Consider the following 127116-nt stretch of genomic DNA (forward strand, 5'->3'; position numbering starts at 1 on the left):
TCACTCAAAATCTATCTCATATGGAAAGCTCACCTTCACAGAAATGCCCAGAATTGTATACCAAATACCTAAATACTCATTAAAAAAGGAGGGAAAGAAAGGTGAGGAAGGGTGCAAGGAAAGAAACTGCTTTGCTTAGATCATACTTATGAGTGGAAAAAAATGTTTAGCATGCAAAAACTTAAATACATATTCCTAAATGACAATCATGAATCTGAAAATGATCCATGCTGCGTGTAATTCTGGAAAAAAAGTAGGAATCAGTGGAGTTATCAAGGAGTGAGGATGAGTAAGCAGAGCACAGAGACTCTTGCAGCACTAAAAATACATTGTAAGACACCACAGTGGTATATATATTATGTAGATAATACAGTTTGGGCAAATCCAGTCTCCTGAGCGCAGTGCTGTTCACAAATAATGACAGCAGGGTTTTGGGAGAAGTGGAAGTAAAGGATTATTAATTTTGCCAGGTAAACGCAGGACTGCATTAATGATTGCCTTAAAGCTACAGTGCTACTTTTGAGAAGATACGTTTTTTAAAAAGGGAAGCCCAGAGGCTAAGTTTGGGGTATGTGATGAAGCTCAGGTCCCAGACCAGATGGTGGCCTTGGTTTCTTCTTTTTTTTTTTTTTTGCCAGTTCTGGGCTTGAGCTCAGGGCCTGGGCACTGTCCTTGGATTTTCTCAAGGCTAGAGCTCTACCACTTGAGCCTCAGCACCACTTCTGGCTTTTTTCTACGTATGTGGTACCGAGGAATCAATCCCGGGTCCTCATGCATGCTAGGCAAGCACTTTAACCACTAGGCCAAACTCCCGGCCCCTGGCCTTGGTTTCTTAACTCACTTACTGATTCCACATCTCTGAGCTTGTGACAGAACCTTACTTCTTCATGGTGGTCAGAGAGAGATAAGGAGGAGAAGGTTGAATAAAGACTGAACTGAATAAAATGTTCACTTTAGGCATTCTAGGATGGAAAGGAAAATAAAGAAAAACATCAGTTCAAATCCTTGAATAACAGTAGGAACAAACTAACCAGCAATACAATTTAGCTACAACCTGAAGATCCTTTCTCTCTCTCTCTGTCTCTCTCTGTCTCTGTCTCTCTCTCTGTCTCTCTGTCTCTGTCTCTGTCTCTGTCTCTCTGTCTCTCTCTCTCTCTCTCTCTATCTCTCCCTCTCTCTCTCTCTCTTTCTCTCCCTCTCTCTCCCTCTCCCTCCCCTCCTATTTTGTAGTATTGGTTTCAGATACTTAGCCATCTTGAGTTTGTTCTAACTCAGAAAGTCAGCTCTAAGAGTAAATCCTTGATAGGTCTTTGGATGCTAATGATAAAACCATGAGCACACTAATTATAACAAATATACCATTCTGTAGGAGGACACAAATATTGTGGAGGAGGGAGCTATTTATGTATGGTCTGTGTAGTGGTAAGGGCTACTGGGGGGAAAGCTCTATGCCTTTCTTGAAGTTTTGCTGAAATTTCAATTTTGCCTTCAACATGAAACTTATCTAAAGCAAAACAAGTAAAGCCAAGTCTTCACAACAAAGAAAATCAATGAGTTCAATCTCACTTTGTCTGAAGGAGGAGATTTCCATGTGAAAATCTTCTGGAAGTCAACAAACAGGAAACAAATGGGGTTTGGAAAAACTGCACTCAGTCGAGCCCTCTATAGATTCACTGTACAATTGGTCTGATCATCCAAACAAAAGCCATGCTGCCAGTGTTGCTTGATTTCATTTGTAGTTCCTGGGAGAATTTTGTTCATCAGTTCTACTTGTGTCAGTCTAGCATGGCAGAGAATGGAGGTTGGGCTTTACAGAATGACTGCTCGCTCCCTACTGTGAGTGGTGAGTGAGTTTAAGGTTGAAATGTGCATTGGAAACATATTGCCAAAATAGGATCTACTCCTCTCTATCAGTGAGTGAAGATCCCAGGAAGCTAAAGTTCATATCCATGAGAGCTGAGATGGGACTGCTTCTCTCTGATATCCTTTACTTCCTCTCTTAGACTGTCTGCCTCTGTGGCATTTCTCAGGAGGAGACAGCAGCAAAGAGAGCCTCTGGAAAATGCTTCCTGCAGTGAAGAGCAGACTGGGTCTTGTAGCTCTTAATAGCTCTGAGAGCTGAGGGTCATGCCATTGCATTGCTTGAAATGAAATCTCATTCACAATTCTGTTCATGGTCCAAGAAACAAAAATAATATTTAATGAGCAAACTCTTCTTTGTTTAATTATGGTAAATGTCAAGGTTGAATCCAAGTGCTTTTGCTTAAGGTCAAATGCTCAGTGCAATCAAAAAGCATTTAAAACAAAGCTGATGGGCTATTAAAGTCCAAGCCAGTTAAAACCAGGCACGGTCCTTCCCCAGTGATATATTTCCTCCTATTGGAAGTAGTGTTTTAGGGCTGGAACATTCCAGCAGCAGCACATGCCTTGCTCTTCCTTGTGGCTCTCTTTAGGCTGGAGAGAAGGGAGATTCCTGGATGAATCAATGCCTCAAGTCTCCCAAAGGCTTACCTTCAAGGCTCAGGAAATCAGTCTCCAATCTGTGACTGGTTTGCAAAGTGACCTCTCTTGGAGCTTCTGATTTAATTGGAGTAGGGCAAGACCTGAGCAGTGGTATTTTTTAAGGCTCCCAAATGAAGTGTTTCTAATATGTAGTGGGATTGAGAACAACTAGAACTAATTTAATTAATTAAAATAAAACACTGAGGGCTGATGCCCCAGTGTCCTGAACTTTCTGCTAGATTTCTCTGTCCTGTCTCATAGTTTGTATTAACTCAAATTTATATTCTTTCCTGCTGTCTTAGTTTTGGTACATAGCACTGTCTCCTAATGGTGGAGGAATGGGGCTGTGTAGGTAAGCCCTAAAAGAAAAAATAAAACAAAACAAAGTCTCTATGCTATGCTGCACTTGTTTTTGGTGGCTAATGGGATTTAAATTCTCCCCAGGTTTCCAACCACATGGATAAATAAAGGTCAGTTCTAAAGGCTCAGGAGAGAGGTGAGAATTCTGACCATGATCTCGGCTCGTTGGGGGTAGTATGAAAAGAACAGGACAGTGGAACTTTCCTGCACAGCCAGGAAATCTTTCTCCTGTTATTTATTCACACGCCTCCTTTCTTGTCATATAATAGAAATAATGATCCTGGTGCTGGACCCTGTGCTGCGCTAGGACAATTAATCATCTACCAAGTCATTTATTTCCTCATATTCTCGTCCACCAGGACCATTATCCTGTAGGTAAACAGAGGTGTCAGTAAATCACAGACAGAACACAAGTCTGTGGGGGAATAGTTGATTAAGCATCTCACTAACTTATAGTTATATAGTACCACTAACCCCAAAGGATACCCAAACATGAGATAGACTGATGTATGTGCTGTCACATGGCCCCTATATATGCCATTTTTTCTACAATATTGCCCAGGGGATGGATGAATGTTTATTGTCCTTGTCACGTAGTTACCCTCGAAACTGTGGTCATGAGTTGAAGAAGGAGGTAAAGAAAGGAATTTTCACTTCTATGGCCTTTCCGGCAATGGAAATCAACCATCAAATAGGCCAGCAACGATCAAGAGGATGATTCCTTACCTTCTTAGGCAATGCTGAAAATTAGTAGAGAATTTCATGTTTGCGAGTGAGCAGGACTGGAGATGGAGCGTGAACTAGGCCAGGTTCTGAAGCAAGCCTTGCCAAAGCAAACATATCTAGGATCTGCTGGCTTCATACTCAGAGAACTTCACGGTGAGATAGAATCACCTGTTCACAAGATGTTAAAATTCACCATAACTATTATACCTTAACAATATATGGGCTTCTTCGAAAGGTGCGGGGAGTGGGAGAGCAATGTCCCTTTTCTTCTGTTTGATTAGAATGCTATTTTCAGACTTATCCTTGTGGTTTCAGAATTGCCCCAAACCTGCCAAAAGTTAAATTAAATTAAATTAAATACAAGGTAAATGCATCCAAAACCAACAAAGCCAATGTGATTCAATTTAACAACATTCATTTAATGGGAAGGATGATGCTGTTGTGCTGAAACCAAATTATCTCACAAATGAGACCATGACATTGCTGTTTGATAGTTATTTCAAGTTTGGCACGCCTCTGCTGTGAGGTGCCATGGTGCCTGGGGATCGCTCAACTCCCCACAAGCTTTATTATTTTTTCTAATCTGAGCTGATTTAGAAACTATGGGAAGTATTCTATTAACGGTTTTGGCTTCAATTTGGGCTCACCCCATTTGGCATCCAGTGCTATGATTTGATTACAAGGAGACATACGAATGATACAGAATATGGTAAAATTCGATTTTAAGATTCTCGTCAAAAAAGAAAAGCCTCAATTAAAAATTTTTCGTAAAACCTTTAAAATACTCTTGGAAGTCTTTGCTTCCACATCTACCATTTTGAAACATTTGTCCCAAATAATCAGAGTTAGGGCTAATAGTGAGATTAAGCTGGAATCCACACACAAAAAATTCTGTGGAGAGGGAGTAAAAAAAAAAGCTCCAAACAGTATTTTGAGCAAAATAAAAAGAGACGATAAAATTTACTCCTTAATAGAATCATAGACATACACGTGGAATCTTATTTATAGGCATGGCAGAGACAGGTAAAAATTCAATTGTGTCTGTTCTCTCTTTTGCTTCTTTCTTAGAAATCTCTCCAATTCATAGCCGCATTTGGGAACAAAGGTCACTTTCCTTCCTGGTAACTTGCTGTGTCTGTAAGTCTCACTAATGCATGGGAACAGAAATATGCATCTCCCACATGATCTATTGGAAAGAAGCTTACTTTCCATGTTCTTTCCCTCTTCTTTGTGGCTGGTACTTGGGTGTGGGTTTGTTGACCCAGCGTCAGAGAGCACAATCCTGAATGCACTTGCAGAAAGGAAATGCAAGGAGTCTTGGTCTCAGGATGACCTTACAGAGCACTGGCCTACTATGTCAGAGACACATAAACCCTGCTGTCATTTAAACCACTGTATTAGGGGTCTTTTTGTTATGGGTTCTTGTCTTCCTGATATAAAAGTGGTAGTTTCCTCTTTTGTTCTCAGTGTGTGATAATGCTTAGAGTGCTGTTTAATTAATTATGTCTGAATGCAATTACTTATCTTTTACTATCCATTGGATTAACTTGGAAATTTATAGACATATTCTAGTTATTACAAATGAAGGAAACCATGCAGCCTGTGTTTCTTTGGGTCTGGCTTACTTTGCTTAGCACTGTCTTCGGGCTCTCTCAAGGCTAGAGATCTACCACTTGAGCCATAGCACCACTTCTGGCTTTTCTTGTGTATGTGGTACCCAGGAATTGAACCCAGGGCTTTATGCATGCTAGGCAAGCACTCTACCACTAGGCCTTGCTCTTGGCCCCAATTAATATATTTTTTTTCCAAGTCTTTCCATTTCCTTATGAATGGGGCGATGACGACGGAAGGGGAAATCACAGAAATGGTGAGACAAAGTGGGAACCAATTCAACAGTGATACTCACTAGACACTGTTGGAAATGAACTTTACAATTTGTGGGAAAGGAGGGTTGGGGAGGGGAAATGGGAGAAAATGAGGGAGAGGTAACACTGTTCAAAAAGAAACATACTCATTATCTTACTTATGTAACAGCAATCCCTCTGTACATCACCTTTACAATAAAATTTAAATTAAAGAAAGTGGTAATTTACAATCCCGTTTCATTCATACTAGTATATATGTGTGTGTATATGTATACTATATTGGACTTACTAAGTGACAGGTACCGGAGAAGACACTGATTTAAGATTACATCTTTAGGTACCAAGACATGTGAAAGGGTATCAATGTATGTGAATTAATGCACCTTCTATCTGGCAAATATCATGTAACCCTTTTACTAATTACAATAAAAAAATTAAAAAAAAAGATTACATCTTTAGATAATGATAGTTCTGGACTCTCAAGCTTCTGGGTTTCTATTCTTGCCATTTCATGCTTTGTGCTTCCTCTTTTTTTTTTTTTCCCAGTCCTGGGGCTTCATTCAGGGCTTGAGCACTGTCCTTTGACACTTTTGGCACAGGGCTAGCACTCTGCCACTTGAGCCACAGCACCACTTCTGGCTTTTCCTACATATAGGGTACCAAGGAATTGAACCTGGGTCTTCATGCATGCTAGGCAAGCACTCTACCACTAGGCCAAACTACAGGCCTTCATGCTTCCTCTTCATCTAGCTGTATTCCTAAAGCTCCAGCCACTACAAGTAACTGGAGAAGGCTAAAAAAAGCTTTCCCCTAACAATGCTCTATCCATACTACTTCAGAGTTTTGTTGTTGATTATTTACTTAGTTTTGGATTTAAATCTTTTTTATTTTTGAATTAGTAAACATTACTAATATGAGTACATTTTATTGCATTTTATTGTGATGATTCCATAATGAATACAGTGTACTTTGAATAAGTTTACCCCCTCCATTATATTCCCATATTCCTCTTTTGAAATCAGTATCTGGTAGATTTCATTATACTTTTTTCATATGTGTGTGTGTGTGTGTGTGTGTGTGTGTGTGTGTGTGTGTGTGTGTGATACTTCTATAATCTTTACCCTTTAGTATGCTTTCCTCTCCCCTTTCTCTTCTTACTGATCCCCACCAAGATCAGTCTCCTTTTACATTTATGTCCCATTATTGTCATCATCATCATCATCATTTTAGATCTAGATTCTATTAAGCCTATAAGTCTCAATATAATGATCCCCAGTTCCATCTGTTTTCTAGAAAATGATACAAGTTCATTTTTCCTTGTGGCTGGTATATGTACACAGACATGTAACATTATGTCTTCTTTATCCACTCATCTGTTGCTGGGCACCTTAACTAATTCTAGGGTTTGGCTGTTGTGAGCAGTATTGCAGTAAGCATGGATATGCAGGTGTCTTTCTTATTAATTTATACTTCTTTGGATATATTCCCCATACCAATATGGTAGGGTTATAAGATAGAACTGTTTTTAGTTTTTTTTTTTTTCCAGAAATGCCCATACTGATTCCATGGTGTTTGGCTTGATCTACATTCCCACAAACACTGTATAAGGATGACTTTTCCCCTATCCTCACCAGTGTTTTTTTCCTGTTTGTTTTCTTGATGAAACAATTTTTTTCTATTGCCTTTACTTGGCTGAATTCTTTTGATCATCCACAAGGACTGAGGTCAGCTTAGCTGCCCTAAATTTCTAGTAACTTATTTCATGCCATGGCTGGAAAGTTAGAGATGAAGTATGTCTTATTCAGACTTGGATTCACTGAAAGGAAACAAAGATAGAAACATTACCGCTGTTGTACTTACATGTTAGAAAGGGCAAGGAGTCTCTCTCCAGGCTTCTTTACAATGACAATAATTCCATTCAGGAGGGCACAATCTTCAAGATCTTATCACCCATCAAGATTCCATTTTGTTCTACCATCACTTTGGGGGTGAAGATTTAACATGTAATGATTGGGAGGACACAAACATTGAGACCTCATCTTTGACCTGATACCCAAAAAATGTTTGTCATACTTTCCTTATTAGGACTAAATTAAGAAGCATGGCTCACACAAGGGTGACAAATGGCAGGATCAAAAGGTCATGGGATGCCATTTCAGAAGCTGAAACCACATGGAACAAATGGAAGCCCAAACAAATAGAAACTCCATTCCAGGGCAGGATAGCAAAATAAGAAGATGAAAGCATCCTTCCATGGTTATCATCCTTCATAGGGCTCTGTTGGCTTCTGACCTACGGCAGGTCAGATTTTGAATAGTGCCAGACAACCCTCTCCTGAAAATTATAAGTTTACCATGAGCACAGAGCAGTGTGTTGCACACAAGCTTTCTTTAAGTTTTATACTTTGTCTTAAAATAATTCACATAAGCTGGGCAGGCACTTGGGCTCACCCCTGTAATCCTAGCTACTTAGGAGGCTGAAATCTGAGGACTGTGAAGTCAACCTGAGGCAAGAAAGTCTGTGAGTCTCTTATCTCCAAGAAACCACCAGAAAACCAGAAGTAGAGCTGTGGCTCAAATCGATAGAGTGCTAGCCTTGAATAGAAAAGTTCAAGGACAGCACTCAGGCATTGAGTTCAAGACCTATGACTGACACAGAAAAAAAAATCACATAAAGTTGCATTCTGAACCTACATACACATGTTTGTTTGGATCAAAAATGATAAAAATTACCATAGAAGAAAAATAGATTTTCCAAGGAAAGGCATTATGTGGGTGTAGGTTAGGAAACCGATTTCATAGGACTGATTCTCTTCCTATGGGGTGCTGAGTTATGAATGTCTATTCTCCTCTGTGACATGGGAGATCTATTACCATGGACTAACTGGAAGAAAAAGTGAGAGATCTTGCATCATCAGTAATTTCTATATTTTCATCTATCTCCTTTTATGGAACTGAGGAATCAAATACAGAGTCTGGTGAAGATAAGCAAGCTCTTTACCGCTGAATTGCAGCCTCATTCCTGCAGTCTTTCTAATTTACCTTGGTGTGATCCACACAGCAGTCATGTTAAACAACCATCTGCTTGTCCCTGAACTCTCTTTGGCATTGGCTTCCATGAATATATGGTTATCTTGGCTAGGAATGCCTTTTCCTGCCATGTCTCCCTCAACGGGTTCTCTTTCTTCTGTTACCTTTTGCTCAGGGAGTTAGGGAAGGGCTCAGAGACGTGGTGACTCCTCCCCTGACTCCACTACACGTGCTCTCTGTCCTGAGGCATCCTTGTAAACCCTCATTTGCACACATTTTGGTCTAAGGATAAAACCAGTTACCAGTTACCATATACTATTTCAACATGTCCTTTGGATGTGAATTCCATGAGAACAGGGGCTCTCACTTTCTCCTTTCTACCCAGCTGTGAGTACAAAATGTCCATGGTTGGACACAAGAGATTTTCAAAAGGTAGTTGTCAGTCAAATTAGGTATCCTCATATTTTTCAGTCTTAGGAACTCTATCCTCTTAACATACATTCAGAGTACCAAAGGGCTTTAAGTTGTCTGGGTTCTAGCTATTGATATTTATTATATTAGAAAATAAAATTGAATAAACAATCATAATTGGAACTTTTGTTATCTTTTTGTTACCAGTCCTGGGACTTGAACTCAGGGCCTGAGCACTGTCCTTGGGCTTTTTTTTTTTTTTTGCCAGTCCTGGGCTTGAGCTCAGGGCCTGAGCACTGTCCTTGGACTTTCTCAAGGTTAGAGCTCTACCACTTGAGCCTCAGCACCACTTCCAGTTTTTTTCTATGTATGTGGTACCAAGGAATCAAACCCGGGTCTTTGTGCATGCTAGGCAAGCATTTTACTACTAAGGCCAAACTCCTGGCCCCTTAATTTGTTTTAAAACAACCAACTTCCTATGTTTTAGCTAAATAACATTTTCATAATTTTTACTCCCAAAAAAGATAAATTTAGTCAGAAATGATATTGCTTTCCATATTTGTAATTTTTAAAAATCTCTGGCTTAATAAAAGTCAGCTGGATTCTCTGTTTCTCCAAGTAATTTTCCTGCTGGGGTTGGCTTTTAACCACAATCCTCAAATCTGAGCCTCCTGAGTAGCTAGGATTACAGGTGCTCAGCTTTAATATTTTATAGGTAATTATAGATATTGTTTTTGATTTTACAGTTAAATTTGTTAAGTGGTAAATCTTTCTTCCTTCCTTTCCCCTCTCCTTCCTTTCTGTTCCCTTCCCTCCTCCCCTTCCTCTTCTCTTTTTTCCTCTTCTCTTCCCTTTTGCTTTCTCCCCTTCCCTTTTGCCCCATCCCTGCTCTTCCTCTCCCCTCCCTTTCCATCCCCTCTCCTTTTTTCCTTTCTCTTCTCTCTTCTTTCCTCTCCCCTTTTCTTTCTATCCTGTGCCCTCTCCCATCTTCCCTTCTCCAATTCCTCCCTTCCCCTTTCCTCCCCAATTTTTCTTCCTTCTTCATCCTCTTCTTTTCCTTCTCTTCTCCTTCTCCTCCTCCTCTTTTCTTTTTGCATTGCTGACAATTTCTTATAAGTTATTTTCAGGGTCAAATCTAAAGCCCTATCAATTAATTTTAATTTTCCACATACGTTTATCCTCAAATCCCCTGGTTTTTTTTTGAAGTTTGAATGGATATTTTCCCCATGCATGATTTTACACTATCATGGAAAGATCATTGGTTCACCTAGGTTATGCACATCTTTGAGATGTTGATATGCTTAATTACACAATGTTGAAAAAATCACTGTTATCAGTATTATCACTGATCTCATCAGAAAAATTCTTAAATATTGGGAAACTGTCAAGCTCACGGCAGTGAATACAATTTTCCCAAATTTTAATTTTTGTGGGAAGCTTTTAATCATTTGTGACAAGCACTGTCAGTTTCTTTCATGGAAGTGACAAGAGAATTTAACAGAGTTTTTTTCCACAAATAAGTGAAATGTTCAAGTTTATGCTGGAATGTAGCTAAGTTGGTAAAGAAAGCCTACTTAGCAAGCACAAGGCCATAAGTTTAAACCAAAAAAAATTCTCAACTTAAAATACAAATTTATTTGTAATTGTTGACTACATTATGTTTCCTTCAAGTTCATATTCAAAAAGCCTCAAATGTAAGTATATTTGGAAATGGGGCTTTTAGAGAGGATTAAGTACCAGCACACCCTCTTCAAAAGGCTATTAAACACACACACACACACACACACACACACACACACACACACGCATGTATACACACACAGCCATGATCACGATCTCAGTTTTTTTAAGTGGAGAAACATAGATACATAGAAAATAGATGACCTTGCCATTATTGTTCTCCATTAATTGTGAATGTCCTTAACAGCTTACAGTCTGGCGTTGGAGGTTTCCACATAGAAGAGCTGGGTACCACAGGTAATGGAGGCTGGGAGTGTCCTGCCCATTCCTGAGTTGAAAGAAGAGCTGTTATTGAAAGTGTACAGTGCACCAAGCTGTGATAGGGAGGGGCAATAACAATGGTGAGAATGAAAACTGGTCACTTTCTGGTACTTTTCGGAGACAAAATGAAAGTCTGAGAATCACAAATGAGTCCACAAAAGGCCAAGTGCTCTGCAGTGGTGCTTTTAGCGTGGGGTGTGGGGGGCCACTGTTATTTCTTAACTTAGTTGCTGCTAGTCCTCCCTTTTGTCCTTTCCCAGCAACGAGGGACTATCTTGTCTGGAGAACATTTAAAAACAATAATAAAATGGATTGAAAGTTGTTTTGCTTTGAGTTTGTCTCCACACACCTGCAACCCTAAGCTGTGTCAGTGATAAAAAATGGTGGAAGGATTCCAGAATACGTCATTGTAACATAAAAATTATTTTGAACTGAAGGCATTTGGCTCCTGAAATCCTTTGTCTGCCTAGAAGCAGAGCCTCCTCCAATGAAATCAATGGTTATAAATCCCCTCCTTGATGGAAACTGGGGAAAAATGACTCTAACCACTGGAAATGCAATGAAAACCCATGCAAACAACCAACAAGGCGTTGCCACAAAAACTACTCTATCTCCCATCTATTCTCATGAGAGAGCTCCTTTATCTTTTCAAAAAAGGAATTTATTTGTTTTTCTCGTAAGTATCCTCTCCCCCCTTCTTCGGTTAAGATGTCCCTTTGTTATACTTCACTAATTGTACAATTAAGTGCTTTTTCAATTCTTCATCATTTTTATTCTTAGGATTTTAAGATTTGTACAGAGAGGATTCCATTGAACAGGTCATCTTATGAGGACAATGCATATTGAACGATGTCATGCCTTTTGTCATCCTCCCTTCCACCCATCCCAATTCTCCCTTCCCCTCAAGTTTCCAGGGTTCTGTTTCCTGTTTAATCTGTCTATTGTCAGTTTAATTTAAAGGCTTCCAAACACACATACTAGGAGGGGAAAGGGAAGTTTTCCCTTCCTAATAAACTCTTTCAAATGAAGACTTTCAGACACTCAAATTTCCCTGGCTCACTCCCTAGAACTCTCTGAAGCAGGCCTCTAAGGATAAGGAGCTGACCCAGGCATCTAAATGGTCATGGAGTTCCCAGATGGGTCTGAAGTTCTATCTGGGTTATGGAAGTCTGCCTCTAAAACTTACTCTTCTAATCTGCTCGTTGGGAAGGACTTTGAGCCTTGATGGAAATGAGTACTGGGTAATTAGTGGAGTCCATGGGAAGGGTGCTGTAAAGCAGTGTGATAAAGAAACTGCCGGAATTATTTTCCACAAATGCCAAGCATTTGTCATCTGTGTAATTCTCTTAACAGCGTTGGTATTTATGTTTTTGGCTCTTCCTTTTCACAATTGTTTTGATAATTTTTTTTTTAGTAAATACTCAAAGATGTTTGTTCTCTTCTCTCCTGACTCACAGATCTCCTTGGCTTTCAAGATCATGCTAAAGAGCAAGAGTTACTGTCAACATTTGCCCATTGGGTTTTTCCTTTTGACTTATCTTCTTTTTCCATTCTCTCTCTTCAGAGTTCTGGGGAAAACTTAGGAGTGACTCACTGGTCATATGTTCTAACTTTAAGGCAAAAGAATCTCTAGCATTAGCAATAAAAGAAAACTCTTAACTTGTGACCTTATTGCATTCTTTTCTTTCTCATTCAGTCATTCTTTTGGAATACTTCTGAGGGCTCGGGCCCTGTGTTGCTGGATATTCAGGAGAGAAAGAAAAGATAGAATCCCTGTCCAAGGGAAGTTCCAAGCCAAATGTGAGAGCCAGATTTCACATCAAGTAATTAGGACATGGTTAAGTGCAGTGATAGGCGGAGCTAAGGAAGCATTTTGGAGAGTCATTTCTGTCTTGAGAGGGTGATTGAGGGCTTTCAGAGGTAGAAATCCCTCTCCTACCAACAGGTGTTCACTAATTTGTTAAACCAGTAACAACTGAGCACCTCCTCAAGGAGCCTCCTTTGATTTAGATCAGGAAATGGTTCTAAGAGGAAAGAATTAGATGAGAAGGAGTTATTCACTTGTCAGAAAATGGAAGAGGATGTTTCAGTCCTACAGCAAGGATATGCTGAAGCATAAATTCTTCAAGTAAATCCTCAGTTATGTTAATATTTTATTTTATTCCTTTGAGGAACTCAGTTACAATCATTTAAAGATCATAACTGGATCCATGTCTTCATTTTTTGGGGGGTACTGGGGTTTGAACTCAGGGCCTTACACTTGTTAGGCTGGTGGTCTATGGCTTGAGCTATGTCTCAGTTCATCATTTTGCTGGTTAATTGAAAATGGACTGGTGAAGCCCCAGGCTGGCTTTGAACTACAGTCTTCCAGATCTCACCATCCTGAGTGGCCAGTATTGTAGGCATAAGCCAAGTGTTATTTACCTTTTGAAATACTAGAATTGCTCAATGCTTCATTGGATGTAAAAAAAAAGTGTTTCAAAGAGCAAAGCTGAAGAAGTTGGTTTTATACAAGGGAAATGTCTGGAGATAGCTGAAGCAAAAAGCAAAAGCAGATTGGTCATTTCAAAATCATTCTCCTTGTAAGGTGGGCCAGGGGACTGAATAAACAGGAAATAAATGATGGCTTAACACCAGGCTTGGTTCAGGTTATCATTTTTGCATGAAGATTAGGAAAGTGGATCATGCTGAATGAGGTTAGCTTGTGGTCTCTCATGTCTTACCCCACAGGTTCTTGAACTTCAGACAAACAGCTCTATTACAGTGTTGATGTGGAATTTTAACATGAGTGACTCCATTTTGATTTTTAGTCTGAACTGTTCTCATGCAGTGAAGAAGGCTTGGACAAAATGAGGGCTAATTGCCATGTTTTTACCCCACAATTGCATCACATTTTTAAATTTATTTATTTATTTAGCCAACTGTGGGGCTTGAACCCAGGGCCTGAGCACTGTCCCTGGGCTTTTCTCAAGGCTAGAGCTCTACCACTTGAGCCACAGCACCACTTCCAGCTTTTTTTCTATGTATGTGGTACTGAGGAATCGAACCTGGGCCTTTGTGCATGCTAGGCAAACACTCTATAACTAGTCCAAACTTCCGGTCCCACATCCCATTTTATACATCATATCTGCTGTGTCTGACTTCTCTTACCTTTTGGCCCAGGACAAAGGAAGTCTTTGGTAATCCATCTGGTATTTCTGTTCTTGTCGGAGGTTTGTATGTCTTTTGGGGATTTAGTATGGTCTCCAGAAGGTCTCTGTTCAATTGGGCTAACAAGGAGTGAGGAGTAAGGCCAGAACTTCTTTTTCTTTTTTTGTTTTTCGTTCTTAATCTTTTCCTTTGATCTTTCCCACATCACCAGTGTGAAAGCTTGTGATGAGACTCTGCTGTTTGGGAAAACAGAGTCTAGCACAGAAGATACAGTTTTAAAGGCCAATAATGGTGCCAAGAAGACACCAAGTAGACAATAGAAAAGGAAATCAAACCTGGGCATCTTACAAAAACATCCCTTTTCTCCATCTGATATAGTACTGTATCTCTCTGCTAGATGTTAATTATTAAGATACATTCTTATTCACTGAGTCTTCTAAGAAAAAAAAGTCTAGAATAAGCCAGTTATGGAAAAGAATATGATAGTTTGTAACGTTGAGCACATGAAACTTAGAATGGTTCATAAAATTATTTGGAATTTTGAGAGTTGTTGTCACCAATGGTTAAATTTAGAAGGTTTTTCAAAGTACTAATTTTAGAATGGTTTTCTTAAACTTACTTGCTCTGGGATCTATTTCATGTAGTTTTCATAACCTAGAAGTGGTGTGGTTTAAAGAAAGTACAAGCCTGTAATTGTTTTTGAATAGTGGATTACTTTGGCAAAATATTTTTGTAACTTTTTATACTATTTAAAAATTAAGGACTTTTTAATCCAAACTATTTAAAATGCTTTAGAAACCCATTTATCTAGGTACTAAAATTTCCAGATAAGTTTCACTTTATTTAACTTCAAAGCAATTAGCAAAAATTGCTTGGATCCTAGACAAATTTCAAAGCTGTATGCTTGCAAAATGGCTCATCTAGATAACATGCAAAGATATATGGACCATTTTATTGTCTCAAAACATTAGTTTTCCATCATATAAAGATGGCTGTAGGCAATAGCTTCACATTATTGCAAACTTGGCTATGTATTTTTTTTAAAATTAAAACATCTGTGCTATGTGTAAATGGACTGAAATGTTTTCTTTACCAATAAGACAGAAACTATTTTGCAAAACTTTTATTCTAGCACAGCCTTTCCCTCCCACAGGATGACTTTGAGGAATGAGGGCTGTTGTATATAGCCAGCTTTGTGGATTAACCTCAGAATTACTCTTGTATTGTTTATGATCCTCATGTGAATGCTGAGAAAGATATTGATTATCCCTTTTAAAAAAAAGAATATCCAAGGTCATGACCAGTTTTGTCTAAAGTCTTTAAGTTGTCTAAATAACTTAAAGTCTTAATCTTGTCTAAATCTGGTGTGTGTGTGTGTGTGTGTGTGTGTATGTGTATGTGTGTGTGTGTGTGTGTGTGTGTGTGTGTGTGTGTGAGAGAGAGAGAGAGAGAGAGAGAGAGAGAGAGAGAGAGAGAGAGAGAGAGAGAGAGAGAGAGAGAGAGCGAGCTGGTATTGGAGCTTGAACTCTGTCTCTAGCTCTTTCTTGCTTAGCTTTATCACTCAAGACTGGCACTCTACTACTTGAACCACAGCCCCCCCTTTTTTTGGTTAATTGAAGAAAAGAGTCTTATGAACTTTTCTGCCTGCACTGGCTTAAAATCTCAAACCTCAAATCTCAGACTCTCCTGTAGCTAGGATTATAGGCATAGCCACTGCACATGGTCTTTGGGCTAAAGTTTTAATATTACTAAATATAAGAAGAGATTTAAAGATTCTGCTTGGCTGTGTCTCTTAACTATAGCACTTCTACCTTGTGCCCAGTATTTATCATGTTTAACTTAAGCTTGTCTGTGGATTGCTCCTCATGTTAATCTGTTTCAGTAACTCTCAAATAGCTTATGTACTTGCAGTCATTTGTCAGCTACATCACAGACAATTCAAATTGATAGCACTATACACATAGGAGGTAATGACTAAGGCTGAGGTAATAGAGTGAGTTTGACATATTCTATAGACTCTTATCACCCCTATATGTTTCCTTCATAGAGTCTTTTTAAGGGAGTAAGAAAAATTATATCTAAAGATGAAATTGGAGGATAAGAAATTAAGAAAGGGAGCACTTTGGTATTCTTTAGGATGAGAATGGCCCTTGGACTGAAGGTGAACATTATTCTTACGTATGACTATCCTCAGTTTAGATCCGAGCTAAGGGCATGTAATTTAGATATACTATCCCTTAGCAATGCTACTTACCAGAGAGAAAACATTTGAAATGGTGAAGGGAGAGGTAGAGGAAGGATGAACACTTCTGTATTAGCAGGAAGGACTAACATTTTTATGTGGAGATAGCCTCAAAACGTAAAAAGTGACAGGGAAAAATAACTTACCTCTTATTACGGGATGACTGTACTGACTTTGAGACTGATATTTGTTTTTGGAGGTGTGAGTATATGTGTTGAATCTTAACAGTTAAGAGCTAGACAACAGAATTATCAGTTTTTTATTATAATTTTCATTTGTAGAAAAAAATTATCCCAAGCATGGAAAAATAGTCTGGAATCATTGATGTTTTGTGAAGCATCCAGAGCTGAGTCTTGCTGCAGCTCTCTCTAGCCCACTGTGGGCCTAAATGAATTCCATTTTGGTATATTGACTCTTAGGGGAGGGATGATGAATTTTGGGATAGGGTTAAAATTGTTTTGGACTCCAAAGGTTTGTAGAGAATTTTCCAGAAGAGGATAGCAAGAGATATTTTTGCTGAGAATGGCAGGCCAAAAGGGAGAAAATGAAACTAGAAACTGTGCTTGTTTGCAGGGCATCCTGAAAGCTTTATATGCTTTAGAAGATAATGTATCTTCTCATGAATTCATTATATTTGCCCCTGTTAGATCAGAGAAGAACAACAAAAAACTCCCCACTTCCAAATTGGACCTTGATTAAAATAATTTGTCAGGGACATATACATCTTAACTGCTGGTTAAGGCTCATCTACCAAAATTAAGCCATTTTGCCTCCAACTTTGTATAAATCTGTTAAATTAAGTGAAGAATTAAGACAATTATGCAAATAATTTAGCCTTCCAATATAGTTTTCCCTGAAAAATTATGTAATTAAGGCAAAGGACTGTTGTGCTTCACTTTTCTCTAAGCTGCTTTTGGGTTGTATTAATTGAGCCATTCCCTGTGAGGAGAGAGGTTACAGGGAGGGACAAAGTGTGCAAATTTCTGAAAAGTGGGGAGTAATTCAATAAACAGAGTGGCCGATTGCATTTCTACATTCCAGACAAAGGACTAATTCGCTATTTTTAATTTCACTAGATTTAATTTAGCTACTGTGGAGGAAATCACCCTGATTAGCCTTGAGGAACCTTTTGGCTAGAGAAATTAGGACCCATGTAGCCCAATCTGTATAGACAAGTTTAAGTTTCTGTGGGGTAAAGTTACCCAGAGAGAACACAAAGGCAAAAGAAATGCCTACTTTTGAGGAATTCTGCAGGGAAGAGTCAGCAGATTTTAGTGAAGAAAATGCCACTTTTGAACTTTTGGAAATATACTATTGTATGCATGTTTATTTCTTTTGTTTTTGTTAAGGAAATACAGAGAATGTTAACAAAATAAGAACAACAAAAACCATCATCTGGGATTAATTGAAACTGTTGGTTCAAGAGCTGGTCTGCCTTTGTTTAAATCTTAGGGACAACACTTCTGGTTGCACTTTCCTGGACGGGTGAGTTCCTTAACCTGTGTATGTAATGCTTCAGTTTTCCCAACTACAACATTAGGACAATGGTGATTCCCTCCATTATGAAGCTGTCAAGGACAACAACTAAGCTGACATCAGTAATGGATTAGGAACAGTATTTGTATATCCATGTAGTATATTTATACTGTATTATTCAATGTTTTAGAAGAGCTTCTCTTAACTCTACTTTGTCCCTTGGCTGTTGATCTATTTCTTTGATCTAGTTCCTTTCCTCATATTCTCTACCTTGCATTCCTCAAGCTATCTTTTCCTATTATTGTTCCCTTAAGGAAGTTTTCAATCCTTTTTTAACCAGCAATCTCTACCTATAAAATTTTAATACGCCCTAAATAAGCCACTTATGTAAGATCTATATTACCTTAGTGACTCCTGATCTATTGGGTCAGGCAGTGAGATGCCTGAGAATTTGTGGGGTTATTTGCCTTGGTGATACATCACCTGAACCTACCACTACTTGGAGAACTCATCTGTTTTCATAGCTTTAAGTGCATTGGTATACAAATGGCTCCTGATTTTAAGTCTTCACTAAACATCTTGCTTAAGCTCCAGACTCATATATTATTTACTTACTTGATATCTCTAGTTGGGTGTCTTTTAGACCTCTCCACATCAACACTTTCAAGATCTACCTTTTGAAATTCTTCCCCAAACAGATTCTATACAAAATCTTTCTCTTTTCTTTACCTTACAAATCTGTAGGAAATTCTACAGTAATTCCACAGTCTACTGTCAAGCTGTCACAGAAGTCAGTATCTTCTTACCAATTCCTCACTCCAATTGGATCCTTTTTTCATTCCATGACCTAGAACGAAATGAACAGTGAAAGAAGGTTTATTCTTGGCCAGAAAATGGGGGAAGGAAGAAGTTAAATCCACAATCAACTTTTAACCCAACATTTATTTGAGGACCAAAGGAGAAAGAAGAAAACAAGAATTTAGAAAATGATTTTTCATTACTTCCTGAGGAAGAGTAGAGTCTGTCTTGTAAAGGGAGGAATTACATTCTTTTAATCTGTAACTGGGCCAGTGTCAGACTGGGTCAGAATGGACCATACCAAGATAACACTGATGAGCAAGAATTTTACTCAGTAATGTATTACTATGAGTTGTTGATTGAAAAGTGAAGTGTAGGTCAACATGACAATCCTCTGCAGCTTTGCTCAGTCCTGCTTCTGGTTTTTCAGCCTTGGTTGAGGCCCCAGAACTCTGTGTGGCCAGTTAGGCAGGGTATCTTGACTGAGACAGAGCACGAGTTAGCCAAAAGTATCGCTTTTCTTAGAGTTTGTGGGATTATCTGCCTTGGTGATACATCACCTGAACCTACGGTAATTGTTTTCTAACTTGGTTTCTAACAACTTCACCTCACTATACGCTATTTGCAGCTTGAACTGTTGAGTGTGCCCACCAAAATACAACAAGCCCATTATGTCACTTCTCTGCTCAAAACCTTCGGTGGAGCTCTGTCCCCCCCCCCCAAGATAAAACCTGAAAGTCTTGATCATGGCTTTCCAGGCCCTACCATTTTGATTCCTATATTCTACCTTTTGTTTTACTAGTTAGAAACCTTGGTTAGGCGGCAAGAAAAGATTAATTGCTGAGAGGCTGGGGGTGGTTAGCCCTGGGACTTTGACAGTGGAGTGGCAACATCAGGTTCAGGCCCAAGTTCCCATAGCTAGAAAATTGACACAAGGTTGAAGGCCCAAAGATTTACAACTCTTCTGATGGTAATGGTCTCTCCACCAGCTGATCTCCATAGGCCAATATACTCTGCCACCTTCTGATGCTTGCTTTGGCCACTCCTATCAGTTTTGCCCAGGCCTCTCTCATGTTGAAATCCTCTTCTCATTTATCTCTCTTTTCCTGTCATCCAAACTACTCCACTAAGGATACAGATCAAAAGGAGGCAAAAAAATGCCATTCAAGAAGTTTTTTCATTGGGCCTAATGTTGGGCCCAGGAGAGTGGGACAGGAAGGTGTGTAGTCCTTTCTTGTATATCAGAAAGTGGTGTGGTAAGGAGCTCTGTGCCCATCACAGCTGTTCTTCATGTAAATGAAGGATCACATTTGCACCAATGACAGCAGTTTCTCATGCAATTTAAGGACTATGTTTGCACCAATCACAGGCCTTTTATTTGTCTACCAGAGGAAAGTGCTCATCCCTTTGTGAGGGTTCAAATCAAGCTGTTTGTAATAGTCATGGTTGGTATACTGTCTTCAGGATCCAGAGTTGTGCTTAGCCAAACAGCTTCCCCAAGGTGCCTGTGGAGTATACAAAGCAGCCAATGCTGGCAAGATGGCAGTTCAGCAAATAGTCCTTTCCTGGAGGTAGCCAAACAACAAGGAAGTGCCTCACATTCTGCTAATTAGGGAGCCAAATCTCTCCGGCCCCCCACATCATAGATCAGCTACTGGAAAAACAAACATGAAAAAGGGCACTAACGGTAAAGAATTGTCATTAACATTAACAGTGACTTAGCAGTGCTACAGCAATGTTTAGCTCCTGTCTCAGGGACTCCAGAAGTCATGTCTCAGAAAAGATCAGAATCAAAGTAAGTAAGACATAGACTGGAGAGAAAATTAACATAAATTAAAAAATCAGACCAAGACTAGAGAGAGAGAAAAAAAGAGTATGAATCCTCAGAGTTATTCAGTAAGTAGTATTAATTCTAGGTGTTATTTACTGTTCTACTTCAATGATAAATGAAATGGTAGCTTCCATTCTACCAAGCCTGGGAAACTTGGTGTTGTCTAGACTATAGATATCTTGAGAATAACTCTGATTCTTCAATTCATTTTACAGATATCACTATTACTAATGGTCAGACTTAAGTTTCCCTTTTCATCCTCTTTCTCTTGTTCCTTTGGATATATTCTCAGTTCTGATGACTGCCATGAAAGTATCTAAGGTAGAGGAAGGCAGGATCCTGAGTTTGGATAGAATTCTTCACAATCTAACTTTGTTGAGGTCCAGAGACAGACAGATCCGTTTTTTCCCTCTCTGCTGATGGAGTGACTGAAAATAATAGACCACAGGGCTGGCCTTCTCAATGGATTTTATGGAAGCACAGACTATTTTCTGTGGTCAAAATGCCTGGGATTGCAGGTCTGGAACATGTATTAGTGGCATGATGTGTGGGGAGAAAAGGACGATAGCATGGAAACCCTGGCTGCTATGACAGCAGTTGAAATAATAAACAACTTCTTCTTCCCTGGCAAAAATCACAGATTTGGGGCTGGTGGGTAACATTTGAAAGGGAAATAACACACCAGTGAGATCGCATGTTTGGCTTGACTTTTTTCTCTTGGGTTAAAGAGATTTGCTAGTTACCTCACTGGGCCAAGGAGGCAGTTTTACATCATTCAAAACCACATTTGCCTTTCTAGACACTTTTGAAAGCAGCAGTAACTCAGAATATGTGGATTGAAAAGTCAAAGTCCCCTACCCACTTCCGATTCTTCTAGGGTAACCCTAACTATGGGAACCATTATACAATTCCTCTATTCCTTACAAATGAATTACTAACTGGCTTGGGGCTTTGCTTGCTTGCTTGTTATTGAATGAGTGGGGTATAGTAAGTTGTAAAAGATTGGTACATTTTTTTCTTTTTTTTGACAGTCCTGGGCTTGGACTCAGGGCCTGAGCCCTGGCCCTGGATTTTCTCAAGGCTAGGGCTCTACCACTTGAGCCACAGCACCACTTCTAGCTTTTTGCTATGTATGTGGTACCAAAGAATCAAACCCAGGTCTTTGTGCATGCTAGGCAAGCACTCTGCCACTAGGCCAAACTCCCGGCCCCGGTCCATTTTTCCCTTTAATACCCACTTTATTTTTTTTTAAATGTTGCCTGTGCTAGGGCTAGGATTTAGAGTTTGGGAGGTTAGGGTTCTACCACTTGAACCACAGCTCTATTTCCAGGTTTTTGGTGGTTAATTGCAGAGAAGAGTCTCATGTACTTGTCTGTCCAGGCTAACTTTGAACAATGATCCTCAGATCTCAGTTTCCTGAATAGCTAGGATTATAGACCTGAGTCAAAGGTTTCTGGCCCTTTTTAGACTCTTGAAGGCATTTAGGATGAGTGATAGTGTTCTGAGCACTATCAGGTATGAAGACTTCCTTCAATCCTCAATCTTCTGCCTTCAAAATGTTGAACTTCAGCTGTGTCCTAAGTTGCTGTTGGCAACCTATTTTCTCAAACTTGTTATTTCCACTCTGGGTTGAGAAAAGGAAATGAGAAGAAAAGACTTGACTTTCACTATTTTAATTTGTGCTGCAGGTGCACACATATGGGTTGTCCGGGAAAAAATTTCATTTGATAAACTGGACCCCTTCCCTAAGAGTCTATGTCATCTGTATGCCTTCTAGTCTGTTCCCCTCCCACAGACCTCATTTGCCCCAGAATTCCTCCCTTGTTTTTCAAAAGAAAATTGCCCTCCTCTAAGGTCTTTTATGGGTTCATTTGAGCCTCATTAAAGATGTGTACACGCTGAAGATCAAGGATGCTGCTTGTTAGAGTTGTGGATGAAACTCCTGTCTGGACCAGGAACTTGGAGGTGGTGAGAAGAAAAAAGTTTGGCATAGGGCACTGGTGGCTCACACCTGTAATCCTAGCTAGTCACGAGGCTGAGATCTGAGGACTGCAGTTTGAAACCAGCCAGGACAGAAAAATCTTTGAGACTCTTATCTCCAATAAACTACACAGAAATAGCCAGATGTGGTTCTGTGGCTCGAGTGGTAGAGCACTAATCTTGAGCACAAGAAGCTCAGGGATAGTGCCTAGGCCCGGAGTTCAAACCCCAGGACTAGAAAAAAAAAAAGTTTGGCTTTTTGTGCTTCTGCACTGAAGAGTAAACCCCAAGATTATGGGAATGCTGTGTGTGAAGCCAGATTTCTGGGTCATTATAAAGGTGTCTTTGTCAGGGTAGTATATCATTTACTTCACTTGATTTGTCTTAAATAGTTTGGACATGACATATCAGACTTTCATTTGTACTTTTGAGGTGGGCTTGTGAATGTTAGAGGTGAATGTATCTCCACTGAAAGGAAAACATGCTTTCTTGAATGGGCCAACCTTGCAAAGACAGGGAGGCTCTATATTGCCCTCCCCTCTTGCCAGCAGCACAGGTAGCTCCCCTGGCCTCTCAGATTTACAATTCTCTGGGTTGCACACAGGCATTTCTGTTTCCCTGTCCATATTGACATCCTGAACAACTGGGTCTACAGTTTAGGTTTTCACAGAACTCTCTGTGCTTTGTTTTATAGAAACAGTAAGAAGTGGCTTCATAAACTGTCTTCAAGATATGTTCATTAAACTGAAAACTAAGCTCTACTTGTCTATTCTGGAAGATATACTTCATGCGTTGTTTTCTTGGAGAACATTTTCCATGGTTTGAATGTAAAGAAGGAGAAATGTGGATTCTTTACTCTTACGAATTTCCTTTAGCCTTCCATATGGCTTTCAACTTTTTCTTATATACCCTGGAGGTGGGGATATAAGTTAGAAGGTGTCTGGAGCATGAGTAGGTGTTTTTTTGCTTTGGGCATTGGTGGAATTTAAAGGCAATAGGAAAAGTCCCTTCTATATAATCTGTTATATCTATTTTCATCATAGTGTTAAAATTGTATGTGTCCTGTTATGAATGTGAATGCACCGTAATTTATTGACTGATTCTTTATCTTGATAGCTATTATTAAGGTGACTTTTTAATATTACAATGAAGAGTACAACTGGTTCTTTTTGCACATATGCATGTGGAACTACTTGATGAGTCTAAGTTAGTAAATATCTACCTTCTATAGTCTAATAGTCTATAGTCTAATATCCCAGCTAATGCATCAACTATATTAGCAGAAATTTAGGGCAGCTAATGACCTTGGTCCTTGTATCTGGTAAGATAAAATGTGAGGGGGAAGTTCATTAGAAAGAAAAGAAATATGTCAGAGAAAGAGAGCATGTGACAAAGACATGCCATATGGAAGATGGCACTTTAGTCCATATCTGCCATTTTGGCCTTGTTATAGAGCTTGCCCTTGGGTTAAATAATGAGAATGGCTTTCTGATTGGTGGACCTGTTTTTGGTTCCTTGTAAGGTTATGACACCATAGATTTACTGCCCTGTCTTTATTGTCTCATTCTTTTGTCCTTCATACTTGCTCAGTCTTATGTAACATACTACCCTCATTTCACTGTCAGGCAGATTTAAGTTTAAGCTTATCTTGCCATCTGCAAGCTTTGTAGACCCAAATTTCCCCAATTGGCTGTTTTTCTACTAATTTGTATCACTTATATGCAAATACTCTTAGGAATGTGATTACTGAGCCAAAAGGTATCTATGTCTTGTATTTTGGTAGGAAACACACTCAGTGTTTTGATAGTTGGAACCAAATTACCATTCAAAAGCTTGTAGCTGGTACTTCAAGTGCAGTGTAAATTGCTACTATGTGGTAGTGGGGGAGGGCTATGGAGTCTATTTTTTCCCCTAAATACTTGCCTACACTAAATAATGTCAAGTTAACCTAACTGGATCAATTCTAATTTAGTTGATAAAAAATTATCTCATTCCTATTTTAATGTGCATTTTCCAGCTTACTAATGAAGATGAACATGTTTTCTTGCATCCGCTAGTCATTTGTAACTTTGTGAATTGTTTATATCCTTTGATAATGTCTCTTGATTTATGTTCTATATTTAGAACTGGTGTTCCTTAGTCATAACTGCTTGACTGTAAGATATACTGCAAATATTTTCTCACCATCTGCTACTATTGAGATGCTTTCAAGATAAATAGACAGACTTCTGAAGCCAAATGAATATTTGTTCTTGAACTGACTTGAGGTTGTTGTTTTCAGAAAAAGAGTAACGAATTGTATTGTCAAAGTAGATCAGCTGCTGTAACAAATGAAATTCTCTGTGTGCTTCTGTTGCTTCAGTCAGTCTCAGTGTATTTGTAATAGTCAACATGAGGAGTCATGGTTAGCAGTTGTCCAAAGTAGGAGGGGGTGGAGTGGAAGAATGGGGGGTGGGTGGGAAGGAGGGAGAGGAAGAGAAGCCAATGGGGTTGATTTGTCTTTCCATCACTGACATTCTAAAACTAAATTTGCACAAAAAGGTGAGCTGTCACAATGTACTCAAAGGTGATGCTCCCTTTTTCTGGGTTCCTATATAATCAGATGATCTTTATGCTGCCCAGTATTGTTTAAGGACCATGAAGACTTACTTGGGAGCCAACAAGGAGACATAGTTCTTTCTGCTCCGTCCTGCTAGTTTCACTTAATACTCTCCACTTTTTAATCCCAGCCACATCTGCTCAGAGACTTGGGTATCACCACGGATGATGGACAGTTACTCTTCATCAAAGCATCTGTCCTGGTTCCTCTGTAGGACCAAACTTTGGAGAGTAATAGATGGTTATCAACAGATGGTTGAGTGACTTTTAGATTGGAGGGGCCATAAATCAGTTCTTGAAAGGTGATAGAAACAGGGACCTCTCCACGGGCTGGGGATTTGCTGGAGGTAGGATAGGCACCTATAGGGTATGGAAGGTAATTTGAGGAAGGCATTTTTCCCAAGTATGCTAAGATGTGAAGGACTTAGACAATCACATTGGCAGCAGCTGACAAGTTCCTGTAACGAGACAGGGGTTGGAGGAGGCCTTGGTTTCCATATGTAGATATGGAAGATATACCCACTACTAAATCAACATTCTGACTGTGCTGTTGGGTGCTTATAGTGCTCTAGATATTGGAGCTTTTTCATTGCCCCCATGCAGCTCCTTTTAATTTAGTAAGCAGGAGAAGATAGTAGTCTTTCAGGAAAGTATTACATTAACAGAAGCGTCTTCAGAGGGGCTTAAATTTAATATACTTTTAAAATTATTTTTAGGCAGTTATTGTTTCAATTTTAATATTCTCTCTTTTCACCAAAACTTTAGTTTCTTCCACTTTACAAGGACACAATGGAGAGAGATAATCCAATCTGCCAACCCAGAGGGACAATCATAGGCAAGATGTTCACCTGTGGTGGAGATAATTTCCCAACAGATCTTTTCCTTCAGGGGATCCACTCCAGGCTATGGCAACATGTAGGTAGGATCTGTTTTACTTCCCACTATTTTTTGGTGCATTCAGCATCTGGAAAAATTGAACCCCAATATTCATGATATACTACAAAGTTCTCCAAGATGAGTGTAGTTCCACAGTGATTACAATTTGGCACATAACTGTCCTCTTTTCTTGTGCTCTAACTCCTTCCCAGGTTCTTGCATTTTCAATTTGATACAGTGATTTTTTTTATATCTATTCCTCTTCCTAGATATAAATTAGGAATTTGTTTGCTTGTTTGCTTGCTTTCTTATTTTGCCATTCTTGGGGCTTGAGCTCAGGGCCTATAATATTTCATTCTCTTTTTACACAAAACATCCAAGAAGTAGGTGTCTAGGTTTCCTCCAGTCACTCACTCCAGTTCCTAGCTGCCATCTTGCTGTACTTGCTTGTACTTGTCTTCTATAGAAATGTGATCTGTCACTGGGTATGGTGCTTCATACCTGTAATCCTAGATACTCAGGAGGCTGAGATCTGAGGATCACAGTTCAAAGTGAGCCCAGGCACTAAAGCCTGTGAAACTCTTATCTCTAATTAACCACCAGAAAATCAGAATTGGTGCTGTGGCTCAAGGGGTAGAGCAGTAGCCTTGAGCTGAAGAGCTTAGGGACAAAGCCCAGGCCCAAAGTTCAAGTCCCACAACCGACAAAAGAAAAAAAAGAAATGTAATCTATGTTTACTTGCTTAGCATTTTCTTCCACATATCAATTCATTACCTTCTTAGTAAGTTTCCTTGAAGTAGATAATAATAGAATCTGCTGCATAGGGTAGTTGTGGGTATAAATGAAATCATGTGTGTGAAGTGCTTAGCATATTATCTGGCAAACAGGAAATCCTCAATAAGTGGTACAAGCCCTCCAGAGCCTAGAACACATTAGGACTTTAATAAATACCAATTACCATAATGAATGTTTGATTACCTCTGGTGATCTGGGGGTCTACTTCTCCATAAAGCTATGTCCTGGAACACTTGAAACATGAGGTATTCAGGAGATAGTAATTACAAAGTTACCATTAATTCTCCCAAATTATTCCCTTTTTACAGATGATGAAAGTGAAACTCCGAGACCATGCATCTGGTTTATGACAATTCAGAATAGTTAGTGGTAAGTTTGGGGACCAAACCCCAGACTGACGTCAAAGCTTTCATTTTTAACTGTTGTCCTATGTTCAAATTATTGCTATTTCAGCAACAATAGTTTTGATTTTCTCTCTACGGAGAAAAGAAATTTAAAAGTCATTTAGTATTCGCCAATAATACATGTACAAAGTCCTTACCAGCACCATTTTGGGGGTATATTGGAATATTGGAGAATATTTGTGCAAGCACCCTTTGGGTAAATGTGGCTGCCTTAATCAGTAGAAACTGAGCTGAATTCTGGTCTCCAACTGTGCTCTAACCTAAGTTCCTATATATGGTACACAAACTGCCCAGACAGATTTGGTATCTTGGGAACTTGCTGTATCATGGAATCTACCCAATGGAGCAGTACAATTTCACTTTATAGAGTAACAGACTAAGGTCAAGGGTCCAATGCTACACAGGTCTCAAGGCGCAGATTCAACATAGCACTCAGATTCCTTTGAGTTCTAATCCAGTGATGGGCCACATATTAAGCAGAGTTATTTAGCAGGTTTTCATCTGGAGGAAGACTGGCCTGGAATTCAGGGATCATTGGGTAGAACTTGCAAAGTTTGGTAACTACTGTTCCTTCTTCCTCCTCCTCCTGCTCCTCCTCCTCTTCCCCCCCCTTCCCATTCCTCTTTCTTTCTTGTGTATATGTGCCAGTCTGGGAGCTTGAGCTCAGGACCTGGTATTATCCCTGAATGGTGTGTGTGTGTGTGTGTGCGTGTGCGTGTGCGTGCGCACGCACATGCATCAAGTAGGAACCCTTTATTTTATTTTTCAAGGTCTTTATTTTTATTTTTTTTGCCAGTCCTGGGGCTTGAACTCAGAGCCTGGACACTGTCCTTGGACACTTTTTGCTCAAGGCTAGTGCTCTGCCACTGGAGCCATAGTACCACTTCTTGCTTTTTCTGTGTATGTGGTGCTGGGGAATTGAACTCAGGGCTTTGTGCATGCTAGGTGAGCAAACTACCACTAGGCCTCACTCCAGCCCCTAATTTTTTTTGATTGTTATTGTGAAGTGATATGCAGAGGGGTTCCAGTTACATAAGTCAGGGAAAGAGTACATTTCTTTTTGGACAATGTCACCCCTTCCCTCCCACTCTCCCTGGGTACTCTCCCTGTTTTTTTTTTGTTCAAGGTTGGCACTCTACTACTTGAGCCACAGCTCCACTTCTAGCTTTTGGGTGGTTGATTGGACATAAGAGTCTCAAGAATTTCCTTGCTTGGGCTGCTTTAAACTGTAATTGTCAAATGTCAGCCTCCTGATTAGCTAAGATTATAAGCATGAGTCACCAGCACCAACCCTTCATTGTATATTTTATTCTGGGCCTTTCTCTTTTTTTAAAATGTAAATGATTTATTATGTCCTAAAGTACATTGAACAGTTAACTATGTTATAGAATATTTTAGTAAAAAAGATTCAGTATTAGTATGGTTGTTGCTATTTTAATGATATAGTAGGAGCCTGAATTCTAGACCATCCAGCTTTCTTTTCAAATTGGATATTTTTGAGGTAGTATTTTTCTTTTCTTTTGCTTTCTTTTTGCAATCTCCCTTGTACTGCACACATTAAAAAAAATTGTATAGAGAGGGTACCGCTACATTTGTCAGTTAGTGGTTACATTACTTCTCGAACATTGATTACCCCTTCTCAGGGTTTTGTCCCCCTGCTCCTCCCTCCATCCCCTCCCAATCATCTTGTTTGTCCCCTTCCCCTTCCTATTTCAAATAAACTCCTGTGCCCTTTTCTTTCCTGCCTGACTTCCCTCTGATCTGCTCTTGACCTCCCTGTGGCAGATGTGCAGAGATAAATCTGTAGGCTTCTTTCTGTCTCTGGTCTGATGCTCTTTTTCAGCTCAGTGGGGCAGAGGTTGTGGTTGTCCCCTGGCTTGGGGCAGAAGAGAGGGGCAGTTGGAGTTGGGCTTGCTGCAAGATTTTTGTTGTGGAGCTGAGTTAAGGAAGAGGAATGAATTCTGGCTCCGTCCATCCTCAGCAGTGCGCCCCGTGCCAGTGATTCCAAACACTGTGCCAGTGGCTGCAAAATCACCTTGCCAACCTGTCTCTGTTTAATATAACTGCCACTTAATTCTCAGCATTCTGACTTAATTACCACAGAAAGGATGGAGGCCTCCTTACTTCTCAGAGCTGTAGGCAGATTGAAAACCTACAGTTCTGTTAGATTCAGAACTATAGTAACAAAAGGCAGGAGTCCCAGCAGGAGTCTTTTAGCTCAGGCAGTTTTCTGCTGAGTCCACTGTGGACAACTCTGAGCAGCTTGAAGTCCATCCCTGGTGAACTTCAGAAGTTACTAGCATCTACCTCTTAAGATGGGTAATGGGACAGTCAAGTTACACATTGGCATTGGCTGCTATATGGTGTCTGCTATAGTTTTAATCTATCCCCAAACCCCATGTGTGAAAGGCTCTGTCCCCAAGTTGGTGCTAATAGCAGGTGATGGAAACATAAGGGGCATCCTGCTGGAAGGTTTTGGGTCATTGAGGGCATTACCTTGAAAGGGTTAGCTTGCTACCACCCCTTCCCCTTCTGCCTCTATTTCCCCCCAAGCACAGATATTTTTTTTCCACCAAGACCTTATGCCTGGCACAGGCCTGAAAGCAATAAGACCTTGTGGGCACAGACTAGAACTTCTGAAATCATGAGCTAAGATCAACATTGCTTTTTTATAAACCGACTATCCTAGGTATTTATTAAAGTAATGGAAAGCTGACTCACACAAGCACTAGATATTTTTCTCCTTATGCTTTCAATCTAGATTCTGCCTTCTTCCTCTTTCATACCCTTTAGTTTGAGTTTGATGGTCAGGTTGCCAGCATTCAACTGTGAGAGCATATATGTACAGGATAAGTGGAAGGTACAGGGTTAAACTTTTTATAAAATTATTAAACAGAATAAGTTTGTCTCTAAGAACCCTGCATCCATTTCCTCTGTCTTTGCTTTAAGGTTTATAGGCAGGATTTGAAGCCAGCTGAAGTACTAACATGCAGCTCAGGAAGGATGGAGAGGACATTCTTCTGAGAAAAACTTTCCTTTAGTGAAGTGGCTTCAATACCATTATGAAATAAGACTTTTTCCATAGCTGTCTTCCTGGAGTGTGTTCTATTTGTCTCCATGGAGTTCCTGGCAGCTTGGGTGGCCTTTTCCTGTGAGAACTTTTCCTTGGAGACTGCTTTCCTATTCCTTTCTTCAGCAGTGATTAAAGGAGGTGTCTCATATCCCCAATATTGCAAAGGTATTTAGATAGTCACAGCCATGATGTCAGCAGAGGATAGAAAAGTCATTGGAAATTTAACTACCTTCCAGAATAAAATAATGTAAGCTCATTATCCCTCCAGAAAAAAAAATAGCTTCCAATACATTCTTTACAATGAAAGGAAGGATGCATCTCTATCAAGAGATAAGACTCAAAGCAGAAAGTTGTGTTGCTTGGGGACTGCTGCCACTCAGTCCAGGGAGAGGCTCAGAGAAGTAAGGGATGTGAGAGGAAGAATCGTGCATTGCCTTTTGCTACAGACTACTCTCTACTAAGACAAAACAAATGATGTTAAAGGTGAGCCCTAAATGGATTAAGCCAGAGAACCCAGCAGTAATTTGATTTCTGAAAATTGGTCCTGTTTACAGAAGAATTTTAAACTGCTGTGACAGCACCTGGAAATTCTATACACTCAATTCACTGAACACCAACATACATCAACTGTCGTAATCCAAGACTATTTATCCTGTCTCACCATCTGTACTTTCACAAGGGCAGTTGAATCACAGACATCGAATGGCTATCTGATCACTTCTCACATGGACAGCTTTATGTAGCATGAATGGGCCAGGGCAAGTAGCTGTGTGGATTTAATAGTGTGTCCTGTTGAAGTGAATGACTAATTCACTATATAAAGAAGCTTTATTACAAAGTTAAAGACTACTGTAGCTTGGTATTAATTATTAACAATGATGAAGTATTATTATGACTTCAACATTAATTTTTATTGTTTCCATTAAACTTTATTTAACCATGGTTAATCGTTTCTCCTGACCCAACCTGGCAATACAATGAGTGAGAGAAAAGAGGTCAAATGCTTATACAGTGTCAACCACTTAATAAGAAGACAAGAAATGATGGTCTTTGTTTTATCATAGGGAAAATGATCATTTCCCCAAAGTCAAAGGCATTTTAAGAAACATAATTTTTCCAAAAGAAGAATAAAAGCAGTGTTCAGTATTGGTTTTATGGGTGTTCTGATTACCTAGGAAATATAGTATGCATAAAGTTCAGTTCTGGTTTCATTGACACCACTGTTTTATTTTATTTTATTTTGGTGGGTCATGGGGCTTGAACACAGGGCCTAGGTGCTATCCCTGAGCTCTTTTGCTCAAAGCTCTACCATTTTGAGCCAAAGTTCCACTTCATATTTTCTGGTGTTAAGCTGGAGATGAGTCTAATGGACATTCTTGTCCAGGCTGGCTTCAAACCCCGATCCTCAGAGCTTATCCTCCTGAGTAGCTAGGATTACAGGTTTGAGCCACAGCAGCCAGCATCACTGGATTTTAAACTCAGGGCCTTGAGCTGGCTAGACTGATGCTCTACCATTGGAGCCATACTTCCAGTGCTTTTTGCTTTGGTTATTTTTGAAGTTGGTTCTTGCTTTCTTTCCCAGGCCTGCCTGGACTGACATTCTCTCTGTTTATGCTTCCCACCAGAGCTGGAATGATAGGCACGAACCACCATACCAGTTTATTTTTTCTGTTGATGAAGGGTCTTGTAAACTATTTATGTCTGACTTGGTATTGAACTGTGATTCTCCTGATCTCAGCTTCTTGAGGAGATAGGATTATAGGTGTGAGCTCCGTATCTGACTAAAGGTCTTAAGATTTTGCCTGGATTTGCTTTGTATCTTGACCCTCTTATACCTCCAGTCTAGCTAGGCCCACAGGCATGTGCCATCATATTTAGAGGATATCAAAAAAGCTGTCAGGACTGGGGCAGGAGGGGGATTTTTGGTTGGGCTCACAATGGAATGTTTATAGCCAGATTTAAGTTCAGATTGCCCTGCCTGTATCAAGCATGTTTACACATACCTGGGGTCCCTATTTACCTAAGATAATAGGGTAGGGTCAATACTTCATATTCCATGTTTAGATGTGTAAGAAGATAGGGCCAAGGGGAGAGGGAAGTCCTTCATTCATCACTTAACATATGAAACAGTAACCCCTCTGTACATCACCTTTGTAATAACAATTTTAAACAGAGAGAGAGAACTCAGGTAGCTAACCTGCAAAGTTCAAACATAGGATCTCCAACTGTCGGCCACATTCTTCATCACTCAAGTCAAAATGACTTGAATTGCGAATGACTTGATTGCATTTTCCTGGCAATGTGCTAAGCTAGTCACTTGACATCATATGCTTTGTTTAATTCCCACAAATATCAAACTAACCAAGTTTCCACAAGAGTTCAGATTGCAGCGGAACAGGGACAGGCTTAGGCAGGGTTAAATCCTAGTGTAAGGTCATTCAGCTACCCACAATCCCAGCAAAGCCATCAAACCAAGAAAAGCTTGAGCTTGTCAGCAGAGGGAATGAAGAAAAGAAAAGCCAGCCCTTGCTTAACCTGGCTCATTTTACAGAACAAAAAGACCTTTAAAAGATGCAAGAGAATCAGTTTCCTTTGGAAGATTCCCTCTAGGGAGGCTTTGGCAAAAAGGGAACACATCCTTGTACTGAGATAGCTTTGAAAACCTCACATCTAGGATAGAGTGACTCTTCCTATTGTTTTTCATTGAGAATTCCAGTCCTAATTAGATCATGCTCTGGACCAGGAGTCAGCCAAGGGGCCGTGGTTTAAATCACTACTGATGACCCTAGAGTGTCCTGAGGGGGAATTTACTTGTTTTACACTGAGATAATGGAAAAATCAAGCTACCCCTGCTTCTCTCCAGGAGCCCTGTCTTGCCAAGTTGGTTTTCATAACAGACTTCTACAGTTGATTTATCTTCTCTGAAAAGTGAGACTTAAAACCAAAGAAGAAAGAAGCACTTGGTAGTTCTTGTGCTAGAGACAGCGATGAAAGCCAAGAGTGTTGTCATAGACCCTGTTACCCAAGTAAGTGGTCGATATATTTCCAGACATGGCAGCTGAGCCCCTAGATTCCACTGAGTCTGGAGAGAGTTTCAGTGACTATTTGTAGGGCTTTATCAGGAAGTGACCTATCCAAAGGCACTTTTGTGGCTGCTGTTTGGCCTTCTCCACCATTATCACCAAATCCCACTGGCATTGATGGTACCCACCTCCAAATTCCTAGGTTAAGTGGGGCTGGAAACATAGCCTTTGTGCTCAGGATGTCAACTGGGCCATTTCACAGGGTTTTCAAGAGGATGCCAGTAGGGCTGGAGTGAGGAGTGGGTCAGGAAACCACAGAACAAGTTATTTCTGCCTTGCCTCTCCTCTCTTTGTGCTAGTACTAGGGCATGGACTTAGGGCCTGGTTACTGTCCCTTAGCTTTTAGGCACAAGTGTACTATCACTTGTGACTCTCCCTCTCCCTCTCCCTCTCCCGTTCCCTCTCCCTCTCTCTCTCTCCCTCTCTCTCTCCTTCTCCCTCTCCCTCTCCCTCTCCCTCTTTCTCATTAAATCTGTGAACTTTCCTGGCTAGCCTGGCTTCAAACTGGGATCCTTAGATCTTACCTTCTGAGTAGCTAGGATTATAAGCATGAGCCACTGGTATCCAGCTACTTTGCCCTTTGTAGCAGTTATTCCTGGTTGGAACCAGCTTTCCCACAACTTCCTCAAACCAGGTCCCCCTGCCCCAGTTCTACCACCTCGCAGCAGTCAGTTCAAATTCAACCTCTGAATGCATCTATCCGTGCCACAGAAATCTATTGTCTGACTTTCTCTTGGGTCCCCATCGGGGAGCACAGATCATAAAATTAGGCTCCTATTTCAGATTTCCTTACTCAGAATTCTGGGTCCAGATTCTTAATAGTTATTTTTGATTCCTCATTACTACAGGGAGGGAAAAAATAGCTGTTATTATGTCTTGACCTTATACATAGCTCCTTACATTAGTTCTAAAAATAGAATCATGCAGGGTTTGAAGACTGAACATCCAGGCTGTATTTTTGTTTCAAGGTATCCTGTACTGACTACCAAAACCAAAAAAGCCTTCCTTTTACAGCGTATTTTATTCTCTCACCACTTTGATGTTTTTTTTTTTTGTTAGCAAGTACAGGGTTTCAAATATCGCCAGCAACACTATTTGTCACAGGTTTTTCTTTGGAGATTGAGACCCACTTCTAGAATATATCAGGGCAAAGAGTTGCAGAGGAGAATTCTAATTTTTACTTGGTAATGTGGTTTGGCATACTGAATGAACTGCCAGGACTGAGCTCTTATTGCAGCTCTATCCTATTTTACTCCTTGCCCATAAAGTCACACTCACTCACTCATTCACTGCTCACTCGTGCATTCTTCTGATTTATTTTCTGCAATGATGTAAATGATAGGATTGTACGTGTGGGAGGGGGCACTGTTGGAACATGTCAGCTGGAACTCAAAATGGAATTCACGTCTGCAGAAGCAATCGGTGACCACCAGCAGGTGATTTACAAGTAGGTTTTCACCCTCCACGCTGGAAGCAGCAAGGGGATGGAGAGGCATCTAAGTCAGCCTTGCACTGCATTGGGATTCTGTACACAGTAGGTAACAATGGAAAAGAATGAATGAGACTTTATACAATAGACCTGGTGGCCCTTGAAGACATAGGAAGGGCCTGTTATAGGTTTCAGTGGCATACCAAGTAAGGGAGAGAGATAATGTCATCACTTCTGAGCAGAACAGCAATATGAGCCCAACAATGATATGAGAAGGAGGAAATCAGCCCCTTTGTGTGGTCTGGAGTACTCTTGTGGTCTGGTAGCAGAGTAGCTGGAGCACCCACTGAGAGCTCCTGGGGACCTGAATGCAGATGGTGCTGGTGAGTGGAATGGGAGACATTCAAACCCAGTTGTGACCTGATGTCTATGGTGACTGGTCAGTTGATAGGCAGCTGGGAGACAACACTCGGGGAGGTCATCCAACAAGAGAGGTGTCATGAGAGGCTTATCGTCTCCAAGATCCCAGGATGAAAAAGTCATCGGTGAATGGAATGGTTGTAATAGGTACCCGGTTTCAATCTACAGATCAGAGACCCCTGAGATGATGCTAGAGACTTAGGAGATTTGAGATCAGTGATCCAACCCTTCACTCTATGCAGCAGGAAGTAGAACCAGAGAGAAAAGCCAGCCCTCCTAGGGTACACAGCAAAGACAGAGAACTGGGTTCTAGCCATGTTGCTCTTGATATGTGACGGAGTTTATGGAATGCACATGTATGACAAGTATTTCCTTGTGACCACTGAGACATAGGGCATGGACTATGTTAAGGAATAAACAGGGAACAAAGTTGGATAACTTCATGTGGTGTCATTAGAGCAGAAGAGAGCCAGAATCCCTGAGAAGCCTCCCTGAATGATATACCCTAAACTCAGGAACATACTTCAGGGTTATCTGTCTGAAGCTTGATTTCTTGGCAGACAATGATCTCTAGCAGAGAGGGCTTCCTCCAGGTTCCTCATGTGAGTGAAGGGAAAGGATGAGATGGGAGCTTCCAGGTACCACATAAGCAGAAATGGCATATCAACTCTGAGCAATGGCAGTGCAGGAAGAGAGCTGAGGAAGAGGCTGTGGAAGTGCCAGGGCATATAAGGAGATGCCAGAATGTGGAAGGAGTTAAAGTAGAGGGTAGTGACAGAATGGGCCACTCCTCAAGTTTACCTGATGGCCCCCAGCCTGTTTTCAGTGCTTCCTTCAGGACAAGGATCTCCTGGTCCCAAGGGTTTGATGTAGATGTAGATCAGCCAAGTGCTCAAACATTCCCTTCCTTGTTTAAGTGATATTCCAGTTTGCCCTCATAGTTAGGTCATTGAGTCTTGAGTTCCTATAGTAAGGAAGGACAGAGGGAGCTGGAGGAAGAGATGGGTGCTGGTTCCTCACACCTGTAATCCTAGATACATAGGAGGCTGAGAGCGGAGGATTGAGCTGTGAAGCCAACCCTGGCAGACAAATCGAAAAGACTCTTATTTCTAATCAGCCAGCCCTCTCCCCACAAACAAACTGGGAACAAAGGTATGGGTTCAGTGGTAGAAAGACAGTCTTCACTGGAAAAATCAAGTTAGAGCACGAGACCCGGAGTTCAATCTCTGGTACTGGTACTTGTGAGCATGTGCATGCACACACAGGAAGAAGAAAGAAAAGGTGAGAGGAATAGAAGAAATGGAGACAAATATGTGAGGATTTAGCACACATACAAAAGAGAGGATTTAACACACATACACAGGAGGAGCAAGATGTGCATGAAGACTCACAAAGACAAAGAGCAGAAATGAGCAGTAAATTGCCTTCCAGGGCATAAAGAAAAAAAAATATACCCACTTTCAAGACCTTCTGGAGCCACTGTTAAATAGCATAGAGTCTCTGGCTGCAGGTGAGCCTCTCACCTGATTCCCAGGAGACTTCTTTGGAAACTAGCATGGCTTATGGTTCCCTATGGGCTCCTGGCCAGACACCCACCCTCCACCCACCAATATACAGGCTGACCCTGAGATGCCCTCCTTCTTACACATGGTCTAGCAGGTGGATTTCAATTTCTAATAGCTACAGACACCTGTGTTTCCCTGAATCGCTTTGCCGTGGTGATGGAAAACAGACCTAGGCTAGTCCCTGGAGGAATGGCCCAGAGGAGGAAATATGAGAGACAAACTTGTTGGAGGCATGAAATATCACTAAAAGTGTGGATCCTGTTAGATTTCATTAACTGTTTACATTTCCCTGGCTGCCTCCCACTGGTTACCTGCCCAGAAACAGAATTAGAAACACAAACCTTAAATGAGATCAGGCTTTCCAATGAAATATGATCAGGCAAACAGGCCAGAGCTAAATCACAGGTAAATGGGCCCAGTCCACCAGAGAGACATCCAAGAGGAGCTGGTGTCAACTCAGCATTGGTCAAGTCTGATTTATGGTTGCTCTGAGGCCCCAGGAGGCCCACTGTGATGAAGGGTTGTAGCAGGTTCACGGAATGAAGAGAGAGGCATGTGCAGACTTGGATTTATGGACTTTGCCGAATCCCTCCTGACCCCCTAACTACTTTGGGGAACAGCATAGTCCCTCCCCCCACCACACACACACACATACCCCTGGTGACAATCCTGTTTCAGATCATAAAACTTCAGGTTGAAAGTTTAAGGCCCATGGTCAAACCAGCAGGGTAGAAGGAGAAGAGAAGACAGTTATGAATCCCAAATTCTTCTAGACACTGTAGTGTAGTTCGTACTGTTCCCCTCTAAGCTACCTAACCAAGAGTAACCCCTTTTTTTCTGGGAGCAAGATCTGGAGCCTTCCTAATCCAGCTCAGACTGACTCTATGGATACGAATTGCCAAGAGGCAGAGTTCCCTCTGCTAAATTCTTTCCGCTACAGCCTATTGAAAGAGCCGTCCTTTCTCCCAGTATTCCATCCTGAGGAGATAATGTCTGCTGCTTTGAGTCTTTACTCGTCAAACAGAAGTCTAGGGACCAACATCACTAGCATCATTGTGGAATTTTTTTTTAGCAATGTACATTTTCTGATCCCTGTCCCAGTGATATTGGGTCTGTGTGGTACCTTATCAGGGCTCAACAGTTGCTCTGTTGCTGGTGGATTCCATGCCTACCAGCTGTTGCGGTAGTCATGCTGGCATTGGGAAGCCTTGATCCAGGTTGTTCTGCCATGTATAGCCTCCATTTCTGGCACCAGGATCATTCTATCCATGCAAGTCTTGTTCCAGGTCTGGGTGGTTGATGAAAATACTGGATACTGTCAATTGGCTGAGCTTTTTATTTTATTTATTTTTGCTTTTAGAGGCAGTATAGTTCAATTAGTTCCTTGTAACAGCACCATAAGTTGAAAACACCATTAAGCGGAGAATGCATCTCATACATCTAGTCAACCAAAACCTAGTGCTTATCTGTTGTTTCCCCTCATGATAGTGTGGCTGACTGGTGAGCTTTGGTTTGCTGCATCTGCAACAGAATTTTATGAATATGCCATGATGCCATTGCCAGCCTGGGGGAAAGATCCACATTCAAAATTTGAAATACAGTTTCTACATCATTTTGATGTCAGAAAATCATAAGTTGAGCCATTATAATTCAGGGACTATGTATTTTTGGTTGTTCAAAGCATCTTCCAGGGTGGCTGCTCTTCTATCTACTACTATCACACTTTTCAGTCACACTTAAGCCATGCCTCCAGTCCAGCTTTTTGTTGATTATTTTGGAGATGGAAAGTCTTCTGGACTTTTCTTCCAGGGCTGGCCTCAAACTATGGTCCTCAGGGATTCAATCTTTTGAGTAGCTAGGATTACGGGCTTGAGCCACCACCTCCCAACTGATCATTTTTATCAGTTCAGAACAGTCAAGAATAGGTAAAGGAATGTGGTTGAGTGTAACAGGGAGTGTGGGGTCCATTTGTGTTTTACACATCAGTATGATGATTAAGAGCAAGTGTTAAGTCAGCAATAATGAAAACATGTTGGACACTGATGGCCCACATTTGTAATCTTAGTTTATTCTGGAAGCTGATGTCTGAGGATCCTGGTTTGAAGCTAGCTTGGACAGGAAAGTCCATAAACCCTTACCCAGTTAACTTGGGGGAGGGATGCTGGAAGTGGAGGAGTGGCTCAAATGGTAGAGTGCCAACCTTGAAGAAAGAAAAGTGAAGTGTATCCAAGGGCCTGAGTTTATATCATGTACTGGCATATACAATTAACACACCAATTGAGAAAGTCAGTGAGATGGTCTTTCAAGTATCTCCTGTGTAGTTTAAAGCTTAGATTCAACCACTGTATATATGAACAAAATTACTGTCCCTCAGATCCCAGAAATATTTGATAAGTTTTTCAAATTCAAATGATTTAGGAAGAAAAGAACTCTGCTTTGCCTCTGAAGCAGAAACTTGCCTGCTTTCAGCAATTTACATGAAGAATGACATAGATTCTCAAGAATGTGGCCAGAGAAAGAACCACAGGCGCACCTCTACCCCTTGCCTCACTCCCAGTGGAAAAGAAGTGGAGCCAAGCCAGACATGCTGTGTAGGTGAACAGCCGGGACTCATTAGGGTTGGAGACATCCGCAGTGGGACCAGTTCGAGCAGGCCTTTGTCTTTTCCACTGTGTTTTCCTTCTCCATCTCTGGCCCTGATTGACTTGAATGCTGGGGTGTTGTGCAGCTGATGAAAACCGAACGTAATTACCAGAAGCCGGAGAAGTCTCTCAGTGCACAGACCCTACTCAGCCCTCCTTCCTCAAGTTTTTCCCAGGCAGCACTTGTGCCTCAGCTACAGATCTGCAGCTGGAGACAGGGGAACTGGTGGCATTCACAAAGAAGACCTCCTGTGCTGTCTCACCCTCTGTATTTAGCCATCCTCCATGAAAACGGGGCAGGTTTTGTCAGAGCTGCCTCATTCTTTCATGTGAAAAAGGAGTGGATATTATTACTTGTAATTAGATGTGTGGCTAGACTCCAATACAGCAAATTGTTGATTTCTGAGCTTGGGTGATAAGGAGAAAATTCCAAATTGCAGGTGCCATTCTTCACCTGCCAGCATGCCACTTTTTCTGTCTTCACCCAGAGTCTGTCTTGTGGATTATTCCCCTGGAGTGTTAGGAGGAGGAAAGGGTGAGAGAGGGAGATGTAAGTTAAGAATAGTTAACAGTCACTGAGAACTTAGTTTTTTCCACTGTTCTGAACTCTTTATCCCAAATCCAGGGGAGTGTGGGATGGAGGGGAGGGGGCAGTTACCTTTACAAGTTAGGAAACTGAGGCCATTCTGGGCACAGTAACTCACCAAATGAAACAAGTAAGGTGGCTGCCCAGATTCTACACTAGATAGCATGATAAAGAACAAGTACTAAGTCAATAATATTCTCAAGAAGTGGTGGCAGGAATGTCTTCCAAATACCCACAGTGTAGTTTATACTTCAGATTCAACAACCGTGGGCAAGGGTGAGATTGCTTTCTCCAAATCTGAAAAAGATGTAATTAACTCTTGCATTTTAATTGATAAAGAATTGTGTGTCTGAAAGTGTTGGGACTTCACAGATGAGATGTTAAAAGGGGGCCATTTTCCACCTTATTCCAGAAACTACAGGGAAAATAGTGCTTGAACTCAGGGCCTGGGCACTGTCCTTAACCTTTCTCAAGACTAGTGCTCTACCGCTTGAGCCAGAGCACCACTTCTGTTTTTTTCTGTGTATGTGGTACTGAGGAATCAAATCCAGGGCTCTATAAAACTTTTGACAGATTCAGAGTCCCTCTAAATTACCCTCTCAACAGACTACAAAGAACTCCTAGACTAAGATGACCTGGGGAGTGGAGGCATGGCTCAGTTGGTAGCGCATAACCAATGAGTGAAAGCATCAGGTACTGAGTTCAAGTCAGAGTATTGGATAAAAAAAAGGATAACCTGATTTAGGACAATATTAAACATGTGAAGTGGGATGTGACCAGTGGCTCAGACCTATAATACTAGCTACTTGGGAGGCAGAGACTGGGAAGATTGTGGTTCTAGGCCAGCCTGAGATCCATCTCAACCAATAAATCTGCCATCCCAGATATACTAGAGGCATAGTAGGTAGATCATGGTTTCAGGCTGTCCCAGGCAAACAAAAACAAAAACCCAAAAAACAAGGCTCTGTCCCCCATCCCAAAATAACTAAAGCACAAAGAAATGGTGATGTGGCTCATGGCAGAGATCTGCCTAGCCATTGTTTGAGGCCCTGAGTTCAAACTTCAGTAGTGTTGGGATATGTGACCCTCTCAGGCAAACCCAGGGTTTATTGTGAAGTTCCCCAAAGTAGAATCTGAATCACTGCCATGTTGTGTTCTCCAGAGAAAGGCTTGCCTGTGTACAGTATTCCCTGGGCTATTCTTCCTCTCCAGATGAGGATACAATGGTTGTAGGGATGAAGCTGTTGGTAGGTATTGGTGTAGGGAGACTTATGTGCATCTGGGTAGAGGGCAGTGGAGGAGGAAGAGGGAGGAAGAATGTGGTCCTCTCAGCTGGTAGCAGATCCCTAGAGAATCTAATACCCACAGGGTTTTGGAAAAACAAAGTCAGCTCTGTGTCCTTATCACCCAAGGAACAGGACCTGTTGGCAGGCAATAAACTGAGCCTCTTTCTCTGACCTCAACCCTGCATCTCTTCCATTTGCTATCCTTTGTGATTTCCTCCTGTTTTAGAGTATTCTTAGTGCTTGCTGTATACAGATTTTTTCCCTGCAAAGAGAAATGAAGGGAGAAAGGCCAACACTGGGTGACTTTCCTGTCCATCTCAAGACACACATTGCAGATGTTAGTCAACATTTATCGTGCAATTAGCAAGTGTTCGGCATGGTGCTATGGCCTGATATACAAAATCTCATTCAACTATTCCAACTAATAGGGCGGATTTTTCATCCATTTTATAGAGAAATTAGAGAGTTTACTAACTTCCTAAATGTCGTGTAGCCAGAACATAGTGAATCAATATTTGAACACAAGCCTCTGAGTGGTGTGTTCTTATTTGCAGTCATTTTACTGCTATGGGCCCAGCACCCTCCACTCCTAAATCATCGGGGGCATGAACAACTAAACAATATTTCAACATGTGTGCAACTCTCATGCTCATACCCTCTACTCTGCCATATCTATACCACACACACATCTTTATCTTCTTCACTTGCATTCTATGTATGTATATATGTATGTATGTATGTACGTATGTATGTATGTATGTATCTATCTATCTATCTATCTATCTATCTATCTATCTATCTATCTATCTATCTATCATCCATCTACCCATTTAAATAACTTCAAAGGTATTTTAATTGTTTTCCCAGGGTCCTTCTAGAAAGTCTTCCCTACTCCCCCCAGTGGCCTGAGATCCCACTTTCTCTACCAGGCCTGCCCCTGGAATGACACCCACATATCCTACCTGATGTTTAAGCTGACAGTACAAACTAAAATGAAAGTGGGCAAGGCCTAAAGCTTAGGTTAGACTTGGGTGTGTCTCACTTTGACATTTCTAGGTGCCATTTCATGTGCAAGTCAATCTCTGAATCTTCCTTCCTGCCTTCACAATAAATAGATAGCACTATCTATTGTACAATGTGACTATTGTGGTGACGTACAGTTCTGTATAGGCAGAATTGTATGTATAATGGTTAAGTACAATGTTGTAAAGGTAGTACCTTCAGAAGCAGCATTGCCTAGAAGTTAGAGCCTCAGCTACTGGCCCAAGAGGTCTGGGTTCTACCCAGGCTCTACCCATTACCCAGGAAACCTGGAATGAGCTCCCAGTGGTTCATTTCTCTGTTTGTAGAAGAGAACTTGATTAAGAAGCTTGCTGAGAATCAGTGGCTCATGCCTATAATCCTAGCTACTAAGTAAATTGAAATCTAAGGATGTCTGTTTGGAAATCAGCCTGAGTAGAAAAGTCTTTGAGAGATTTAGCTCCAATTAATTGCACATACAAAAAAAAAAGTCAGGAAGTGGAGCTATGGCTCAAGTGGTAGAGTGCCAGCCTTGAGTGAAAAAGCTGAAACAGCATCCAGACCCTGAATGCAGGCCCCAGTACTGGTTAAAACCAAAAACAAAAATGAAAGAACTCACAGAGCTTACAAAGCATCCTTCCTCTTTATTCAAGATATCACAATAGAGACATAGCCTTATACTTAATACTTGAGCCTAGTACCCTGCCTGGCATGTGCTCAGGAATGCTGTCTATTGCTGAACTTGCGGCATGGTGGGAAGATGAGGAATTTTCCTTGCAGCCTAGAATCATTTAGCAAACTAGCTTCCAAACTGTAATCACTTGGAGCCGACAGAGGGGGAAAGAGGGAGCTTAGAGGTGGAGCAAGACTGTTAGGGGGCAAGGATGGGTTTCCTTTGTCCTCCTTTCCCCCCTACCCAGGGCCACTCTTTCAATCAGGGTGCAATCTAGAGAAGGCACAGCTAGTTCCTATCCCAGCCCCCACCCCAGGCTCCGGCAGTGGTGGGGTGGCTGGTGGTAGAGTGCAGAGTCACCTCACTGATCTACCTCTGTTCCACTCAGGTGCTTTTGGCATGTCCACCCCATCCTCCCTGTCCACTCACCTCCACTTCCTGGACCGGGGAAAGCCCCTGAGCCCTGCTGGGCATCTCTCTGAACTGTCAGGGGTGCCCAGCTGCAATCCTGACTGCCACAGCGGCGCCAAGGTGTGTGTATGTGGGCGGTGGGGGGCTCCGCGGGGCCACCCTTCCCCGGAGCCCCTCAAGGGTTAAAGCAGTGCTGAGAGTTTGGGGCTGACGTCGTCGCTGTGGCTGAAGGTGGTGGTTCCCCACTGGTGACGATGGAGGAGTCTGCCCGGCTGAAACCCGAGCTCCCGCTCAGCTGGGGTTTGGGGAGGTCCCTGTAAGAGCCGCCAGCCGCGGGCCTCCCTCCGTCCTGTCCCTCCTCCTCTCCCAGGGACAGGAAAGATGGAGCTGGACCGCTGGACGCAGCTGGGGCTCGTGTTCCTGCAGCTCCTGCTCATCTCGTCCTTGCCAAGAGGTACTGTGAGTGGCATTCAGGACACCCCTGCAAGGGCATCTTCTTTGGGAGCTATGAGGGGGGATTTATGGGGACGGGACCCGGCAGTTTTAAAGAGCTGGGGGTGTCAGAGGAAGCGGAGGTGACTTCTCCAGGGCTCATCTTGGGGGCTTGGCGAGTGGTGCTGGAGTCAGCCCTTGTCGCCCGCCCTGGGAAAGGAAGGCGACGTGGAGGCATGCCTAACAGGAGACTAAACTGTCTTTGGAAAGGGAGATCAATTCCAATATTTATTTGCACTCTTATTTTTTTATTATTATTATTCTTATTTTTTCAGTTTAAAAATCCCAGGTCACATTGAGATGGGGTTGAGTTTGAGTGAAGTGGCGGTGATTTGCAAATAAAAAGTTTTCCCTGGTAAACAATCCTGCAGAGGTGAGCAGGTAGCAACTGCAAGCAATAGAGCTGGGCTTGCTTATTGCTCAGCTTGGGGAAATCTTCAATAGAGCTGGGCTTGCTTGTTGCTCAGCTTGGGGAAATCTTGCTCTGTGTAATTTCACAGATAGAACCTTTCTGATCAGATCCTCAGCCTACAAGATCCAGGCACTTCCTTCCTAGGAAGAAGGAAAGCCCAGAGGTTGAAATGCAAGTTCTTTCTGGGGATACACACAGTGCTTGTTTTGAAAGCATTCTGGTTTCTTTTGTTTTTTGTTTTTGTTTTTCACATGCCATCTTTCCAGCCATGATTCCTAGGTCCAGTGGACTGAGTGGGTGGGGGTAAAAATGGGGCTGGGACACAACACAGAATTCTTGGGAGCCTGGAGTCAGCAAAGGGGGCACCCCAGGGAATGGCAGGCCTTGGAAGGGCTGTTTGGCAGATTGAAAAGCAGCTGCTTAGTTACATGGCTGGGGGTGGTGGTGAGGAGTCAGGAGGTGAGAGAGAGGTTTGACAGAAGGGAGAAGCATCTTTTCCTAGCAGCCTACCAATCAGCCTCTGGTGCCTCCTTTCTATGCTGGCTGCTGCTGGCTGCTTGTCCTTCATGCTTTACCTGAGCTATGGGTACTCTGATGCTGCAGGTGATTACCAGGAACTGCAACTGTTGGAGAAGGGGGTTAGTGGTGATATGTATATACAATAGCATGCTGTAGGGAAGGAAGACACAAGTGAAAGGACTTGTCTGTGTCAACAAAAAGCCTGGATACAGATCTATTTGGATATATTCTTTCTTTCCACAGCTAACTTCCTCCTCCCATGTTCTTTAGTGATTTACTGTCCAATGGTGAGAGTGTTTCTTTTGCATTTATCCCTGGATAAGCCCAAAGACAATACTAAAAGAAAAACAGGCGTAAGTCTAAACCATGACCCTACACACTTGCCCTGGGGTAAATTGAGGACTCGGCCTTAGGATTCCTCCCTACTCTATCTTTGCCTTTTGGAACCAGATCACCAGGGTGTGGTGGTCTTAGAGCAACTCCAGAGGACCCTGGAATTCTTCTCAGAGCATCAGGATTCAGTGGGTCAGATTTTCCTCCTGGTGGACCCGTGCTTTTCTCATCTGTTTTCATAACATAGCAGGTGAGACAATCCAACCCATGAAAGCTGAAAAACAAATTTGGCTGCCCAGTGTCTGAAAAACTCATTTCTTGCTAATTTAAGATTCTCTTTTACCTTTTGCTGTGGAAAAGCTTTGGGCAGGGCATGTGGTTTGTTGTCAGCCAAGCTGCTGACTGAGCCAGAGGAGCAGCTTCATGTATTTAGTAAGGACATTCCAATTGGTGAACTAAAGAGTAGAGAAGGAAAATATTTTTTCATGTAGTTAGCGTACAAGTCCACTCCCTGCTGGAATTCTGCATCTGGTTCCATCAAGAAAAGCTTGGATGCATTTCGATTCAAGTTACTTTTCTAAAAAGAGAATCTGAAATGTAAACACCACTGGGATGGTGTTATTGCTCATGAACACGTGCTATGTGTTGGAGGTCAGGAATCAGACATGAGGCCAAGTGATAAACAGCAGTGAGGTGGAAGCCCAACTTTAACTGACTCCACCAAATAGCAGTGGTGCTGCCAATGTGACTGGGCCTAAGAGGAAACCCTCATTTAAAGCCGAGGCTCTTGGGAAATGAAGCCTTATTATGAATCACTTTGCAAATGTCATTTCCAACAGTTAGCTGGTAAGGCAGGAACCCAAATGCAACTAGGGAAGAAAATTTGCAACACAGATATTCTTCAGAGGGCTGCAGCCACCAGCTGAAAAAGGGAATGTGGAAAGCAAGCAAGAGGGAAAGAGTAGCAAGATAATCAAATGATGGCTGGGTTGTATTAGCACATTCTAAGAAGAGAGCTGTAGAATCTGAGCTTCTGGGCAGGGTGGATTTTATGGGAGTCATGAAGAAGGTGTCCCTTATCATATATTCTGGGAGCTCTTGGCATCTCACGAGGAAGATAATTTCATGGTGGGACTATGAATTTTTGGAGCTGAGAGTTCCTTTAGTGATTATTTTTGCTTGAGTCTTTCAGTTCCAGAAGATAAGATTATCCACCTAGCAGGCAATGAAGGTTTAAGATGCACAGAGGCTTTAAATCACATGCTTTATATGCATGTGATTTAATTATTTAGATGATTAATTATTAACCTAGTTGCTTCACTATCACTGTTTTTTTAAATTCTGAACAAGTGCTTATTTTATTCTCAATGCTGTCACTGTTTTATAGGTGAAGTTTGGAGAGGTTCTAAAATTGGTTCAAGGATACACAGGCATGGTTTTTCAAAGAGTTCAACATACTGTTACCATTTGATCTAGCAATTCTTTGTGTGATGTATGCATGTAAGAACTGTGGGCACAGACTTGAATATCTGCATTCCAGCATTCACAGTAGCATTATTCTTCTAAATCAAAAGGTAGAAACAAGCCAACTGCCCACTGGTGAACCAACCAAATGTGCTGCATGCATGCAATTGGATAATGTGCATGTGCAAACACACACACACACACACACACACACACACATGACTAATTGTGCAATTCCATTTGCATGTGGTTCTTAACAATAGTCAGTTCACAGAGATCGAAAGAAAGATAGTGATAACCACAGGCCACAGGGAGAAGGGAAAAGGAAGTTAGTATTAAATGGGTGCAGAGGTTCAGTTTGATAAGTTGAAATAGTTCTGGATATAAATTTATATATGTATATACTTACACATACACACATAAATATATATCTTCCAACAATAAAAATATATAGTTGATGGGCATGGTGGCATATGCCTGTAATCCAGTACTTAGAGGCTGAGGTATAAGGTTTGCCTATTCAAAGCCAGTGTTGACTACATAGTGAGAGTGCTTCAAGAAGTAATTAAGTAATTATGTAAGTAACGAAGTAACGTCTGCATAGGTAGATTTGCGGAGTACAAGGTGGACTCCACCTGTCTTATTTTGGAGCCCACGTTCACCCATTACATGGCTGACTTTCACTCATACACATCTGGCACACCGATTGGTGGTGACATGAGCATGTCACCTTACAAAGGTTTCGGGACCCATAGGAAGCAGAGGAGAGACAACCCTGGCTAGCTTCACTTCAGGGCCACAGCTGCTCTGTTTTGCTTGACTGCGGTGACGCCTTCACTTGCACGATGAAAAACTGCACACTGGCCAGCCACAGTCGTCTTTGCAGAGGCACTTAGTAGAATCCAGTGTTTAGAAATGTTTGAAGCTGCTTGCCTGAGGTGAGCTAGATCCGCCCTGTGTTCTCACACCCTACCTGTTTGATACCTACTGCCTGCATATGCTTTCTTGATCTCCATTCCTGAGAGGAGTAGGGCAAAAGAGAGAATGAAAGTGAGCAATGGAGGTAGAAGGCTGGCTGCTCAACAGAGAGTCTTGCAAAGGGGTAACAGTGCTAATGGCTAACAAGACCATTTTTTTTTTATGCGTAACAGTCCTGCAGCTTGAACTCAGGGTTTGGGTACTGTCCCTGAGCTATTTTGCTCAAGGCTAACACTCAATCCCTTGAACCACAGTTCCTCTCCTCGATTTTCTGGTGGTTAATTGGAGACAAAAATCTCACAGACTTTCCTGCCAGGCTGTGTGAACCATGATTCTTAGATCTCAGCCTCCTGAGTAGCTAGGATTATACAAAGTAGCCACTGGCACTTTGTAGAACAGGACTTTCTTGTGTGTGTCAGTCATGAGGCTTGAACTCTGAACCTGAGTGCTGTCCCTGAGCTCTTCAGCTCAAGGCTAGTGCTCTACCACTTGAGCCACAGCACCACTTTTGGTTTTCTGGTAGTTAATTGGAGATAAAGAATTTTACAGACTTTAGTGCCCAGGCTGGTTTTGATCCACGATCCCCAGATGTCTTCCTCTTGAGTAGCTAGGATTAAAGGCATAACCTAGCTGACCAGGACTTTTTAAAGCATTCACTATATCAGATTTTTTTTGTTTCCTTTTTTTTCCACTTGGTTTTGGGGCTTGGATTCAGGACTCGGGCACTGTTCTTGAGCTCAAGACTAGTACTCTACTACTATGAGCTCCACTTCTAGTTTTTTGGTGATTAATTGGAGATAAAAATTGCATGGACTTTCCTCCTTGGCCTTGAACTTCATTCCTCAAATCTCAGCCTCCTGAGTAGCTAGGATTGCAGATGTTAGCCACCAGTGCCTTGCCTACATAGGACTTTTTTAAGCTTCATCTTATAATTAAACTTGTATGTTTCCTAGAACCTAATGGTACCTCTAGCTCTCTGGAAATTCCTTCTCTTAGGTATAATACTTCATTCTCATGTATGACCTGTAGCATGCATTTTTTGATGAAAACTGAGGGGGAGGCTGGGTGCTGTGTTGGCAATAAGCTATGGACAAAGAATTTTTGAGCATGGAAACCTAGAAATAAAGATAACATGCAAATCTCTTAGTACTAGTCAGAAGTCCTGAGGAAGCCTTTGGAATATCATTGACACAAGTTTGGGATTGATTTAATCTTCCTACATCTGTGTTATATTGGCACAGCAGGACTGAGATAATGGTGACTGGACACCTAATAGGTTTTAAGTTAAAAAAGAAAGAAAGAAAGAAAGAAAGAAAGAAAGAAAGAAAGAAAGAAAGAAAGAAAGACTTCATTTGCCTTTACCAGGTGTGGTCAATCATGATAGAAGAGCAAATGTCTCTGTTCCCTCCATCAGAGGCTAGCTAGTTCTAGATGTGACAATTGATTTGGAGAGTATGCAAACTGAAAAAAGCATCATTTCCATGATAACTGAGGAATGTCCTCACCTCTTGCCACAGTAAGGACCTGTCACCTTCTGCCTACAGACATTTGAGAGTCAGAGTCAAAAGTGCCTGGCTTTCCTTTCCTTTTATTTATTTTAAAGGACAGAGAAATGCAGGATTTCTATTTTTCCAGTTCCTGAATTACAGAGAAAAACACCCAGAAGCCAGCTGGAATACTGAGAGTAACAGATGGTTGGCAGGAAGGCTACCAGGTTCAAGCCTTGTCTCTATTCACGCCTTGTCAGTGCTCATTGATCTGGACCAAAGCTGTAAACTTAATATAAGAAAGAAGTAAAGGTTGTAGAAAAAAATAGCCTCCCTATCTATAAACAGAACACTTCAAGGAAAGCAGAGAACTAGAGCTGTCTGGAGACTTCACACTGTCTGGCATAGAACACTCTATTTTTTATATCTAACTTCTTTTTATTTTTCTAGATTGCAATGACCCTGTGGGATGTATTTAAGAGCTCACAGAGTTTGATAGCAAAGTAGGTGGGGTTGCACATCAAATTCTTTTTAAAAAATAGTTTTATTATCTTTGAATATTGTACAAGCACTTTATGAATACAGGGCATCCTGAACAATATCACCCCTTTTAATATTCTCATCCAACTCTCCCAACCCAATGCTGCATCCTAGATGAGAGAAATACCCAAAGTAAACTTGTCTTTGAAGAGACTTCTATCTTATCCTAGGTCCCAATCCCAAGTTTTGCCCTGATTGCATTTGTGAGAAATACCAAGCTGTTTAAAATTTTCACAACAAAACTAGGAGAGGGAACTAGCATAATGAGCCAAATTTACGCACAAAAAGAACTTAGGCAAATTTTCAGGTCTTGCCCTAGTCTTATGTTGGATGTCCGTGTTTAGAACACAGACAGACAGTTGGGTTTCCTGAGAGAGACTCTGAGATTCTGAACAGCACTGTTAGCAACGAGCTGCAAACAGATCCCACTGTGCCAGATCTGCTGGATGTGTTTGGGCCAAATACTAAAAGACCCTGGCACTGGGAAAGAAGTCTGATTAACCTATGATTGTTCCAAGTGCTCAGGCTGAGTTAAAGATGGTTAGTCACGGGCTCTTCTCTGTGGAGGGAGAGTGGATGCTGAGAAAGATTAGTGACAATGGCTTCAGTGGGACCATGTGGGCCCTAAGAGAAACCATTCCTTTGAGGAAACGGGTGCTAAGCCACCTAGAATCCAGCCAGTTTCCAGGATAGCTGTTCGCAGGGTCATGGGTCTCACTCTGATTAGACATGGGAAGTGGATATTTCTTTATTCCATGGCCAACTTATATAATTCAAATCATGTGTCTCTTTGCAAGAAGAGCGACACTGGGGATTAAGAGGTATTTCACGTCTGCCTCCGACATAATGTATCCCTGCTCCTTTCCAGATTGGTTCTGTCTCATTCATCAGCATGTATACTCTTTAGCCATGGGAGGTGAAGGGCAGTCCCAGAATTAATTAAAGAAAACTATTTCTTCCCTCTCTCTTGGTAATATCTACATATAACTGCAATATCTACTCTACCATCTGAGTCATTTCCCCAGCATTTGCTTTAGTTGTTTTTCATATAGGACCCCCCTCTCTCTTACACACACACACACACACACACACACACACACACACACACACACACACAGGCACACTGATTGAGACTTCAGTCCTTCTGTTCATACAATGTACCATAGAGCTGGGACCACAGGCATGAATCATCATACCTGGTTTGTGAAGATGGAAGTCTGGTTAACTTTTGCCCAGGCTAGCCTCACACCACAATCCTTTTGATCTCTACCTCCCACATAACTAGCAGTATAGACATGAATCACCATGCCTAGCACAAAGCCTTTTTCTTCCCTTTTTTTTTTTGCCAGTCCTGGAGACTGAACTCAGGGCCTGGGCACTGTCCTTGAACTTTCTCAAGGTTAGAGCTCCACCACTTGTGCCACAGCACCATGTCCGGCTTTTTTTTTCTTCTTCTATGTATGTGGTACTGAGGAATTGAACCTGGGCCTTTGTGCATGCTAGGCAAGCACTCCACCACTAGGCCAAACTCCCGGCCCCTCTTTTTTTTTTTTTTAATAATCAGTCCCAGGGATGGAACTCAGAGCCTAGGGAATTTCCCTGAGCTAGTGCTCCATCACTTTGAACCACAGCTCTACTTCCAATTTTCTGGTGGTTACTTGGAGATAAGAGTCTCAGGACTTTTCTGTTTGGGCTGGCTTAGAACCACAATTCTGAGATCTCAGCCTCCTGTGTAACTAGGATTATAGGTGTGTGCCACTAGCGCCTGGCTACCAGCCTCATTCTTGTCAATGCATATATTGACTCTAGAGAGTTTACATCTCTCACTTTACTGCTTAAGAAGAAGTGGAATTGGTGAAGTGGAAATATCTGGGAAGCAGACTTCCGAATCTGAATCCTGGCCCTACCAGTTGGCCCTGGGTGAATTAGAGACGAATCCTTTGGGCCTCAGTTTCATCGTATTTATTAACAATACATTGCTATGGGTTTGAGGAGGAACACAAGAGTTGTTAATGAAAAGTGGTTGGCAGAATACTCCATCTGTGTTCCGTTATTGCTATCTTTGTAACTAATTTCAGTGATCGTGCTATGGTTCATATCAGGTGTTCATCTAGATTAGAGCGCTGTTTTTGATCAGTGTGCTGTTTTAAACAGGGAGGCAGAGAAGTTGGGGGAAGATTCATTTACACTCTAAGATCACTGCAGATGGATGAATAGCCATGGCACATGTACCTGATATGGTGCTAGGTTGTGTGCTTACTTTAACATATTCAGTCCTTATAACAGTCCTGTGGTATAGGGTCAATAGCATGCCCATTTTATACATGGAAAGAGAAGTGATGTGATATGCCCCAAATTACATATGTGGTAAATAATGGAGAATTCCAATGCAGGCACTCTGTTTCCAGAGAAGAGCACTTAGCAGCTCAGCTGGACTAGCTCTTAGGTATCCTTCCTAATTTTGAATGGTGACAGCAACAGCAGCTGTAAGTTTGTTCAGAGTTTGCTCTGAGCCAGGCATTGTGCCTCTGAGTCCTCTCATGCCTTTCCATGTGTTATTTTACTCCCATTAGCGTTATGATTTCACATTTCACAGATGAAGACACAGGCATAGAACTACTACTGTCAAGTAACTTGATCTAGGTTACAAAGTATCTAGGTTGGGACTCCAGTGTGCCCATCTCAGAAGTCCATATTCTCATCTGTATCTCTATCGTCATTGAAGCCACCTGGGATGTTACAAAGTCTTGATTCCTAGCCACAGCACTTGATGTCTGATAACTATGTGGAGGGCTGAGACTGGGAGGATTGTAGGTCAAGGTCAGTCTAGATAGAAAAGCCCTTGAGACTCCATCTCCAAGAAAAGAAAGTAGATGTGATGACAAGTGCCTGTGATACCAGAAATCTAGGCTAGGTGGATCATAGCTCATGCCTATGTGGGAAGCAGCCAGTTAAAAAAGCAGGGCTATATGCAGAGGTCAAGGGGAAGAGTGCCAGTCTAGCAAGCAGGAGGCCCTGACTTCAAATGCTAGTACTGAGCCAGCTACCAGTACAAGCTTTTACCTTTTGTACTGGTTCAAGGAAAGCCTGGGTAGGGAAGTCTATGAGATTCTGACTTCTGGAAGTTCTGCTGTGCTTCAAGTATTAGAACACTAGTCTTGAGTGAAAAAACTAGGGGACAGTGACTAGCTCCTGAGCTCAAGCCCCACTATCAGTGTATCAACACCCACATTCACAGATATACCAATCTTGTTTCCTTAGGACTGGGGGGGGTGTGGTTTAAGTGGTAATTCACCTGCCTTGCAAGTACAAGGCCCTGCATTCAGTATCAATGACAATGAAATGTTAAGTTCCAGACCCCAGTTAACTTAAGCCCTGGTTAAATTCCAGATAACTTCAAAATCTCTTAGGATGGAGACTAAGTCTCTGCCTTTCACAAACGAATGATCATGTGACAATTGTAAGTCCATTTTGCTACTGGACTTGGTTTTATTCTTTTTGGTTCGCCATTCTCACATTCTCACTTCCCCAAGATCCAGGAAGTCTTCTGCTTCTTAGTGACCTGGAAAGATACTCTGACCTTCTGGGCTGTAATGTGGATCCATGCTCACAGAATTTGCCCCTTTTTCATGCTGAACACATTGCCTCTACTGCAAGAGGAGGAAAGACAGTGGCAGGATTGTATGTGTCAATGTAGGCGAAGGCAAAAATGACCATAAAATCTCTGAAGAAATACTGTGCATGTATTAGTCTTTACAAATATTTATACCCTGTCTTTCATGGTTGGGATTTTTTTGGTGCTGGTCATGTGGCTTGAATCTAGGCCTTGGGTGCTGTCCCTGAATTTTTTTTTCTCAAGGCTACCAGTTGAACCACACCTCCACTTCCAATTTTTGGTGGTTAATTGGAGATAAGAGTCTCACCAGATTCCTGTGCCAGCTGGCTATCCCCGGATCTCAGCCTCGCAGTAGCTGGGATTTTAGGCATGAGTCGCCAGTACTAACTATTCTCATTCTCTTTCTCTTTCTCCCTGTTTCTATTATCTGCAAATAAGTAGTTTAATATATAATTTATATTATATAGTTATATACCATATATAATTGATATTCATATATTATTTATATATATAAATATGCAATATATAAATAGCATATATAAATGTATATATATATATTTATAAATATATTTCTAGTTCTAAGGCTTGAACTCTAGGCCTGGACACTGTCCCTAAGCTTCTTTTGCTCAAGTTGCATGCTCTACCATTTAAGCCACAGAATTGCTTCTGGCTTTTTTGAGTAACTTACTGGAGATAAGAGTCTCATGAAGGGACTGGGAGCTTGGCCTAGTGGTAGAGTGCTTGCCTAGCATGCACAAAGATCTGGGTTCAATTCCTCAGTACCACATACATAGAAAAACGCTGGAAGTGGTGCTGAGGCTCAAGTGGTAGAGCTCTAGCTTTGAGAAAGTCCAAGGGCAGTGCTCAGGCCCTGAGCTCAAGCCCAGGACTGGCAAAAAAGAGTCTCATGAAGTATCCTGCCTGGACTGGCTAACCATGATTCTCAGATCTCATTCACCTGAGTAGCTAGTATATATATATATATATATATATATAAATTCTCTCTCTTTATATATATACATACATATATATACATATATATATATAGTTTAAGATCTAGATAACTAAGAATTAAGGGAATAAGTGATAATGTGCCCTCCAGAGGTTCACACCCATAGCATTTTGAGAGCATTCTGTTTATTGTTTCTGCCACACAAATGTGGGTTATTTCCATTTGCTTTTAGGTTTAAATCTATTTTCTGTAATTCTGCCTATCTATATATGATTTCTGTTGCTATAACAAAATACCCGGGACTCGGGAATTTAGGAATAATGGTTTATTTGGCTTGTTGCCCTAGAAGCTAGGAATTATGCTCTAAGAGAATAGTGGGAATTATGCCCCAAGAGTATACTGGGACTTACACTCTAAAAGCATACCACTGGCATCTGCTTGGCATCTGGGGCAGGGCCTTCTTACTACAGAATATATTAGAGGACAACAGGAGGTGAGACAGAGCAAGCTACCTGGAAGCAGTTTGCTTGCTTAGTAACCTAATGCCACTTCCTCTATTTGTCCATTAATCTATGAATAAATTAACCAATTCATGAAGGCTGCCTCTATGACTTAAAGTCTTAATATCCAATGAACATATTCATTTTTAATATAAGGATTAAGTTTCTAACTCATAATATTTGAACATATTCAGATCATAGCTCTTCCTCTTATACCATGAAATAGGATACACCTTGCCTCATGCTGCTTCTCTTTAGAAACAGATATTTCATATCCTTAGGCAACGGCAATGACACTCAAAGTCTAGAATGTTGGAGACACTCCCAGTTGCCATAACCCTCAACAACTGTGGTGCTGGAAGTCCTTGAAGAACAGCTGCTTCTGGGCTATTTTGAATGTGAGAATAGAAACTGAATAAGTCTTATTCTTGTTAGCATCAGTTACTAGAAAAATAATTGAATAATGTATTTAAGTGTACTTGGTAATAGAACTCGACAAATATATCAACCAAAGAACTGGAATGGGTAGAATAACAACAGTAAATTTCAAGCAATACCCTTATCATTCAGTCCAGGTTGTTTTTTTTTTTTTTAACTCAAGTATCTTGCAAATCACTCCACTGGCTCCTAACCTTTTACAGTTCAAAATCTTCTGAGTTAGACTCCATCAGGACTATGCTGAGATCTAGGTATACCACACACAATCTCTTTGCCAAGAGTTTTCAGAATTAGTGCTAGCATCTTCATCTCTAGGTTCACCAGTGCCAGCAAAAGCCAAATTTTCCTTCCACCAAAGGCAATTGATCAACAACTGAAGTCAAGGATGGAGGAATGCTGAACAGGCGTGATGCATTTGCAATGGAATATCTGACAGAAATACCCATCATCCCTGGATTCATGGCAGCAGCTTCAAGTTGGCTCACCTCATTATTAGCTACCACCTCCAGCTCTGCATGCTAGAACATGAGGAAGAGGGAACTTCTTTCAGCTGAGGACATATGGCTGGCTCCACCCTAGAAATACAAGTGGACAGTTATCAGCAACATCTCATCTTCAGAATTTTAAGTGGTCTTAAATTTAGGACTGGAACATCATTGAGCAGGAATCACCTACTCTGTTGAACACAGCCTTTCAAGTCTCTCTGAGCACCTGCCCCTGGCCCCATTGCAAATATAGACACTAAGGGCACAGCATATGGACGATCACTGCTCCTGAAGCCAGTGGGAAGATAAATGACAAAAACAGAGGAGGAGGAATGTCTTCAGAAATAAGCATAGGATGAATCTATAAGGATATATTTTTCTGACAGAGTTAGAATAGAACAAGACAGTGAGTGAATAGAATGAGATCATGGGCTGGTGAAGTGAACCTCAATAGGATTAGGTAAGTCCCATCATAATATAGATAAGAAAACCATATATTAATGTTTCTCAGTTCCTTGTAAATTTTTTTCTAGTGGAAAAAAAGCAGGAGATAGGAGAATAGAAGACTAATTTCCTGAGCATTCCTTTTCTGTCAGGTGATATGATAAATATTTTAAGTAGATTACTCATTCAATACATCTAATATAGTTAGGTTATGCACACAATTATCCTCAGTCTACAGATTGGAAGGTGATAGGGCTACATTAGAACCAACTTGGCAAAGAAAACTAGCCATAAGGGGTCAGGAGCATGGCCTAGTGGTAGAATGCATGCCTCGCATGCATGAAGCCCTGGGTTCGATTCCTTGGTACTACATATACAGAAAAAGCCAGAAGTGGTGCTGTGACTCAAGTGGTAGAGCACTAGCCTTGAGAAAGCCCAAGTTCAAGCCCCAGAACTGGCAAGAGATTAACCATAAATGACAAAGCTAGGATTCAAACCCTGGCCCACATTTCAAATTATAATACTCCATAGCTCATGTATATTACACATTCATACATATACACAAATCTATATGCACTTACATCTGTACATTCTGTGTGTACGCAAATATGAATACATCTATACCCTGACAGCTATATCAAAGATAAACCCTAAGTATGGCAAATAGGAGTTGAGTCTTTGAGAAATCATGAGTTTCCAAGTCTACTTAGGATACCCTTTATAGAAACAGCTGGTCTTATTCTTCACCTAGGTCCTATAAGTCATTCCCTCTGAAACTAGTCTAGGTAGAGAGAAGAGGCCTGCAATGCTACAGGGCTAAGATTAAAAAAACCGTGCTTTATGACAACAAGAATAATACTTAGGAAAGACAGGAGAAATCTAGGTCTTGGAAACAGCAAGTAGGGGGTCAACAAACAGTTCAAATGCATGTGGCAAGTCTATAAGATACAGTCCCCGTGTCAAGAACTAGAATACTCTGGGTTTTACAGTGAGTCAGGCTCACAGTGAGCGAGTTATGCTAAAGTGATAGAGGCAGTAACACAATATTGAGAACTGGCCTCTGGGTGGTGTGTGTGTGAAGAAGGGTTAATGACTGAAGTATGGGATACAGAAATATTTTCCTAATTTCTGAAGAGAAGATAATCTGGGTAGAAAGCTAGTGTTCCTGGATCACCATTAAGCAGACTCACACCTCAGTTTGACTAATGATCCTAGCCGATCATAGTATTTAAAACAACCCAGAATACAGGAAATGGGTTTTCTTCAGTGATCCACGGAGTGAGTGGCTGAGATTCTCTCACTGCAACATGGTTACATTCTCATCTCTAGGATCCTTTAAATATCTCAGCAAAGAACTGACGTAGACAAGAAATGAGGATTTTCTGCCAATGCCCCAGCAAAAGTCTGAAGAGAACCCAATATTTTTCAGGCTTCTACGTTTGTTTCTTACCCTTTCCTCTATAATGATGAGATTCAATGTTTATTCATTTTGAACAAGAGACAAAAGTGTGTTTAAAAGTCTATTCCATGGAGCATTAATGCTACTAGATGGTATAAAAATATAAAAAAGAAAAGAAGGGTTCTGTGGGCAAACAACTTTATAAAATGCTATTTAATAATAGCTTCTTTTGTTGCAAGACTTTGCACATCTATGATACATTTTGCATAGAGTTAATTTTCACATCTTTCAGACTTACTTCATCATGACATCTTGGATTCTATGTTTATTGATCATTTGAGATTAATAATCCTTATAAACCCACCCTGAGAAGGAACATCAGAAGGAACCATAAGTTCTCTCAATAGATTTCAAGTGCCTCAAGGAAAAGGAGTTAGTTTTCATCACCATTGTATCTCAGCACCTTGAAACATGCCTGACATTTTATAATAGGTGCTTACTTAAGTTGGCTGAAGAAGGATGTATGGAAAAAAAATGTGTGATTTACAACATGATGTCAACTAAAGTGAGAACCTTGCCTTGTGTGACTTGTTAAGAGTCTATAGTGGGGTAAGTACAGCATAGACAATCCTTTCTGCTCATTGCTGCTGAATACTTTTGTTCATTGGGCACTCTGTCTCATTTTCATAAGGGCTGAGGACATTTGTCCATTCTGTTCTGTTTACTACTGGGTTGTCCAGAGAGGAGACTGAGCACCATCTGGAAGCAGGCAGTGCACCCCCTAGTGGCAGAGAGCCAGGCCAAGCAATGTTTGCTCAGGGCAGAGCAGCCATTTACCACCAGCCAAGTCTTCTCTCCTGTTTGCACCCAGGTGAGCTGCCAGTACACTGGAAATCATTGAATAGAAGTTACCAGGTGATGCTGTGTGGTGGTGATCAATGTGAACTCCTCGAGAAAGAACCCATCCTCTTGGGGTTTACTGACCATCTTCCATGAACTCTTTTGAGATAAATGGAAGTGGACCTGGGTTTGAAAACTACAGGACACTCAAGTGTTCCAAAGTCCCCAATTGATTCATTTGGCTGAAGTGAAAGGAACCCAACACTCCTTCTCCACTGTAGTGGTTTTGCATTTAAAATGGCTGGAATGTTGTTCAACCAAACATAAATTGAACTCCAGGGGGACAATCATTGCCAGAGCTAACGTTGGCTGGAAGTGTTCCTTACTCTGTCCTAACAACAGAAGCAGCCTGGTTTTCCAATCACCAGACTTCTACTTACACAAATGCATGCTGCCAAACCACTAACGGAGTCCTCGGAGACAGCCAGAAGCCTAGAGAAGCTGTGATTTAAAATGCCAAGACTGCAGGGATTGAGGCATTTCTCCAACCACAGAGGCTGGGAGGGGGGGCCAGGAATGGGTGTCTTTACTTCTGGTCAGCCTATGGAGGAACTTCTCTGACCTATTTGACATTAAGAACCTGAATGATGGTATCCTCCCACTAGGCTGAAATGAATTCGTTTAAACCTATTCTGGTATTGATTGGGAGGAGATCAAGTTTCCATCCCCTGCAATATCCAAGCACAAGGCCCTCAATTCAAGATTTAGTCCCAGTTCTGATAGTCCTTCTTTTATGTGAAAGCTGTAGGGTCAGAGTCTACCTTGTTTTCTTTCTCTGTTTTCTCACTGGTTAGCAGAAGATAGTATCTACGCTGGTGGCTTTAAGGATCTGGAGTGCTGATGTGTCAGGGATTAGAGATAAACCTAGAGATTGGTAAGACCCAGGGATGCAGAGCCAGCCTGTAAAGCTTATTGAGAAATGCAGAAGCAAAACAAGTAACAAATTAAGTTTTGGCTCACCTGGGTCCACCATCACCCCCCCCCCTTCCCCACCATCTACAGTGTATGTGATCTGAATCATCAGATTTCTAAGGAATCCATTGGAAGTCTTGGTATACAAAGTAGGGGCAAGAGTGACAAAGGCCTTGAATTTCTAGTTGTCTTTATCTTGCTGACCAAAGACAAGCTCGGAGAAAGGAAGACTTTATTCTCTGAGAGAGAGAGATTGTGCCAGGCTGGGGCTGAGGCTGGCTTGTGAACATGATGATTCTCCAAGGCTCAGGAGGAAGGATTGCATCACCCAACAGACAGTCTCATCTTTCTATACCAGGCTTTGTTGTCAACCCCACAAGCTGATGGCCAGATCTCTGGTGGTCAGGGAAGTTGTGGGCTATGAGTCATGGTGGGGAGTCCTGACAGTGAAGAGGGGTGCAGGGAGCAGGGGTGATGGATGCTCAGGCTGCTAACTGATGCGCCTTTCAGATTTTGCATCATCTCTTTCTTCCTTGAATCCTAGGAGATGTATAAGAGGCAAGATTTTTTTTTAAACCCTCAGTGGAAATTTTAATTGAACGAGGCTAGGTAGGAGGGCTGTGGGTTTTTTGCAATGATGGACTCAAAGGCAGCTTTTCATCTAGGCATATTGGTGGCACATGATGAAAGTGCCTTCCTTTGCCACCTTCTGGGGTGGTCTTGCCCTGGGCTTTTGCTCCAACAAATGGTGCTTCAATCCGGTATGAAATAGGTGGACCTTTGCTTGTATACAGAAACTCCAGTCTTTTCAGGGCTGGGTGGAGGGGAGGCTTAGGACATAGTGCCAATATGTGAGAGAATGTTGGAAATATAGTGCTTGGATGCTATGCTCAGGGGACACCATGTCTCCTCTTGTCCCTTGGTCTAGTTAAGTCCATGCTGGAGTTGCATGATTTTTTAAAAAAAAAATCTTGGCTGTGGTAGAAAGAGTTCAGGACTGGATAATCATAAAGCAACCTACCATCACGTTTCAGTGCTGGGTACAAAGTAGTGAGGAGGACAATGATGACAAGACAGCAATGTTGACTCTTTCCTTGACTCATTCACTGGTTCATTTCACCAAGTGTTTGAAAACTGACAATTTGTCAGCATACGATAGTTGCCTTGGTTTTCTTATTAGCAAAAGAAAACTACAATGCTATGTGACTCTGGGTGGTAAAACAGGACTACAAGGGTAGGCGACTCATGTTTTGCAAAGAGAATTCTGGAAGAATCAGAGTTGGACATGGGTCACTGAAATCTAGAAAGTAGATTCCAAGATGGCTCTCCCTAAACAGGAAAATTAAGAGAAGAGACTAGACCAACCTTATAATGCTCCAAATACTCCTCTTTTTTTCTGGCCTTGTTTTGTTTTTTAGAGACAAAGTTTTGTTGTGTCCGAGGCTGGCCTCAAACTCATATCCTTCCTTCTTCAACCTCCGAATGCTGATATTATATGTATGTATCATCATGCCTAGCTCCAAAATGTTTTTGGTATTCATTTATCCTGATTTTGTTTGTCTGGTCCTGGGGCTTGAACTCTAGGCCTAGGACTTGTCCCTGAGCTCCTTTTTATTCAAGGCTAGCACTCTTCCATTTGAGCCACAGAGCCAGTTAAACTTGTTATGAAGTTAAAATTGCTCTAAAATATTATAAAAATGCTTTACAAAGAGCATAAGTGGATATTTGGGCCAGTAGGAGAGCTGGTAGTATGTGGGTGAGGAAGGTATTCACAACTTTGGCAGCTGGATTTTGCTGTGTGCCATGGTCTGCACATACACTCCCAGTGCCTGGGTTCAGTCCAAGGAGAAGCTTTGTGATCTTTTGTAAGCACCAAAAATACATTGGCAGGATAAACACACACACACACACACACACACACACACTCACTTACCTGCAAGCTTCTATAAGGAAAGCAAAATAAAGTTTGTTTACTTTATCCCACTAGCTGGCTTGTTCTTCTGCTCTTCTTGTTGCAGGCTTGTCTAACCATGCTTCTTCTAGCTTGAAACTCTATGAACCTTTGTTTCTTTGGGAATTCACTTCACATATGTATAAATATTTTTATTTCAGTTTTATTTTGTTGGTTATGGGGCTTGGACTCACGGCAAGGGTTCTGTTCCTGGGGTCTTTTGTTCAAGGCTAATGCTCTAACACTTTGAACCACAGCACCAGTTCCAGTTTTCTGGTCATTAATTGGAGATAAGAGTCTCGCAACCTATCCTTCTCCAGCTGACTTTGAACCATTGATCCTTAGATCTCAGCCTTCTGAGTGATTAGGATTACAAAGGTGAGCCACTGGTGCCCAGTTTAGAATATTTGTTGACATTTCTTTTTGCTTCCATTTATAAGACCAACTCTCTCTCTCCTCAGCCCTTTACCTCCGTAGTAAAGTGAAAGGTTGGAATAAATGACTTTTACTGAAAAGAAAATTTATTACTAACCCCATTGGAGTGTTTTGAAAATGAAGTTGCATGAAGAATATAAAAAGTACTTTCGCTACAGAAGTACTAAAGAACTTTCACCAACACATAAGAAAACATTGAATAACTTCTGCTGTTTCTCTCTGGTAGTTTCTGGAACTGGCCTTTTGCACCATATTGAAGTGCCCTGAAATTTATACAGCTGACGCCAAATGGTGAATGTGCCCCTTCCACAAATGCAGTTTTAATAAACAGAGAGAGGGAAAAAAAATCCAAGATGTTGCTCTTGTTGGCGTATTGTATTCTAAAAAAAATCTCTATAGCTGGTCAAATTGAGTATTTCTTATAGAATATAAGAAGTATTTAGGGGGGCATTCTTCTCTCTGTTTAAGCTGGGGGACTAAGAAGAATGGTCATCTTGGGGGACCACAGGGGAAGGGAGCCAAATCATGAAAGCATGAAAACATTTTATTCATCTTAGCTTGCAAATAGATCCATTTCTTTCTGTGGTTGTATTTAAACTTCTCCAACCCTATGAAAGTCTATAGATTCCCTGTTAATGTCCCTTCATGATTATTCATTCATGAATATTATGTATTTATGGTAATTGGACCAAGCCTATTCCTCTTCTACACTGAGAGTTCTAGGAGTTCACAGAGGTTCCTCTCTCCCTCCCTCCCTCCCTCCCTCCCTCCCTCCCTCCCTCTCTCTCTCTCTCTCTCTCTCTCTCTCTCTCTCTCTCTCTCTCTCTCTCTCTCTCTCTCTCTCTCTCTCTGTTGTACTTAGTTAGCATCCAGCTCCCCACCAGGGACAGAGTTGACACTTAACAACTACTTGTAGAATGATAAGGTGAATTCATTGGTTCACTCATGTTCTTGGTATTATGCCAGAGGGGAAATGAGGAACAGAGTGGAAATGATTTATTTCAAATTTGCCTGTCTTCTGAGAAAACAATATTAGTCCCCAAATGATGCTATAACAAATTGTCACAGATTTAGTTATTTAAAACAGTGTATAGTGATTACTTGAAGGTTAATCAGGAAGCTCAGGGAAGGACTTATTCATTGCCCGGGTTTTTCCATCTTCCAAGTATACTTCTTTCTGCACGTCTTTTCCTGTGGCTTTTAAGGGTCCTGTGAGTGCACTGATCCTACATAATAAGCCGGCATATTCATTCAATCTCTAGCTTATCCCTTTTTAATTGCACTAAATGAAGAGTTTCATTGTGTTATTTCCATACATGCACATAATGTACCTATACTGTACTTTATCCTTAAATAGGTCGTAACTACAAATCTCTATTCCTAGTTCTAGTCCCTGAGTTCATTCTTTGAGACTGAGATGCCTCTTTCCTCAAAGTTAATAGAAAGGGCCAAAGCAGGCTTTGCCCACTGAAGTACAGAGACATACAAAGAAAGTATCTTGGGAAATCAATACTTGGATCAAAGGACTCGCCTCCTCCATGTTGTACAGGCAGGTAGGGGTGAACATATCTGCCGTTTGGTAGAGGAATAGGCTCGGCCAGATGTAACAGCAGAGCAAACCTTTCTTGGCCTTTCATGCTGAAACATATGAAAATATATTTCAAATTGCAAGTGAGTTTTATCTAGTACTAACTAGAGCTCAAGGAGTTATGAATCTCTATTCATTCTTAGAAAATTTGAACAGGTATAGTGCTTGTGCTAGACTGAGTAGAGGAAGAAGGTGAAGAACTAAGCCACAGTCTCTGAACATATTAATTGCATGGAGATGACATGGGATATGGGACTAGGGTCTATCACTTGAACCAATAGTTCCAAGGGTCTTCCACCTAGAAAGGAAAGCACCCCCCAAAGGAAAGTTCCCCAACTCTGATATCAGCCAGTTAAGAACAAAAAACTATCTCTCCTGGTTTATAACCCCAACTTAGATCCAATGGATAGAAATACATGACTATTGGGGCCGGGAGTTTGGCCTAGTGGTAGAGTGCTTGCCTAGCATGCACAAAGACCCGAGTTCGATTCCTCGGTACCACATACATAGAAAAAAAGCTGGAAGTGGTGCTGAGGCTCAAGTGGTAGAGCTCTAACCTTGAGAAAGTCCAAGGACAGTGCTCAGGCCCTGAGCTCAAGCCCAGAACTGGCAAAAAAAAAAAAAGAAATACATGACTATTGAAGGAAGATAGCGCTAACTTGTAGAACTGAGGAGTGTCTGGTGTCTGGCCTGAAGCCCATATAAACTCCCTGAAATCATTTGGTCTAGCTTTGCCAGGACAACTACAAATGACATTCAAAATTCAATAAATCTACGAGCTTTTGTTTTTCAGTTGAAATTCCATAAAGCTGGGCCTGAGAAGGATATTATAAGCAATCAAATGACACTTGGCATAAACATGTTTCCCTGCCCCTTTGAGTTATGACTAGATTCAGTCAGCAATTACTTTACCCAGCACCTCTGTGTGCCAGGTCCTGTGCTGGCAGCAGTGAGTTCATTGTAGTTCCTGCTGGTTTAGAGTACTTTAGGGGAGACAAGCAATAAGCAGGTTCAAATGGTTGCTTCTTGATGCCCACGAAGGGTAGGGTCCAGGAACCTGTGACTATGAAAGTCCATGGAGACATTGGTCCCCTATATAAAATGCTGTCATGTTTGCAGAGACCCTTGAGGCATCTACACACACACTGCAAGTCATCTCTATGTTACTACTACTACTACTACTACTAATAAAAAACCTCTGATGACATAAGTGCTGTGTAGATCGTTGTTCCATGTAGGAAAAAAAAGATAGAATAAATAAAATAAGTAAAAAAGAAAGTCTATATAAATTCAGTACAGGCACAATGTTTTTCAAGAATTCTTTTTATCTGCAGGTGGCTGCATGCATGGTTGCAGAATCTGAGACAATGAAAGCAAAGGGTAAATAGAACCAGAAAATGATGACAAATTGTGACATCAAGTAGGACACTGTGAAATGGATGCCGTGGGTGGGATGTTTGGGTGTGCATTTTGATTTGAGAGGGTGAGGGAGGTTCTCTCTAGACCCTGTGGTCTAAAAGTTCTCGTCTAGATTTTAGAAGTCAATGGCTTCATCTGGTAACAGAAGTGTGGGACGCTCAGCTATGTCTGGTGAGAAGTTCACAGCGCAGAAGCAGATACAAGACGATGCCATGAGAACCATTCTAGCTCCATGCCTATGTGAAGATTTTGCTGCCCTTTGTGTATGATGAAGAAAGAAAGTCATTTTTCCTTAGCATTAAATTTAATCTCTTAATATTCAAGTCATCATACTTCTATGCCAATAGATAGTTCTCAAGACCTAAGGCTGAGAATAAATAGTGATAGGTTCTTTAAATAAGTCTATTTGGTGAATTATGAGCTGTCAGTTTTGTGTCAGAATCCTACAGTTGAGCTGGATGGTTTGGCCAGACCTGTGATCCTAGCTGTTTGTGGTGGGTTGATGTAAAAAGCTAGTGAGATCCCATCTCAGTACGTAAATTGAGCGTGGATGGTGGCATATGTCTCCATCCCAACTAAATTGTAGGCATAGGCAGAGGATCAAAATTTGAGGCTGGGGGGTGGGGTGGGGTAGGGCTTGCAAAACAGGAGGGAGGCAAGGTGAATGAACGCAGCCATCCAAGTCAGGGTACACTATATAGAAGATGAACTATGTAGCTTGTAGGCAGCAATTGGAAGGGCCAACAGGGGGAAAGTGAAGGATGGAGTGACACCCAAAGAGTAAATGGATTCATTATCTATAGAATGCCTTGATACTAATATCATTAGATCATTATATATTATAAATATAAATATATTTAATATAAAAATATATATTTATAAACATATATAGATTTATTTTTTTCATATATTTTTATTGTAATTAATAGAAGGGTTACATTATATTCACCAGATAGAAGGTGCATTAATTCACATACATTGATACCCTTTCTCATGTCTTGGTCCCCATTTCCCTCCTCCCCACCCCCACCTCTCATCTTGTTTTCCTCCTTTCCCTATGCAATTTCAAATAACCAAATACAAATATATCCAATATATCAGGTAACAAAGTGAGATACTGTAACAGTATGAGATAACCAAGGGACAGCAAAAGAGATGAGAGATAACATAGTACATTAGGGACAACAATCACTCATTTGTTTCTTTTTTTTTTTTTTCTGCCAGTCCTGGGCTTGAGCTCAGGGCCTGAGCATTGTCCTTGGACTTTCTCAAGGCTACAGCTCTACCACTTGAGCCTCAACACCACTTCCGGCTTTTTTTCTATGTATGTGGTACCGAGGAATCGAACCCGGGTCGTCATGCATGCTAGGCAAGCACTTTAACCACTAGGCCAAACTCCCGGCCCCTCACTCATTTGTTTCTATATCCTAAATGCCCTTTCATTTAGCATCATACTCTATGGCCTTATGTATCTAGGTTTTGTTCTATTGCAGATCTCTGCAATGAGAGCCCAAGGTTTCTACTGATTATGCCAAATGAGGGAAACCATTGAACCTATGTTCCTTTGAGTCTGGCTTACTTCACTTAATATGATTATTTCCAAGTCTTTCCATTTCCTAACAAATGGGGCGATGCCATTCTTTCTGACAGCACCATAGAATTCCATTGTGTACAAATACCACATCTTGTTGATCCACTCATCAACTGAGGGACATCTGGGTTGGTTCCATATCTTTGCTATGGTAAATAGTGCTGCAATGAACATTGTTGTGTTGGTGGATTTAGTATGTCCTAGTTTCTGGATGATTGGGTAAATGCCAAGTAGTGGAATTGCTGGGTCATAGGGGAGTTCTATGTTTAGCCTTTTGAGGCACTGCCCCGCTGCTTTCCATAGTGGTTGAACGAGTTTGCACTCCCACCAACAGTGTAGTAGTGATCCCTCCTGGCCACATCCCCTCCAGCATCTGTTGTTATTCGTTTTCCTGATCCTGGCCATTCTAACTGGAGTGAGGTGGAATCTTAGAGTTGTTTTGATTTGCATTTCTTTTATGACCAGAGATGTTGAGCATTTCTTCATGTGTCTATAGGCCATTTTTATTTCTTCTTCAGAGAAGACTCTCTTTAAGTCTTTGGCCCATCTTTTAATGGGATGGTTGCTTCTTTGGAGATTAGTTTTGGAGTGATTCAATTTTTTGAGCTGTTGATATATTTTAGATATGAGGCCTTTGTTCTGGGCCTGGTTCTGGGCAAAAATAGAGGACTCTACCTGAAAGACAACTAAAACAAAAAGGGCTAGAGTTATGGTTCAGTGAGAAATGGTAGAACATTTATGTAGAAAGCATACTAAGTTCAGAACACAGAAATGCAAATAATAAATAAATATCTAAATTTAAGGAAGGAAAATAGAAAAAAACTGTATTGTTCATAGTTTAGGCAGCCCAGACTTACTTCTGCTTGAATCATCTTCCTTGTGTAAAACTTTTAGAAATAGAAAACCAGAAAAAAAAGAGAATGCCAGGTGGTTTTCTTTTTACTAAAGGTACATGACAAAGAAGTAGGAAAAGGAGGAGGAAGAGGAGGAAGAGAAGAGGAAGAAAGAAAGAGAGAGAAAGGAAGGAAGGAAGGAAAAATTTTATTCAGTAAGGAAAACTTTTTCTTTCTTCTTTTTTTTTTTTGGTCCTAGGTCTTGAACTCTGGGCCTGGGTGTTGTCCCTGGGCTCTTCAGCTCACAACCAGCACTCTACCATTGAGCCACAGCGACACCTCTGGTTTTCTGATGGTTAATTGCCAATAAGAGTCTCATGGACTTTAGTGCCTAAGCTGGCTTTGAACCACGATCCTCATATCTCACTCTTCTGGGTAGTTAGGAGTACAGGTGTGAGTTACCAGTGCTTGGCTTTTTTTATATATACTTTCTTTTCTTTTCTTTTTTTTTTGCCAGTCCTGGGCTTGAGCTCAGGGCTCTGTCTGTGGGCTTTCTCAAGGCTAGAGCTCTACCACTTGAGCCACACACAGCACTATTTCCAGCTTTTTCTATGTATGTGGTATCAAGGAATCGAACCCAGGTCTTCATGCCTGCTAGGCAAGCACTCTACCACTAGGCCAAACTCCTGGCCTTACATTTTTATTCTTATAGGGAAGAATAAGCAATTGTACTTAGGAGCTGAAATGAAATTAGAGTAATGACTTCACCCTTATGAAACATTGAAATTCTCCCAAACATACTAATGGTGGTACCTTTTGTTTGAGCTTTGAAGATACCATGAAAGTGGTGTGCTACAAACTGAGAGCTGAGCTTAGGGACTAGTGACATAATCTGTGCTGAACTATCAGTGGTGGCCTTGAGTGTTCTGGCCCAGAGCATGACCCGGGCTGTGCTGATGGCCCACTGACTGAGCTGCACAGCATGAGATTGCTATGCCATTTCATGCTTTCTCTTGGAGTTGGGTGATTCACAGTCTATGCACCTATAAACAATAGCCTGATGTATTCCAATAACAGTGTCCATGAGGGCTGGGGAGGTAGCTTAAGGGTTAAACACTTGCCTAAGATGCACAAGGTCCTTCTTTCCACCTCTAGCATCACAAAGAAACAGAAAAAGAAACAAATTAAAAAGAAAAGGGAAGGGGCCGGGAGTTTGGCCTAGTGGTAGAGTGCTTGCCTAGCATGCATGAAGACCCAGGTTCGATTCCTCGGTACCACATACATAGAAAAAAGCCGGAAGTGGTGCTGAGGCTCAAGTGGTAGAGCTCTAGCCTTGAGAAAGTCCAAGGACAGTGCTCAGGCCCTGAGCTCAAGCCCAGGACTGGCAAAAAAGAAAAAAAAGAAAAGAAAAGGGAAATGTAGTATTTGTTTAGTACTAGTATTTCCCTAGTACCAGGGAAATGTTTATTTGTTTATTAATGAAATGTACACTCAGTTCATGTAAAACTTTTTTTTTGGTTGCTCGTGGGGCTTGAACTCAGATCCCGAGCACTGTCCCTGAGCTCTTTTGCTCAAGGCTAGTGCTTTAACACTTTGAGTCACAGCACCACTTTTGGTTTTTATGACATTTTTTTTCTATGTATGTGGTACCGAGGAATCGAACCCACGTCTTTGTGCATGCTAGGCAAGTACTCTACCACTAGGCCAAGCTCCCAGCCCACTTTTGGTTTTTGAGTGACTAATTGGAATAATTGTCTCATGGGTACTCTTCTGCCTGGGCTAGCATTGAACCTCAATCTGCAGATCTCAGCTTCTCGAGTAGCTAGGATTACAGGGATGAATCACCTGTGCTCAAGTAGGACTATATGTTTTTAAAGATAAAATTACAGAGAATTGGGCACTGGTGGCTCATGACTATTATCTAACAATTCAGACGCCTGCTTTCTGAAAATGGTGATTCAAAGCCAGCCCAGGCAGCCCGGTTAGAGTGGCGTGTGTGTGTGTGTGTGTGTGTGTGTGTGTGTGTGTGTGTGTGTGTGTGCGCGTGTGTGTGTGTGTGTGTGTGTGTGTGTGCGTGTGTGTGTGTGTGTGCGTGTGTGTGTGTGTGCGTGTGTGTGTGTGTGTGTGTGTGTGTGTGCGTGTGTGTGTGTGTGTGCGTGTGTGTGTGTGTGTGTGTGTGTGTGGTGTGTGTGTGTGTGTGTGTGTGTGTGTGTGTGTGTGTGTGTGTGTGTGCGTGTGTGTGCTAGTCCTGAGGCTTGACCTAAGTCATGGATCTGCTTCAGAGCATTTTTTGCAACTCCACTAAAAGCTTTGTATGACTCATGTGATAAAGTTTTTCCCTTGAGTGGATAAAGCTAATTAACAATATGAGGCTTTGCGTTCAAGCCCTAATCCTAGCACAAAATGAACGAATAAATAAACCAAAAATCACACACATAAAAACTCAAGTGAACAGCACTTACAACCACATTTGATCTCTGCTCTAGTGTGAGCGTTGGAATACCTTCGTGGTAGGCCACTCTTCCCCCCCCCCCCTTTGGAGATATTGGCCTAGGAAGAATTTGCACAGGGTTCTTCTCCCCTTTAGGCAGGGCATCATCGTGTTTGTAGGGCAACATCTGTATCCTAAGAGTCATGTTGAAGGGATTTCTACTTTCTTCCGGCCAGCCTGTCCTCACATGTTGGGTTCCATTTCAGAATACACAGTCATCAATGAAGCCTGCCCTGGAGCTGAGTGGAACATCATGTGTCGGGAATGTTGTGAATATGACCAGATTGAGTGTGTCTGTCCTGGAAAGAAGGAAGTGGTGGGCTATACCATCCCATGCTGCAGGAATGAGGACAATGAGTGTGACTCCTGTCTGATTCACCCAGGTGAGCCAGGAAGGGATGTCCTCAGGGTTTCCTCCATGCTGCCTGATGCAATGGATGGGAGCCATCTGAAGGCTTGAAACTGCAGCAGCCAGCCAGCCAGCCAGCCATGACATTATTGTGACACCACTCAGCCCATACTAATTGCCAGAAAAGGAATTAGAGGAGTTAGTACTCCTTGCAGTGTTAAAGTTGTAAATCTGAGAAATCATCCACTCATTTGTTTAACAAGCAGACTGAGCAGTTCCCATGTCTGTTACTGGAACTACAGTCACATAAAAGGAAAAAAAAATATTCCAGCACTCCCAGAGCCTATAGTCTGGCAGAGATGCATAACAGGAAGTCTATTGTAGGGATGCACAGGGTATCATGGCAACACAGGGGACTGGAGGTTATTAGGTAGAGGAAAGATCAGTGAAGACTTGTTAGAGGAGGTGCAGGGCAGGTGGGAGAGAGAATCAACATGCTGGGAAGGGTGGAGGGATCTGGTGGAGAGGTCTCCCACACTGGGCCTAGGTCTCTACCTCTAGCTAGAGAAAATAGGAGAGCTTTGCTGGGTGGGTGCGGTAGCTCACACCTGTAATCCTAGTTACTCAGGAGGCTGAGATCTGAGGATCAAGGTTCAAAGCCAGCCTGGGAAAGGATCTGAGACTCTTATGTCCAACTAACCTCCAGAAAACAGAAAGTGGGGCTTGGCTCAAGGATAGGATGGAAGCCTTAAGCTGAAGAGCTCAAGGACAATGCCCAGGTCTAGGGGTAGGGTGGTAGCCTTGAGGTGAAGAGTTCAGAGACAGCGACCAGGTCCAGAGTTCAAACTTCACGACCAACAAAATAATATATCTGCATATAGCTCTATCTATCTATCTATCTGTCTATCTATCTATCTATCTATCTATCTATCTATCTATCTATCTATCTATCTATCTCAGGGACTGTGTCCAGATCATGAGTTCAAGCCCTACAACCTATAAAAATAATAATAATAATAATGCTAGTTGGGATAGAGATAAGCCAGGAGAAATTGTGGGAAAACCAGTATAACAGTTCAGGAACTGACTATATACCAGCCACTTTCCATGTGTTCATCTAATTTTTAAACACTCCTGAGACATGGGATCCATTTTGATTTCAGTCTGACAGCTAAGGGCAAGAAATCATGGAGATTGCAAGCAATGGGCTCGAGGACACCTGAGCTGGACAATGGCAGAGCCACAGCTTAGCTCTCTACTTCAATAAATAAGAAGGGACTATTTCTACTGGTTCTCTCTGTCTCCCACTACTCAGAAGTGATCTAGGCCTGAACATTGCTTAACCCTAGTGTGCCTTGTTGATTAGTGATTTGCAGATGGAAGTCTTTCAGGCTATCTTCAGTAAGCATTACCATTGCATCCAATGGTCTAGCTTGGTTACAGATGTGCATGATAGAGATGACTAACAAAATAGTGTTTATTATCAGTTATTAAGAAGAATGTAATATATAGTATAAACCTAATTTATACATACAGGCCTATATGTGCATACAGTGCCTATATGTACACACATACACGTAGATGTATTTTTTTTCCAGAGAAAAGATATTAGCAGACATCTCTAGGTAATTTATTTTTCTTAGCAAAATTTTTTTTCATTCACCTCAATATTCTCAATATTCTGTAATTAATGGGAAATGCATCTATAAAGAGAAAAGTAAGAATACCATATCTACAGATTTTGTATTTTAGAAGAAGCTATTTCATGTTACTTTAAAACACCAGAACTAAGGGTATGACTCAAGCGTGTGCCTGCCTAGCAAGCTAGAAACCTCATTTCCACCAGAGTTCCCACCAAAACAAAACAACTGAGAAATGAAAACAAACCCATCAACCATTAACTGGGGAGATGGTTTGGATGACTGTCCTACTCTGTGTGTCTGAATTCGGCAGAGTCTAGTATTTCCCTTGGGATGAGCAGTTTTTCTCAGGGTTTTGGCATTTTTGAGGGGTGGGTGGGAGAGGGTCTAGAGGTTCTACACAGACCACAGGACATTGGGAAGGTATCCTGAAGACTGCTGGAACTGCCAAGGGCCCAGAACTAACATCCTTCTGGGAAATCTTCCAGGCTGTATGATCTTTGAAAACTGCAAGAGCTGCAGGAACGGCTCATGGGGGGGCACCCTGGACGACTTCTACGTGAAGGGCTTCTACTGCGCAGAGTGCAGAGCAGGCTGGTACGGTGGAGACTGCATGAGTAAGTAGGCCCCATGCAGGCGCGGGCTCTGGCCACCCTTGACACGTTCTGCTTTGTAATGGAAGTTCACTACAGGCCACATGTTATATCTCGTTGGAATGTGACTTTGGAAATGCTTGAGGCCAGGGGGCTTTCTGGATGTGTTTCCATCTGCTGGGTATGGATGACAGACAGTTGTTTGGGATTGCTGTTCCCAGGAGGTGTCTCTGTTCCAGTCTGCCCACAGCCTGTCATATGTCAGAAGCAGTGGAATGGGCCAGAATGATATGGAGAAAGTTTCAACAATGTCGTGTGAAGAGCATGTTAAATAGGAAATTTGTGTAGATATGTTTTCTTGAATCCTGAATTAAATTCCTGGAACCTCACAGCAAATTATCAGCATACCATTTGTCCCGGGAAGGGGATTCAGGACAAAGTACTTGATATCCAAGAATTATGTAATTTTTGTTAGAGTATCCCCTCTGGGTTTCAATAATTCTTTGAAAACAGAGTGGAAATTTTAGTCCTTCTCTCAGTCTAAGATTCCCTTCTACAGAGCCCCACTAGACAAGGGCCCTTCCCAGAACCTCACTGACTTAGTTAACACATTGCTGTGATTTCAGGGGACCTTTTGATATGCTTCCTATTGGAATCAGAAATAGAATGAAGTTCCAGTGAGAGTCATATTGTAATATTTCGGGGGGAGGTACTAGGCTTTGAACTCAGAACCTCATTCTTTCTCATCAGCCAGTTCTTGCATGGGCCAGCCTCCAGCTTCAAACCTTCAAACCTCTGTTTCTTGAGTAGCTGGGTTCTCCTACACCCAGCTTGTTGTTTGAGATGGGATCTTGTTAACTTTTCTTTTTTTTGCTTATGCTAGCCTCGAGCTATGATCCTCTGGATCCTCCTCTCAAGTAGAATGACCAGTGTGAGCCACTATGCCTGTCCCGTGAGTAATTTACTCCTGGGAAATGGTGGTTTACGAGAATGGTGGCTCGAATGTCATTGTTATTCACCACCTGACTGATAGCAAAATGTCACAAGATTTTTACGAGTCCCGTGCAATGGATAAAGTATATGGTCCACAGAGTAGGAAATCAATCATTCCCAGAGGAGAGCTTTGTCAGCGCTTCAGGATGTACCCAGAAGATCTGGAATATAATTAATTTGTAATGAGCTGATCTCTTTTAGGTGTAATTTAAAACTTAGATGCCATTTTAGGTGATTTCTAGGAAATAATGTTCAAAACATAAGCCCTTAAATGACACAGACGACTTTAGGTAAATGGCTACCTTTGCCTGTTACTACTATGTGGCTTCGGACAACTCATTTAGCCTTTGTTAATAATGATGTGCTCTCTGCACAAAAGGGAAGCAGCATTTCCTTTCTAACAGAGCTTATTTGAAGGATTCAATGAGATAAACGCATGTGAAGCATTTAGTGCTAGTGCTCAAACTGGCCTCAGATTCCTGCCTCATCCTTCCAAGTGCTGGAATTACAGGTTGATACCACCACACTGAGCAACCTTGTTGTTAATTACAATACTATTCTATCTCCTATTAATGTGTTTCCTTTCAATAGCTTAGTTTACTCTGGAAAGTAGGAAGAGAAGCCTTTGTTGATAAGGTTTGGGAAGAGGAAGAGGTGTCGCTGATTATAGATCCAGGAACGTTCAAATGAGCTAAGACCCAGCTGCTTCTGAAGCTCGTATATTGGGAACATATGTAGGAGAATTATGAAATGCTGTCCAGCACTGTGGGTGTTGAGGTGTAACACTAGCTGTTTGGTTGATCCAAGAATTGACCTAAGACTTGACTAACCAGGGCCCTAGGCTGAGAAATATATGAAGCCAGAAAGAACCCCATAAAAGAAGCTTAGGGACTAGCAGTCACAATTAAGTGGGAAATTGACTTAGTGGTAATAAAGCAGTGGATGGACGGTCAGAGAATAGTGTCTAAGTTGATGCTTCTAGGTGTGGTATGCTGGCCTGGGTTGAGGTCTAGGCTGAGGTCTAAGCAGAAGGGCAGCAGCTTCCCAGGGCCTCCTTTCAGGGTGGTCACAGAAGCTCAGGAGGCCAAGCCAGACACAGGCACATTTAAGGCTTCTGCTCACATCACATTCACTCATATTCCCCTAGCGAAAGAAGTGACACATCTTAGCTCCAATCAGTGAGCAGAAAGTGCACTCCATCTCATTGAGGAGAGGACTTCTGTTTCTCAAACAGTACTTTAGGCACTCCAGGTGAGAAAGAACACATTTGGTCAATAGGAGGGAGGGCCAGAAGAGTATGTGCATGCATTCTGAGCATTTCCCAGATTGCCCATTGGTTAAGTCTTGGGTTGAGCCTCAATGTGAGCTGTGCTGAACTCAGAGTCTGATTGGGTGGTCTGGTGAGGGTGAACTGAGGCTATGTGAAGGACAGAACTGACTCCTGGCCCCAGTTCTTGCTACTAGGCAGATGTCTCATGCCTTTATTCATTAATTTACAGATGCATTTTTTTATTTTTTAAATATTTTTATTGTAATTAATAAAAGGGTTACATGATATTTGCCTGATAGAAGGTGCATTAAATTCACATACATTGATACCCTTCCACATGTCTTGGTTCCCATTACCCTCACCCCCACCCTCTATCTTGGTTTTCCCCCCTTCCCTATCCAATTTCAAATAACCAAATACAAATATATCCAATATATCAGATAACAAAGTGAGATACTGTAACAATATGATATAACCAAGGGACAGCAAAAGAGATGAGAGATAACATAGAACATTAAGGACAACAATCATTCATTCTATGGCTTATGTTTCAATATCCTGGAGGTCCTTTCAATTAGCTTCATCATGCCTTTATTCATTAATTTACAGATGCATTTTTTTTAAAAAAAGACTTCTTAAACAGATCATTGTATGTGCTGAACATATAACAAAAAAAAACACAGACACAATCTCTGCTATGATAGAGCTTGCCATTTAGAGGGCGCGCGCGCACTCACACACACACACACACACACACACACACACAGAGGGGGAGAGAGAGAGAGAGAGAGAGAAAGAGAGAGAGAGAGAGAGAGAGAGAGAGAGAGAGAGAGAGAGAGAGAGAGAGAGAGAGAGAGAGAGCGCGCTAAAAGGGAATGTGGAGCACAGTCTATGTGGTAAAGAGAACAAACGGGTTTAAGAACAACCTCCTGTCGGATTCTGTTCTGTATCTCTGTGGGTCCAATTGTGTTCATTGATTTCCTGAAGCTCCTTCTGAAAGCCCCATTCCATACACGGAACTGGTCACTAAGTGATCTGGAGAGTCCTCAAGAGGTGTGCAGTCCATCAGTGGCAACAAGGCTTTAGAAGCCATCAGTACAATGGTATTGGGTTCTTATAACCTCCACTTTATATGCATGGTACCACACCAAATTCACAGGAAGATGTAATGTACTTCCCTGTGGGTTGAATGGCTGCCTGGTGCTGGGCATTGTGCTGCCCTCCTGTATTAGAGAACTGAGTTATTTATTGGATGGCCCGGTCATGGCTGGGACACAGGGGCAGAGCCACACAGCGATGCAATTATTTAACCAGTAGATGGCGCCCCAAGCAATCCTTTCGGATTCCTTGATTCTGAGAGAGGAGGCTGCTTTGCTGGTACCATCTGCAGATATGGTTTTTTGTTTTTGTTGTTGCTGTTGTTGTTGCTACCAGAAGGAAGAAATGGCTATATGCAAGCTCTAGAAAGGGGCATCGTGATTAAATTCAAATCACCAAACATTCCACATTGAGATGAAGCAACACCTTAATTTGCCCAGTCTTTTACAATGTTCATGTATTATGTTTAGTATGAATGTATAGACTTAACAGTTGCCATGTGATTGGTTCTTTCGTAACCACAGGAGGTTATCTGATCTAGGAGGGTAGACAGAGCCGTTCACACCTTCTTTCTAGGAAGGATGGTATTTCCTAGTATCTATAAAAAGAGCTAGTGATATTTCATTACTACAGAAAATAATTTTTTTCATATATTTTTATTGTAATTAATAGAAGGGTTACATGATATTCGCCAGATAGAAGGTGCATTACTTCACAAATATTGATGCCCTTTCTCATGCTTTGGTCCCCATTTCCCTTCCCCCACCCCCGCCCCTCATTTTGTTTTTGCCCCTTCCCTATCCTATTTCAAATAACCAAATAAATATATATATATATATACACTATATCAGATAACAAGGTAAAATACTGTAACAATATAAGATAACCAAGGGAGAGCAAAAGAGATACAAGATAACATAGTACATTAAGAACAGCAATCCCTGATTATATGGCTTTTGTTATAGAAAAGAACTTTTTCTCTCTTCCTGCTCTCAGCTTTTTAATGTGAGACACTTTAGGTCTACAGAATCGAAAGAGCAGTATCCATCTCAATATTCTCTTCCTAGATCCACTGATTATTACTGTTGTTCAGTGTCTGGGTTTCTCTCACATTTTCTGTTCTGTGGATTCATGAAGTTTAATATTTTCTGTGTTTCATAATGTTGGTATGAAATTTTCTTTTTGATGCTCAAATTTAGCCATTGAAGTCCTTTGGAGGGACCTCCACCCCCTCGTTCTCTGAGCATTCCCTCATACTCTCCCCTCCCATCCTGTATAAACCATTCAAGCTCACCTGTATTGCCTATGTTCAGATCCTGAACATAACCATCTCTCAGGACTCTGGGTTCTGTCCCGTGGGGAAGGGTATTTAGAAACTGTGATCCAGGTGCTGGCGATGCAATATGCTGGCTTTTAAAGTCCAAACCAGAGTTCCCCTCAGAGCTTCTTAGACTGGAAAGTGGAGTTCTTAGTTGGAACCACTCCGTTGACCTCCAGTGCTGACCCTCCTGGAGTGATGTTTTTAACATGGCACACAGGCTTTTCCTTAGGCACCAAACCAATGGGAGGGCCCAAAGCCACCCAGGATGCTCCATTATACCAGCCTTATACCAGTGATCCCAACCTTTCAGTTCCTGAAGGATACTGGGGACCTAAGAAGGTTAGAACATCAACCCAGATGAGAGAGGATTAATGGGGAGAGATTATAGGCCCTTAATACGTTTATCTTCTTAGCCATGGTTTGGACAGAGGCAGAGGAACAGAGGAAATGGCTGTAAGCCATGACCCAAAATGTTTGAGGAGCTAGGATGTCAGAGAAGATGATTTGTATAGGCTTCTACCTGAACCATATCAGGAACGATTAAAAGTAGGTTTGTAAGGGGGAGAGGGAAGGAGGAAAAAGGTGGTGGAGGGAAGAAGAAGGAAATAGGAAGGAGAAGGAAATGAAGAAGGGAGGGAGAGAGAAGAGAGAGGGAAAGGGAGGGTTGGGGAGGGGAGGGGAAAGGAGGCTGGACATGAGAAGAAAGGAAAGGAGAGGAGACTCATTGAATGAAGTTGCTAGAAATTGGTTCATCTTGCTTTAGATTTTGTGTCCTGACATTTCCAGGAGAAGAATAATACCTACTTGTGTTCAGATTGAACACAGCATTATGTAATGGTTAGCAGTTTAGACTTCAACCCACAAGGACCTGAATTTGAATTTCTACCCCTATGACTTTGGGTAAAGTTATTCAGTTTTTGCAAATCTCAGTTTCTCATGTACAAAACAAGGGTAAACAGTGATAGCAGAGTAAAATGAAGTGCAAGCTAAAAATCCCTTAGTATGGATCTGGAATATAGCAAGGAATATTGTTGGACTATAGTATGGATATTAATAAATGGTTAATGCTATTCTTATTACTAAGAGATTTTTATCACTGATGTTTGTGTGCATGCATGTGTGTGTGTGAGAGAGAGAGAGAGAAAGAGGGGGGGGGAGAGGAGAGAAAGCGATTAACACTGGGCCAACAAATCCAAATAATAAAAGAGAATCCTCCGTGAAACAAAACAATGAAAATGTGGAATTCCCAAGATAATAATATAGTAAATAGCATTATTTATTTTTCCCTAAGAAGTCCTTGGGCACTAAAGATTGAATATCTGGGTTTTCTGCAGAGCATTCTAGGCTGTCGATGAGTTCAGCAATAACAGCTCAGTTTCTGGGGAGGGTGTAGAAGGCCCAAAAGACCTCTTGTGCTCAAACAGTAAGAAATCACCAGATAAACTAGCAGAACAAAATTCACCATGTTCTTCAAGACCACCAAAGAGATGTGAGCATAGACTCCAAAAGAATCTAAGACCCAGAGGAATGAGTTTTTTTTCCAAATGAACAAGACATCTAGGACACTCGCACAGGTCTAGCTGTTACGGAGGTCAGCAGCCGTGGAACTGGACTTGAGCAACCACCAAGCACGGAAAATTCTCTCCATCAAATATTTCTGAACTGGAGTTTGCTGAGCTAGCAGAGGCTGGGGTAAGGCTAGAAAGGAGATTTTGGAATGGCATAGTATTGTAGCTTCAAAAAATTTGAGGTGAACAACTTTCCAGTCTTAAAGGCATAGAAGTGTAGAAGGTGGAAGGAGAAGATGAACATTAGAGAGATTTCCTTAGGTTCCCAGTGTTTGGATTTCACGACCCTATTTTTGTGGTATTACCCCATCAGTCCTGTCTCAATCCAGCTAACTCCTGATTGGATGAAACAGATTAGCCCCTCTTCCTACAAGATCTCTTACAAGAGGAAAGGCTAAATCCTGACCAGAAGAATGATTTATTTCCTGTGGTAAAGAAAGAAGAGAAGGGGTTGAGGATTTAGCTCAGCGGAAGAGCCCTTGCCGGGCAAGTGCAAGGCCCTAAGTTCAGTCCTCAGCTCTGGAAAAAAAAAAGAAAGAAAAGAAGAGGATCTGTATAATAAACAGAACAAGTTGTCAAAGGAAATAGACCTAGATGACCAAATATTAGAACTTTCATACAAGGATTTTGAATAAGCAAACGTATGAAGGATTTATAGGAAATGATGAATATGATAAGTTAAGGAGATGGGAAATGTTTAATGAGATTTAGAAAATATTTTAAAAACTAAATGAAAATCTTAGAGCTACAAAAATACAATATTTGACATTTTTTTAAAACATCAATAATAAAGATCCTACTGGTCCCAGTAAAAGGAAGGATCAAGTGAACTATAAAGAAAGCTATGACAAATCAGCTGTACTGTGAGAATTTGAAAGGGATGACATTGATCAAGACATATTGTATTTATAAACTGCTTTGTTACATGGAAACTCCTCTCTATAACTATTGAGAGGCTAAGATCTAAGGATTGTTGCTCAAAGCCAGCCCAGTAGGAAAGTCCATAAGACTTTTATCTCCAACTAACCACCAGTAAAACCAGAAGTAGAGCTGTGGCTCAAAGTGATAGAATGCTAGCCTTGAGCAAAAGAATTCAGAAACAGTGCCCAGACTGAGTTCAGGCCCCATGTCTACCAAAACAAAAAAAAGAAAGGAAGGAAGAAAGAACGAAAGAGAAAAAACAAAAAGAAATCAGCTGCATTGAAGTACCAAGAAGAGAGTGAAAATAATGATCAATTTCTGTAAAAATATATAATTGTACAGCATAATGTATTTCATTGTTGCATTTTTTTTTAATTCAAGAAGACTGGAGGGAAAGGGTGAGGGCACAAGATAGTAAATCTGATCAGTCTGCTTTCTTTGTGCTACATTAGCCCAGATCCTATCCTTTTGGCTGAGTTGAAAAGACTTAGTTTGTATTATTACTTTTGCTGTGAGTCTACTGGCAGCTTTGGGGAGGAACTATTTGAGCAGTATGCTTTCTGGACCATAATTTCAATGGACTGAATAGGCCATTGGTACAAGGAACAGGGACATAAAAAGTGCTTTGATTGGGCTGAGAGCAGTTCCATTATCTGATTTCATCATACCTTCAGTCAATCATGTACTGAACACCAACTCCATGTATGTAAGCATGTGAGCAAGACAATGCCCCTGCTCTCACAGACCAGCCAAGGAAGACCACTAAGGGATAGTTCTGAAGTCTCAGCTAGATTGAAGCTTTAGGGCAAGCCGTGCAGTCCCTCCTGGACCTCATATTGTTTCTGATGAAGACCTGATCAGAAGTACCTCTTAGCACTTGCTATGAGCCAAGCATGGTCCCAAGCCCTTTCTGGTCACAACACATTTATTTACCATTGCAACCCAAGACAGGGCTTTTTAATAGGTGAGACCTTGAGCATTGGGGTGGGGTGGGGACTGAGTTAGTCCCCTACTGTCACAAAGCTTGTAAGGGGCAGAACCAAAATGTGAATCCAGATGCCTAGTTCCCAGAGCATGTGTCTTCTCCACTGAATCATCCTTTGAAGTCAAAGGTCATGAGCTAACTCTCCATCAACTAAATCTCCAAGGAGAGCTAAAGATGTGGGGGGGGGGGGGGCTTGATAGGAAGAAATTGGGCTCCCTTTCCCACTCCTTTTTGTTAATACATTTTTTCTCCAAGCTTGTTTCCAAGAAGTGGCTTATTTGTCTCTGGTTGTTTAGAGCTTGTACCCTACTTTGGGGCTGCCTTTCCCTTGAGAGTGAGAAGGAATAGCACTGCAAGTGGAGACTTTGTGTGGTTTTGGAATCCAGGCTATTTCCTTAGAATAGCCTGTGGCCTGCTCCTGAGACAGTGGCCCAGGACTTCATGGCCAGTGCCTGAGTGGGACTCTGAGCCCACTGGGGGCAGCCAGAGACTAGAATGGGGAAAAACAGAAGGTTCTCTTAGATTGGAGGAGGAGCCCATGGCCCTGGCATTCTGATTCCAGCTTCCATATGGAGGAAAAGAACCCAAAACAGGCTGGCAGCACTGGCTGCTGGTTCTAACTTAGGGTTCCCAGCAGGAGGCTTGTAGGGGGAGCTGGAATGTAACACCTTGGAGGCTGGGAGGCTGCCAGTCCCTGCCAGTCCCTGGGGTTATACAGGAAGCCTTCTTCTTTTTAAATCTCACACCCAACAGTAGCACTTCCGTAGCCCTGTAGCAGATGCACAGATGTGGGCCATGAAGTGTGAGGTGTGCATGAGGAAAAATGTGTGTTTCCAGGGGAGGGAAGGAGGTGGGAAGATTTTATATATCACTTGCAGAAAGGCAAATTCTGTAGCTTCATGGTGGTGGAGGAAGGGCTGAAACAGGGAGCCTCTAGGACAGTTTAATATAGCACCCAAGACCCAACAACTGGGATTAAACAGATCCAGCCCTCACTCTGCCACCACCCCAGAGCAACAGCCATTGGCTGAGTTTTCAGCTGTATATTTTCTAGGTATCTTGTGTTTGCTGCCTCACAAATCAGGTGAAAGTCAAAGTCACTTCCTTTACTACTCAATCAGGTTAACTGAGGCCCTGAGAGGGGAAGTAACTTGTCCAAGGGTACACAGCCTGTGAGGGCAAAGCCAAGTTTCAAGAGACTCTGTGAAGTTTTTAACCTAGACTTGACAGTAAGACCGTAATTTTGTAGTCTTTGATCTAGGCAGTTGAGCTGGAGAAAGTCATTTAATTCCTCCTTCCTCTGCATTTGGAAAATAGGGAAATAAATGATATTTCTCTAGATTTTGCAGGAGAGTTGAATGAAATGAACTCTGAAAGCCTTTAAGCTAAGTGTCTCGTTTATCATATCACCATCATTCATTCATTCACTGGATGCTTATTGAAGGCCAGAGAACACTCTAGGTGTTTAAGCTGGAAAACTCTCAGTGCTATCAAAAAGAGGTAAGAAATATGTTCATAATGACAGTTAAGCTCAATGCCTAGAAGATGGCGGTGAGGAAGAACATGAGCTTTTGAAGTAAAGGGAAAGACGAGTTTTAAGCCTGGCCTGGATATAACAGAGTGAGCAAGTGGGGTGCCATGATCAAGACTGGCCTGAATGTCTGGGTAGCCCATGTGATGTATGAGGAAGCTGCTCCTACCTGAGGCCGCCTTCTGAGTTTGAATGAAGAGAGAAATATGGTGCAGTTTATTTACTTAAGGCAAATACATAAACAGAGCTGAATACTGTGTGGAAAAAAGAATGTTAGGTTACAAGGGTAGATATACGGAAACCCGGAGCATTATAGAATTATAAGGAGGAATGTTAGGTAAGAGCTGGAGAGAGAGAGAGAGAGAGAGAGAGAGAGAGAGAGAGAGAGAGAGAGAGAGAGAGAGAGAGAGAGAGAGAGAGAGGGGGGGGGGGGGAGAGGGAGAGAGGGACAGACAGAGACAGACAGACAGAGACAGACAGAGACACAGAGAGACACAGAGACACAGAGAGACACAGAGAGACAGAGAGGGGGGACAGAGAGCAAAAGAGACACAGAGAGACAGAGACACACACAGAGAGACAGAGACACAGAGACAGAGACACAGAGAGAATATGAAGCTTTTTGAGTGTGGAGCAGCATAACAGTAATTCAGCTCACAATGAAGAGATGTTTTGCAAAACCTAACAGTAGTTTTGCACAAAAAAGTTCCAATCATCAGACTATCAGTCAGAAATAGAGTGCTAGTTCTTTCTTTAACACCTCAGCTATATTTCCATCATCACTTTGCCTTGGGGCAATGTGTATAGATATTAAAAGTTTTCTTTTTAGCTGTGGGAGATTTTAGACTTTTTAGAGGACCTCTGGAATATAACTGCATATCCACCTTACAATGCTGGTCTTGATTTCCATACAGAACTTGGATAGATAAACTTTTTCTGTAAGTATCTAGAGAGCTAATCTTATTTTCAAAGACCCTAGTATCTCTTCTCACAAAAGGCATTAGAGACTTGTCACAAGACTCTGCTGGTATGGAGCAACCAATGTGTACATGAATGGGCATAATTCTGGAACATTAATTATTGTTTGCTTTTTTATTGGGAAAGTGATGAACAGAGGGGTTATAATTACAAAAGAAAGGTGATGAGTACATTTCTTTTTGAATAGCATTATTGCATCCCTCATTTTCTCTTACTTCCCTACCTTAACTCCCCTCCCTCCCAAGTTGTAAAGTTCATTTTCAGCATACTGTCTAGTGAGTTTTACTGTTGATTTAGTTCACCCATTGCCCCACTATTTCTGTGATTTCTCCCTTTCCTTCCCTTCCACAAATCAGATAAACTTATATCCAAGATAAAGGGTACAGAAATAAAAAAAAACAGTGACAATAGGGTATACATTAAATGAAAAAATGAAATTAAGAGACAAGAAATACTTGCAAACAGTACCTTATAGAAACCTCTTGTGTCCACTTCTTGGAGTTCACTTTGATAAGCTTCATTTTATATGGTCATATGCACCTAGCTGTTGATCTATTGTGATCCTCTGCTAAGAATATCATAGATCCTGGCACAGTGTAATCTTAGCTACTCATGAGGCTGAGATCTGAGGATCAAGGTTCCAGGCCAGCCTAGGCACAATAGGATCTGAGACTCATCTCCAATTAACATCTAGAAAATGGGAAGTGGGGCTTGGCTCAAGGGTAAGGCAGTAGCCTTTAGCTGAAGAGCTCAGGGACAGCACCCAGGCCAGAGTTCAAGCCCCATAACCCACAAAAAAAAGAATATCATAGATATAATCTAGTTATTACAAACAACATTGAATTCTACCTCACCCCACTTAAGAAAACTAATAACAGATGCCAGGTGGGGATGTGGCCAAAAGAGAATGCTACTACCCTGCTGGTGGGAATATAAATTTGTCCAACCAATCTGGAAAGCAGTATAGAAGGTCAAAAGACTAAACATAGAACTTCCCTATGACCAGCAATCCCATTCCTGGACATTTACTCAAATGTTCACAAACAAGACCAAACTCAAGCTACTAACTGTTCATTGCAGCATTACTTACCCTAGCTAACATATGGAACCAATCAGATGCTACTCAGTAGATGACTGGATCAAGAAAATGTGGTATATATACACAATGGAATTCTATGCTTCCACCAGAAAGAATGATATTGCCCCATTTGTAAGGAAATGGAAAGACTTGGAAAAAATTATAATAAGAAGAGCAAGCCAGACCCAAAGAAACACAGGCTGCAAGGTTTCCCTCATTTGTCCCTGAATTTTTTTTGCTCAAGGCTAGTGCTCTACAACTTTGAGCCACAGCACTACTTCTAGTTTTCTGGTGGTTAATTGGAAATAAGAGTCTGGAGGACTTTCCTGCCCAGACTGGCTTCAAATGGCAATTCTCCCTCAGACCTCAGCCTTTTGAGTAGCTGGGATTACAGGCTAGAGCCACTGGCACCTGGGAAAACTGTTATTGTTGTTGTTGCTGCTGTTAGACAGAGGCTGCCCTGAAGCCCATGATCCTTTTGTGTCCCTGGAAGCTAGCAACCAGCAATAGTCCTCAAAATTGTATCAGCAACCACAACAAACAGGCAATGAGCACTATTGGCCTACCTAGGAGAGCAATGTCATTTATTTATATGATCCCAATAGCCTTTTCTCCTTAATCTTCCTCACATTCGCACATAGGCAAAGAATGCCTCCTAATTTTAGAAAGTACCATTTAAGTTACAGACCTCCTCTAGTGCTTTTCAAATCTTAGGAATTCCTTTGGCTATAACTCAGAGGAATCTGAGGGGAGAGTGGGGATGGTTGTGCTCCAACCAGGAACCCCTCTGTGATCCAAGTATCCCATTTTTATTTTTCAATAGAGGTCTTCACAAGAATTTGACCACAAAGACTTGGAAGCAAGCAAAAAGCTGAAAACGATCCATCCAGTGCAATTGGTTGGAGAATATTTCTTTCTCTCATCTAGTGTCCTGTGTTAAAGAGGGATTTGTTATATAATGGGTCACAGAACAAATACATCATGGGTCAGAGAAAAGATGAATATATTTTATAACTAGATGAGAGGAGAGAGAAGAGCTGCAAGGGGAGTCTGTTTTCAGAGGTTTTGAAGTGGAGGCTGTCTGTAGGTTTGGAGAGATAGGGTGACAGAGATTTCTTAGATTTGAAACTGTAGTCTACCTCCTAGTGTCTAGACACGTGATTTAGTCACCTTTTTGATTTCATATTTTCCCAGATGGAAAGCAGGGATGCCACCACTTCTTCCCAAGCTATTGGTGACTGAAATGAATTAATTTATGCAAATTACCTAACACCTTACTAGGTGCTTGAGAAAGATTATTTTTCTTTCTTTGTTCTGTTCTCATGGGAGTGGCATGAGCTCCAAGGCTCTTTCAGACTGTGTCTTGTGTATCTTTTGTGTTGACTCTGCATCTCCTTGTCCCATCTTTCTTCTTTTCTCAGGATGTGGCCAGGTGCTTCGAGCCTCCAAGGGTCAGATCATGTTGGAGAGCTACCCCTTAAATGCTCACTGCGAATGGACCATTCATGCCAAACCTGGCTTTATCATTCAACTAAGGTAAGGGGCTGGGGTCAGGTTATAAGGAATCCATGATACAGTGAGGGGGTGGGTCTTGGATCCTGATGAGCCAAATTAAGTAAAAAATACTCCATTCTTCTCTCCTGTGTTTTTCTCTCTCTTAGAAAACATCTCCCTCCCTTCTCCTCTCTCTCTCTCTCCCTCTCTCTCTCTCTCTCTCTTTTCTCTCCTGGGGAGTAAAACCCCTAGGATTTCTAGGGACTTTGTCCTTTTTCAAGAATGGAAAGTACTTGAAAGTTCTGATCCACTAGGGGGTAGAAGCATTTTCAGGTTAGATCCATGTACCCTAAGGTCACCACATGCTAACTGGCCTCTTGGATGTCTGATAATTTGGAAGGGGCTAGTAGAATGGGCCCTCTGCTCAATGCTTCTCATCCAAATGAGCTTTAGAAACTGCGGCCGCTCCCCCACCCTCCACAAGGGTGGAGGACAGAGAGTGAGGCTCAGGAATGGGCTTTCTTCGAGGAAGGCTAGTCAAGGAACAAGGAGGGGGGGGGCACAGTCTGCTTAACTGATTCAGGATTGAGTCTGCCAGGGGTAATAAGGCAGTTGCTAAAATAGTCTGAAGGCTACCCTCTGCCTTGTCCTCACAGTCTCAGTTCTGCAGACTGTTGTCATTTCTTGCTGAAATATTCTTCTGGCTCCTAACTGACTTCCCTGTCTCTGGCTTACTAGCTTTGCAGTTTTCTCCCTTCAGAGTGACTGGAGTGGTCCTTTGTAGAATTCTCCATCCAGTCATTCTCCTCCTTGTACTGAGGCCCTCCCGTGCCTTCCTATTGGGCGTGTAATAAGATAGGGACTTCCCTCCTGCTGGGATCTGGCTTCCGTTCTATACAACTGACCTTAGTTCACACCTATCTCTGGATCTCCTTTTCATTCTCAGCCTTGAAGGATCCTTAACTTCCTTTCAGTTCCTCAAATGTGTTAAGCTCATGACTGCCTCAGGACCTCTGCATTTAGAGATTCCCTCATGCCTGGACCACTCTTACCCAAGACCTTCAAACAGGTCTGCCTCTGTTGCATTATTTAGATCTCTGCTCAGACATCAGACTTTCTTCTCCTTGACTACTTGTGTTGAAAATGAATCCTGCTTGGTCTTTTCATATTTATATCTGGGTGTGCTTATCCACACACTTAGCTCTTTAGTTTTCAGTGTCTGTTAATTATCTGTCTTCTGAATCACAGTTCATGTCTATGACTGACTATCTGACCTTGAACATGGGCTTTTGTGATGGCCAACAGACTAGTATCTAGTTCTGTTACCCTCTTACCTGGCAGGTTTAGCATGCTGAGCCTGGAGTTTGACTATATGTGCCAGTATGACTATGTTGAGGTCCGAGATGGGGACAACAGGGACAGCCCAATAATCAAGCGTTTCTGTGGCAACGAGAGGCCAGCGCCTATCCGGAGCACCGGCTCCTCACTCCATGTTCTCTTCCACTCCGACGGCTCCAAGAATTTTGATGGCTTCCACGCTGTCTTTGAAGAGATCACAGGTAAAGGCCTCAGAGACAAATATAGTGGCTTGTGGCTTGCTCCATAAAATCTCTGTCCTATGTAACTGCCTTTATCCCTGCTCAGTCTAATTAAAAGCGAGCATGCTGGGTTCTCAGAAGCAATGTGTAGGAAAAAGCAACCGATAGCAAGGCACTTTTTTTAAAAAAAAACTTCCCTACAACCACAACTAGAAATGATCACCTCTTTCTACATAGGGACAGTTGAGGCACAGAGAGGCTGGGCCTAGTGTGAGGTCACACAGCTATGCTAATGGAGACAGGGTACACAATCAGATTATAGAACAATACATAGAAAGGTATCTCTCATAGTTAGAAATATTGGCTTTGATCAGGAAGGATGATATTGCAAAGAAATGGATGGATCTATAAAAATAAATTCTGTTGAGTAAAATAAGCCAGGCCCAAAGAGATAATGAATGCATATTTTCTCTCATATGTGGAAACTAATAGGTAAATACATATGAAAACATCTACAAATTCATGTGCATATACACACATATTAATTAAAGTATAGTATATGCAGGAGAAGATTCTAATGGTGTAAGTCTTTTGAACAACTAACTTACAGCCTAACAAAATGAACACCAGGAAGCCTAGCACTTGAGGTATAAGGGAGGAGGTCAAGGGGAAATAGGCTAATAAATAGAGGAACATGAGAAGATGTAGCCAGCCCGACAATTCAATGTATATATGTAAAAATGGAACTAGGAAAATTGAGTGGATGAGTGAGGTTGGGAGAGATAGAAGAGAATAATAAAAAGAGTGCATTGTACTCAAACACTGACATGTTGAATTGAAATCCCTTTGTATAACTACATAGAGATAAGAAAAATAACAGTTTAAAAGGAAAGAAAGGGGGAAAAAGAATATTGGCTTTAGATCCTTGGAAGATCAAGCAGTGTGGCTCTGGGCATGTTCTTCAGGCTCTCTGGGCCTTGTTTTCCTAAATCATGAGAGACATCGTTGCTTGAAGAGACCCTGGGAAGCAGGATGAATGAAGTGGTCAGCAAAAGCACATAGTAAGCACTCAATAGACACACAAGCCAGTAGGAGCCTAAGTCTCTAATAGCCATTTATAAAAGAGATACCCAGAGTCTCAAATTCCCATTCACTTAGTAAGTGATTCCAGGTTTGCCTTTTAACTCTTTCTTGCCCTTTTAGGTTATATTTGGAGGTAGGATTTGACTAAAAGGTACTTAGTTGTAAGGAATCACTCAAGCTCTCATTATTATGAGGTTTGAGTAAAATTACTCAATAATAAGGACAAATACTGAATAATAAAGACAAATGTTCCATGGCATTTTGATGATTCAGGCTCCATAGGAGTCTGATATATGCATCGCAGTGGTAGATGTAGGACAGAATTCCTTCAATCCAGTCTATCTCCACTCCCTGTGAATGGGACCCAGCACTGTGGCTCTTCCTTGCAGGCTGTGCCATGGGCCCCTTCCCACATTATGTCCCACAGCCTGGGCTGGCTTCGAACTTTAATCCTAAGAGCTTAGCCTCCTGAGTAGCTAGGGTTATAGGCACAAGCCACCAGTGCCTGACTGCTATATTTTAAGAAAGCTGTTGCTTCCTCTCTTTTCATAAGACAAGTATTACATGATGCTTTGGGTTAGAAATGTTGCGTACTTCTGTTTTGCATGACTTTGATCCTGTGACTAGAATGTCCTGTTTATATTTGTATCTCACTAGCACCTTCCATGGAGCCATATGAATTTGTTAAACGGAGCCAAGGGATATATTTTCATACTGGCATCAATGAATGCAGGAATGGTGGATAACACACATATACCCGTTTTTTCCAGTAGACTTGAAAAATTATCCCTAAGATGCTCTGTCTGTCAATTGCAGGCCCTGAGGTCCAACAGGAAAGACCAAATATCCAATGCATTCTTGCAATTTGGCAGTGCTTAGTAGAGAATTGAACTGAGTAGAGAATTGAATTGCAGGGAGGAAATCTGGCTCATTACCATTATATCTAGGTATTACCTCAGCTCAACCCATATTTATTTAGTTAAACACACAGAAATATCACAAGGGCTAACATTTGCAGCAAGGATGTTTAGAAATTCGCGTGTGTGCGTGCGTGCGTGCGTGCGTGCGTGCGTGCGTGTGTGTGTGTGTGTGTGTGTGAATGTGCTATGCTGGTCCTGGTCCTGGAGTGCTTTTTTGCTCAAGGCTAGTGCTCTACCATTTAATCCAACAGCTTTTACTTTCAGGGTTTTTTTTGTTTGTTTTTTCTTTTTGTTTTTTTGATTTTGCCAGTCCTGAGGCTTAAACTCAGGGCCTGAGCACTGTCCTTGGGTTTTCTCAAAGCTAGAGTTCTGTCACTTGAGCCACCACTTTCGGCTTTTTTCTATCTATGTGGTACTGAGGAATTGAACCCAGGTTTTTGTGCATGCCAGGCAAGCACTCTACCACTAGACCAAACTCCAGGCCCCCTACTTTCAGATTTTTTGGTGATTAATTGGAGATAGGACTCTCATCTACTTTTCCTGCCTGGCCTGCCTTTGAACCAAAATCCTTAGTTCTGAGCCTTGGGAGAAGCTAGAATTACAAATGTGAGCCACCGGTGCCCAGAATTGTTTGTGAATTTTTGAATATCCCTTTAATGGTATCACAATGATTATCTTCTGGGGGCTATCACTCAGTATCAGGGTGCTGAACTTTCATGAAAACAAAACAAAACAATGCAGTGCTCTAAAACTATCCGAGGATACTTCCAGAGTCTGTATGGGAGACACACAACCTAATACTGCTTTTAATCACCGCAATGCCTCTATCTCATTTGCTTCTCAGATTGGAGATACCCTCCAGAATACTTTGGAGGGGCTGCAGAAATACTAATTAATATCACCAACACTGGAAATTTTAATGAATTCTGGTTCATAGATTTTCCAGTAGTAGCGACCATGAATTCAGTAAAAGGAATACAAGATGGGGAGAAGCCAAGTATAGACTGTGGTTGGAATTTCTGGCTTAGAGCATGGCAGTGACACTAAGGGATAATTTTCTTCCAGGGTGCTCCTCCTCCCCCTGTTTCCATGATGGTACATGCGTCCTTGAGACAGCTGGGTCTTATAAGTGTGCCTGTCTGGCTGGCTACACCGGGCAACACTGTGAGAATGGTGAGTATGCCCTCTGGGTCCTGGGGTAGCTTGGGGGCAGCTGGTCTTGATATCTTGGTATACTTTGTGAATACCCCATTGAGTGATCACCCCTGTGTGAGCTTGTCTGCTGCTACCTATGTTTGCCATTGCCATTTCTAGCCCTTCTGTGAGAAATGACTCTCAAAAAGACACAGTGCTCTCTAAGAATATCCCATGTTCAAGAATATTAAGAAAAACTTAATAGTCAAAAGCCACCACCATTAAATCCCTGTCCATCCTAAGTTCTGGATGTTAAAGTTACCCTTCCAGTACCATTCTTGGACTCTAGCAAGTAACTCTACAGTTGGATTGAGCATGGTAAATGTGTAGGGCGATCGGGAGCCTCAGTTTCCCAATGACAGGTTAGGTTATACATTTTCTCTGGGTATAGTTATTGATAGCATCTTCTTCCATGCTGAAAGCATACCCAGTTAGATAACAAGTGACATATAAGATGAAGTCAAGTGGGTTACAGACAAACCCACCCACCAATGTTAACTGAGGGACCTCAATGTACCAACAAAGGAGGAAATGAGGAGAGCTTGTTTTGTCTTTTTCTGAAGGAGATTATTTTGTGCAGATGATATAAGCTCCAGACTTCTTTAATAGTTCTCAAGCACACCTGGAACAAAATGGGATGTGGGAGGTGGGACAGGGGAGGAGTTGTAAAAGGAAGTCCTTTAAACTGTGCAATGCCACAGCTCTTATCTCTAGTCTTTCTTTGAGCCTCTTATCTGAGCCTTATCTCCTTTTTTTCTCCTCTCTTCTCCTCCCCTCTCCCTCCTTCCCTCCCTCTCTCCCTCTGTTCCCAGGACCATGTCCATGCACATGCTTTACTATGGATCACAAACACTCAGCTTCCAAGTCATATCTTTTTCTGTCATTTTGAGATAGGATCTCAGTATGTAGCAAAAGCTAGCTTTGTTTCTATATCCTGGAGGTCCTTTCATTTAGCCTCATCCTATATGGCCTTGTGTATCTTGGTTTTGCTCTATTGTAATCCTCTGATAGAAGAGTTATGACAAATGAGGGAAACCATTGAGCCTATGTTCCTTTGAGTCTGGCTTACTTCACTTAATATCATTTTTTTCCAAGTCTTTCGGAGCTATATAATGTGTGATTGTTGTTCTTGATGTACTATGTTATTTCTCATCTCTTGTGTTGTCTCTTGTTTATCTCATGTTATTACAGTATCTTACCTTGTTATCTGATATATTGTATATATGTTTATGTGAAATAGGATAGGGAAGGAGGGAAATCAAGACGAGGGGAGGGGGTTGGAAGAGAGAAATGGGGACAAAATCATGAAAAAGGGTAGCAATGTTTGTGAAGTAATGCATCTATCTGGCGAATATAATGTAACCCTTCTACTAATTACAATTTTGTTTTAAAAAAGCTAGCCTTGTACTCTTCCCCCCTTAGCCTCCTGAGTGCTGGGATTGCTGGGTATCATTACACTTAGCTGAGCCATTTCTTCATTGTCCTATTGGTAACCCAGTTCTCTAGTTCTTGTCCACAGTTAAAAGCAGAGCTTCAGTTGGGTATAGTAGCTTGCAGATGTAATCCTAGTTTCTTGGGAAGAAGATGTAGGAGGACCACAGTTCAAGACCACCTAAAGAAAAAGTGTAAGACTATTTGGAAAAAAGCAATGACTCAACAAACTAAAATTAAAAGGACTGGAGGAGCTTGATCCAAATGAAAGACTCTTTACATAAGGCCCCTATTTCAATCTCCAGTACAAAAAAAAAAAAAGCTCTCAGTAACCACCTGGGGTCATCCAAGAAATAACTCAAAAAGATGACTCACTTTGAAACAAGCAGAAGTTTCCATTTGCGTTCTTGAAAAGGCAGAGCACAATCCTCTTGATGTTAGATTCATGACTTTGCCAGAGGAGAGAGAAACTAGAACCTGCTGAGTAGAGACATGCATGCGACAGAGTATATCCTTTGTCTGTGGACATGCCAGTCCCCACATACAGTAAACCTGCAATTGTTTAGCACAGCCCTCTGCTGTGTTGCAGAGGGCTGTATCACTGGCAGAGAAGAACTTCAACACCATGGCCAGAAATAATTTCTTAAGGCTATCTAAGAACCAGGACCACATCGCCATGTATGACAGCTGTCCTAATTTGAGAATGACAATAGGTGTCCCTGTTTGCCACTGTCTATATGGAATGAGATATAAAGAACAAGAAGAATTGAAGTTTGGGGAAAGGGTTTTTGAGAGAGATCGTGTCAGGCAGGGCTCCCCAAAGCAGATCCTGAGATGGGTATATGTATGACCATCAAGTTTTAAGCTCCCTGAAGAAAGAACATTGGAAGTGGAGATATTGGCCTATGGAGGGAAGATGCCAGGTAAAGGTACCATAGCAGGGGGCAAAAATCTCAGCCCCATTATTCAGAGGTCATGAGAGCTTTCATGTCAATGTAGGCATCAGAGCTGGGCAGTCTGTTCTATTCCTAGGATACTTAATCATTATCTAAGGCTGCCTTGGGGGAGAAAGATGCCGTGGATCCAGGATTCCCAGCTTTCTGTGCAGGTAGGTGGTGCATTTCTATTAGCTTTCATGCAGACTTGTGTAGAAAAATAGGGAGAGGAGAGAGAAAGAGGGAAGAAAGTTCTCTGGCTTGGCACAGCTTCTTCCCAGGTGACTAAGCGAAAGACACAGAAAGATGATGCTTTCTGGTCCTTTCCTCATTTGAGACTGCTGTTTGGTGTGCAAGGCAGACTGCACAAATGTGGCTTTTTCTTTGTTTCAAGAATTTGTAAATTGGTGATTCTAGACATGAGCAAATCCAGAACTTGACCTTTTAGGTTTGGACAGCAAAGAACACAAGGGAAGGCTAGTTCTTGATAAGCTAATTGCATACTATTGGGGCTTTGATCAACAAAAATAAAATTAGAAAGAATTAAAACATCACTACGTGAGCCCAAATATCTTTCATATTAGGAGAGAAAAATAAATTGTTTCAAAAATTAGGACTAAAATGTGTATGGGCAGTTTGTGAGTCAAAAATGAATGCCTCAGCATTGTTATTCTATTAAGAAAAAAATATGGAAAAAAGCAAAATAAGTCATTTCAGCTAGACACTGATGGCCCATGCCTGCAGGCACTCAAAATACTGAGATCTGAGAATGGTGGATCAGAGCCAAACTGGGAAGACAAATCTAAGAGATTTTAACAAAAAGCTGCAAGCAATGGTCAGACTCAAGTGGTCGAGTATCCCCTTTGAGCAAGAAAAGCAAAGCAGAGTGCAAGGTCCTGAGTTCAAGCCCCAGAACCAGCACAGCCAAGAAAAGGCATTTTACATTGATCCACAGCTTGAGTCACAAGCTATCTCCAATCATTTTAAAATACAAACACAAGCTTGGGATGTATGTAGTTCCATGGTAGAACGATTAATTCCTGGCATTGCAGAAAAAAAATCAACAAGCAAACAAAAAAATAGCAACAACAGCATATGACTTTAGAACATAAATGGGCAAAAGAAGTTTTCTTTGCCAATTTTCAAAATAGAACAACCCCCCTCATTCCTGGATATCTGATGTGTCATTTGCTAGCATGGAGGGGTGGGTGGCTGCATGCTTATTACTGTCTATATAAGATCAGATTTTTTTTCCCCACAAGGAAAATTGGCAGGAGTTCTAACTCAGTGGGGAACGCATCATGAAAACTAGCTGTGGTAGTTTACCTTGTAACAGCTGAAAAACTCTTCGCTGATGCCCCCAGTCCCAAGCAATCTGTCAAGAAGAGAAAAAGAAAGAGGAAAAAAATAGATTAGCTGCTTTTCTCATGGGGATATCAATGAACAGGAACAATTTCCCTGGAGAGAATTCTTTTAAGATTAGGAAGAAACCCGAGCAAGCATATCCAAAGTAGAATAGGCACTTTTTTAAAAATAGAGTTAAAATCCAATATTAATGAGAATTCTGCCTTCCATTTTTGTAACAGGAACTCTGATGAACGATCTGATCTAATGGAAAGATATTCCTTTCTCTCCCCCTTCCTTCCTTCCTTCCTTCCTTCCTTCCTTCCTTCCTTCCTTCCTTCCTTCCTTTCCTCTTTCTTTCTTTCTTTCTTTCTTTCTTTCTTTCTTTCTTTCTTTCTTTCTTTCTTTCCTTTCTTCCTTCCTTCCTTCCTTCCTTCCTTCCTTCCTTCCTTCCTTCCTTCCTTCCTTCCTTCCTTCCTTCCTTATGCTGTCCCTGTGTTCTTTTGCACAAGGCTAATGCTCTACCATTTTGAGTCACAGTGCCCTTTTGGTTTTCTGGTAGTTAATTAAAGATAACTTTCACAGCCTTTCCTGTCCTGGGCTGGCTTTGAGCCACAATCCTGAGACCTCAGTTTCCTAACTAGGATTACAGGCATGAATCACTTGTGCCAGGTTTGTTTGTGTGTGTGTGTGTGTGTGTGTGTGTGTGTGTGTGTGTCTGTGTGTGTGTGTGTGTGTGTGTGTGTGTGCCTGTGCTAGAGGCCAATTGTGCACTTCCTTAGCTCTCCCATTCAAGGTTGGTGATCTACAACTTGAGCCACACCTCTACTTCTGGTTAATTGGATATTGAAGTTTTACAGCCTTTCCTGCCTGGGCTGGCTTCAAACTTCCATCCTCAGATCTCAAATTCCTGAGTAGGTAGGATTACAGGCATGAGTCACCACCAATGCCAGATTTGTTACTCATTTTGGCAAATGAAAGATTTGAAGCAGAGAATAGGAGACTGTGGTCCCCATTGGTTTTAAAACTATGGGAAGGAGTCAGATCTGTATGTTTCCATGTAGTTTGTGTCAGATATGACTCTTCCCTTGCCTCTTGGCAAAACTCCACATGACTGATGATCTTTGATTATCACAGAATCCTCTCAAAGGTCTTTCCTTCCCAGGTAAGGCTAGACCTCTCTAGTCTAAGTGAGTCTTTGATATAAGCTATTTTCTACTTCTTTTATAAACATGAATATGTAAGAATGGGAACGGAATAAGAATAGGTTTTCAATTTAATTGTGGAAGAAATATATACTCATAGATCATCACATATAGCATGTTTCTTCTGGTTCCCAGTAGAGCTATTGTTAGAAATCTTGGGTACATTCTTTCAGACTTTGATGTTCAAACCTAAGTTGTGGTTACGTGATGATTTTTTAGATGAGTGATTCTCAACTGAGGGCAACCAGTTCTCAGGACCTGTAGCAGTGCCTGAATATGAGGTTGGTCATGAATGTCTAGGTGAAGCTGGCATCTAGGGCACTAGACATTGAGGAACATTGCCTACTATAATACCACAGCAAAGAGTTAACTTGCCCAACTCTCAGTATGATGTAAGATTCAGAAGTCCTGTTTCAAACAAAAATGGATTCAAGGGTTGGGAGTTTGGCCTAGAGATAGAGTGCTTGCCTAGCATGCAAGAAGACTGGGGTTCAATTCCCCAGTACCACATAGATAGATAGACAGATAGATAAATAGATAGATAGATAGATAGATAGATAGATAGATAGATAGAGATATAGAAAAAGCTGGAAGTGGTGCAGTGGTACAAGTGGTAGAGTTCTGTCCTTGAGAAAGCTCAAGGATAGTGCTCAGGCCCTGAGTTCAAACCACAGGACTGGCAAAAAAAAATGGATTCAAATATGCACACCAATGCTCAACATATTGTATCACCCAAGACATAGATCAGTCCTGGTTGGTCTGCTTCATTTGAAAAAATAAAAACAAAAAGGATTTGTTGTGCATTCCATTCTGTGGATGAATGTGTAATCATCTTATTCCTTAAGAACTGATACTGTTTCTTATTTCATTTTAGTTTTTGCAATCATGAAGAACAGCTGCAATGAATATCCTTGTGTATTCTTCATTTGCACACAGGGAATTATTTTGTAGGATGAATTCCTAGGTGTTGAATGGTTCATGTGAATGGTAGACAGATTTAAACTTTTGTGAGCTATAGAACTAGAACTGTGGCAGTTGTACACTAGTCTTGAACAAAATAAGTACAAGGCCCTGGGTTATAACCCCAGCACTGGCACACAAATAAAATAAACATATACGAGCCAGTGACAAAAAAAAAGTCACTCACAGATGTTACCATGCTATGAAATGGGCTATTTTGTATTAAAAGCGGTCATCAAATAAGAATTGGGACCTGCCATTTAGAAACTAAGGAAGGTCTATTTTTGTGAAACTGGAAATGGATTTCTTTTGAAAAGATAGAGTTCATGTACAGCCTTTGGAGGGGAGGTAAAGAACGAGAAGCAATGAGTAAAGCTTAGCTTAGTCTTAGTGGCCAAGAGGGTGTAAGAGCCTCCGCAGGCCTGTTTTCAAGAGCGGATACCCCCAGCCTCACCTTCCTGAAATTATTTCCCAAGGACACTACCCTCCCCTGCTGGTAAATGACCTCAGAAGCTCAGCAAGGGGAGTGGTCCCTCCAGGCCAAGCCAGCCCTCTTGCCAACCCCCTCCTCGACCTCCAGCCTCCCTGGGCTACCATGTAAGGAACAAGGACGGCCCTTCTTTCCTCTGAAGTTTCCTGTTTCTTTGTATAGAATACAAGGACAAACTAAGTCCTCTAGTAAATGGTCAGAACCTTGTTTTGAAAAAGTGGAGAGTGAGGGATTCACGGCCTGCTCCAATTTCCATGTCGCCTTTGTTCCTCTGGCCCAGTTGACAGAGCCGGGGGTCCCCTTTGAATTCTAATGAAGGGCCATGAAACAGGCTAAATCTTGGGGCAACGTGTTCACACTGCGAGCTCTGATGCGCCTTTGAACAAAACAAATCGGTCTCCACCAATTAAAGAGGAAAAAAAAATGGTGACTCTGGATTCATTGGGGATTTAGAGTCTCCAAATGTTTCCCATTGGCCTGTCCCAAGGACTGGGAAGAAAGGAGGCAAAATGAGAGGCACACTTTATACTTTAGCTTCAAAGGGACAACCGCATTTCTCATTAGAATAAGAGATGAGGAACTGAGCAACCTTATGATTTGAATGGAAATATTAGTTCTGGTGCTATGGGAAATGTAGGAGACAGAGCCCCAGTGGGTGGTAGTTACTGATTCCTTTGCAGATAGGTCAATAGGGTGTTATGGGCTCAGAGATCTCTTGGGTGAGGTATTTTAGTTTTCCGTTTCCTTCCTTCCTTCCTTTTTTCCTCCCTTCCTTCCTTCCTTCCTTCCTTCCTTCCTTCCTTCCTTCCTTCCTTCCTTCCTTCCTCTCTTCTTCCTGTCCTCTTTTGTTCTCTCTCTTTCTTTCTTTCCTTCCTTCCTTCCTTTCTTCCTTCCTTCCTTCTTTCTCTCTTTCTTTCTTTCTCTCTTTCTTTCCTTCTGCCAGTCCTGAGCTTGAACTCAAGGACTAGGCCATATCTCTGAGCTTTTTTGCTCAAGTTTAGTGTTCTACCATTTGAATTGCAGCTCCACCTCCAGATTTTTCTGTAGCTAATGGGACATAAGAGTCTCATAGACCTCTGCCAGTCTTCAAACCATGATCCTCAGATTTTAGCCTCCTGAGTAGCTAGGATTATAGGCATGAGCCACTGGTGCCTGGTGGGTGAGGTGTTTTAAAAATTAGAATTATTTGCTGCTTTTTTTTCTTTTAGTTCAAAAGATCTTGTGTTACTCTTAACACATGAAAGACAGGTGCATCTTGGCATGTCTCAGCTGTGCACCCCAGACTGAAGCGCTTTGACTCTGTGACTAGAAGGACATGGGGAATGACACCAAGTCTCACTTTACACCCATGGCCTTAGGCAAGTAACTGGACTACTGTAAGCACCTGTTATAAGTTGAGAACAATAATATCATATAGCCATCAGGGTGTTTGTGGATATAGAATGTGATGATCCGTTACTCACTTTAAATCACAATTATTTACATATATTAATTATACTTTTCTTTGTGGCTCTGAGGATTGAAGCAAAGGCCTGTAGCTTCAGCGGCACTCTCAGAGTCCCCTTTATATTTAGTTTTTGCCTGGGTTGACCTCAGATTTGTAGTTCACCTTCTAAGTAGCTGGGATTATAGGCATGCACCTGTTATTAGACACACTGCAGTAATACAACAGATGCATAGATTGTGCAAAAATGTCTATTCACCATTCTTCTACCCTCTGTTTTTTCTTTCCCTCCTCACTACTAGTCCCTGATAGTTTTCTATGAGTCTGGTCATATACTTTCACATCATCTACTATTATGAATATGATAGTCATTATTAGTTTTACATGTAAGTGAAAGCATGTGATGCTTGTCTTGCTGTGTCTGGGGTACCATGATTCTCAGTGCTGCTTCAGGTTCCCAATCAAGGCCATTTAAACATGTGGCAAAAAGCAGAGGATTCTCCAGATAAAGTAGGAAGACAACAGTACTGGTCTCTACAAAGTGATGACATTTAACAAAGTCATAAGACTTTCTAAGTTTCTCTTGTGACTGACTTTCCTAGTTCTGTGCTACGCTCTTAGTGTATCACACAGACAAGAAAGATGTAGATTAAAAAGTCAACTGGATGCTGATGTTATCATTGTCATAAGGAAATTCTGGTATCAGAAGGCAACACTTCCATGGAGCGTGTTTAATGGGGAGTCCTTGCAGCCATGACTGCTTGGTTAAGAGGCTCTTAGAAAAGATTCACAGAGTAACATTTGGACACTACAGGGAAAGTTGCCAAAGCAACCCATTATTTGATTATCTTCCATTTTTTTCTCAAGGGTTTTCAGTAGTCACTCTCTTAAGATATGATGGGATGTCTGATTGTCATTTTGGAGACATGGGCTTCAGGTCATCTTTTATGTTGTTTGTATTTTTTAATTTGCATAAAAGGGAAAGAAAGAAAAGAAGCAATCTGGTTTTAGGAAGATGTGAGGATTATAGAATTGTCATGGAGGACAGTCCTGGGAAGCCATAGTTATTACCATAAACATTTGGTAGCCCAGAGCCTGGTGGCGTCCTAGCTGGCAAATTGCTCACTTCTGTGCATTATCCAGGATTCACAGCTCCTCATCTTCCCCGAGCCAGAAGTGAGTGTCTGATATCCGTGTTCATGTATTCCTGGGGAAGACATCCATTAGATTCAGATCCAGATAACTAAATCTGTCAATGGACACATCAGGAACTATCTGTATAGTTTGTGTGTGTGTGTGTGTGTGTGCGTGCATGTGTGTGAGCAAAATTTTTTTTTAAAAAGCATGCCTTTCATTTGGACCAATTCTTGTTGGGTGAGCCTGAATCTACACAGACCAAATGAAATCTGCGAGGCTTCACAGGCCCTGTGGCCTCCTCACTAAAGCTGTTTCTTGTATAACAAGGTGTTTTGAGTTGTCATGATAGGGGTGTGTTTTGCTTGCCAGATTATTTTGTCATGAGAAGCATTCCTCTCAAATAAGGTCAAGTCAGGTGAGGTCATGTGAGCTGTCCTCCAACCTGACAACCTCCAAGAAAATGGGATGGGGCACCCCACAATATAGAAAGAATCAAGCTCCTGCTTCCTCTGCTCTGCATCCATCTGCCTACTCCTAGCCAAGACAGATGGATTTGGCATATGAAGTCACAGAGGCAGGATTTAATACACCAGGCAGATTGTATTTGGGTCCTGGGTTAAGTGGTAGTACATTAGAGCTGGGATAGACTATGTACCCACTGAGAATAGAGGAAACTGAGTTCAAAACGCAGAGCAGCGAGAGCTAGCAGAATTAACTCCTGATAGAAATAAGCATCTCTGCCATCATGGACCTGAGATGAGCTCCAGAGCCTGTACAGAGGCACCAAAGCCAGACAACAGAGGGTTTCTTTCCTATTCCTCCCTTGTTTTAGAAGAGGAAAGCTTCTTTGTATAATCCAATATATCTTGTTAACATACTAAATGCAGCAGTAACTATTTTCTCTTCTTTCTCCTCCTCCTTCTCCTCCTCCTCCTCCTCCTCCTCCTTCTCCTCCTCCTTTCCCTCCTCTTCCTCCTCCTCTTCCATGTTGACAGGATCTTGACATGAAACCTACATTATCCTCAAACTCATGATCCTCCTGCCATACTCTCCTGAGTCTTAGAATTCTAGGTATGCACCACTGTGCCCAGATTCTCTGTTCTTAATATAACCCTGGCTCTGTGCTCCGCATGGCACTATTTAATTGAGTTCACATTTCATGTAGTACTTTGACCATCTTTACTTTGTAGATTCATCCAGTAACATTTAAGTAACCATTAAGTACTAGGTACTCGGGAAATAAGGCAGGGCTGACTGCACAGTGCCTATTTTGTTCCCTCCTTTTGGAAGAGCCATGGAACAGTCCTGCTCTTTGTTCTTTTCTATCTCAGAGGAGAGAATCATGTATGGTTCTGGGAAGCAACTTTCTCTAGCAAGATAATAGTATTGGTGGCAATGGGGATTATAAGATACTTTATTGTTGTTTGCAGTCAGATGAATTTGAACTTCCTATTCTCCTGCTTCATCTTTCATAGTGCTGGGATTACAAACATATGCCACCATGGCACACTTGTACACTGTATGGAATCTCCTGATTTCAATGTGCTGAGCAGCCCAGGACCTTCTTTGCAAGGTTACTCTCTTCATTCTTGGGGCAAAACAACATAATGTCGGGCTCAAAGATATTTTCATAGTAATCATCTCTTTTCTTCATTAATATTTGGTTTTCTCAGTGTCTTCCCTTCCCTCACTCTCGTCCAGTCCCTCCTCTCTCCAGTTTCTACCCACATTTTTGTACTTCACTTTCATCAGTGTCCGGTGAGCTCCACGGCTACACTTTTTATTCTCCTCCACCCTCCCAAAGGTATACATGAAAATACACCATACACGGAGAAAAGACAGAATCATCAAAAAAGAAAACTTTAAAAAAAAGAAAACAAAAATGAGAGATCTCTTGTTTCTACATCTTGGAGTATCTGTCTATCTATCTCTCACATGAAAAATTTGATTATGATTACTATTGGGGGATATATAGCTTCCAGGGTTATTCCTAGTCCTGCAGCTCACTGAAAGACTTTCTGATATCTGGGAAAACTCCAAGAAGACTTTTATTACTTTTCACTTGTAGGTAGAGCATGGTTGTTTCTTACCCTTATGTAGGTTACCCATCAACTCTATCACGTGGGGATATACCAGGCAGATCCTGAATGAGAAACAAAATGACCAGCACTTACTGAAAAATTGACCTGTCTCTTAGGCACAGGCAGTCTCAGCTGTCTAATTAAATAGGCCATCCAAACACTGGAAAAGTAGTGTTTGAAAGACACAGTGTACCAGAGGCCCAAGACAATACTGATTAAGATCAAATAGCTAATTGTAAGCCTCAGCTTCCAAATTGCTGCCGGGTGAATAAATAGCAGTGTGTGCAATCCAAGCATAATTTCACATGGATTGTGTCTCATTCACACCCACAGAGGGCTGGAAAACATCGGTGGTGGGGTGGGGTGGTAGATGCCATTGGTTGGAAAAGGATTGAAAGAGTTCAATGGGGAATCACATCCCTAGCTGTATCATTATTCATCACTGGAGAAGACTTTCATAGGAATAAATTAATATTTGGTTTTATCCAGAAGCACCCAATTCAAATATGAGCTGAACAGGAGAAGGTGAGCAAGAGGTCGGAGGCCATCTGACGGCTGTCTCTGGGTATTGGGTTTCAGTTAAGTCAGGTTTCCAGAATGAACACAACTCCAGTGAGAAAGTTAATGCCTTTTCTAAACAAATCCAAAAGTCATGTCACAAGTTGTTTCCTTGATTTTGGTGATGGGTGATAACGAGTAGATACCAAGCGTTTTCTAAGAATTAAGACTACCATACATCCATTCCCAGCCCCTATTACCAGCTCACTCATGAAGTGACTAACTGTTACTGACTTTGGACCCATTTCCTTTGCTGTAATGCTTAGAAGCTTACAGTGCTGAAAGCAGCTTTCCTTAAAGAGGCAGAATGGTACCCAACTTACTGTTTTGTTCAGCTGCTTATCAGGCTTTCCTAAATATTCCTTTATCAAAAAACTTGACCAAAGAAATATATGTTTTTATGCATGGCTTTGTAAATCACAGTGAGCCATTTCTAAACTCAAAGCGAATGTAAGCAATAATAATTGAAAATAGTTTAGAAGCAGAATGAGAACAATAAAAAACAAGGATGGAGATTTTCTTTTTTAAAAGTGAACTCAAGGGGGCTGGAGTGTGGCCTACTGGTAGAATGCTCGCCTTGCATGCATGAAGCCCTGGGTTCAATTTTTCAGTATCACATACACAGAAAGAGCTGGAAGTGTCAGGTGCAGTGGCTCAAGCCTGTAATCCTAGCTACTCAGGAGGCTAAGATCTGAGGATCAAAGTTCAAAGCCAGCCTGGGCACAAAAGGACCTGAGACTCTTTTTCTCCAATTAACATCTAGAAAATGGGAAGTGGGGCTTGGCTCAAGGATAGGGCAGTAGCCTTGAGCTGAAGAGCTCAGGGACAGTGATCAGGCCAGAGTTCAAGCCCCATGACCCATAAAAGAAAGAAAGAAAGAAAGAAAGAAAGAAAGAAAGAAAGAAAGAAAGAAAGAAAGAAAGAAAGAAAGAAAGAGCTGGAAGTGGTATTGTGGCTGAAAGGTAGAGTGATAGCCTTGAGAAAGCCCAAGGACAGTGTCCAGGCCCTGAGTTCAAGCCTAAAGACTGGAAAAAAAAGTGAACCCATGGCCAGGCACTGGAAACTCACATCTGTAATCCCAGCTACTCAGAGGCTGAGATCCGAAAAATTGTGATTCAAAGCCAGCCCAGACAGAAAAGTCTGTGAGACTCTTATCTCCGGTTAACCACTAAATAGCTAGAAGTAGACCTATGGCTCAAGTGGTAGAGCACTGGCCTTGAACTAAGAAAGCTCAGGGGCAGTACCTAGGATCTGAGTTCAAGCCCTAGGAACAATAGAACAAAGGAAAGCAGAAAGGAGGGAGGGAGGAAAGGAGGAAAAAAGGAAGGAAGGAAGGAAGGAAAGAAGGAAGGAAGGAAGGAAAGAAGGAAGGAAGGAAGGAAGGAAGGAAGGAAGGAAGGAAGGAAGGAAGGAAGGAAGGAAGGGGAAAAGTGAGCCTAAGTCCATCTTGAGATGTAAACATTGCTGGTTTCATTCTAAGCCTGCTCCTTCCCCCCACCCCCTGTACTTAACTATGAGGACTGGGATACTGTTTAATTAAGCTTTCTAAATTATAAAAAATGTTTGTAATGAATGTGGGGTTTGGGGATTATTAGGATGAGAAAGCAGACCCCTTCTGTTGGTTAGGCATGCTGTGCAGACTTCCTTTTACTGCATTCAGTGACACTGATTTGAGCAGAGGACACAGGAGAGTGGGTAATTAGTGTACACTGAAGAACTACTTTTCCTGAAGAAGTGGTCCTGACATGTTCCCTGCTGTCCTTCCCATCACAGACTTCCAACCAAATCATCTCAGCTATCTGACTCTTACTGTGCCATTCTGGTAGGGGAAATAAAGACAGAACTTCATCTGCCCTGAATCAGTTTCGATCTGACTCCTCCAACATCCGTAATTTAGGCTCATGGAAATCCAGTATCATTTTCATAGTTGGAGCCTCCCCACGCCCCACTATTCTGAAAAACAGTCACGTTCCACACACAGCACCAAATTGTGATAGTCCTCTGATGGCAGATAGTAAGTGTATAGCATTCAACCTGAGGAATCCCATTGTTCAGAGAACTTCATCCCTTCTAGTAACAGAGCTTGACTGGAATTGGGGTGGCCTAGTAGTGGAGAGGAAGTAGGAAGCCCACTTTCTACCCAGGTGACCATCCTTTTATAGATTTCCTCACCACGCAGGCGTGCTGAAAGGCAGGCCTAACAGTTGCCTCTCTGAGATCCTATCAATCATAGCAGGACCATGATGGAAAACATGAGAACTCCTGGGCTAGGAAAGCAACAGAACCATCTTAGTCTCATTTCTTTTGCAAAAGACCCCAAGTCCGGCATTGTTTGCCAAATGGTTATTCCAGGAAGCACTCCCAGAACCAGCCCGTAGGGGAGTTGAGAGAGCAAGGCAAGTAAGGGTAGAAATGTAGCATGTGTGTTTACAGCTAAACTCCCAGACTCAGCTTGATCCCACTGCAGTTCTACGGAGTGCAAGTTACCCCTTAAAAACAGGAGTTTGACTTTAATAGTTCTTTACCCACACTGGCGTGGACATTGGTTATCAGCTCACCATTTGCATGAGCTGGTGCTCATGCTTCGGGTTGCCCTCTGAGAGCCAGTTTTGTAAAAAGAGGAGGGGACAAAGCCATCACGGGTGCTCTTGGAAAGTGGAATCATAGTAAACCGTACAGTAATTCATATCATTACCCTGAGATTAAAAAAAAAAAAGAAAACATGGATACATATTCTTTCGATGTACCTACAACTGATTTTTTTTGTTCATGCAAAAACATTCAGTGTCATACTAAACTCAGTATGTTTATGTCCTCAGGCAGAGTCCCTGAAGCAATATGGCAATGTGGTATCTGTTACTAACTATGGAATGTTTTATTTAGTAAAAGCAAGAGCCTGATGGGGCTTCAGGCCAGAGATGCAGATGTTTTAAACTCTCCTTGGGTTTTGCCTGAAAATATCCATTGCATTAAGGAGAAATAAAACATCTAAAGCTCTTGACAAATCAAACAGGAGAATCATGGTTCTTTTCCATGGGGAGATATAAAAGTTCATCAAAAAAGAAAGAGCACAAAGGAACAACAACAGAAAAGATTGCTTTGAAATCTGACCACGGGGAGGAGGTCTGAGGAGATGCAGATGCCCCTGTGTATGCACCAGGTAGATGTCTACACTGGCAGAGACAAAAGCGGAGGGAACAAGTTTTAGAATTCTTGTCAAAAGCATCCTAAGGGAGAATGCAACTTCGGAAAGTGCAGAGAATGAGAGAGACTAATGCCCAGTAGCTGTTTGATATAGGAAGATAATTTTAAAGCTTTGTTGTGTAAGATAAAATACATAAATGTATATATGCTTTGGTTGGTACCATGAAATCTGAATTTACACCTCATCAAGGTAGACATTACCAAAAGCCCAGAAAATGAAGAAGATTCTTGCATTTTGCAAGAGTTGAATAATGGGCTATTGAGATTTTTCTCTTTAAGTTTTTTTTGTTTGTTTTTTGCCTGTCCTGGTGCTTGAACTTAGGGGCTGAGCTGGGATTTCTCAAAGCTAGCGCTCCTCCACTTGAGCCATAGCACCACTTTTGGCTTTTTCTGTATATGTAGCACCGGGGAATCGAACACAGATTTTCGTGCATGCTAGGCGAGCTCTCTGTCGCTAGAGTGATAGTTACTCTAGTGACTAGTCAATGCAGTTAAATTCTTTGTAAATAAGGGAAAGTAAGAGAAAGGGAAACCTTGTGTTATTTCAGTTATTCCCCACACCAGTCTAGCCAAGTAGGTGTTACCTTATTTTATAGATGAGATAAACAAAGCTCGGAGAGATGAATTCCCAGATCCTACTGCATTAAGTAGAAAAAATGAATTTTTATTTTTTGTCCATTTTCCCACAAATAAACATTTATTGAGTATCTATCCTGTACATGTTCTTGACACAGGAGAAAAATAAAGGGATTATTTGAATGCATACTTATTTGATGTTAGCAAACATTATTTTTCTATCAGAGTCTAGGAGCTATATTTATTTCATGGAAAATCATATTATAGGATAATTATATTATTGCATGATTGTGCAATGCATTAAGAGATTTGCATGAGCAGAGAAAAATAAGGGACAAAAGAAGGAATGCTAGGGTATAGATGTTTAACACAGTCTGGTGAATGAGGGACGATTGAGTAATTCTGCTGTATGTTTAAAAATAACAACAAGGGCCAGGAGTTTGGCCTAGTGGTTAAAGTGCTTGCCTAGCATGCATGAAGACCCGGGTTCGATTCCTCGGTACCACATACATGGAAAAAAGCTGGAAGTGGTGCTGAGGCTCAAGTGGTAGAGCTCTAGCCTTGAGAAAGTCCAAGGACAGTGCTCAGGCCCTGAGCTCAAGCCCAGGACTGGCAAAAAAAATAAAAAATAAAAAATAAATAAATAAATAAAAATAACAACAAAAAGTGTAACAAAATAATAATAAAACAAAAGGCTACCTATTATGATATGAAACTAAAAAACGTAACTCAATGTAATACAAACAAAGATGATGACTATAATTATTTTAAAGTATGTTTTTCTAGATATCTCTACACTGGCTACTTTAAATTATGTCTATGAATATCTTTATGCTTATCTAGCCCAGGCTTTTGTGAATTTGTGGGCTGACATCTTTCAGTAGTCAAGGAAAATAATATTAGCTGCTATCTCTTAGTAACTCATTCTGTTTCACCTTTCTCTCTTCCTTCTGAGGTATTGATGGATATGTGTTTATTAATTTTCCCTATAACTCTTCTGCCTTTTATATTTTCTGAGCACTTTCACAGTTTTGACTCTTTGAGCTTTATTCAGCAATTTTTCTTTGAAGCTGTTTTTCAGTAGATTGATATTCTTCAGCTATGTTCACTTTGCTGTTAAGTTTATCCACATTGAGATTTCCATTTGTCATTATTTTCAGTTTTAAATAGTTCCTTGGTTATTTCTCAAGGTTTTCAGTTTTATACAGAAGGTCTCCATCTTATCTTTTATTTCCTTGCACATATTAAGCATAGATAATTTGGGGGTAGTGTCAGATTCATATATTGACAGGTCATTTAGAAATTCGTTTCAATTATGTTTCTTTTGATAGTTAGCTATATAGTCTTCCTTCTATCTTAGCTGGAGCTGAATACCATACCCCGAGTGATTTAAACAACAAACTTTCATTTCTTATAGTTAGACAGGCTTTCTAGTCTAAAGTCAAGGTGCTAGAAGACTTGCTTGTTGAGATTCTGCTTCTCAGAATATAGACGATTCTCTTCTTGCTGTGTCCTCATGTGGATGAAGGAGGGAGAAAAAATTCCTCTAGATTCCCATTTATATGTTTAGTATCCTTATAAATGGGAATCTAGAGGGTTTTTTTTTTCCTTCTGACTTATTCACACTGCAAAGACTATATCCTAATGCCACAACAATAGAGTTAGGGCTTCAACATAGGACTTTCAAGGAACATAAGCATTCAATCTATTTCACATTCCATTGGTCACTAATTTAGAACTATCACTTGACTCCATCCTGATCATATTCCATAAGCAATAGCTTAAAACCAAATAAAAGTTTTCATAGTTCTCCATTCTAAAATTTCATCAAGTTCAAGCTGTGTTCATGATTTAACTATTTTGGAGGGAAGGATCAGAAATAGGGAAATACCATATGGAAAGTACATGTGTGACCTGATTTTTGAAATGCCAGATTATAATAGTAAGAGTGGAATGGTAGAGTATCCCTCAGCCCTGGGTAGAGGTGTTCGTATATTTCAAGTCCATTTCTTTTCTTTTCTTTTTTTAAGGAATTAAAAAAAATCCAAAAATAATTCCAGGAAATGGGAATGTGTAAAATATGGGCCAATGAAAAGACAAGCAGCAAGATGAAAGACTTAAACATACCAAGCACATCAAGATCTCATTAAATAGAAATAGTCTAAACATCCAGATTAAAAATCAGAGATTTTTCAGAATGTAGAGAGAACATGATCCAAGTATATGCTGCCTAGAAAAGATGTACTTTAAATACAAAGACAGAAATAAACACAAAGTGGAAATGACTTGTTAATGCCAATCCCAAAGAATCTGGAATGGTTATATTACAGTCAAAGAAAGAAAATTTCAGAGAAAAGGGTATTATGAAGATTATGAAATTATCATTTTTTTATGATTTCAATTCAGCATATATATACATAGTATATGTGTATATATATATACACACACATATCTACCTAACATTAGGCTTCAAAATATGTGAAATAAAAGCGGATGAACTAAAATGAGAAGTGGAAAAATCAACCATTACAGAATGAAATTTTAATACGCCTATAACTCAATAACTGAAAAAACAAAATGATAAAATCAGGATGTAGACTGAAGACTTGAACATACCATCAACCAACTTGCCATGTCAATGTTTTTGGAAAGTGTCCTTAGTGAGAGAAGCAAAGACCCTGAATTGTTCTAAATCTTCTTTCCTTCAAGTGTTCAAGAACTGCCCAAAGTTCTTCCAATTTAAACCCACATTAAATATAGTAGATACATATGACCCATGAGACCCCTGCACATGGCAAATCACATATGGGAGTCCAGAACTTCCACACCATGAAGGGGCTTTCTTTTAAAGAAAAATTCAGCTATCAGGCTTATTTGCTCAAACCATCAGTAGAAAGTATTTCTTATCTTCTGAGCCTGATGTGGCTCAAGTGTAGTTTATTTTTTCTTAGTATGACAAAACTGACCTTAAATTTCATTCGATTGTTTTTTTTGTCCTGAGCTTTAGCAAAGCTCCAAATGAATTTAAAAAAAATTACACTTGAATTACATAAACCATGAGCTTTGATAGGCCAACTGGCCATAGAAGCCTGTAGAGCCAGACAGTGGTGGTGGCTGAGGCCTCATCAGGCAGAATGCCAACTCTCAGCTCTTGTTACCTTTGCTGTGTAAGAGTATAGGCCCTATGGTCTAGTTCTGAATTGTGTTAAAAGTCAGTAATATATATTCTTGTGTGAAACATACACATTATGTTGGCAACTAAACGTGGGTGGAGATGGGAGAGAATGAGGGAACAGATGATACTGTGTGAAAAAAAATGTACTTATTACCTGATGTATGTATCTATAACCCTGCTGCATATCACCTCTAAAACGACAATAAAGTAATTTGAAAAAATATATAGGAAAGAAGGAAGGAAGAAAGGAAGGAAGGAAAGAAGGAAGGAAGGAAGGAAGAAGGGAAGGAAGGAAGAGAGGGAGGGAAGGAGGGAAGGAGGGAGAAAAGAAGAAAGGGACCTTGCAGGTTGCATATACTGTGAGTTTGAATACAGTCTCTGGGTTTCAGAAGTAGCCTCTTAGGCTCTGTGTTCAGAAACGATTGATTGAGTCAGTAGTCACAGAATGCAGCTCCATTACCAAAGCAGCTTGCTCTGCTTTCTCTGCTCTTCTTCCCACATCCTGAAGTCATCCTTGAAAATATAGCACTGAGGTTTTCTGAGTCCACTCAAAGCATCAAAATAGGCTTTGCCTTCTTCATACCCTCTCATATTTATAACCAGCTTGCTCAGTGAGGTCAGAATTTGTTTTAACATTTGAAATAGAAGTTTGGAATTCACCCTGTCACCCCCATCCCCCAGGAAATTGTTCCTATTATCTAGTCCTAAAGCACACAGAGCATGATTGATTTTCTGCCTCGTGGTCTGTTGGCAGCCTGAGAGTAGACAAGAAGTCATTTAGTTTGATTTGCCATGTGACACAGGAAAGAATTGTTTAGTTCAAATTCTGCAAGAGTTGAGAGGTATTATCTGAAGGGAGATTCTTTTTCTTGCTTATAGGCAGACAATAGATTACTTGGAATATAATTGAGACACTTATAAGAAAGAAAGAATGTCAAATACATAACTATGTTTAGTGAGAAATGTTTTATAGGGATGAGGCTGTATCTTAGAAGAAATGATGAAAATAGCCCAGGGAGGCTGTCAAAGTATCCAGATATGGATTGGTACCTAAATACAATAATTAAAGGTTGAATTCTTACTCTGGCATAATCTATTAGAGAAAAACATGTTACCTGACAAAATATTTCCAGACTATATCTAAAATCCTGTTCCATGATCAGAACAGCTGGTGATACATTTTTACTTTAAGTAGCTAGTTCAACAGGAGCTAAAAAAATAGAATACATATGAAATGAATATTAAGCATACAGATGGAAAGTTATATTTGGGATTAGGAGAATTTTGTTAAATCTTTGTCATTGTATTATCTTCTAGTTGATGTTATTTTGTTGCTTTTAAAGTACTGGGGTTTGAAATAGAGTCTTGGGCTCACTCAATTTACCAGATTGACCAGTTCTGTAATCCTGGAGACTTCTTGAGCAATATCTCCAGCCCACTTTTTGCTGGTTACTTTTGAAGTTAGATTAGTCCTGGGGACTTTTCTGCCTAGGCTCGCTTTGATTCTCTACAGCCTCCTGAGCAGCTAGATCATAACATGAACCTCTGGTACCTAGTAGATATTTTTTCTTTTTTTTTTTAACTAACGCTTCAACACACTTTGTTGTTGTTCTGGATAGGAAATGTAGAATCAGAGTTTATTTTATGTAGTCACACCCGTTCCTATTCTGTTCTTTTAGGATACAATATAAACAGAAAACATAATAGTTTAATTTAGTTGTCCAAGTATTAGGGAACCAAGGGGAAATTATAACAACTCTCCTAAATATTAACCCCTGAATATTGATAATAAAACCTATGTGAAGTATTTATTTTGTCCAGGCTTGCTAAGTCCCCACAGTTAAAGGTAAGAAATTAATAAGCTCACAGGAGAGCCAGATTTAGTGTCAAGTTTATTTATATTTAGAATGAAGGAGTTCTCAATGTGTAACATTAAGTCATTAAAACAAAGGAAAGACGTGTCCCACACATGCATTTTCTATTATGAGATTTCTCTTGGTAATTCTTTCAGGCGCCACTGTTCACAGTCTGTCTCACTGCATTTTCAATTCAATAAAATGTGAAAAGATTCTCTTCTAAAATTGGATAACTCAAACTTCTAACCGTTCTTCCTTATCTTTTTTCCCCTTTTTTACTTTTAGTCCTGGAAGAAAGAAATTGTTCAGCCCTTGAAGGCCCAGCCCATGGGTACAAGAAAATAACAGGAGGTCCTGGCCTTCTCAATGAGCGTAATGCCAAGATTGGAACTGTGGTGTCCTTTTTTTGTAACAACTCCTATGTTCTTAGTGGCAATGAGAAGAGAACCTGCCAGGAGAATGGACAGTGGTCAGGGAAACAGCCTGTCTGCATAAAAGGTAACTTGTAATTACGGCTTGGTTCTCTAGACACAGATGGAATCACCATCCTTTTTGATTACTCTTTTTCCATGCTCTTGAAAAAAAAACAACACACTTCTTTTGCTTATTGTACTTGGAACCCTATGTAAATGTTAGGTTGGAAATCATCCCTAAAATTGTTTGCTTCTTTATTTTTTTCTGAATGTGGGGAGAACCTGCTTACGCTAATATCACAACATCTTGAATTGGTCAGGAGTGAGACAGAGCTCATGTCTATAATCATACCTAGTCAGGAGGCTGAGATCTGAGGATCAAGGTTCAAAGCCAGGCCAGGCAGGAAAGCCTGTGAGGTTCTTAAACCCAAGGGCAGAATTATGAGCCTTTGTGTAGCTACTCTTATGCAATATTAAGATAGTATAAGACATAAAAGTAAGAAAAATATAGAAATAAAGATACATCATTCCTGGCCACCTTTGTAGGGACAGGCTAGAGATGTTAAGATTTCTAAAAATTAAGTTGAGCACTGGTGGCTCATGTCTGTCATCCTAGCTGCTAAATAGAGAGAGGCCTATAATCTAGCTACTGAGGAGACTGAGATCATGGTTTGATTAGTTAAAGGAGGAATGTCCATAACATTCTGTCTTCAATGAGCCAGCGAAAAGCTGAGCTGGAGGCATATTTCAAGTGATAGAGCACCAGTCATGAATATACAAACCAAGCAAGCATGAATCTGCGGTTTAAGCCCTGGTATCAGCAAATATATACACACACACACACACACACACACACACACACACACACACACACACACAGATGTCTAAAACAAATACAATAAATGTTCAAACATTTAAACAAATAAGTAGCTCAGAAAAAGGGAGATAGGTATTTCTGAAACAGACATCTTTGTTTGAAGCAAGTAGGATTGAGGTTAGTCTGGAAAACTGGAAAAGATTTAAAAGATGTGAAAAAATATTTGGGATGGTATTCCAGATGGGAGACAGAGGAAAAGAAAAGAGATGTAGGTGGACGTGAAATACTCACAGCAAGCTTCAGTTGAGACAAGCTAGGAAGCAATTTTTTAAAAATGTGTATTGAAATCAGAAGAGTGCAATGCATTTTAGTTGTTCACCTCCTTACTGAAGCTGTATGCCTTCTTACTGAATTAATTACTGGCAAATAGTTTCAGGTTAGCAGTTCCTGTGCTGGGGACCAGGTCACAATAATGTGGCTGTTTACTGGGAAGAAAACCATCTTGTCCTAGATTATCCAGATAATTGCATTTACCCTCTACTTTCTCTTCTGGGTGTTTGTCAACAACCTGAATCATGGGAAAAGGAATGAAAGAGAATAAAGGAAGAAACGAAAGGGATTAATCACTTTAGACTTTAGCCAGAAGCGACTTTCATCCCCACCAGTACAGAGTCTGATTTTTTTAAAATTTCATTAAGTATGGGAACGGTGTTACATATGTCCTTGGAGATTTTTGTCAACTGTTCTCTTACAAATTAATACAACCTAAGTACTCTAAGTTGCTAATTAGACAAATGTTGGCTGCTTAATTGGGAAAGTGAAATGGGGAAGGATTCCTTTCCACTTGTGAAGAGAAAAAAGAGAAGCTTTAACGAAATTAAACTGGGCTTCGTATTGTCCTTCACCATAGATAACTCAATCTGGATGTAAGGGTAATATCAGCGACTTGAGACTTACCTGGAATTGATGCTCCTATGTGCTTTACAATAAGGAATGCTGTAAACCCCCAAGTGGGTTACATTTCAGAATTGTCACTTGGAATCTTATTCTATGGTGATCAAGTTTGCTAATAGTATTCCCAGAAACAGATGATCCTAATCTGTTCATGGACACGGTCCCAAAACACCTGGGTGTTGCTGCCTTTCAGAGCTGTCTTCAGAATGTTCTGTGCATTGAGGGGTCAGGGCAGCTTCTCTTTTGCTAAGTGAACTGTTCCTGCTTGGTTGCCATGTCTTACCTTTGAAAATGGGTAATAAGTATCTGGCATCTACAAAGGAAAGCTCTAATGTGAGTTTTTGATTTGTTTGGTTTTTGATTTGTTTGGTTTTTCTTCTGTAGCCTGTCGAGAACCAAAGATCTCAGACTTGGTGAGGAGGAAAGTTCTTCCAATGCAAGTTCAGTCAAGGTGAGACAGAAATACCTGACCCCTGTTTCAAAGGATAATGAGTATTTCCTCTCCACCCTATTTTTCTGCTTGCGTTTGGCCAACGACAGTCTGGGGTTTCTTAGGGACACTGAGTGCTAACTGGTCATGAAAGAAAGGAACTTGTTAGATGGAAGCTCATTAGCCAACTGCCTTTGGCTGAGAGGTGGCAACTCTTGGAAGATACACAAGTTTTATTGGATCGTGGGAAAGTAGATGGTTGGTGAGAAGCAAGACTTTCTGATAGTCTTTGAGGAAATGGATTTTTAATACTTGAGTCCTCCTGAAACTATTACACATTTATTATGACAGTTTCTAGGATCTAGCCCTCCTACTGAATCCAACAGCTTATAGTTTAGGAAAATGGTTTTGGTGGTAATTAACTAGGTGAGGTAGGCCAGTAGAGCCCAGGCACTAGAGATAAACGACCAGATGTGATGAGGAATGATCGCAGTCCTTAGGTATGCCCAGAGGAGGCCTATTTTGACTTTCCTATTCCATATTCTTTTCTTCATTCTTGCTATTCCAGTTGCCTGGGACTCCTGGGTTTTTGTCTGTTGCTCTAAGTCTAATTTTGCATTGGAAACTTTATACTTGTAGTTCTTTCTGTCTGGAACCTTCCACTGGACATTATAGGGTATTAATAACTCCATTCCTTTAGTTGTCTTCTTGGTTATTTCCTGACAGAGACCTTATGATTGTTCTTTTTTAACTAGTAACTCAATGTCAAGCCTACTCCATCTGCCTATACATTTGAGCCTTTCCCATGCCACCTTAGCATTTCTCTCCACCAGTTCTCTCTCTCTCTCTCTCTCATACCCATATATATGAACACACACACACACAGTGGGTTTCTCTGTTCAATTTAGATCTTCCCATTCCCAAATATAAAAGTACAAGTACAGGAACATGGTCTACTTTACTCGGGCTGATTTTCTAGTGCCTGAAGCAGAGCCTACCACATAGAAGACATTCAATGAAGACTTATTGAATGATTGCGTTGACAAAGGTTTAAGGCCTGCTTCTACTGCTCTTCCTTTAGTTCTGGATTTTTTTTTGCCATTCCTTGGCTTGAGCTCAGGGCCTGAGTCCTGTCCTTGGACTTTCTCGAGGCTAGAGCTCTACCACTTGAGCCTCAGCACCACCGGCTTTTTTCTATGTGGTACTAAGGAATCGAACCTGGGTCTTTATGTGTGCACGCTAGGCAAGCACTCTACCTACCACTAGAACAAACTCCTGGCCCAGTTCTGGATATTTTTAAGCAAGTTGCTGGACTTGCTGAGCCTTGGTTTCCCCTTTTGAAGAGAAAGGGTAATCTTAATAGTCTCTGGAGATTTTTACAAAGATTATTTGCAACATTGATAGCTAACCCCTATGACATAAGTTCAATGTGCCAGCTGCTTTTCTACATATATGTATATGTTTATTAAATCCTCACTGTAATCTTTGGAGTGAGTATAATAATTATTACCCTTTTATTTGCATCTTACTACATATGGTAAAACTGAGGCTCAGAGAAATTAAACTACTAGCCCAAGGTCACATTGCAAGAAGAAGGTGGGAACCCAGGAAATAAATCCATTATCTGGTTTCAGAGGTTTTTATGCATCAGAAATAAATCCATTAACTGGCTTCTGGGTCCCTACACATTAGACTTTAAGCCTTAAATGAAAGTCTTAGCCAAGCACCTTGCACATAGACTCACCTGGCAGTTGTAATATTGATTATTAGAAATAGTAGCAGTGAATCCTAGAGGCCAAGGTTGACCTGGAAGACTCCCACTGGAGGATGTCTACCCAATTTCTCACTTTTCCTGAGAATCTCCTGTCCATTTTTGTCTTTCTCTTCTCACTCAAGTAAACATTGTTGCTAGAACCCAGATTCCACTTTGGTCTTCTGTCTTTGTGGTTTCCATGAAATCTCCAAGTAGATTCCACCTATTCTTCCCAAGGACACCTCTATCGCTTTTCCCTAGTTTGTCATCTTGTAAAGGAATCCTGAACTACTTAGGAAGAATACGTAGCTTCATTTGGTTAAGACAATTGTAATGACAGGCTACTTGGCCAGGTATCAGGCATCTCACGGAAATGAGAAAACAGGCCTAAAACTTGATTTGAAGTGTATTTCTGGAAGACAGGATACTGAATGGGGATGTATGTATCTCTTGCAGCCAGTATCAACCCAACAGCCTCTGATGGCAGTATGAACATACAGTGGCCAAGAGATAGGCTTATTTGCAAGTTCCAAGGCTTCCAGAATTATAAACGTGCTTATAAACATGCCAAGAGAAATCAATACAGATGGAATATTTGCTCTGAGCCAAGCCTGGTGGAAATACAGGAAATAAATTTCTTACAACAACATGAAACTGGTATTAGAGAGAACATGGGGGAAATTGGGCCTGCAAAGCAGAGTCTAGAGGGGGCATTTTCCTTTGCTGTGTGCTCTTGATCACATACCTTGCTGGGCTCAATTGCCCCATTTATGAAGTAGGGATGAAAATACTAACTCCTAGAGGAATTCTGAATTGTCAGATGACACTCATAATATGCCATCAGAGAACAAACACAAGGCACATGTGCACACCCCGCTCCTAGGAACCCCTGAAAATAGTCTCTGGGGGCATCAATTTGGAGGTTCATTTGATACACCCTCCCATATTTACATACAACACTTCGTATTTCTCCAAATCAATGTGCTCAGAGAGAAAATTCTATTCTCCGAGGTGAACTAATTACATCTGCTAATTACTAAATCAAGCTACTGTATCCACACAGTTTTGTTTGAGTCAATTCTAATATTGCCCATTATGACTATGTTTAGAAGGAAACAAATGTGCCTGGAGTTTTTCCATTCAAATTAACTTCCTTTTTCTTTTCTGTTTAATTTTGCAATTAACTTTCTCTCTTTGTCTCTTTCTCACTGTGTGTGTGTGTGTGTGTGTGTGTGTGTGTGTGTGTGTGTGCAAAGCATACATGGGTAGAGTTATGCTCTTATGTCGGACCTTATTCTCTTTAGGTAAAACTCTAAGGGTGAAAAACCCACTGGAGATGAGAATGGAGGAATAAAAAAGTTTGTCATGCGAAGGTTTTGCTCAGTGGTACAGGTGAAGTGTGTATGGAGACAAAACAGAGACACACAGAAAAGGAGATAAGCATTTTTCTCTTCTGTAACCAAGTATCTTTTAGTAGGATTAGTAAGGTAATGTGTCTTGCCCTGTTTTTCTCTGGATCCTTGTGCCATGACTTAGGGCAACCCCATTACACCAGCTATATTCATCAGCCTTCAGCAAGCAGAAACTTCAAGATGCCCCTACCAAGAAGCCGGCCCTTCCCTTTGGAGACCTGCCCGCTGGGTACCAGCATCTGCACACGCAGCTGCAGTATGAGTGCATCTCTCCTTTCTACCATCGCCTGGGCAGCAGCCGGAGGACATGTTTGAGAACTGGAAAGTGGAGTGGGAGGTCCCCATCTTGTATCCCAAGTAAGTCAGGATCTTTGATCTATAGCATCTTCTGTTTTTCAAGGTTACCTATGAGAATCCATTCATCATATTGAAGACTTTTAGGGGAACTTCTTTTTGTCCAAAGGAGTTGTTCTCCATTGCTTTCCTTAGTTTGGTCTGGCATTCCACAGGAAAAGCTTCTTTCCTGTGGCTTAAACTTACTATCTGGGGGAAATGGACTTACCAAATGAATAGGTAAGGGTGGGTGGATTGGCTCATGACTATAATCCTAGCTAGCATTCTCGTGATAATTCTGACGTCTTTACTAGGTATTCTTAGGGAGAGAGCAGTAAGGATCAGGTGGGAAGGGGTTAAAATGCGCCAGACACATCTAACCATGTCTTTTTGGCTGACTTTTCTATTGGTTCGTCTCAATTCCATTTTCACACTCATTATCCCATAATCTAAATTATATAATTGTTATTAAGTAAATAAGATAGCAATTATTGCATGTGGCTATGATGATGATGATTCAGATGATGTGTAGATGTGTCTGGAATAGGGGATTACACATATCCAGCCATTTTCCCATCCTTTATGTGAAAAAAAAACACAAACAACCAGTATGATTTCTATAAGTCATGCTATTTTGAAAGTTTATATATTACATCTATTTGGTCTTCTCAAGAAACCCTAGAGACCATTGTCATTACCGTACCCATTTTACAGGCAAGAAAATGGAGGTTGTAAGTGATTAAGAAACTTGTGCAAAGTACCATTTATAGTCAATTCCTTGCATCAAGCACGCATTCTTACTTCAGAGCTTTCCATTTTAACTCTAGACTCTTCAGTCAACCATGTCCAGGGTGGTTGAACAATAGTGAAAGGGAGGAGAAAAGAAAGTTCAATGGCTTAATGATATTATGCATGCCCATGGACTTCACCTTCTAAGAGTGATGCTGTCCTGGTTAATACTCCCCATCCCCACGTGGATGGGAAAGTCTGAATTTATCATACTGAACTGGTGCCTTTTCCATAGTCTGTGGGAAAATTGAGAACATCACTTCTCCAAAGACCCAAGGGATTCGTTGGCCATGGCAAGCAGCCATCTACAGGAGGACGAGTGGGGATCCTGATGGGGGTCTGCACAAGGGCGCATGGTTCTTGGTCTGCAGCGGTGCCCTGGTGAACGAACGCACTGTGGTGGTGGCTGCCCATTGTGTAACTGACCTGGGGAAGGTCTCCATTATCAAGACTGCAGACCTCAAAGTTGTTCTTGGAAAATTCTACCGGGATGATGACCGGGATGAGAAGACCATCCAGAACTTACGGGTGAGAAAGGGTTCAAGTTGGAATTGGGGCTCTGACTAAATCAGCAGCTGTATGTTCATGATAGCTGTGACTGCCATGTCATTTTGGCCATTTTGTGCCATTTCAGAGCCTGGCACAAAGCAGGTGCAGGTATTTAATGTTTTAGAGTCACAGACACTGGACAGGGACACTTAGTCCTCTCCCATGTACTTGTTTTCAAAATAACTTAGGGACAGGATATCATTGTGCTCATCAAAAGCCAACCACCTCAGAGTAAAATACAAATGTGCTTCTCCTACTAGCATATGTCATACATTATAAAAACCATCTGCTGAACAGATAATGTGACTTGCTACCATTTTACACACCCTAGCACAGCTCCAGATCAAAACAAAATATTAATAAATAGTTCTTGAATAAAAAGGAAGCTAATTACCTGTTATATCTGAGAACTATCCCAGGTAGGCTTTGAAGAAATCGGTTTTATCCAAGATTATCTTATATACTCGCCAATTATAATATTATTCCGCTTCCCTTACTAGACACCTATTTGTCCATCCATCCATCCATCCATCCATCCATCCATCTATCCATCCATCCATCCCCAACTTGAATTCATCTGTCCATTCATGAATCCTACACACCTGTCTATCCTATCATCTCTAGGTCTGTCTGACTAACATTCTATATGACTTCCCATTGTTGAGCTTGCATAGTAGACCATTCATTAAAATAGATATAGAAAAATATAAGACATAGTCTTTTATTCCTCTTAGGACTTCACAATCTAAAGGGAGAGATAAGACAACATATGATCAATATAACACAGAGTAGTCCCAAGAAAATTTGTTCACATGAAATTAATAGAATTTCTTTTTTTTTTGGCAGTCCTGGGCCTTGAACTCAGGGCCTGAGTACTCTCTTGGGCTTTCTCAAGGCTAGAACTCTACCACTTGAGCCACAGCACCACTTTCAGCCTTTTTTCTATATATGTGGTACTGAGGAATCGAACCTGGGTCTTTGTGCATGCTTGGCAAGCACTTTACCACTAGGCCAAACTCCTGGCACAAATTAACAGAATTTCTACATTGAAAAATTGAAAGTAGGCATGATGATTCATGCCTTAAATACTAGCTACTCAGCAGGTTGAGATTGGAAAGGTTGCAGTTCAAGGATAGCCTTGTCAAATAGCACAAAACCCTCATCTCAAACAATAAAACAGCTAGGTGTGGTAATGCATGTGCCAGCCATCCTAGCTACCCAGGAAGGTCTGAACAAACTACAACACTCTATCTGACAAAAATAAAGAAGGACTGGGAATACAGCTTGAGAAGTAAAGCATCTGCTTAGCAAGAGCAATGCTTTAAACTCAAACCAATTACTACTAAAAAATATTGAAAGGTGTCACAGATGTGAGCTCCAAGAGGCTCTTATATACAAGCACGGATCAGTCATTGCTTAGGATAATCAGGGGAAGAGTACAGGAAAGTCTTAAAGAATATTCTGCAAAAGATTCTTATGAGAAAAATCATAGGAATGTTTGTGGGGGAACTGGCTTCATCTTGCTGTCTTGGAGGTACATAAAATATTTACAGGGAACCAAGGTTGTAAACTGATACCCTTGTGCTTGGATTGTGCTAACATTTATTTTATTGTCCAGTTCATTACAAACATTAAAAGACTGAGATCTATCTGGCACTGGTGGCTCATGCCTGTAATCTTAGCTGTTTAGGAGGCTCAGATCTGAGGATCAGTGTTGGAAGTCAGCCAGGACAACAAAGTCTGTGACATTCTTTTCTCCATGAAAAACCAGAAGTGGAGCTGCACCTCAAATGGTAGCATCCAGGCCCCCATACAATCCACAGTAACCACACACACACACACACACACACACACACACACACACACACACACACACACACTTGAGATATTTCATTCTGGAAGGCAGTGGTCAACTGAAGTTAAGGGCATCTACCCACTTTCAAGACTCCATGTACTCTGGTTCTCTGAAGTCACTCCAGTTTTTAAATACCACCTGCCAGGCCCTGCTAGGCACTTCATTCTGCAACCCTGCTAATAGAACAATTGCTTTCTACTAGTCTTTGAGCTAAGTATCTCAAATAATTGCAGCTGTCACTTAGACAATTTGTCCCAATAAATTATCCCCCAAGCTTGGCTGTTCTTGTCTATTGTGGAGCTGGCTGTTCACCATGACCACCTATTCCTTGCATTTATAGATTTCTGCCATCATTCTGCATCCCAACTACGACCCCATCCTTCTTGATGCTGACATTGCCATCCTGAAGCTCCTAGACAAGGCCCGCATTAGCACCCACGTCCAGCCCATCTGCCTCGCTGCCACTCGGGACCTCAGCGTCTCCTTCCAGGAATCCCACATCACTGTGGCTGGCTGGAATATTCTAGCAGATGTAAGGAGTCCTGGATTCAAGAATGACTCTCTGCTCTCAGGGATGGTTCGAGTGGTGGACTCACTGATGTGTGAGGAACAGCATGAAGACCATGGCATCCCAGTGAGTGTTACCAATAACATGTTCTGTGCCAGACAGGACCCCAGGGCACCTTCTGACATCTGCACTGCGGAGACAGGAGGCATTGCGGTGGTATCTTTCCCAGGACGAGCATCCCTGGAGCCACGCTGGCATCTGGTGGGCCTGGTTAGCTGGAGCTATGACAAAAAATGCAGTCATCACCTCTCCACAGCCTTCACCAAAGTGCTACCTTTTAAAGACTGGATTGAGAGAAACATGAAATGAACCAGCTTCAAGGTCATGGAGAAGCTTCCCTGGGTGTCCACTTGCATGTGTGTTGTGCTATGCAGCATAGGCCTGAAGTGTGATTTTTGCCCTTGAACTTAGATCTACCAGGGCTTCTGATTTCAGGGACCTAGCTCAGTAGAAGGAAGGGAAGCTTGGTTTCTGGCTAGTCACTTCCTTTCTGACTGCTTGGAAACCATTTGAAAGATGCCAGGGCTAGCAAGAGCTGAGTTTCTCCAAAGAAGACCATCTGAATAGAAACAAACAAACAAACATCACATTCATTTGACCTGGTGGCTTTCCTCACTTTTCAGAGATGCCAATGGATGGGCACTTGTAGTAGAGAGAGAGAAGCTGTGGTGGTCTGGGCTTCACCAAACTTCTTGAAGGACTTCGGACAAATAAAATTCCAAAGAGACTCTTGCAGAGCAGCCCAGGGCAGGTAGCTTGACTGTGGTACATTCACCACTGTTTAATCAGATTCGTTCCTTTTCCTATAGCTATAAATATTTTAATAAAACAAGGGTTGGCTTCTGACCAACAAAACACATGTGAGATGCTCTCATTCCTGCTGGCAGTTTCCCTGACCTAGGAGAGCTGGGCCACTGGCATAGTGACAGCCCTTTAACATGAAGCCAAGGGCTATAATTCCCCAACATGGTAATGTTTGTGTTTTGCAGCATGGTGGATCAAAGACTGGTGAAAGAGGGAGCGTGGTGCCCTCAGATTAGGCACAGACCAAAAATATACCAGGGTTAGCTGATTTCTAGTTTCCCCCATTGTTATATTTTTATTGAAGTTTCAATTGCTATCTCACATTTACTTACACTATGGTTAAATATGCTAAGAATATGCATCATGGTTTCCTCTAACTTATATAGTTGCTTCTTTTGAAGCCCCAGTCCCATTGGTTAATAGTAAAAATGACAAATAATGAAAACCTATATGATCTTTTCACTAACATTCTCTTTGGAGGGATGATTTAAGTCTTCTATTGTTGTCTTCTCTCCTCACCAGTTTTCTCCTCTCCAGGGACTTGCCTTGGAATGCTAGGACCACAGCTCTCCCTTGCTTTATGGTTTCATCTCAATGGCATGTATTGATTGTCAATTGTTGAGCAAAGCTTACGAACACTGAGTGGCTTAAACCAATGCAGATGAACTCTCTCACAGTTTGGGTGCCTTGGGAATTGGAGAGAAGCTCAGTCTGAGATTCCAGTTAGCTGAAGCTTTGATTAAGGCTGGTGATCTGAGTCTACAAATACTCATATTCCTCTTTTCCCACATCTTTCTCAGTCATCCAAGGAAAGTTACTTAGCTTCTGCAGCATCATTATGTGTTCAATTGCCATAGTGTGGTGCAAGAGATTAAGAAAAGTTTTGTGGTCGTTACAATTGAGATATAGTATGAAGTGATAAACTCGCATATGGTGCTATGGTTTGCACCTTAAATGTCTCCTGCTTATAGCAATGCTTGTGTTAAATGTTGGTCAACAGCATATGGTGCTATCAAGAAGTGGTGGAATTTTTTAGAGGGTGGGTCCTAGAGAAAGGAAATTAGGTCACTGGGGGTATGGCCTTGACAAAAATATTCGGACCTGAGTATTTTATTTTTTAGGTGACCATTTTTTTAAAAATATTTTTTATTGTCGGAGTAATGTACAGAGGGCTACAGTTACATTTGTCAGGTAGTGGGTGAATTACTTCTCGCACATTGATATCTCATCTCATGTTTTTATTTCCCTTTCTTTCCCCTGACCCCCTCCCAATCATCTTGTTTCCCCCCTTCCCTTCCCTAATTCAAATAAACAAATAAACGTACATACAATATACCAGGTAACAAAGTCAGATACAGTAACCACAAGAGATTAACCATAAGGGGAAAAAACAGGAAAAGAAATAACATAGTCCATTAAGAACAACAGTCACAAAGATAAACCTCTTGTTTCTTTGTTTCCATGCTGTCATGAGGTGAATGGTTTTCTCTGCCATGTACTCTCACCAATATATGACACTATAGGTCCAGAATTAAGTGACCATGGGCTGGAAAACAAAAAAGAGAAAAATCTTTCATTTTTATAAGTTACTCAAGTGTTTTTTTTCATAGTAATGGAAGCACACACAATACCTGACAAGTCTTGAGCTTGCACAGCACTGCACAGCCCCACATTTGCATTATATATAATTTCAGTTGTGACTCTGGCCTTCTCAGGAGCTTACTATGGCTTTAAATCCTGGGAGCATCACTCCTCTGCTAGAGCACCATGACCACTGGTCACCATTCTTAGATTAGATCTTCTTTCTTTGTCTTAGTCTCATGGCTTGGAGTATACTATCACACTGACTACAGATAGGCTGTTATAGGAATGTTCTTCATCTCTCTTTTCATAAGGACCCTTAGATCCTAGGACAAGTTTCAAAGGATGAGAGATATTCTTGAATCTGAAAGTTCTGATTGTTCCTCAGCCAGTAGGAGGCTTTTCAGAAAATCATAAAGCCTAAGGTCCACATCCAGTAAGGAAGACCACATACTATTGTGAACACTAAGGTTGAATGTTGGGCAGGGATTTTTTTCCCCTTGTTCCTGGTTTTGTGGCTAAGTCAATCATGCCAATAGTTGGAATGAAATCTGGATGTACAGTTGACAAAACTAGGACAAACTAGGTCCATTGAAAACAAATGGAAACCACTGTTTGTCTCTTGATGCCCCAGTGACCTACAGGATAAGGTGATACCCTAAGCATGTGCCTGTGTAGGACGCGGGTCCAAGATTCAGAGAAAGCAGAGAGGATTTCCAATTAGTATGGGAGGAGCTGTAGGCCTGGGTGCTGTCCCCTGGCAAGGTAATCTGTTAGACCAATGTCACTGTGTCTGAAGTATTCCATTAACTTTCAGAATACAGGGTGCCTGTCGCTTTGCTGTCCATTCCAACTCTCATGTGAATTCCTCTTCTGTAGACTTTACACCAGCACTATGCATGGGAAGAAACTCTGTACCTCATTTCCAGGCTTCCTGAGTTGACATGGAACAAAGCCATCCCAAGTCATGGACTATCAGTGCTGAAAAAGTGTCAGTTGAGGATGCCTGTAGTGAGAAGCAGAGAAGACAGGCTTCTGCTTCCTCCACAAAGATTTTGGTCCTGTTTTCTTTTGCAATGACTGTTAGATCAAATCTCTATCTGTAGCCTCTGACTTCTAACAGTCTATTAGGTAGGCTTTGGTGCCTCAGGCTTGTCTGGGCATCCCCAGCTGGGCTGTGATATATTCTTGAAGATAAATGCTTGTGCCAGAATGACAGTATCATTCAATAGTCATTCTGTGACTGTGATGGTTCAAGATATAAACAAGACCACTTCATATCTTGTGTAATAACGCAGAAATGTCATATGAGTACACAAACCTTGGGAATATAGCAACCCTCTTCCTTCTCTGGCCTACATGAGTGCCTATTGCTTACACGAGTGCCTTCTTCTATGAAAAGCTGTAGTCTACATCTAGTTTTCCTCCGTATTAGGTAAGATTTATTCATTTGATACAGAAGCATCCAATCCTAAACAAAGCCTTTCCTTTCTCCAAATCTCCCCCAAGTCACTTAGAAGCTCAACTCTATAACCTCTTTCTATCACTCTCTTAATGAGACATCCCTCAGCACTCTATGGCATGCCTTCTGTTTCACTGCAAGAAGATCCAACTGTTTGACTGCACCTGTGTTTCTAGTGCTCTTTGGCTGCAGGGCATCTTTTCTTCTTTAGGATCCTGTGAAAATTTTGGATGAAATCCTTTGGGTCCCTGGGGATTGGATAAGTTTATCTTTTTCAGGGTTTTTGGGAAGATGTGAGCATTTCAAAGTGATTTGGTAGCAATTTGTGGTCTCTGCTTTCCTTGGCAGCAGGACATGCTTTCCCTGGCAGGACTCTGCCCGGATATGCAGTTGAGGTCTAGCATTTTAAAGAGACTGTCTCAATGGCTGAGTTTTTTAGGGCTCACTTCACGTTTGTTTCCAAATTCACCCGATGTTTCTCCAGAGACTTGGGCCCTTGTTTAAAAAAGAAGAAAAGAAGAAAAGAAGTTTAGTAGGTAACATTGGAGAATGGCTTTCTCAGGTAGAAATAAAATTCAAACTTAAATTCTTATATATCTGTACTTATGGCTTCCAGGAAAAGGTAATTTTTCAAAAGAAAGAAACCAGAAAAGAATCCTTAAATATGTACTACTCAGAAAGAATTGTTTATTTTTTCTGGAAAGGAAAATAGGCTATTACAAACAAAACAGTATCAGGTATTAATAAATGAAACTTCAAAGTTAATTTAGATTAGCTCCAATTTACTCTACTTAATCAGAAATTTAGTTAATCAGTCTTCAACTTAACAATCTTGGAATCTATCTTCTCGATGTAGAGCTAAAAGAACTGGCTGATATCCCTTTCGTTTAAGGAAATAGTCTAAGATGAGGTGGATTTTGAAGGATGAGGGTACTTTGATCATGATGCATTATACTCATAAACTTTGTGTACAAATATTTAAAGATAATAATAATAAGCTGGGCACTGGTGGTTCATACCTGTAATTTTAGCTATTTAGGAAGCTCAGATCTGAAGATTAAGGTTTAAAGTCAGCCCAAGCAGAAAGGTCCAGGTGACTTTCATTTCCAATTAACTAGCAAAAAGCCAGAAGTAGAGGCATGATTAAAGTGGTAGAGCATTAGTTTTCAGGAAAAATAGCAATGGAAGGACTTAAGATCCTGAGTTCAAATTCCAATACCAGCCTCCACACAAAGAAAGAAATGGGCCTTTGGGTTTGATACATAGCTCCTGTCAGAGTTATTGAAAAAAAAAATCACATTACTAATATTTCTGAAGTCCATCAACAATAGATCTGACACTTTGATTCAGTTTCTGATCCAAATCACTTAGCGTTTAATCACAGTAAGCTGGTATCATGCAAAGAATCCCTCCCCAACCCCTGCCAAAAAAACCCCAAAAACAAAAAACAAAAAAACCCACCACAACTCTTTATCCTTTTTGTGTTCATTATGAAGATACCACTCCTGAATATTGTCCTGTTCCATGCTGGGGCTGGGGACGGGGAAGGAAAGATAGATATATTATTGGCTATGTTTGCCATGATGAGGAGAAACTGGAAGTAGAAGATAAAATACCAATACTCACTCTCAAAAAGCATTTCCACTTTATATACGATCAAGCTAATAATATAGAGATTGTGGAATTCAAACTGCTCTTGTTTCCATGGTGGGCATGAGGAATTTGCCAACTATGACGTTGAGCCTCAGGTTATCTTGTCCCTAGAAAGGTTGAAATGAGAATGACAGGCTGAGATCTACATGACATGGAGCCTCTCCATTATCTCCTCTTCCCTTTCATCACCACTAGGTGAAGATAGTGAATTCCAGCTCTTTCAGGATTCATCAGGCCGTAAGCATAACAATTGAATGTGTTGAACCTTCTTCCCTTCTCTGCTTAATGAGATGGCTTATGCCTAGCAAGATTATATTTAGAACAAGTTCTCTGCCTGAACTGAGATTTCCACGACATCACATCTCTTTTCTCATCAGTTGAGAGAGTGGGGGTAAAAATAGAACTCCCTTACTTTTCTTTTGCTAATGTGTTAACACAAAAAGAGTGAATGAACTTGCCTTGTGTCTTAAATCTTCCAACATCCATGAGATGAATGATATTCTCATTTCTTATGCAGCAACTGGAGCTAACAGGGCCACCAGCTGCTTCAGTTCTGGCTACCCCATGTTGCTGAGTCCAAAGCCTTACCTTGGATCCTTTGAATGACAAAAGGGGAGCAGTCAGGACTTGACGTTAAAAAAGCTACCACGTGTCTGAAATAGTACAAATATGTTGTGACATTGTCATTCTCAAGGATGCCTAGCATATGAAATGACTTATTGTAGGTCATCCAAACTGAGAAGAGAGAATGATGAGCTATACTGAATCTCACTGCTCTACATATGGTTTGAAATTAGGTTGGCCTAATTCTGAGGACCGTACTATGATGTCTTTGTCTACCTGAACATTCTTCATAGATAATGATTTGATGCTACCATTATGACAGGCTTCCTTCTGCTCCTCATTCCAAAACCCTCCTGTTTCTTTTTTAATTTAGTTTTATGCAAGCCAGTTTCTCTCTTGCATGCTCTCGCTTCCACAGCCAATGCTGTCAGAGAATGGTATCCTCTAAAATAGGAGCCCAGAATTCAATAATTTTCATTCATGCTTTGAATCATCCTAAAAAATAGTTCACATTTAAAAAAATTAGCATACTTATATTAATTGCATAGAAAGAATCCTAAAGTTCAACTTTGGTTTTAGTATTTTGTAGGAAACAATTGGTATCTAGTCTTATAGCCTTAGAGATTGGGTCCAAGTTTTAAAGATAAATCCAGACACACAGCTCATAATTCAATTATTTTAGAAGGTCAGATCACAAGCACAAATGTGTCCACACTATGTGTCATGGCCCCTGATATCTACCTTCATGATACGATCAATGTTTGAAGATGGAAGAATTATTTTCCTATTTTACAGAAGAAGTTGAGGGCTGATGTGCC

The 127116-nt window shown here is 41.2% G+C and overlaps 1 protein-coding gene and 1 long non-coding RNA gene across 2 annotated transcripts; one reads left to right on the top strand and one right to left on the bottom strand.

Moving 5' to 3' along the window:
* Positions 1–43592: 43592 nt before the first annotated feature.
* Positions 43593–121062, top strand: Pamr1 (peptidase domain containing associated with muscle regeneration 1). The gene is made up of 11 exons (XM_090348918.1): positions 43593–43686; positions 69618–69794; positions 71889–72017; positions 85158–85272; positions 86572–86789; positions 89837–89944; positions 110647–110859; positions 112930–112996; positions 116265–116497; positions 117498–117790; positions 120007–121062. Exons 1-11 carry the CDS (start codon positions 43614–43616, stop codon positions 120541–120543), a joined length of 2163 nt encoding a protein of 720 aa, XP_090205044.1. The 5' UTR covers positions 43593–43613; the 3' UTR covers positions 120544–121062.
* A 1503-nt stretch (positions 121063–122565) lies between these two features.
* On the bottom strand, positions 122566–125835 carry LOC150052973 (uncharacterized). The gene is made up of 4 exons (XR_016538141.1): positions 125708–125835; positions 125543–125614; positions 124246–124576; positions 122566–122584 (listed from the first exon to the last, which is right to left on the bottom strand). It is a non-coding gene; the product is annotated as an uncharacterized LOC150052973 (long non-coding RNA).
* Between the last annotated feature and the right edge of the window lie 1281 nt (positions 125836–127116).

This window comes from Megascapheus bottae, chromosome 16, assembly GCF_031878675.1.
Source record: "Megascapheus bottae isolate mThoBot1 chromosome 16, mThoBot2.hap1, whole genome shotgun sequence".
Taxonomy (NCBI): domain Eukaryota; kingdom Metazoa; phylum Chordata; class Mammalia; order Rodentia; family Geomyidae; genus Megascapheus; species Megascapheus bottae.

Excerpts from the sequence above, each read along its gene's own strand:
- Pamr1 (XM_090348918.1), top strand. The coding sequence starts at position 43,614 with ATGGAGCTGGACCGCTGGACGCAGCTGGGGCTCGTGTTCCTGCAGCTC. Across the intron at positions 72,018-85,157 it reads GTACGGTGGAGACTGCATGA|GATGTGGCCAGGTGCTTCGA; the intron begins GTAAGTAGGCCC and ends TTCTTTTCTCAG. Across the intron at positions 85,273-86,571 it reads GGCTTTATCATTCAACTAAG|GTTTAGCATGCTGAGCCTGG; the intron begins GTAAGGGGCTGG and ends CTTACCTGGCAG.